This window comes from Globicephala melas, chromosome 11 (genome assembly GCF_963455315.2).
Source record: "Globicephala melas chromosome 11, mGloMel1.2, whole genome shotgun sequence".
Lineage (NCBI taxonomy): Eukaryota > Metazoa > Chordata > Mammalia > Artiodactyla > Delphinidae > Globicephala > Globicephala melas.
The window spans coordinates 99,991,536-100,135,714 of NC_083324.2; the positions used below are offsets into that span (position 1 = coordinate 99,991,536).

Below are 144,179 nucleotides of genomic sequence, written 5' to 3' on the forward strand. Positions count from 1 at the left end.
AATTATCTGCACTCTTCTGCTGCTCCAGTTTGGTTCTATTTTTTCGTGATAGACTGTGTGTTATCTACCCGAGCCATAGCCTGAAGGAAAATCCAAATTATCTTAAGCCACTGTGTTACCGAAAGTGGGGTCCAGCTGCTCGCCGTTCAAAAGCCAATGAAGAGGCAAGGCTGGTGGAAAGGAAAGTTTGCTTTATTTCAGATGCCGGCAACCAGGGGAAGGGGGGGACTCCTGTCCAAAGGCCGACTCCCCTCAACTGACAGCCAGTGGGCAAGAGCTTTTATAGACAGAGGGAAGGGGCTACACGCAGAAACAGCAGAGTCAGCTCTGACGGTCATCTTGAAATTGGTCATCGGTGCTCTGACCAGCCTCATCTTGACTGTTTTAAGTACAGTTAGTCTTCAGTTCCAGGGTCGGTTGGTTCCCATTTCCTCGAGGCAAATTCTCAGAATTGTGGCAGCTTGTGTCATGGCTACAGTCTGGTTATCGTGCAGTTAACTTCTTCCACCTGGTGGAGGTTTCAGTATTTACAAGACAGGATATGGCTCAGAACATTATCCACAGCCCTTGAGAAGGAACTAAAGGCCCCTGACTATGCTTAATGACGACACTATTATTATTTAGTCTTGTTGGACTGTTTTCCTCTGCTTCTGCATTTTCTCACTTCTCTGATTAAACTTAATCTTTGGCTAAAGTTTTTCTACAGACAAAAGGCAGGCGGAGGACATGGGGGGCAAGGACCCTAGGGTCCTGCTCCGTTTCAACTGCAGAGAAATGACGCCGCTGAGGAACAGGGTAAGGGGCCAGGTGAGGTGAATCACGAGGGCAAAGGCCAGAAGAATCAACGTGAAAGCCAGATGCGAAGGCCAACAGAGAAGAGTTTCGTGGCAGAGGACAACGTGAAGATGACGTGAGGATTTGGAGGCTGGTTCTCATGTCAACCTGCTGTGTGACATGGGGCTGAGTTCACCAGCTTCAAGAAGCTGATCGGGGCCACGACAGACAAATAAAGGAGTGGGGTCGATTAGAGAGCTGGAAGCACATCCACACACGTGAGTTTAGCTCGTCCAGAAGCTCTGAGACGGCTGAAGTGGGAGGTGCAGGGAATGAGGTGGGCAGAGAGGCACAGTCTGCAAAGGGTGAATAGTGGGCTGGGGTGCCGCTTCCCGTGCGGAAACTCTGGGAAGGGATGTAAACTCTGTCCCAGAATTATCCCACCTGGGGAGTGAGGAGGTACTGGGACAGTCACAAGTCAGGCCTCTCAGACTGGGGCTGGGAACCGCTCCCACGGGAGGTTCACGCCCAGCACTTCCAGGCTCGTGGTTCTGTAAAGTCCTCAGGCACAGAGATAAAACAGGAAGTTGGAAGTCATCAGAAAAGCACTAAAGGCACAGCATTTATATGTTATATTTGTACATGAAGGAGGCAGCCCTCCGCATGAGTGGGGGAACGGACTATTCCGTAAGTGGCGCTGGGAAAGTGACTAGCCGTATGGCAAAAGTTAAAATTAGTTCCCTAGCTCACACTGTTCACAAAAACAGAGTCCAGATGGATTAAAAACGTAGACGTAAAAAAAGGAAAAAGGAAAAAAATACGTAAAAAATCATGGGCAAATATTTTTATGACATCCGGATATGGAAGGATTTCTTAAGATGCGAAAAACATAAATTACCAAGGAAACACATACATATATACTTATATATTAAGTTGGTTTTCTTAAAAGGAAAACACCTGTATCATAAAGGAACCACAAACAGTATGAAAAACCAGCCGACAGATTTAAAGAAATTATTGGCAGCCAACAAACATGATAAAGGATTAATATGTAGAATATACGTTTTCCTTGTAATCAACAAGGAAAAAGCCCAGTCGGTAAATGAGCAAAAGATATAAACAGGATTCACAGAGAAGGAAACCAGGGTCCAATAATCATATGCAAAAGATGTTCAATCTCAGGGAGATGCAAATTCAAACAATAAGACAATACGTCATCCCGTCAGATGGGTGGATACCTCTGTCTGATAACACCAAGTGATCAGCAAGGATGTGGAGGAGTGGGAGCTCAGTACGTCGCCGCTGGCAGGCGAGGGAAAGCAACTTTGCAGCCATGAGATACAGAGGAAGAGTCAGGAGCAGCCCCCCCTCTAAGGAGGCACCCTCAAAACGCACACGAGACCCGGGAGACAGCCGGAAGGATGCCCACGGCTGGTGGTAATAGAAAAAGAAAAGGGGAGAGAAGAAAGAGAGAGAGTGGGGAGGGAGGAAAAGTCTCCATGTTCCCGACGGGGAGGGACAGATAAATAAAACACGTTTGGTTGTATGTGAAGTGCTGGTCGGCAGTTAAAATGAGGTAGATCTATGCACAAGGGCATAGATCTAATCTCAAGGGCACACTGTCCAGTGGGGGAAAGAGGTCATTTGCAAAGAACACTTAGAACGTACCATTTACACCATCTACTTACAGTTTCTCAGCAAACCCAAAATGGTGTGGTTATTTATGGATACAAGAGCCATGTGTGAAGGAATGCTGGTGGCGCCTGGAACCGGGTGGAGAGGGAGGGTTCCGAGGAGGAAGACAGCTGTTGGGGAATGTCTTAAGGCTTCTTAGAAAGATCTAAGCAAACACGGCCAAATCTTAACATACATTTACCATCAGTGGTGGGCCTATAAGTACCTGTTACATTTCTGTATTTTGGGGGATGTTTGAAATAATCCACAATTTAAGATGTTAACGTGTCACTAAGTCAGAAGCGGCAGCTGTGGCGTGTCTGAGCTGTCAGCCTGGGGTCTCACCCGGGGGTTTCCCCACGAGCAGGTAGTCCTTACTCTCGAGAGCATCTGCATCACTGAGAGAGCCCCTGATACATGTGTCCCAAACCTGACCATGTCGCTCTTCTCCCAAAGTGACCGGTTTCCATCAGGTTAATTTGCAAAGCTCCAGGTAAGCCAACCTTGTGATGCACTATGTTATTTCATTGATAAATAACCAAATGATCGTAGTTAATAGAACTCCTCTGGGCAGTTATTTTATTTCTATTTTTATACATATATATAATTATATATCTATAAATTACATTTGTAATATAATTTCAGTTATGTTTTATATTTTATAATTTCATGTATAGAACTACACATTTATGTATAATTATTATAATTACAATTGTCCCCATTTTATAGATAAGTAAACTGATGCTGGGGAGTTACAGAGCTTGGTCAGGGTCTCACAAGTACCAGGGAGCAGAGGCGGATTTAGACCCAAGTCTGTCTTAGTCTGAAGCCTCTTCCTTGTGGGCAACTGCTCCGTAGGAAAGAAGTTCACAGGTCCACCCGGAGACCTCAAGTTTTCATCACTTTCTGTTTCTGATTCTGAGGATGTGTATCGGAGGGGAGATAAAAGAATTCTCAAAAAAGAGATGAAGAGATCAAAGGGGTGTATCTCAGTTTCAGGAGAGAACAGCGTTAACTGGTGTCTTTCTCAGCGGGCGGCACCCTTCGGTAAAGTGAGCCGTCAAGCCGTGCAGCTCCTGCGGTTCCTGCTGGGCCTCGGCGCTGTAGTCAGATTCGGAACACGGGCCCTCCTGACAACAGGAGTGCTCAGACTGCCCGTTCCTGCCTTGCACCTCCCTCCTCTCCCGACATGACCCCATTTTTGTTCCCCTAGCAGCTCAGGGCTTCTCCGAGCCAGTCCTCACACCCGCTGTGGTCAATGATTCTTCCTTCTGTCTCCTGAAGAACAATTGGTAAATGTGTAAATTTGCATAAATGTGCATATGTGTCCATAAAATAAAAGGAGATTTTATAGAAAAGAGATCACATATTTCTATCTGAACAGGATTACCTAGAGAGGTTGCAGGACTTCTTTCCCAAAAGATGCATAAGTTTGTCAGAGGGATTCCGTCTGGCTATTGGCAAGACCCTCCTAGATAATGGGCATCTGGCATAATGTGAGTGGTTGGAGCTCCTTGGGCGGGAGCTCAGGGCTCCCATCAGCATCCCACCAGCACAGAGTGATGGAGGAACTCCATCACTCACTGTTCCATTTGGCGGGTGGGGGGTGGGCATAGGCGGAAGGTAATTTGCATTCATCTCAAACCATTCGATTGTATTCTTCATTTCACGGGGATGCTCGAAGGACTGATGACCGTCTGGCAATTTAACCTTTGTAAAGCATCTTGTAATCTGTGAAGAAGAAACACCATACACACGGAAGATCACCGGCAGCCTGAAAATAATAAGCTTGTCTCTCTCTCCTTCAGAATCTGCCAATAAACTCCCTCTTTACACAAATCCTGCCATGCTGCTGTGAAAGAATTTCAAAGAAAAGCCATGGGAACCTCTCCCCCCGCTCCCCCTGCTATTCACCACCGGTCCCCAAACAAACGTGTCTTTATGCCTCAAGTGTTCAGATCTCGAGACCTCTGGGCAGAATCTGACCACATCTTTCCATTTGGACGCTGGCTCCTCTACCACTCAGCACACCCTTCGGTCAGACACGCCCTGTGCAGAAAGGGCAGACCTCTCCCGTCCTCCTCTGTGCACATGCTCAGCTCTGTCCTCAGGGCCCCCAGGCCCTCCCGGGGACAGGAGAATCCAGGCAATGCATGAGCTGGGGGCTGCAGGTGTGGGGGCTCAGCCTCTGTCTCTGAGTGGTTAGGAGCACACAGGGAAGGAACCAGTCCTGACAAACATCCAGGCACAGGACAGCTCCGCAGGAGTTACAACAGGGTCGCATTGGCACAGGCCAAAAGAATAGGCTGTAGGAATAGCCAAAACAACTCTGAAAGGGAAGAACCAAGTCAGAAGACCAGCTCTACCTGATTTCAAATCTTATTACGGGACTTCCCTGGTGGCACAGTAGTTAAGAATCCACCTGCCAATGCAGAGGACGTGGGTTTGAGCCCTGGTTCAGGAAGATCCCACATGCTGTGGAGCAACTAAGCCCCTGCTCCACAACTACTGAACCTGCGCTCTAGAGCCTGTGAGCCACAACTACTGAGCCCACGCACCTAAAGCCCGTGTTCCGCAACAACGGAAGCCACTGAAAGGAGAAGCCTGTGCACTGCAATGAAGAGTAGCCCCTGCTCGCCACAACTAGAGAAAGCCCACGCGCAGCAATGAAGACCTAATGCAGCCAAAAATAAATTAATTAAAAGAAAAAACTTATTATAAATCTACAATATATGATGCTGTATTTTTAGTGTAAAAGAGGAATCGATGACTAGAAGAGAAGAGCCCAGAAATAGACCCACGTAGATACAGTCAATTGATTTCTGATAACAGTACCAAGGCAATTCAAGGGGGAAAGAATAATCTAGAACAATTAGATGTCCACATGCAAAAGAATCAACCTGGACCCTTACCTGACACCACTACAAAAATTAAAGGAAGGGGCTTCCCTGGTGGCACAGTGGTTGAGAGTCCGCCTGCCGATGCAGGGGACGCAGGTTCGTGCCCCGGTCTGGGAGGATCCCACATGCCGCGGAGCGGCTGGGCCCGTGAACCATGGCCGCTGACCATGGCCGCATGGTCCGGAGCCTGTGCTCCGCAACGGGAGAGGCCACGGCAGTGAGAGGCCTGCGCACCGCAAAAAAATTAAAAAAAATAAAAATAATAAAAATTAAAGGAAATGGATCATATACCTAAGTGTAAGAGTTAAAACTATAAAATTTCTAGAAGAACACAGAAAAGAAAATCTTACTGACCTTAGTTTTGGCAAAGATTTCTTAAATACGAAACAAAAACACAAAGTACAAAAGAAACAATAAATTTGACTTCAGCAAAACGAAAATGTTTGCCCTTCAAAAGGGAAGGAATGGGAAATTTTAAAAGTAAGACGTAGATTATGAGAAAATATACAAAACATATATGCAACAAAGAACCTGTATGTGGATTATATAAAGAATTCTTACAACTCAACAATAAGAATTCATTTAAACGAATAAGAAAAATTGTACCCCAGAGATCTGAACACACACTTCACCAAAGATGATCTACTGACAGCAAATAAGCAAGTGACCAGGTGCTCACCATCGAAAGCCCTTAGGCAAATGCAGAGCAGCATTATCATAAGATACTCCTACGCTCCCGTTAGAATGAGTAACATTTAGAAGACTGACCACACCAGGTGCTGGCACCCCATGCGGTGCAGCTGGAGCCCTTATCCTGCAGTGTCGGTGAGGCTCTACGGTGGTACAGCCACTTTGGAAAACAGTTTTTTCTTGAATGGGTCATGCAAGCCAACCATTCAACTCCTAGGTATTTACCCAAGAGAAACAAAAGTATATATGCAGAAAATGTAAGTGCACAAATATGCATGAATATCACAGCAGCTTTATTTGTAGTAACAGCCAAAACTGAAAATAACCCAAGTGTGCGTTAACCCAAGGGTAAATGGTACATCTGCACAATGAATACTACTCACCAATAAAAAGGGATAAACTACTGACACATGCAAACACGTGGCCGAATTTTCAAAGTCATAATGCTGAGTGAAAGAAATCAGACGAAGAATTCACACTGTGTGACTCCATTTATGTAGAATTCAGCAAATGCAGACACCTCTACCGCGACAGAGAGCAAAGCATTGGCTGCCTGGGGAGGTGGGGTCCCCAGGGCACAAGGAAACCTTTGGGGTGATGAATATGTTCACTATCTTGATTGTGGTGACGGTGTCAAGGTGTTTACATATATCAAAAATCATCAAACTGTATACTTTATTTTATGTCAAAGTAATATAGTTTCCCCGTTGCGGAGCACAGGCTCCGGACGCGCAGGCTCAGCGGCCATGGCTCACGGGCCCAGCCGCTCCACGGCATGTGGGATCCTCCCGGACCGGGGCACGAACCCCTGTCCCCTGCATCGGCAGGCGGACTCTCAACCACTGCGCCACCAGGGAAGCCCAATAATATAGTTTTTTAACGCCGTCTTGACCCAGTTTTGAGGCCCTGGCTAGAAACTGGTCAGCTCCCCTTCTTAATTAGCAGCTAATTAAGTCCACACCCCTACCACCTCCCTCATCAAACTCTCACACTCCAGGCCACCATCCACCTGCTTTAATCACCCCAGGACCAGGGACCAGACAACCAGGACAACTGCTGTGCCCTAGAGTCCTCTGAAATTACTCAAACTGGCCAATTCTATGCCCGCTCACCCCGCCTTGCCTGTTCCTTCCCAATGAAACCACAATAGAGGCTCTTCCCACAGCTCACCCCTCCCTGGCCTCCTGATGGACCTGGCGCTTCCCCATGTGGCCCTGCCTGTGTGCACTGTCTCCAGAGAGCTGTGAGTATAACAAAACAGTAAAACTCTACCTGATTTCTTTCTCTTGATCTGCATGTGGTCTCCCCAGACCTCACTCAAGGCCATATGGTTAACAATCAATTATACTTCAATAAAGATGTTTTAAAACAATAAAGAGAATGTAAAGATATTTAGCTCCACTCCCATCATTGTACAGAAAAGAAAGAAGAGGAACGGGGAACCCCACCTTCCTCCCCGGGGGTGCGGTGGGGGAGGTGTGGCGGTTAGTCCCTGGCCTGCGCCCAGCTCATCTGCTGCACAAATATAAGAATTCTTAACTGGAAGTCCCTCAACTTCATTTCATAAGAGGAGGGGCGAGTGGGGCGAGGCAGGCATCTGGGGAGCAGAAAGCACACCTTTGCAGAGAAAATGACAAACAACCCAGGGCAAGAAGAAGAAACTGCAGTGGGAAGGGCCGGGCTGGCTGTGATCCAGACAGCAGCCTGAGAGCCCAGGGAGAGCCGCCAGGCCCTCTGACCAAGGAGCATTTTCCCTCCGGGGAGGCGTAGGCGGGCTCAGAAAATCACGGCCTCCGCAAGCAGAGAACCAAAGGCAGGGTTGTGAGGGAGGGAGGCTCGCCCACACGCCCAGCCCAGCAGCAGAGACACACGGTGCTCCGTGGGACCCCGCCCTCCCCCGCCCTCCCCCAGCAGCTCCTTCCCTTCCTCCCTGACCCAGCACCCTCACTTCGAGTCCATTCTTGGAGGCTCTTCACCTCGCCTGCACCTGCATGCCCACCCTCTGCTCTGCAGCAGCGCAGCTCCCAGCCTCGGGCGACTGCGGGGCACAGAGCCCTAGGGAAAATTCTGCCCACTCGCACCCCATCACCTTTAAGCTCCAGCTCAACCCAGAGGCCGAGCTCTGTCTGGGTAAACTTTCCCATCTCAACGCGTCCACTAGACCCGAGACAGGCCCTGGAGGGGTCCCCCGCATTCCCCCAAAGATCAGTTCTCCAGAAAGTAATTCACGAAATGACCAAAGTCACTAGAGGGCTGATTCATCCAAAGCCAGTTTGCAGAGTTGTTGCTTGAGACTCACGAATTATGGTCAGGGGCCCAGCAGTCGGCCAGGGAGTCATCGGGGGTGAGTGGGCACACAGCCCATTTTCCAGGCTCCCCGTCTACGTTCTAGCCTGAGGAGACCCTGCAGTAACCCTCTCAGCCCACTGTTCTTGGCAGACACACAGCGGGGAGGTGAAGCTGGTGTGGAGCCGGATGGAAGGCTTATCAGCCGAAACCAGGGAGCTGCCTAGCCGCCTCCAGCCTGTCGTGGTCCCCTTCACTGGAGGTCTCACCCCTACGTGGCTGCCACCCTCTAGCTTCTACTACATTACAGAGTCTCAATAAATACACAGGCAGGAGAACAGCCTGTATATAATTTAAATAATAATTCTGAAAGATGCCTTTACTTGCACTGGAATGTAATCCATAGATTTTCTCACGGTCTGCTTGGAACACTGCGCCTTTCCCTCGGAACTAGGAGCCTTCACTTCCAGGCTTGACAGGGATAGAGCTGGGGACCTCCTGCCATCCGAGCTGCACCGAGGCCGGTTCACCTGACTCAGATCCAGGTGTCAGTCCCTGGCTGAGCACCAGCTCCCACTCCTTGTACCCCCTGTACCCGGTCCCCCCAGGCTTCTGCTGAGACCTTAGAACCTGCCTTACCGACTTCTTTCAAGGTGAGGCATTCAGCATTCAGCATTTCTCCCGACTTCTTCCAATTTAACCCAGCACCGTGTTTTGTTAAGTCGAGGGTGGATTCCGCCTGAGAATCGCCTGGGCTGTTTCACTTCCCTCCTGACCCCTCCGGCTACTGCCTCCCAGCCACATCCCCACTCAGCGCCCTGGAGGCTGCTACCCCAAACAGGACCTCACAGCTTTCCCTGGCCCTGAGGCAGGAGTAGATGGGCCCCAGGCTGAGCAGCTGGGGTCTGTCCCCTGTGGACTCCAAGATGAAGATAACAGGAGGGAGGAGAGGAGCCCTGCCCAGATAAGAGACCACACATTCCTCATTCCCGAACTCACGGAGACCTTCCCGACTACACATGCACAGAAAGGCTCCTGAGGGTCAAAAGGGAGGGGGCACCACCCCATAGCAGGTGACGTCAACCTAGCCATAGGCTTCTTCGCTGGAATCCATCTTGGCTAAGAGATGCGCACGCACACAGGTGAGGACCCCGAGATAAACCAAATACGGACTCAGAACCAGGCAAAGCAAGATGAATGGCCAGGGGAAACGCGGAAGAAATGCCCCATATGTGATTCAAACTGCCATGAGGGCGTGACTCTCTCTGAGCCCGCCTGTGTGTGTCTATTCACAAGCACTCTTTTCCCTCCTAATAAACACTTTACTTGTTTCACTACTTTCTGTCTCTTTGTGGAAATTCATTTCCACAAAGCCGACGGGCCAGGGCCTTGTCGCTGGCCACTGTCCCTGGTGGTCTAGTGGCTAGGATCCAGCGCTCTCACTGCCGCAGCCCGGCTTCAATCTCTGGCCAGGGAACCGACATCCTGCTTCAACCCGCTGCAGGCCGAGGCCACCCAAGATCAGCCCCCCAGCTCCTTACACCTCAGAGAAGGGAGAGCTGACTCTATATTTAAAATTTGCTTCACCAAAATATCTTGTCTAATCTCTCCTCCAAATTTCTTTTGGCAGGAGGAGGAAGAAGGTGGCAATGGCCCAGCGTCAGGTAAGCGTCCAGCGCCGTGAAGGGGGCAGAGGGAAGGCTGCAGGGGTCAAGGTCTGTTATTCCTCACTTTGCCCATTAAAGTCCTTTCCAGAAAACTTCTCCAGGAGGGGAGAAAACTCCTTCATGTTTTTGGACAAGTAGAGCTTAGGAAGGGACAAGAGAATCCGCGTGGCAAATTTGACCCTTGAAAGCCTGTTCAGCTCTGCACTTTGAGATGAAAGTGTCTCAAAAGACCTGCTGTTTTCCTGACCTATTTTGTGCCACTAAGAGGCTTGTGGGGGGAGAGCAAAGTGCAAGGACAGAGTTGACATTGGCATTGAAACTAGACTGAACTTTGTTCCCACCATGAGGACTGGAGTCAAGGCTCTTGTTGAACTTCTACGTCAGCACCTGGGACCCAGGGCTGAGCCCCAACTGTGGGTGCAGATGCTCACCCAGGGCTGCCTGGAAAATCTCAGAACAAGGATGGATATAAGACTCATTTCCCCCACACCACATCAGCTTTGGGCAGTCAAGGACTTAGATGACAGCTCACTAGGGTTTTGGCCCCAGTAGCTACCCAGACCCCCAGTTATCTTCCTACCCTCTCCTCATGAAGCCCAGATGTTTCTCCTTTCAGCTACTTTTGCTAAAAACTATCTTTGCTTTTCACTCTTCAGAGGCTCCATCATCATCCCCCGTGGCCTGCTGGGCCGCAGCTGTTCCGAAGGTCCGGGAAGGGTTATGTAAGTGATTTCACGTCTTTCAGCCACTGAGTGTCTGGAGGGCCCCTGAGCAGCTCCCACACAGGTAGCGCCCCCTCGTGGCTCGTGGGTCCCTTTAAGTTTTCAGTGTGGACATAAAAAGTCAAAGCTGAAAAGATAACTCAGAGTGCGGTCATACTAGTGAATGACCAGGCACGTCATCCAAGGCTCTGCCACAGAGAAGCAGCTTGGGGTCCAGGACGGAGTTAGGCGCAGACAGCTGTAATCTGGGTGAGGGCTGCGATCCTCTGACGCCAAGGGTGGTCTGAGATCGAGGGCACAGGGCTCAAGACGAGGCAAGGGCGGGAGACGGGGTTCGTACTGGGTGGCCAGGTCTCAGAACTGAGCGCGTGGCAGCCCCCCTTGATGGTCTTTAAGTAATGCAGCCCGCATGCCCCTACGGCCTCCAACACGGCTCCAACGAATCTGATTCATAAACCCGTCTGCACCGTTGGCATGACAACCCCACCATGCCCGTGAAACCATTCCTCCGTAAGGCAGGCTGGTTTCCTCAGTACAGCCCTTGTCTGCCCGCTCCCACGGACTCACGAGTGACGGTCCCAGGGGTGAGGACACTGCGTTTGTCAGAACTCTTTCGATTGTGGATGACAGAAACCCAACTGAGACTAGCTTAAGCTATTTCTTAGGAACTTATTTATTATAAATTACTTATTAGATAATTAAGAATTTATTGGAAGGTACTAGAATGCCTCATGCGAGCCAAGGAAGGGTCAACGAGCAAGCCGTAAGAAAAACGGGGATGACAAGTCGGCGTCTGGATGTGCCAGGACCCTCCACCCCTGTCTGTGTCTCCCTGCAGTAGCCCCCATGCTCCCTCTCGGCTACAGAGCTTTCCCCACGTGGGATGACTCCTGAGTACCCCCTTCAGAAGGAGCCTCTATGTCCCAGGGACAATTCAAATATTCCAGATGGGGGAGGGCTCTCGGCGTGCCCACCTTGACTTGTGGTCAAGGGGACAGGGGCTCCCCTTAGCCCACCTACAGTACCACGTGCCTGTGTGGGGTACAGGGGAGAGCACCCCAGGAACATGGCAGCGCCCTGGAGAACCAGAGTTCCCAGAGGAAGGGAAGGGGTTGGCGTCCCCAACACAGATTCCCAGCCCTAGTCCACAAAGCTCTTCCCCTGGATAACTCCCATCGTCCCTCGAGGCTCACCTCAAGGAAACTTGCTCTGACCACCTCCCTGTCTGGATTAAGTGCCTGCCCGTGTGCTCCCAGCACCAGCACACACCTTTATCTCTAGTCTGCATTTCTGGTCAATTGCCTGACCCCTCCCCAGACTGCGATCTCCTGCAAATACAACTGTGGCCACATCTTTGCACTTCTAATACCTAACCCAGGGCCTGGCACGTGATATGCTTTCCATAAAAAAATGTGTTGAATAACGTATCAACAAAAACACTGACAAACAAGGGCTAATCCAGTGGCGACAGGAGAGAGGCTACAGACACGTCAGGAGGTGCTAAGGCAGCATCGCATGCCAGCTCAGAGCCGCCGAGGGGAGGCACCTAGTCATCAAGGAAAGGCTGAAGTTTGTTCAGTTTATGTTGTTTAAAACAGAGGATTTATATATATTTTTAAGATTTTCATTAAAAATGGTGAAACTGGCACAACACTGTAAATCAACTATACCCCAACAAAAATTTTAACAAGTAAATAAATAATGTGAGAGAGGGACTTCCCTGGTGGTCAGTGGTTAAGCATCCGCCTGCCAATGCAGGGGACATGGGTTCGATCCCTGGCCGGGGAAGATCCCACATGCCGCGGGGCAACTAAGGCCGTGAGCCACAACTACTGAGCCACATGCCCACAACGAAAGATCCCGCAGGCCGCTACTAAGATCTGATGCAGCCAAATAAATAAATGTTTAAAAATAAAAAAATAAAGTCCCCTACTATTAAAACAAAAAAATAATAAAAATAATGTGAGAGAGATTTGAAGATTCATCCTCCAACAAAACACATACACACACACGTCATTATATCTTAAGCTCAAAAAAGACATATAACCCAAATTAATGCGTGTGTATAAAATTATATTATTGTGGGAAGTTATTAAAGCTGTTATCAAATTTAAAAATGGTGAAAAAGTAAGCATCTATTTCCTTGATTTGTGTGAAACTGTGCTTTCCAGATTACTTTCTCTGTTTGTTTATTTATTTATTTATTTATTTATTTATTTATTTATTTTGCTGTACGCAGGCCTCTCACTGTTATGGCCCCTCCCGCTGCGGAGCACAGGCTCCGGGCGCGCAGGCTCAGCGGCCATGGCTCACGGGCCCAGCTGCTCCGCGCCATGTGGGATCTTCCCAGACCAGGGCACGAACCCGCGTCCCCTGCATCGGCAGGCGGACTCTCAACCACTGCGCCACCAGGGAAGCCCTTTACATCTTTATTGGAGTATAATTGCTTTACAATGGTGTGTTAGTTCCTGCTTTATAACAAAGTGAATCAGCTATACGTAAGCATATAACCACCCTTTTTCAGATTCTTTTCCCATATAGGCCATTACAGAGCGCAGAGACAATTGTAAATGGACCCCTGAAGTCATTTTTCCAGGGACCCCAAAACTGCATATTTTCAACACTCTGAAGGTCTTCAATGTTCACACTGTAAAGACATGAAATTATCCCCCCCAAATTCTTCCTCCATAATTCATTTTAGTTTGTTTTAATAAGTGTATTTATATTCACACATGTGTATATGTCACATTGCTAAACACCCAGTAACTGAAGAGAGTTTGCAAACTAGCTGCATACACAGCAAACTGGTGAAAACATAACCTAACAGAAAGCCAGGCTGTTCCATGAAGCCAGTCATCTCAAGACTGCCGTGTGCCCTGACCCAGAGCAGCCTGGAAGCACATCCTGCAGGAAGTCGGGAAACTCCTGCGGGTCCCCGCCTCCTTCCCCTTGCTCTTCTCCAGTCCCGGACCCAGAGGATAACTTCTCGTGTCTTCATATTCATAGACACATGCATCCCTGCAGTCCCGCTTTCAAGAAACGATGGCAGAAACTCGCCCTGGGAGATGTACTGTGACAATGTCTCTTACACCGTACAGTGCTGGGGAGAGTAAAGGCACAGGTGAAGGCAGAGCCCTCCTAGCCACCCTGACCCAGAGGGCTTCGTGCTCCGGGTCGACAGCCAGCGGGCTCTCTACTGGGAGGCCCACCGTGTCCAACCAGCGACCACTGAACGCATCTTCTGAGTGATTCCTGGTGCCAGCTGGGATGGTTAATCCTATGTGTCCAGGTGGCTGGGCCACAGCGCCCAGACAGGTGGTCAGACATTATTCTGGACGCTTCTGTGTAGGAGTGTTTTGGATGAGATTAACATTTAAAGCAGTAGGCTTTGAGTAATGCAGATTGCCCTCCATAATGAGGGTGGGCCTCGTCTGATCACTCGAAGGCCTGTATAACCTAGACTAACCTCCCCAGAACAAGAAGGAGTTCTGCCCGCAGACAGCTCTGGATCAGACTGACACACTTCTCGAGGCCCTCCAGCTTCTGGCCACCCTGCAGATATCGGGCTTACCAAGCCTCTACGGTCAGGTGAGCCAATTCCTTAAACTCTCTCTCTCTGTATATGTGCACGTCCTGTCGGTTCTGATTCTCCAGAGGACCCTGACACGCTTGTCTCGTCTCCAGCGGTGTCCCTTTCTGAAGCAGAAGGGAGAGGGGAAGGAGCCGGGCAGCCGTAGCCGCACCACTCCCCAGGCTCTCTGTGCCCCTTCTCTCCCCTCAGTGCCCACCTCCGCCCACCTCTGAGAGGCAGGGGCTTCCAACCGTGTTGCATTTCGCCCGAGAGCATGGCAGGGAGAGACCGTACTAAAAAGTTCCAACCCAGCCTGGACCACCTAGGAGGGACCCACGCATGTGTCGGCCTCTTTCCCCTTCCACGTTCATCAGCACTTAGCACCGACTGCAACCCAGCTGGTGCTGGAACAATGGACAGGGATTAATAAGGCACAGCCACCTCCCCTAGGGAGCCAGAAGTTCATGTCCCTTTTCTTTTATTTTTCCTCATAACTGGAAACATCACCCAGACATCAGAATCACAACTATTTTTAAAATCCTTTCAGACACCACTTAAAGAGAAAGCTATAGAAGGAAAGGCTATAGACCACCAACTGGGGACCGAATTTGACAGCCCCTAGCCTTCAGGTGACTATACCCAGGGGTATAAAGGAATTTATGTGCTGAAGAGCCAGAGACATGTTTTTTCGATAAATGCAGCAGCTTGTTTAGAGACTGTTTCGTAAAAGTCATTTTCTGTCTACTCTCTGAAATGCTGATCAAAACTTTTAGGTTCTTGAAAGTGATGATGAATCCCTTACAGTGCAGATTTTTTTAAAACATGCACAAGAATTTTGGGAGTTTAAAAATGATCTTTAATTTTAGTCAAGATAGAGCATTAGGAAGGAATTACAAGCTTCCTTTTGGAAAGATCAATGTGCTTTAAAACTTTTTGTTCCCAAAAGACCCTGTAGCACTTTGCAGTGCTGTCGCCAGTATGTGGCAGCAGAGGGACTACTGTGACTTCTGCCCCACCCCTGGCTTTGGAAGCAAATCACTGACCTTTCTTTGGTCTAGGTGACTGTGCTGCGTTTGCTCTTGGCATCAAATATGTCAAACCACCATGGCATCTACTGATATCAAAAATAAGTCCAGGGCTTCCCTGGTGGCGCAGCGGTTGAGAGTCCGCCTGCCGATGCAGGGGACGCGGGTTCGTGCCCCGGTCCGGGAAGATCCCACGTGCCGCGGAGCGGCTGGGCCCGTGAGCCATGGCCGCTGAGCCTGCGCGTCCGGAGCCTGTGCTCCGCAACGGGAGAGGCCACAGCAGTGAGAGGCCCACGTACAGCAAAAAAGAAAAAAAGTAAGTACACCACTTGTATAATTTATTAAAATTGAAGTGTACATAACCTCTAACCCACTTCTAGAAATATTTACGATAGGAATAAAAACAGGAATATGTAATAATAATAAAAAAAATAAGCACAACACAGCGTGGAACTGATTTGAATACATCATTCTCAAGTAAACACTAGGCTAGGAGTCTCAGTGGCGGGAGGAGAGGGGAATTCGTGAGATCCCGAATGTGCCCTGGCCACTTGTGTGGCGTTTCCTTGGCATCCCCAAAGGCAGCGATGCGCCAGCTTCAGAGCGGTTTGTTTCTGAATGTGCGTTTTCATGGCTCCGCTGTCCCGGGCACCCCTAGGCCTGGATTCCAGCTCAGAGCATTCACTTCTCTCTTCTCGGACTGCTTTTGTGCCAGCCAAGTATTTGTCCCCAACTTCCTGACCTGTGTCCCAAGAAGCCTAAGAGAACAGTGACACAGTGTTCTGTTCCCCGTGCCTGGAGGTGGCGGGGTAACCCCCGTTAGGGATGCTGTAGAGACGACTGTCGCTTGGAGCTGGATGGACATTGGATCAGAAGACACTGAAGCCCCTTCTGGGTCTGGGATCCCATTTCTCATACAAACGCTCGGCATTTTCCACACGCCTCGCAGTCAGCACTCCTTGGGAACAGACCCCTTAGGGGAGGCTCAGTCCAGGCGGCAGCTACAGTTTGTACCGCTCTCTCGGTATCCTCACTGTTTCAGGGGGGTCCCTTTCTCTAGTCTCCACCCTGCACCCACCCTTCCTCCAGGGCCTCGATCACCACCTGATTTTCTATTTACTCCTGAGCTGATTTCATCAACGTCTGCCTTCTTCCCTTTCCCGAAAGCTACAAAGGGCTGCGCTCGGCAGGACAACTCCAGGACTTTGCATACAATAGGAGCTCAACAGCTGAATGAATGGCCGTGTGAATGTCCATCTCGGCCCCATCTCTCTTCCACCTTGAAGCTGTGTGCTGTGCAGGCCAGAGTGTCCTGCTGCCTGGTTCTTGGTGCCCTGAGCTGGCCCCGCTGTCTGCGGCTCTTCTCGGCCCTTACAGGAGAGCTTGGGAGCGCTGGAGCACCACAGCACCTGTTCTTTCTGCAAATGTCCTTCCAGCAAATTCACGCTTCTGACCTGCAAAAACCAGCTCCCTTGGACCTGTTCCATTGCATTTTGACTGCAGTGCCCCGGGCTGCCACCCGCGTTCAGAAGGCCCTTCATGTCGCAACAGACACACAGTCCTCTCCATCTCTGACCTAACTCCACCACGACACTGTCACTCTGCCAGCTTCCAAATTCCTGCAACGAGTGACTTTGCCCAGGGGACCCTTTGTGGCCTCAGAGGGCAGCAGGCCAGAGGGCACGTTCCAGGGACACCGGACAGCGCAGAGGGGAGGCGCCAGCCCAGGGTCAGGTCCAATCTGACGTGACCTTCCCTCAGTTCTTCCTTCACTTGTTGGCTTTGGTTTCCTCTTCAGCAGAAAGAGGAGGTTTGGACGCATAGAGCCTCTACTGGGACACGGGCCCTGAGAGCAGCCCCATCCCAGCTGGAGACCTAACGTATCTCAGTCTCCAAAGGAAACAGAAAATAATAGGAGTGTTCACCTAGATTCTTAAACTTCGCCTTAGAATGCCACGGCTGAGTCTCTCATGGACCTACACTGACCAGGGCCCAGGTGAATTACTTCTCGAATGATAATAATGGAGGAAGCTTGTCAGTTTCTTAGTTCACAACGCAGTGTTGAGTTCTCTCCAACAGTTCTCTATGTCCTGTGAACAACAGGGGATTTTTTCTGGGGCCCCATCTGGGTAGCAGAAGCTACAGAGGAACCACCTTGCTCTTCTCTCTCTCATTGGCACACTCAGCCAACCGTCATGAGGGAGAAGAAGTTCACTTCTCCGATGGAAACAGCTCCCCCAAGGGGCCAATGTTTATGCTGGTGGTGGAAGTTGAAAAAAAAGGGATCTAGTGATTTCAGACGCAGGTGGCAGCACGCGGCAGCTTGCAGTAGCTGGAAGCAAAATCTTAGCTCCCTGACCAGGAATCGAACCCAGGTCACCTGGATGGAAACCAGGATCTCAGCCGCTAGAGCACGGGGCCAGCAGTCAGAATCTGAGTCCCCAGTCCTTTGCCTATCTTGCAAGGAAGACTCTGACAAGGTGACGGAAGGTATAGAAGAAAGTAAAGTGTTTATTAGAAAAGCAAATACATGCAGAGAGACGCACGGACAAGCTCAGTGAGAGCATCGCGAGAGTCGTGCCTCTGGGGGGTTTAAATCCTTTTAAAGGGGGCAGTCTTCCAGGTCTTTGCCTTCTCCTTGGCCAGTCATATTGTTTTGACCCCATGGCTAATTTGTCTCTGGACCCTCCCCTGGGTGTGCACGCACCCCTCAATCAAGATGGGTTTCATTGCAAAGGCCTCTGGGGGGGGAGACAGCAGACTTACTGTGGTCTGGCATCCCTGCCTTTTTGACCCCCAAGGAGCCTTTCTGCACATGTGCAATGTCTCCCTCGCCCCAAGGATGGGAAAGGTACAACCTCTTGATCTTTCAACAGGGTTTAGCCCCTCTCTGTCCCTGCTGTGAAAGTGCCCAGTGTCTGGTTATCTACCCTATTCCTGTTGCTGTTTTTCATATCAAAGTGCAGATTTCGAAATATAGACAGGAGTCCAGTCATAAACCCTGGAGCCCGTTTGTCTCTTGCCTCAGGAAATGTGAACGGGGGGCTGGTAACGAATGTCTGACCTGGAGCCCACCTTCCTCCTCCCCCCAGGAGGTGTGAACAGGAGGCCAGTTGGCCTGGAGCCCATCTATCTCCTGCCTCAGTAGGTGTGAGGAAATAACGGTTCTTCCAGAAGGTGGAGGTTTTAGCTCATCACAGCACGGCTGTGGCTCTGGGGTCTCTGATGGGAATGGATTCACTAAAGTTCTTCTCAGAGATGTGGCAGCGTGGCCCAGGACACCGTCACAGTGACCAACGCTGCTCATGGAGAGAAGAGAGAAGGGAGGAGAAGAACTCCAGTGGTTTCATCTGGAGTTGTATTTCACTGTATTCTATAGGAGAAATCAAAGTGTATCACAGAGGTCAACAGCCTCTCCTGTGAAGGACCAGATGGCAGGTATTTTAGGCTTTGTGGCCATTCGGTCTATAATGGGCTGAATCGTGCCCCCAACCAAATTCATGTGTGGAAGCCTCAACCCTATACCTTAGAGTGTGACTATTTGGAGATGGGGGTCTTTACAGAAGTAATTAAGGTAAAGTGAGGCCATTAGGCAGGGGCCTAATCCAATACAGCTGATGCCCTCACATGAAGAGAGACACACACAGACTAAGGGGCAATCGTGTGAGGACACGAAGAAGACGGCCGTCTACAAGCCAAGGAGAGAGGCCTCAGAAGAAACCAGCCCTGCTGCCACCTGGACTGCAGACTTCAGGCTTCAGAACTGTAAGAAGATAGCTCTATAGCTAAGCCCCCCAGTCTGTATTGCTTGTTATGGCAGCCCCAGCAGATTGATGCACGGTCTCTGTTGCAACTACTCCACTCTGCCTTTGTACAGAGAAAACCACCACAGACACTAGGTAAACAAATGGATGGGACCGCTCCAGTAAACCTTTATTTACAAAAGGGGGTGGGAGGGACTTCCCCGGTGGTCCAGTGGTAAAGAATCCACCTTCCAATGATGCAGGGGATGCGGGTTCAATCCCTGGCCGGGGAACTAAGATCTCACGTGCCTTGGGGCAACTAAACCCGCGCGCCTCAACTGCTGAGCCCACGCATCTCAACGAGAGAGCCGTGCGCCGCAAAGTACAGAGCCCACGTGCTCTGGAGCCCATGCAACACAACTAGGGAGAAGCCCGCATGCCACAACTAAGACCCCATGCAGCCAAAAATATAAATAAAATAGAATAAAATAAAAAAGGAGTGGGAGCCAGCTCTGACCCAGGCCCCGCAGTCTGCCGACCCCTGACAGAGCTTCATCCACAGTGCCCTTCTCAACGCCATTAGTTGGGCAGCACGTAAAATTCTAGGTGAGAACTACAGGCCCAGTGAGTGGACATAGACAAAAGTCAGAACAAGTTCAAGGCTTTAGGTATCACCACACCTGACACCTCATTTTATGTTTTATCCAATTTGCTTCTGAGAAAAACAGGGATTTTTCTCCTAATTGCCCTGTGGGAGATACTGCGTGGTTTCCAAGGAAAATAACAATTCTAAATTGTATATTATTTAATTAGTAATGTGCACTGTTTGTATGTAGAAAAAGTAGACCTAGTATCACAGCTGGCCACTGCAAAAACCCTGCCTTTGGTATCTGTGCTGTGGAGCCTTTTGTAGGCAAGTTGCCTTGTGACAAGGCATTTCGGTAACCAGGCCCCTTGCGTAGAATTCAAGGTCACTCACTCAGCAATCTTTGTATAATAGGACGACTGGGCAAATGCTCTCCTAGAGAAATACTCTAACATCTTTTCCTCCTTTATACTGAGGTCCTAATAAGTACATAGCACAAGGAGAGTATGAAAGAAACACAAAGCAACTCATTGCCCAGATGAAACAGTCTGTGAATAACTGAAAACAGTACGCTGTGTTCTATATCCTAGTGCCTCGCAGCCTTGTAGATACAACGAGAATTCAGGGACTGGGGAGCACGTCAGAGAAGTTATCAGGGTGATGCTTTAGTGGGTGAAAGACACCCACTAAAGCATAACAACAGAAGGAGGAAGGCGTTTAGATGGAAGAACAACGTGAATACAAGGGTGAAGGCTTACATGGCTGGTAGGGGTAGGAAACAGGATGGATGGAGAAGCCGTATCCAGAAATACATGGAAGCTTGAAGGATGGTTCTCAACTGCAAGTGGGAGGAGAGGGAGTAAGCAAAGTGAGCTGGGAAGTTTCTAAAATACAGATGCTGCCTTTGCCAACCAGAGCAAAGCATGAAAGACGGGAAGGAGTTGCCAGACCTTCCCAGTGACCCTGATGCCCCCACCTCGTTCTGATGGGCAAGAGGCCAGTGATTTCCAAAGCATGGCTCCTGCATCGGCATCACCTGGTAACTTACTGGAAATACAAACGGGTGTGTGCCACCCCTGACTTACCGAGACAGAATCTCAAAAATCTGTGTTTTCGCAAGGCCTCCAGGTGAGTCTGCTGCGTGGTAAACTCAGAACGCTGGGCAAGGGGCCCATGCTGTTCCACCCTGGCCACCAGGTACAGTCACCTGGGGAGCTTTCAAAGATTTGATGTCATTGTTTGGGGGTGGGGTCCCAGCATACATTTGTTAAAAGTTCCCTGGGTGATGTGCATACAGTACTGAGAACCCCTGAGCAAGACAGTTGAGCCAAAGCTGCAATGTGGGAAATATCGAGGCAAATATAATGTCCCCACTTGGGTTAAAAATAGGGACCAATACTCAAACAAATACTGGTATGTTAATGTACATAGCGGCACTATTCACGGTGGCCAAAAGGTGGAAATAACTCAGATGTCCATCAGCAGGTGAATGGACAAGCAAATTGTGGTCTATCCATACAATGGAATATTATTCAGCCATAAAAAGGAATGAAGTTCTGATGCGTGTCACAACATGGATGAACCTTGAAAACATTATTCTTGGTGAAAGAAGCCGGTCGTAAGAAGCATACTGTATGCTTCCACTTGTATGAAGTTTCCAGAATAAGTAAATCCACAGAGACCACATGCAGACTGGTGTTTGCTTAATGGGGTTTTCTTTCAGGGTGATGAAAACGTCCTGGAACCAGCTGGTGGTGACGGTGGCCTGACATTGTGAGTGCACGAAATGCCACAGAACTCTACACTTCAAAACGGTTTATGTTGTGTTTTGTCAATTTCACTTCAATAAAAAAAAATAGGATTAAATAATACATATAAACCCTTCTTAAGAAATATACACAAGGAAAAGGGACAGGGCACAGTTTGCCTGCCAGCACTGCAGTGTGGTCCTGGGCTGTTGGTTTTCCCCACATTCTCCCAGCCCCACTCTCCCCGCACCAAGCAGAGAGCCTGGCTTTGTCTCTCACTTCCAGCTGCAGTTTGATCAGACAGGTGGAATGCATCCGCTCTTTGCTGTTGTTCTATTTGCCCATGTTTCTATGTGTTTCTAATTTGAGGGCCTACTGTCTTAGTCTGCTCAGTCTGCTGTAGCCAAAATACCATCGACTGGGGGCTATGTTGTCACATAGCTAGCCTTTTTCTCCCAGTTCTGGTGGCTGGGAAGTCCAGTCAAGGTCTGGCAGATTCAGTGTCTGCTGAGGGCCTGCTTCCTGGTTCACAGATGACCATCTTCTCGCTGTGTCCCCACAGGGCAGAAGGCAGAGAGAGAGCTCCTTGGAATCCCTTTCTAAGGGCACAAATTCCATTCATGAAGGCCCCACCCTCATGACCTAACCATCTCCCAAAGGCCCCACCTCCTAACACCGTCACATCGGAAGGGACAGAAACATTCAGTCTATAGCCCAACCGAGAGGTTAGGGGCTATTGACATGTTTTTTTTTTTAATTCCTTCATGGCTCAGATTACACATTTTCACAGAAATATGAAATGTAATTACTATAGGGTTAATCAAGACTAATGGGATGGTCTAAATATTCATCTTTTCAAAGTGTCAGATGTTATAATTCTGGAACTCAGAATTATTATGACAGAGGGTCCCACCAATATGAGGAGGTTCGTACCAAAGAAGATGACATGAAAAAGCCAAGAGAAAAGGTGACTTTGAGGAAGTTACACGTGGGCAACATGTAACTTGGCACCATCTCTCTGGAGCACGACTTGACAACACAAGGCTGCTTTTAGGTGCTGCACACCCCACGAGCCAGTCTTCTGTATCTAAAAATATATCATAAGGAAATAAGCATGCAGGTCACAGTGTGTGGCTACAAGATAGTCTCGTAGATGTGTTTAGAAAAAGGAAAACTCAAACTTGACCCAAATGTCAAACCATAGGCTGCCCGTTAAATAACTGATTCCACATCAATACAATGAAAATCATTCAGCAGTCACAAACAACAGACACTTCTTAAATGAATTATAGTTCAGCCATTCATTAAAAATTATTTGTGGGAAGAATAAGAAGACTTCTACTTCCAGGCAAAATGGGCCAAGGGAGACCAGATTTACCCTCTCACCAGAGATGACTGGAAAAAGGGCCAAAATACATGAAACAGAGGTTTTCAGACACTGGATAACAGGTAGCACAGGACAGTCACCCCAGAGAGAAGGGAAACAAATAAAATGATGTCTACAATGACCTCCAGCTTCCTGCCTTGAGAAATTTTCCAGACCCTGGTACAGAAAGGGAGACCCAGTCAGAGCCCAGGGTCTCGCTGAGCTGAGGAGACATTAGAACTGGGAGTCCAAGGAGGCCAAGGCAGCTAAAGTTCACAGGACTGAGCATCAGCGAGCAGAGCCGAACAACGAGACAGGTGCAGAAATTCCTACCTGCCTCTTAAAAGGATACCTATGATTCCACTGGGCCCACCAGATAAACCAGGATAACCTCCCATTTCAAGATCCCTAACTCAGTCCCACCTGTAAAATCCCTTTTGCTGTGTAAGGTAACAAACTTACAGCCTCCAGGGATTAGGCCGTGGCCATCTTTGGAGGGGCTGATATTCCGCCTACCCCGGTGATATAAATAAATGATGGCTCAAATTTTAAAATGGGAGGGAAGAGGCCAATATTCCTTGCAGAATATTCCAAATCACTTAAGCAACTACTCCCTGTCCACAACATGAAGCTTCACCTCCTACATCCTCAAGCACGGGCTGGACTCAGTTCCGGCCTCCAAAGAACAGAGTATGAAAAGGAGGAAGTAGTAATTGTACCGCAGAGACTTTGCAAACGCCGCCTCCACCAAGTGATCGGGGTTACTATCACAGTGAGAAGCTGTGTTGGCAGAAAGCACCCTGACACGATGCGAGAAGAAGGCCACTTCACCTCTGTGAGATCCTCCCCAGAGACCTATGGCTCCAGTCCAGTCATAAACAAAACATCAGACAACTCCAAATTGAGGAACATTCTGTGAAATGCCTGACTGGTGCTCCTCAATGCTGGAAAGGTCATGAAAAACAAAGGAAGGCTGAGAAACTGTCGCCAACCCGAGGAGACTCAGGACATGATCAAATGCCACGTGGTGCCCTGGATGGGACCCTGGAAAAGGAAAGGGATATTAGTGGGAAAACAAGTGACATCTGGATAAAGTCTAGAGTTTAGTTAATAGTAATGTATCAATATTGGTTTCTTGACACATATACCGTACAGTGGCAACGTAAGTTATCCAATCAGGGGAAGCCATGTGAGGGGCATATGGGTGCTCTCTCTATTATTTTTTATAACTTTTCTGTAAATCTAAAATTATTCTAAAATTTTAAAAAATTAAACCAAAATAAAGGTTTGTTTTCAGACATACAAAGGCTGAAAGGATGCATTGCCAGCAGATCTGCACTTCAAGAAGTATTCAAAGCAATCCTTCAGGCAGAAGGAAAATGCCGCCCGATGGAAATCTGGATCTGCATCAAAAACCCAAGAGCCAGAAACGGCGACTACATGGTAAATATAAAGACTCTTTTTCCTATTATTTATATCTCTTTAAAAGGTAATTAACAATAAACGTGTATTGTGGCATTTATAACATACACAGACGTGAAAGATGTGACCGTAGCACAAAAGTCAAAGGGGGAAAACACATGGAAGTGTGCAGTGTCAGGTTCTGACGCTGTATGTGAGGTGCTGCAATGTCAGGTGAAGATACACTGTGATAAAAGTTCGAGATGCACACTGTCAACCCTAAAGCAACCACTGAGACAACAAAAGCTTACAGCTAGTAATAGCTCATAAGCCAACGAACGGGATAATATATAATAAAAAATGAGATAAAATAAAGTCAATCTTTTCTGCCGAAAAAAACAAAAGAGAGGAACAAACAAAAAACAGATGGAAAAAATAGGAAACAAACGGCAAGATGGTGGATTTGCACCCAACCATATCAATAATCACATTAACTGTATGTGGTCTAACACCCCAATTAAAAGGCAGAGATTGTTGTACTGAATTAAAAGATAAAAACTGCTCAACTACACACTGCCTTCAAGAAACTCACTGTAAGTAAAGAGACATAAGTAAGTTAAAAGTAAAAGGGTGGATAAAGATATATCATGCTCACTGTAACCAAAAGAAAGCCGACGCGCCTATGTTAACATCAGACAAAGCAGGTTTCAGAGCAACAAACATTATCAGAGATAAAAAGGATTATTTTATAATGACACAGGTGTCGAGGTAATGATTGAGAGAATATAACAATCCTAAATGTTTACACATGTAATAAGGAAGCTTTAAAATATAGAAGAAAAGGCTGATAGAACTACAAAGGTTAACAGAAGAAGTCACAGTAATAGTGAGAGACTTCAGTAGCCCTCTGCCAACAAGCGGTAGAAAAAATAAACAGAAAACCAACAGGCTATAAAAGACCTGAACAACACCATCAGCCAAATCAACCGAATTGAATTCGTTTATGGAATACTGTACGCAGCAATCGTAAAATACACGTTTTTAAGGGCACACATAACATTTACCAGACGGACCATATTCTGGGCCGTAAAACAAGCCGCAACATATTTTAAAGGATGCAAGTCATACAAAGTACATTCTCTGACCACAGTTAATAATCAACAGTAGAAAGAGCTCTGAAAAAAAAATCCTCAAATATTTGGAAACTAAATAGTATACTTCTAAATAATCCATGGGTCAAAAACAAATCAAAAGGTGCAAACTATTACATATAGGATGGTTGGACAACAAGGTCCTACTGTACAGCACAGGGAACTATATTCAATGTCCTGGGATATATCATAACGGAAAAGAATATTAAAAAGAATGCATATATATATATATATGTATAACTGAGTCACTTTGCTGTCCAGCAGAAATACAAAACTGTAAATCAACTATACTTCAATTAAAAAATAATAAAAAATAAATCAGAAGGAAAGTTAGAAAGTATTTTTAACACAATGGAAATGAAAATACAACATATCAAAATCTGTAGGATGCAGATGCAGCAGTGGAGATCCTAATAGGACCTCCCCATCCCCCTGGGCCCTGCTCAGACCTCACCTCAAGGCTCTGAGCTCACTGGAAACCTTAAAACCAGAGACACTGCTGAGATGCAGATAAGATCCGAGGCAGCCTGGCGAGGCCAGTGTGAGTGACTCTGCTGCAGCCCAGCCGTGTGGCTCAGCCTGAGGCCAGCCAGCCATCTTCCCAGCCGCCCTCAGGAGGTGCATACCTCTCCGGCACATTTCTACAGGCCACGGGGCTCTCAGGGCTGCTTCTAGCAGTTAAAATTCCTCCAAGTTAAAGTCTCCTGTTAACTTACCTAGTCATCTGAATCCCACAGTACACGGAAAGCTGCTAGGGCAGAGATGCTGTCTGCTTCACTTTGGTCCCTCTCAGTGTCAAGCACGAGAACTGTGGCTGAACTTAAGCATCTTAACTGCAACTTAACGCCTCCACTTCGAAGTCAAAAGTGCATTTTTTATAACAGCTGCATCATATTCTATTCTAATTATTCCCTAACATTGCTCTGGTATGCATCTTATGGTAACACGTCAAGATGAATCCTTCACTCCCACTTCATTCCACTGTCCTTCTCCTAGTCTTCAATTTTGTCTAAATAGCACCACCATATACCTTCAAGCCAACGCCTAGAAGTTATCCTTAACTCATATCCTTCTTTCATACCCCACAGCCATCCATTCGTCCTAAGGTCCTGAAGGCTCTCTGTCCAAAACACATGCCAAGTCGACTTCCTTCTCTCCATCTTCACTGCTCCACCTTGGTTCAAATTCATCTCTTATCTGAATTAAACTGACCCCTGACTGCTGTTTCGCTCCTCCATCCATTTCCAACTCTGCCTCCAGACTGGCCTTTTCAAGACATCTTCCTACTTAAACTTTTCCAATAATTTCTCTTTAATCTCAGGATAAAATCCAAACTCTGAACATAACCTACAAGGTCCTAAATGATATGGTCATTTCCTACTCTTCCTCCTTGGCTTTGTCCTTCCTCCCCATCTCTTGCTAGATTAAAGCCTCAGCAGTCTCTCCTCCGTTCCTTGAACTCCCAAGCTTCTTCCTGGTGCAGGGCTTTGGCACTGGTTCCCTCTGCTGGGCACCTTCTCCCCTCAGACATTCGTATGTGTAGCTTCTTGCCATCATCTGGCTTTCAACTCAAACCCGACCTCCTCTGAGAAGTCTTTCTTGACAAAGCCCCAGCCAGCACCTTTTAAAATCAGGACCCTGGTGTATTTTCCACACAATATTTAATATTGAAATTATTTTATTTGTCTATTATTTTTCACCTCCTTGCAGCAGAATGTGAGCTCCCTGGAAGCAAGGCTCTGGTTCACCACCATCTTCCTGGTGTTTAGGACACACCTGGCTCACGGCAACCACTCATAAGCACCTCCCGAAGACGCTGAGGAATGAACCGCAATTTTCAATATCTGTAATTTATCAGAAAAAGTAAACATTTTCCTGTGGAAAATTTCAATAGAAAGGAATATAGTTATCCAGATTCAATGTAATCATTTCTTGATGGGCTTGAGATCTGCAATTAGTACTCAATATGAATTCAAAAAGGTAGAGCAGCGACAGAGTTGATCCTAGCTTCTGAAAATCAGTTGAGTACAAAGTTTTAAGAAATCGTTGCTTAGGAATATACAATTAAGCAAATTAACCCCAGCTCCATTAAAAAGATTTATGGCCTTTGGTGTATCTGCCATTACTTTATTTGAGTTAGGAAGGAATTTATTGCCTTTAAATACCCAGCATTAGTGACAGAAAAGGTGAAACAGCCCATGGGTCATCTCAAGTTTTATCTACTATTTCTCTTTGAAAATATACACTTCCACTGAGTCCTTATTCCCTTGAATATATTAAAGAGTAGAATCCTCTGAAAGACACATAATTTTAGAGCTCTCTACCTTCTATGGCATTCCCAAAGAAGATCAAAAGAGCATACTATAGTGTCTACCCTACAACAGTGCCTACTGCTGATCTAAAGGCCTGCTCTGTACTGGGTAGTGTGGGCTTTGGCTCACAACAGGAATCGGATAAAATATCTTCTGAAGATAGAGCATCTTTCCCCACTTGCCACATACGCACATCTCTCCACAGCCCCAAGGCCTCCCCTGCCCACCCCGGACCACAGTGGCAGCTCCCATCTCCAGCTCTCCCGAGTCTGCCTGTCGGAAGAGTTCCGTACTCTTCACTGGGCCAAACAACCAGGCACTCTGCATAATGAACAAAACATTTACTGTCTCATAACGTACCTGACATCAGGGCCACCAGAGGGCCGTGAAACAAGCACAGGTGTGCACGGGTGCGTGTTATCTCAGGGCACCTGGACGAAGGGACAAAGGGCAGGGCCGACGTCAAGCCGGCTGAGCTCGCCAAGCCAGGTTCTCATGGGGCTGCATATGCCCGGCTGAGGCACCCTTTCTCATCCAAATACACATGTGCCACGTGGATTAAGGCTGGGAAAAAAAAAAGATTCCTCAACTCTCCTAAGACCTGCGAAACAAGAAGGTGGTCTCTCCTCTCAGACCAATCTGATTGTTTTCGCTGGAGAGGAGTGGAGACTGCAGGATATCGGAGGCCAGAGACTGGCCCAAAGGGTTTTCATGGTCCCTTCATTCCCACGCCAAGGCAGCTAGTGCCCGCACTGCTTCCAGCCCTCTGCCTGAAGGGGGTCTGGACGGCGCTCTGTGTTTAGTGGACAGGTGACGACCAAGGCAGCAGTCTTCTCCATCTGAATGTCTTCACTCTGGTGGGACATCCTCCAAAGCGAGGAGGTTCTCAGAGCCTTTCAACTTGCTCTGGGGCAGAAATTATGGGCCCGAGTTAATAGTTAATCACAACTCTCTTAACTCAATTGGTTCAATGAAGGACAATTATTTTCTAGTCTTACTTTTCTAGTAAGAAAACAGAAAGCTCATATCGTATACCAACTATACTTCAAAACGAAAAAAAGTGAAAAAATAAAAGAAAATGGAAAGCTAAGTCATACAGTTTGTAAACCAAGAGAGGATCCCCCCCCAGAAAATTTGCAGAAATTACCTATTCTCCCTACTTATCATAACAGATAGCTTATCTGCTGGGAAAGAGACTCAGAACTATTTGGAGAACCTTGGTTAAAAATAATCAACAACTGGGCATATATCCAGAAGAACTAAAAGTAGTGTACACCTAAGTTCACACAACATTATTCACAATAGCCAAAAGGTGGAAGCAGTGTCCATCAACAGATGGACGGATAAACAAAATGTCATCTACAGATACAGTGGAATATTGTTCAGCCTTTAAAAGGAAGGAAATTCTGACACCTCAGGCTACAATGTGGATGAACCTTGAAGACATCATGGTAAGTGAAATATTCCCATTGCAAAAGACAAATATTGTATGATTTTACTCATATGAGGTCCCTAGAGGAGTCAAATTCGCAGACAGAAAGTAGAGAAGCGATTGGGAGAGGAAAGAATAGGGAGTTGTTGTTTAATGGGTACGGAGTTTCATTTTGGCTACATGGAAACTTCTGGCAACTGGATGCCCAGTGTTGTCACTGTACTTGAAGCAGCTGGATTGTATCCTTAAAAGGCTCTAAGAAGGTAAATTTGATGTTATGTGTATTTTGGCACAATTTAAAAAAACAATCAGCAATAATTACAATTCATTAATTCCATCCTTTTCCTTTAATAAAAATCTCCACATATTAATGTCAGATGGTCTTAAACCCATAAACATATTTTCCTGGGAGTTTTCCATCAAACCTCTCTAATCTGTAATCCTTTTCCATTTATATCAGATTCATTTATCTGAATTCAATTTAACACAGAGGAGACTCACTTGGATTAAAATAATAAGGCGTTTGATTTTTTTTGACACAATATTTGTATTTTCTGACTTTAAAAAAAGTATTGCTTACCAGAAACTCTGTATGTATGTTTTCACCATAATCCATGTCCTTGGTTCTCTGATCACACAGAGAAAACACTGTGGTTGAGCGTCTGAGCTTCCAGAGCAGGTCATCCACTTAGTAACTGGGAGACGCTGGGCAAGCTACTTAGGCTCTCTGTGCTTCAATTTCTTGATCTGTAAAATAACAAACATAGTTGCACCGACCTCTGTGGTAATGTTGGATGATACGTGTGGCACATTGCGGCTTTCCCATATTGCTCAACTTAAGTTATTGAACTTAAGAGTTACTGAACTCCTACTGATGTTGTTATAGCAAATATGGGTCCTAAGACCCTCCCTCCCCTGCGGCTTCCTGGACCGGTTCTACTGGAGCCTCACTCTCCCTTCTCTGCCTCAGCAGAAAGAGTGGAGACCTGCTGTTCCACAGCTTCTCCTCAACAAACTCATCACTCCGTGGGCACCCAGGGCTCAGCTGCACTCCAGCAGAATCCTCTGCTGCTGCCGCCTGACACATAATGAACGATCAAAAGGTGTCTGCTGGGACTTCCCCAGCAGTCTAGTGGTTAAGACTATGCGCTTCCACTTCAGGGGGTGCAGGTTCCATCCCTGGTCAGGGAACTAAGACCCTGCATGCTGCACAGCATGGCAAAAAGAAAAAAAACAAAAATGTCTGCTGAAGGAGGGAATGAATGAATGAATCAACCAGTCAATTTTCCAGCCTTGCTAAATGCTGCCAATAAGTTAATGAAGCAGGTGACCATGGCAGATGAACGGCAGATCCTTCCTTTTAGGTCAATAATGTTAATAAACACTTTGTCTCAACTTCCTGTGATTGACAGCAACACTAACGGGTTAATTCCATCTGGGCTGGGTACCTGTGGAGTCTCTGTAAAGTACACGATGATATTCATGAAGGCTGCCTGCAACTTTAATTGGGCCGAAGATGCTGGGTGGTAGGGAATGTGCACCATATTTCTTTCCCATGAAATCCCACAGATGCTTAGAACGAAAAGAGTTATTCAAGATAATAATCATATTGTAATAAACAAAGTATTACAGTGGCTGGGTTGGCCTTGTGAATTTTCTACAATGAATCCGCTTACTTCAATTTACTTCAAATTGTTCAGCAGGATCAAAGACACTGTTGAAGAAGGAGAATCAATGGTCCCACTCTAATCAGCAGAGATCTAATAGCCTAGCTGAGAACCCAAGATACGGCATCATCAAGTGCAGCACTGCCCAATGCAGTACTGGGCAGTGAGGGATGGGCAGCCCACAGCAGGCGCATCAGAAACAGAAAATGCAAGGGGCCAAATGCAAGAGACCAAACAGAATGATGCAACGTAAAATGAAACCAACAGGAAGCAGCCATTATAACCTTCCTCCACGAGGTAAGTGCGAGCACTTCTAAAACGAAAGTAAAGATAAACTGTCAGCAGAAAAAGAGAAACTATAGGAGAGGGCCAAATGGAAATTTTAGAACTGAAAAATAGAATGTCTGAAAGAAACAAGGCACTTGGGAGGCGCAAGAGCAGAATGGAGATGACAGAAGAAGTTCCCTGAACTTGAAGATGGAGCCATAGGAATGATCCAACCTGAAGAACAGACAGAAAAAGGGCAGAAACATAAACAGTCACAGGGACCTGTGGGACAACCCCCGTATCACTGGAGTCCCTAAGAAGAGGAGAAAGATGTGTGACAGTCAAAATATTTGAAGAAATAATGACTAAAAACTCCTCAAATTTAGTGAAAGACATAAATTTAGAGATTCGAGAAGTTCAGGGAGCCCCAAACAAGGTAAACTCAAAAAAATAAATAAACCCATGCATATACACATCAAAATTAAACTGCTGCAAACCAAAGATAAAGTCTTGAAAGCAGCCATAGCAAAATGATACATTATGTGTAGGGGGATAATAATCAAATACCACAGATGCTAGAGAATACAAAGGATTCCTTGTCAGAATTCATAAAAGCGGTGGAGTGAAATCTTTAAAGGGCTGAAAGAAATACCAACGCAGAATTCTATATGCAGTGAAAACATCCTTCAGGGGTGAAGGTAAAATAAGGGTATTCTCAGGCGAAGGAAAACAAAAGAATTCGCTGCGGGTATGTTTGCTCTAAGAGAAATTGCTAAAGGAAGTTTCCGCTGGAGGAAGATGTTCCCAGAGGGAAACTTGGAACTTCAGGAATGAAGGAAGCACAATAAAAATGATAAGTGTCTGGTTAAGTGATATTTTTCTCTTTTTAAGTTCTCTAAAATATGTATGAAGGCTGAAAGCAACAATTTAACATTGTCTGGGAAGCTGTCAGTGTATGTACATACGATACACGTGACACCGTAAGGTAAAGGGGGGGGTAAAGAGACCTGTGTGGGTGCAAGCCTTCTAGGTTTTTCCTGAAGCTGTAAAAAAAAAAATTAACTAGACTGTAAAAACTTAGACCTGTGTATTATAATCCCTAGAGCAACAGCTAAAAAAAACACAAAGGGATATAGCCAAAAAACTAACTGATATATTAAAATAGAATACTAAAAAAATACTCAGAGGAAGGCAGAAAGGGGGAACAGAAGAAGGAAAAGCGGAGGAAACAAACAGAAAATCACAAAATGGTGGGACTAATTCAACTATATGGATAAACACATTACATCACACCATTTCAAAAACAAAGATGGTGAGATTGGATTTGAACCAAAGAAACCTATATACTGTCTACAAGCAACCGACTTTAAATATGATGATATATTGGGTTGACCAAAAAGTTCGTTCGGGTTTTCCCATAAGCTGTTACAGAAAAACCCGAACGAACTTTTTGGCCAATCCAATACATACATTAAAAGTTTGGAAATAGATAAATCCCAAAGAAAAGAAAGCTGTATTGTCTATATTAATATCAAATAAATTATGCTTCATATCAAGGAAAATTATTTATCAGAGATTAAAAGGGACAATACATAATGATAGAACAGTCAATTCATCAAGAAGACATACAATCATCAATTTGTATGCACCTAACAACAGATCATGAAGCCGAAACTGATAGAACTGAATGGAGACATAGGTAAATTCACAATTGTACTTGGAAACATCAACATCCCTCTCTCAGAAATCTACAAAACAAGCGGACAGAAAATCAGTAGGTGACATTTAGAGAATACCCAACGGACCGTGATAGAATACCCATTCTTTTCTAAGGTACGTGGAAACGTCACCAAGATAGACCATATGCTCTCAACGTATGGTTTGCTAAACAAATCTGAGCAAATCTAAAGGAACTGAATTCATACAAACTCTGTTCTTGGACCATAAGGGAATTAAACTCCAAGGCACATGTTCTTCACTGGCTCCCAGAGCTGCCTGTGTTGACCATCAGTTGCCTATGGAAGTAATTTGCTTGATAATTCACCCTTCATTGGCTGCCTCTGCTCTCCTGTCTTACTTTCCTACCTCACACCAATGTTTCCTGGGATCATTTCCCAAACAAACTCCTTTCTTGGGGTCTGCTTCTAGGAGAACCCAAGCTCTGACTACTGCATAGACAGTTAATTCTTGTTATTCATGGAAGTTAGATTCTCCAAAGTCAATGTAGTTAGTGAATACTGAATTAGCGGATACCGACCCATGGCTCCTAGGAAAAACAAAGGGCCAGGTTCCTGTGAGCCTCTGGTCAAAACATTTTCATCAACTGGTCAACACAGAACCTTGTTTGATATGTATTTTTGTTTAAAGACATCTTATTTAGTATATATTGTTGATTCATTAAGATCAAACTCACGCCAGCAGCACTGTAGCTCATGCCTGAATGATGTATTTTCCCCGTAAGCCATGTCACAGCCTTCTTGCTCTTAGGGACACTGGACAGCACTTCGCACTAGACTTGGGGACCATTTAAACAGCAGAATCACCCCCAGCACCACCACTACCAACAACAAAAAACAAAAATGTGGAAATTATACTAAATAGACCGCAAAAAGGACATGTATTTACAGTGTGGGATAGAACAAGAAGGCAGAGGTCTCCTTGATCAGTCTCAGCTGGGAACACGCGTGCAGGGAGACTCAAGTCTGTACGTGCCTGCAAATAACAGAGGAAGCCCCGGGGGTACTGATTTTGAGGTTACGAATAAATTTTCACAAGTTAGGTGAATTCTCAAATACAGAATCTGAGAATAGTGAGGATGGACTGTGTCTTTTCAATCTTTTTTTAAAGTCTTAAAGTGGTGATTTATGAATAGAACTTTAAACTTTCTTATACAGAAAGGAGAGTCCGGGTCACCTTTGCTGGTCAGCAAGGATGCCCTCTGTTCCACCAAACAGGGATGCTCTCTTTCAAAACCCTGGAACCAACGTATACTATATAACACTGTGCTGAATACAGAGCTTATGGGTTTTTTGTGGCTCTTTTCAGCTGACCTTTTATTGTGGCCATTGTTCTTGTTCTTTTCTATGCATTTGGACAGGTTATAAGTTAAGCTTTGGTGTAAACATGAAGAACTGGGAGGACCCTGGAAAAAAACCTGCCATTTCTTACACAATAATATCTATCGGTTCCAATCATTCTCAGACGGGGATGCCTGAGGGAGATTTCTTTGCCAGTTGAAAAGTAATCCTAGAGCCCAAGGCTGGTTTAATGTTTGCACAAACACCCCCCAAAAAGTGGATAAAACCAGCCTTGGGTGAATGAACACATCCCACAGGTGATGAGAACTACAGCAGGGGTAGAACAGTGGGTCAAATGTTTACTTATGAAATGTCTTTCTTCTCTAAATCACAACTATTGGGACTAGGAAAGAACACTCAAATGCATATAAGATTCCAGAAGACTACCATTAATATCTCTGACATGAACATACAAGGCTGTGTAGGAAGATGATACAAAGCCTAACTAGGAAAAAAAAAGAGCATTAATTTGGAAAAGAAAGCATCATAGCAGCATAGGTTTAACTGATCTCAAGCAACGTCATTGCAGGAAACAGTTGCGATACAGAACACAGAACGTGACTAACGATCTTTAATGACTAATGGAAGACATAACATATTTTCCCCCCAGAAATTTATAGAGTTAATAATACCATAGTTTCCTTGGTACCACTTTTTCTAGTTTGTTTTACTGCAGGAACCTAGCAATAGTCAAATTCTTTCTCCATGAGCTACCACTCACTGAAAAAGAAATATTTCAAAGCACAAAAACACTGATGTTAATTCCTTCTGACAACTTAATAAAAAGGTAGCAATTTACTCACAACATATTATCAAACATGGAAAAATATGGCGGAGATAAGAACTTTTAACACACATTCACAGGGTATTTTGTGTCACGGATTGTGTCAGGAGAAGGGCAGTGGGGTTTACCGTAAGGGTAGGAGACTTCCCCGGGTGTCCCTTGGGTGAGTAATAAGACAAATGACTCACCACACACATAACATAGTGACAGCTACTTGGAGAAAGAGAAGCCTGAGAAGATCACCAGAGATCTCCTGTGAAATCACAGAAGGAGGGGACACACCCAGTGGAGGGTCAGAGGAGACTTCCCAGATAAGATAGTGCCTGGAATGAGAGAACATGCAAATACAGAGAGAGAAACTGAGCATCCCAAGTTCACCGGAAACGAAAAGGTTCAAGTGTGGGGCTGGTGAGAGATAAACTGGGCCATAGGCTAGGGCCAAGTCTTGAGGACCGTATACGTCAGGCTAAGAAGTTTGGATTTGTTTGGAGGCGAAGGGGTCCCACTGTGAGATTTTCAGCCAAGCGGGGGATGATTAGGGGAGAATTATGAGTATCGTGTCAGGTTTACAAGGTAGGGAGATCAGTCAGGAAGCAGGAAGAGAGTGGATTGCAGATGCAGGGCTGAGATCAGCAAAACCGGTCAGTGGCTGTTATAGGAACCCAGTAATCTAAGCGACAGTAACCCAAACATGATAAGTGCCTGAGGTAAGACAGTGGTAGGGGAAAAGGGGGGGAAATGAAAAAATACTTAGGAGGCAGGATCACCAGGACACAGCAACCAACAGAAGTGATGTGTCAGTGAGACAGAGGGAGCCCGGGTGCTTCCGGCTCCCGGTCTGCATGGTTAACTAAATAACGGTGTCAGAATGTCCCTCGTGACTGAGCACGACAGGCTTTTCACACATCATTATAACAGCACCTGATGGTTTAAAGATCGGAAATTAAAATAATACTACGACTGCAGGAGTGTCAAACATGGTAGATTCTACTCTGTAATGTTAAAAAGGAAACATTTAGCTCCAACACTGAGCACAACACTGTGCCCCTAAGACTCATTACAGCAGCGGACAGCTCCTCCCGGGCACCTGCGGCCACGAGGGGGTATCAGGGATTCTCTGCACGCAGAACAGGATCGACTCCCCTCCTAGGCAGACCCCTCCCCTGCAGTCAATACTCAAAGATCTAACCAGATGGGACGTCCCCCTCCCAAAGCCTTCATAAGCACTGGGGGAACCTGCTCATATCACAGGATGATTACAGCTTTAGGTGAGGTCTCGGCTGGGCTTCCGCGTTTCTTTTTTTTTGTTTTTATCTTTTTTTTGCGGTACGCGGGCCTCTCACTGTTGTGGCCTCTCCCGTTGCAGAGCACAGGCTCCGGACGCACAGGCTCTGCGGCCATGGCTCACGTTTTTACACTGACTCTATAAACCAGTTTTTCAAATTATTTTTTATCATCCTGCTGGTTCCCTAATTAATGGGTTAGGTAAATCTTTGACACGTGCTCCTGTATTTTTTAAATGATACTTTGACAAAAACGGCAAATTTCCCATACCCCACTTTTCTGTGTAAAATATAGTAGGCATAAGCCTGAGAAGTCTTCACTTGTCTTACAAAAAGTGTCACCATCCAAATATGCTTACCAGTAAGGAATTTTTTTTAAATTAATATTTCTGTGAGCGGTGTTTCCCCTTCCGGAGCCCAGTGAGTCTTCCAGCATCTCAATCTCTTCTCAGGCATTTCCATTCCCTCCGAGGGTTACTTACGTCAGCCTGAGAGAGGGTCTCAGGCCTTTGAGAGGCTCAGCTCAGCCTACCAACCATCACCTTGTAACATCTGGAGAAAGGGTTCAGAATAAGTCCAAACTGTTCTACACGGCCTTCAGTCTTGCCCCCCACCTATGATGAAGCACAAATAATAAAATTACTTGGGACTTCAACCACTTGCAAGTCTCAGGTCCTCGGGGAAGTCATCTAATTAATCTTCACGGCCCTCACGTTACACATCAGCAAAACAGGGCGACAGCATTTTCCCTTCAGGGCTGCTCAGAGGACAAGAACGAGCCTGGCTCACTCTAGCTGGTCCGCAGGTGTCAACTCCCTTCATCTAAAAATCGTAATTTTTTCCTCCGGGACCTGGACGAGGCGACAAAGGCCCTTCCAACTCTCAGGGTTTCTTCCCCATAAAAACAGTTTGTTAAATGCTTTGGCAGAACTCCAAAACACCCTGAGACGGTGACTGACCTGAAAAGCTGGATTTAAACTGTTCGACAGACAATGTCTGACGCCCCCACTCTACCGGGTCTTCGAGCCGCTCACTTTGCGGAGCGAACACGTGCCTTTCACGCGCCCTCGGCTGCCTCCCCGCCTCCGGCCTCAAACGCCGGGTCAGCCGGTGCTCCCGCCAACCCCGCAGGGCCCTAGGGCAGAGCCACACTCCTCCCGCCCCCGGCCCCGCCCCGGCCCCGCCCCGGCCGCTGATCTGACCCAACCTATCACTCCCGGCCCCTCCCCCCGCTCGGGCCCCGCCCCCGGCCCCGCCGCCACCTGTCGCCTTCAGGCCCGCCCCAGCCCGCCCTCCCCGGGCTCCGGCCCCGCCCCTGGCCCCTATCCAACCTATCGCGTTCAGGCCCCGCCCCTTCCCGGCACCGCTCAGACCTATGGTGTCCCGGCCCCGTCCGGGAGTCAGTCCCCACCCCCACCCCACGGCCCGCAGTCCCGCCCACGCCCTGGAGCAGCCATGGCAGGAGTGGCCGGAAGGCTGGCGCGGCTGTGGTGCTCGGGCGCTCTCAGCAGGTAAGTGCCAAGCCCGGGCCCAAGGTCGCCCTCGGACGCCGCCTTGCTTGCGGGGGGCGCGCTGTCTGTTATCGCGTCTCGGTAGCAGCAGGGTTTGCGGGCTGCTAGCAGAGCGTGACGTCAGGTGTCCCTCTCCCGCTCGCCCTCCTCTGGGCCGGAGGGTCAGGACGGCCGAGCTGGGTCTCGCCGCGCGCGTCCCCGCCCGCCCCCGCCGCCGGGCTCCGAGATGCTTTGCTGAGTTGGGGGGGTCGCGTGAGCGGCCGTGCAGGCTCGTGCCCGCCGTGGGAGCGCACCCCGAGGTCAGGTGGGGGTGACCCGTCTGCTTCGTGGAGAACGTCCTGCCTGGTGATGGTGGCGGGATGCACAACCGGGCCACGTGGAAACCAGAACCGGGCTGTGCACCGGCAAGGGGAAAACCCTGGAACGTGCCGGTTACCTTCGGGGGTGGAGTTACGATTTTCCCGATTTTATATACTAAGCGGTCGTGTTTTATAATTTTTTAAAAACTCTATTTTAAAATAAATAAGTTTGCACCATATTTTGTGAGAACTTGCACATTTCGCCCTTTATGTACATTTTAAGTTTTCCTTTCATTTTCTGCTTGTAACTTGCCAGGTGCCAAATTCATGTAAAATGCAGTTTTTTTCCCTTTTTGGGGGAAAAAAAAAAAAACCGGATTCAATTATTTAATGTAAAACTCATAGAAGGCTGATTTTACTGAATGAGGCTAACTCAAGGTTTGAACCTACCCTTTGAAAGTTACATTATTGCAGAGGAGGTGATACATTTGTTAGGTTTGGGCTTTATTTGTAGCTATTATTTTAATCATCTTTGATGCCTTTAACTTTATTACTCAGGGTCATTTGTTGTGAAACAACAGTGTTGTTTGTTTGTGACCTCACTGCTGTGCATTGATGCTTTCCCCTCCCCTCTGCTTACTGTGTGTGCTTAAAAAGCTAGTTACCTGGTGGCACTTGCTGTCTCTGCTCTGCACCTGGCTCATTAGACATGTCTGCGTTAGGGGTGAGTATGTCTGCTCAGCAGGCTTCACAGCCTAGCATCCAAGGCAGGTAGATTTCCCCCAGGTAGGACTTTCACCTCCCTAAGAAAGAAGTGCTCTCTATCTGGAATGCCAGCAACTGCTCATCTCTGCTCTGAACATTTTTTTTTTTTTTTTTGTGGTACGCGGGCCTCTCACTGCTGTGGCCTCTCCCGAGCACAGGCTCCGGATGCGCAGGCTCAGTGGCCATGGCTCACGGGCCCAGCCGCTCCGCGGCACGTGGGATCTTCCCGGACCGGGGCACGAACCCGTGTCCCCTGCATCGGCAGGGGGACTCTCAACCACTGCGCCACCAGGGAAGCCCTCCTCTGAACATTTCTTACATCTTCATTTTCCCCTCCTTTCACCTGTGTGTGTGTGTGCTGGGACACACATGTTTGCTGAGCAGAGTAAGGAATTGACCTGATAAAAGTTTATACTTTGTTGATCAGTGACTATGTGACTGAGCAAAGGGCTTATGTGCCTGAGGGGCAGAAAACCAAATTCTGACAGCAGGAGTTTGCAGCAAAGTAAGGATCTATTGCAGGGCACTAAGCAAGGCAGTGGGAGGACAGGCCTCAGGTCCACTCCAAATTGATCTTTGTGTTACAGGCTTTTTTTTTTTTGAGGGGAAGAACAAAGAAGCCGAAATTAATTATCCTCTTGTGACATTTATTAATCATTGCATGTCTCTGGTTTATAACTCTCTGGCCAGGTGGTCCATGGCACAGGGGTCTGTGAACTCGTCCTGCTCTGCAGAAACAACCTGAGTCTGCACGTTAACAATGATGTCTATAATAGCAGTTTTAGTACAAAAACGGTGTTATCGACAGCAGCAATTTTAGTCATCTGACTCTGGTTGATTAGTGCTCAGTTAGCCCAGGATTGAGGTCAGAGGAGACAAGAAAGGGAATAAAGTTTTGGACAGAGGGATGACTCACAAACTCGGTAAGGAAACTCGGTTTTACGGGGACTCAGTTTCAACTGCAGAGGCTGTTTCTGGACCTTGGAACCCAAATGACTGAATTCTTTGTACTTTACCCCCTTGGTCTCAGTATCTTTATTTTGTCTGGGGGTGGGGCAGGCATATTAAACTCAGAGACTGAGATTGTCTTTGCCACTGTTTTATTTAACCCAGGTTCACTGCGGGAATAGTAATAATTTCACAAGCCAGTAGCATACAGGATTATGCCTCTTCATAAGGCAGTAGAGAGTTTTGACTTTGCCATCCAAGAGCTGACGTCCAGCTGCCAGCCCCCAAGTAAAAGTCCCCTGATGTTGGAGCAGTTTGGTGGTGTGGCCAGGCAGGCTGATTCTTCGGTGGCCGCTACATGGCATTCACCACTGCTGATCGAAGAGTCCCCTTTACCATGGCAGGAGCTAGTGCCCCAAGGTCTTGGAGAGCTATCTGGATCAGCAGAGGGGAGCCTTGCCCAGACTGACACTCTCGGACGGTCCTCACAAACTCTGGGGATTTATAGTCTCAATGACCCCTCTGCATATAGTCACTTCATCTGCTCTTATCAGTACGTCCCCCGCAGGACCCCTCAGACGCTGAGTTCCGAGCGGCTACCAACCAGGAGGATGAGATGTCAACCTGACACAGCTCACATCATTCTTATATCAAAACCACTTCACTTCTAAAAACAACTTTTTGGGTCTTTCCTTTCACTTCAGTTGTACGCAAGTGGCTCTGCGGTCTTCACACCCCGCGCAGCACTCCTGCTGTCCTCCATCCCACAGGCCTCTACTGACTTCCTGCCCGGGGCACAAGTCCACGGCTCCCCGGCTTCTGGCTGCTTTCCCTCTGTTTGATTTGAAGGCTCCGTGACTGCTGTTAGCTTCTGTACTGATTTCTTATCTCGGGACAGTTTTGGAAACCACTAACCATTCGCAGCCAGGTGGCTGGGGAAGTATAGGGAAACTATTTCTGGAGAAACGTAGCATTTTGGCGTGTAAGGGCTGGGAACGATTAGCAGTCAGCCTGCCTGTTTGCAGTCCTCTGCAGGTCACCCGTTTCCCAGCACTTCAGCTGCACTTGTGTGGCCCAGCAATGAGAGCCAGCCAGAAGGACTTTGAAAATGCCCTGAATCAAGTGAAACTCTTGAAGAAGGATCCAGGAAATGAAGTGAAGCTAAAACTCTATGCACTGTATAAGCAGGTAAATGCCTAAGGTGCGACATAAAGACATTTTGAGCAGATAGGTCCTCAGACAGACGTGCTGTGTGTTGTACTAAAATGCAGCCTTAATGCTTTTAGGGATTGTGTTGCTGCCTTTCCTACCAAGAGTGTATACATGAGAGTTTATTATATTAGACTTCAAAATATTACTAAGGCAAAAAGTAACTCCTCAGGACCACTCCAGAGTAAAAGAGACTTAAAAGATATAACAACCAAAGGTGTAGATCTTATTTGGCCACTAATTAAAATAAATCAGCTGAAAAAGTGGTCTTGAGACAATTGGGGAAATGTGATTAGGAACTGAGTATTAGGTGTTACCTAGGAATTATTCTTAATGACATCATGGTTGTATAAGAAAATGTTTTTTTGTTGTTTTGTTTTGTTTTGTTTTTAGGAATGCATACTGAATACCTAGGGGTAAAATAGTATGGTGTTTGGCATTCTCTCAAATAATGAAACAAAAAAGGAAAGAAAAGGGTGGATGAAGCAAGTAAGGCAAAAATGAGCGTTACTGAGTTTGGGTGACGAAGATTGGGAGTTCATGACAGTGTTCTACTTTTGTATATGTTTGAAATTTTTTATTACAAAATTTTAAAACTCAAGTTTTTAAGTTACAGTGTCTGAAAAATGTCCTGGGAAGTCAGCCCCTCTGGGTTCCTGTGTGTTTTCTATTTTTCTCTTCCTGTGACGCATATCAGCCTCTCTTACTTTCATACTGGTGTGTATAGTAAAGAACTTAACTTTGCCCCCAAAGAGGTCTGACCTTTGCCCTTGGCTTCTGGGAGGTAATTTCTAAGCCCTTGAAGTACCAAGAGTGATAGAAGTGTCTCTGTTTGCCTGGAGAGTCTAACCATGGTATTTAGAGTAGGGGCTGCAATTACCCTTCAATCATGCCGAGGTGGTGGAGCCCCAGTGAAAACTCTGAACACTGAGGCTTGAATGAGCTTCGCTCGTGGGCAGTACTCTGTGTGTTGTCACGCATCAGTCTGGGACTGGAAGAGTACGCTGTCCTGACTCCGCAGTGGCCGGTTGGCGGCGGGCTGGGGTGTCACACACACACCTTCCCCAGATTCCACCCTCTGCATCCTCCCTTGCTGACCTTAATCCATATCCTTTCCCCCTAATAGCCGGTAACCAAGAGTACAGCAGCTTTCAGTGCATTCTGTGAGTCATTCTAGCAGATTATTGAACCCGAGGGTGGTTTCGGGAGCCCCCCAATCTCGCACTTGGTGTCAGAAGTGGAGGGGCGCAGTCTTACGGCCTGCGTTGCCTCTGATTTCTCAGATGGCTAACTCTTGCGAGGTGAGTCTTATCTCTCTTTCTTTGGAGAGTCTTAGCCTCCTTTGCTGCCCTTGTTTTTCAGAGCCTCCTTCAGCTAGTTATATTACGAAGTTGAAAAGCATGGTTATTAAATGGAGTTTTAAATTTGCCATCTCTGAAAATAACTGAGTGCATATTTTTTTCATCTCAGAACACTCAGTGCGCCTCCCCTCAAACAAGTAAACTTTAGTTGCTTTTTGCTTGCTGCTCGCGTGTCCTTCAGTTAAGTGTCCTCAGGGCCAGCGGCACTGATGACCCCACCCCTGCCCCCTCGTACGCAGCTGCAGCTGTGTTGCTCAGTTATCAGATATCTGCCATGGAACTGGGTTGGGGAGGGTGTTTCTTTTGAATGGGCTTTCAGAATACACTGTGTGTTCAAAATGTTTGTGGGCGAGTTACCTTTGAAGATTATTTGCTTGAAGATTTTCATCATGTATGAAGAATGTGACCATCGCTAAAACTAATGAACGATGATGATTTTCTAAAAAGTATTCAGTACTTTCCCCAAACCCTAATCTTGCGTTATTTTCACGCACAGGCAGCTGTAACTTATGTTAGGGACTAACAGCCAATGGCGTACTTTGTCCCTCCAGGCTTCTTTCTCTTGCTTGTGCATTTTTAGCAACAGCGTCGAAGGGAGAAGGAAATTCAAATAAATCTATGTGCCTTGGGAGGGGGAGGTGCGTTCACGCTAGCGTGCATCTTACGGGTCTTAACTGTTTAAGGCTCCAGTTTGCATGGGCGTTTGACCAGTAATTGCCCCTCTCCTTTTCACAGGCCACTGAAGGACCTTGTAATGTGCCCAAACCCGGTGTGCTTGACTTTATCAATAAGGCCAAGTGGGATGCTTGGAGTGCTCTTGGCAGTCTGCCCAAGGTACATTTACTTACCATTCTGCTCTTATTCCATTTGCTGTGCTCCTAAAGGAAGGGGTTGCTTCTCATTATTAAGCCATCACAGATGAGCCTTCTAGATCTTGAGATCCCTCTACCGAACCAGAATCTCTGTTCTTTCTTCATTGCCAGGAAGTTTCTCAGAATGCTTGTTCATTGACCGTGGGCTGAAATTGTCATCTCTCTGCAGGAAACCGCCAGGCGTAACTACGTGGACTTGGTGTCCAGTTTGAGTGCTTCGTCTGAGCCCTCCATCCAGGTGACACCTGCAGCAGACAGGAAGCAACCAGGAAGTGACGCCGTGGTGGTGACCTCCCAAGATGGCATCACAACCATCACATTGAACCGGCCCGACAAGAAAAATGCACTCACCACTCAGGTAACACGACCTGCCCTAAGAGTCCGTCCTGCTTTTCTTTTCTTCCTCTGTCTGTTTCACTCAAAAACTATAGTGTGTCAGCATCCTTCCTGTTTCTGTGAGAGCTTGTGTTTGATTCGTACAGAAGATTAATGATTGTGGCTACTTCATACAGCAGAGTGGGACATTCATTATTTAGAATTTGTGAGCTTCGGGTAGGTTATGCATGCCCAGAGGCACTGCAACTTTTCTGATGATGGAAACACAGATAAATGATGTGAATATAAATGAAACACATGTCACAGTAAGAGAAGATGCAGAGGGCTTCTCTCAGGTTGGCATAGACGCTCCCTGGACATACCTTCATGTCACTTAGACTTGAGAGTGAGTACTAATCTACCTGCGTGGAGCTTTATTTTGTACAAGTAGAGGGAAAAAGGAGAGAAGAACTTAAATAGATCATAACCCAGCTCTGCTTGAAATGAGCTGCTTCACAAGGGCACTGCTAGTCTTTGAATCGGTCGTTGAACTAGAACAATAATAGAAATAACCCCTTCCACAGCCTAAGCATCCATCAGTGGACGATGGACAAAGAGAACATGGTGCGTCTACACAGTGGAACACTGTTCAGCCGTAAAAAATTGTGAAATCTTGCCATTTGTGACGACGTGGATGGCCCTTGAGGGCATTATGCTAAGCGAAATAGCTTAGAAAAAGGTGAATACCGTATGATCTCACTTATAAATACAGAGAACAGCAGATTGGCGGTTGTCAGAGGTGTGGGGTGAAGGGGGTCAAAATGTACAAACTTCCAGTTATAAAATGAAAATGTCACAGGGATCACCTGTACAGCACAGTGACTATAATACTGTTTTCCGTGTCTGAAAGTTGCTAAGACAATAAATCTTAAAATTTCTCATCACAAAGAAAAAACACTGTAACGATGTGTGGTGATGGACGTTGGCTTATTGTGGTTATTTTACAATGTATACAAATATTAAATCATTATGTTATACACGCGAGACAAACATATGTATCATTAAAATAAACCGAAGTTTAAGGAAAAAATAGCCACTTCAGCCCTTTCCCCTTGAGAAAAAAGTAGAGGATTAATTGGATACTTGGTGCTGAACTGGGAGTAAAATTCAAAACGGCCGTAACCCCTTTTCATCGGACATATCACCTCTGTTGTAGTAGAAAAAGCACACTACCTTAAAATAGTCTCAAATAAGGATTCCATGAAGCTGGATATGCACTATGCAGTTAACAAAGCATTCGAGTCTCAAAACTTTTTCTTTTCTCCTGACTCTTTTTTTTTTTTTTTTTTTTTCTCAATGTGCGGGCCTCTCACTGTTGTGGCCTCTCCCGTTGCGGAGCACAGGCTCCGGACGCGCAGGCTCAGCGGCCATGGCTCACGGGCCCAGCCGCTCCGCGGCATGTGGGATCTTCCCGGACCGGGGCACGAACCCGCGTCCCCTTCATCGGCAGGCGGACTCTCAACCACTGCGCCACCACAGAAGCCCACTGACTCATTTTTATATATCCATGGTAGTAATAGTAATAACTACTCTACAGAGTGGCGCGTGTGTGTCAGTACTTTCCACACAGAGGTTTAATTCCCACAAGGAGCCTACCACTATTGCTACCTAACAATAAAATAATTAGGTTAAGTACTTATTTACTGCAACTCACATGACTAATAACCAGGAAGATCTAAGTTGAAGCCATGATCTATCCATCCCTTGAGCCTGGCTCTTCCCAGATACCCTGTCATGCTGCATCATCATCCCGGTAGTCGTAATGGAACGACTTCCTCATTCCCTCCCTCAGTAGAAGTGATTTCACCTCCATTCATACGTTATGTAAAGTCCATGCATCTGTTTTTTCAGTAAAGGATGTGTATCTACAAACGTCAGCGCTCTTCACCATTCTCTCCCTCATCTAAGGTAGAAACTGCACCTGTTTTAAATGCCTTGAAAGCTATGACAGCTACACGTCCAAGATTTTCAGAGACATTGCTGATTTGAAATATTGGGCCCACTGTTCTTGACGGAGTCCAGCCTTTCACTCTCCATAACACTCCCAGGCTGCCTGCCACACTCATGCTGTCTTGACGTCCCAAATAAAAAACTGCTTCCTGGAAATCTTTCTCTGCTCCCCGCGCCATTGTACCCACAGAAAAGGACCGGCAGCTCCTCTGAGCTTTCTGTTGCTTTGTACTTTCCACCCATTTTAGAGCTGTCCCTCCCCGTCTGTTAATTCCAAAAGCTCAAGGACTGTGTCTTACTTGTTCATTTTGGGGGAAAAACGTGGATATGTTCTCCAGCATCTTCTACATAGCACTTGGTACAGAATACGCACCACGTAATCATAAAAGGAATGGAAGTCCTTTCAGTCTTTCGTTCTGGCTCTGTAAATACAGCCAGCGACGTGTTTGGCACTTTGCAGAGGGTGGGCTTTGCAGACTGATGTTTAGTGAAGCCCCTGGGTGATGGTTACCATTTTCAGAGTTTTTTTCTTTTCCTCGTCTTCCCCCTTTCACACAGATGTATCACGACATCATACTTGCACTTGAGGCTGCAAGCAAGGATGATTCAGCCATAACTGTTTTAACAGGTGAGACATTTTCTTAGATTTCTAGTTAAATTTCTATTTGGGGGGATTTTCATCTAAGTAGGAAATTGAGTAAATAGGCTCTAATATCTTTCTTAGTGCTAAGATACTCTAATTCTTAAATACATAAGAAATACGATAGACACAGGATTGATACCTTTATCACGTAAAAAGCAGATACAAATTGGTAAGAAAAGTACTAAGACCTATTAGATAAACGGGTGAGTAAAATGAACAGATAATTTATATGAGAAAGTACAGGCATAAAAGAAACAAGGAAAATGCAACCAGATTAATAAACAGAAATCAAAATGATGAGATACCACTTTATACTTACCTGAATTAGCAAAATTTCATGTTATACCCAGTTTTGACAAGGTTATGGTAGAATAAATGCCTCTACTCCCTTGCTGACAGCGTGATGGCTCTAAAAAGTGTAAGTAGCTAAGGAAAGGGCATTTGACGGTATGTAAAATGTTCATATACTTTGATACAGGGATTCCACTTATGGGAATTTATTTTAGGGAAATTATCCAAGAAAAAGGAAAGGTCTTATGCAAGAAAGATAATCTTTGCAGCATTACTTATAATTGTGAAAATGTTAAAACATTGTAAATATGCTGCGTGACAGAATAATAAAGCACATTATAGAACATCCAGTAGACTATATACTGTACAAGTATTAAAAATTACAACTCTAAAAACCGACAGTATAGCAAATGTTTAAGATATAATAAAAAGCATTAGCAGTTATATCAGCACTGTGATAATAAGTGGAAACTATGCATGCTTCTAGGCCTGGGCTGATGAGAACTCAGAGAACGGAAGTCATTGAACCTGGAAGGGGCACTGCGTGTAGTGGTGCAAGCTGAGGGTCAGGACTCGGATCCACTGGTGTTTAAATCCGGGCTTCATTCCTCACTACCTGTGGGCGACCTCTGCTTCCCGAATGGAGAAGACAGTGTCTTCCTAACCCCACAGAATGGTCGAGGTGGTGGCACGAGACAGTGCAGGGCAGGGCTCACAGCAGGTACTTGGAAGACGGGAGCTGTTACCATTTGTTGACGCAGTGGAAGCAGGACTGATTTTATTTTATTTTATTTATTTTCTTTTTTGGCCACGCCACGCAGCTTGCGGGATCTTAGTTCCCCAACTAGGGATTGAACCTGCACCCTTGGCAGTGAAAGTGTGGAGTCCTAACCACTAGACCACCAGGGAATTCCCAGAGTGATTTTATTTTCTTTTAATTTTCATTAAAATGTGTAAAATATATAATATTATATAGAGATATCAGAGATCTTTCAGTAAAAAAGGGAGATGAGGAGAAAGAGAGATACCTAACAGCTGATGAGAGGGGGTGAAGGAAAGGGAAGAGTTGAGCATGGCCCTTGTTTTTCACAAATACACCTCAGAGAATGGAGGCAACAAAATCAGTCTAGAGGTGGCGTTGGCTTGATACAGGAGAAGAATGTTTTCTGGTTTTTTAATTTAAAAAAATTTTTTTAACATCTTTATTGGAGTATAATTGCTTTACAATGGTGTGTTAGTTTCTGTTCTATAACGAAGTCAGTCAGCTATACATATACATAAAAAATTTTTTAACTAAAAGTATAATACAGGCACATGGTTTTTTAAAAAATCCAAAGATTGTGAAATGGCATACAACAAAACTAAATCTCACTCTCCTTGGAACCCCAGTCTTGCTTCCTAGAAAAACTCAGCTTTTCTTGAGCCTTCCAGAAACTGCCTATGTGCGTGTACCCCGCCTCTTGTAAACAGAAAAGGAAGCATATAGTACATACATACTATACCCACCTTCTCCTAACAGCGTATCCAAAAAAATTGTTCTCTGTCAGCACGTATACATCTGCAGGACTACAAAGTATGAAAGTTTGGGGATTCCATAATTTATTTCATCATTCCTGTATTGATGAATGGGTAGACCGTACTTAGTCTGTTGCTATTAAAATCATGCTGCAAGGGTATCCTTGGACATATGTCTTGCAGCGAATGTGCAGAATCCAAAGGCTATATTCTTAGAAGTGAAGTTGCTGGGTTTCGTAATAATGGCTAACGTTTCTATCATACTTCCTGTTTGCTGAGCACTGGTCTAAGCATTTTAATTCATCTGATAGCGTTTTGATTCTTCACTTTTCTAAGCTTTCTTGCAATAACCCTGTGAGGTTAGGCCCTGTTATTACTCGTATCTTACAGGTGAGGAAACTGAAAGGTTAGGTTTTGATAAATAGTGCTTTTCCTATAGTGATTTTCTGTATATCCTTCACGTTCATTTTCTGGTTCCTGTTTGATCTAAACGTTGTAATAGTAGGTCCTTTAATTTCCAGAAAGGATTTTTTTTTTTTTTGGTTTTCCATTTCTGTTATCAATTCCTAGTTTATTGTATTATAATCAGAAATTATTGGTTTTACCAATTTTACTTTTTTAGAATCTATTAAAATTTCGTGTATATTAGCTATATATTGAAATCTCTGCCTTGAAGATTAAGAATCAACAAAATGGCCAATATTTTATATCATCCAGGAACACTTAAAAAGTAAGTTCAGGGACTTCCCTGGTGGTCCAGTGGCTAAGATTCCGTGTCCCCAGTGCAGGGGGCACCGGTTCGATCCCTGGTCGGGGAACTAAGATCCCGCATGCCACACGGTGCAGCCAAAAAAATAATAGTAATGAAAAAAATGTTTTAAATAAAAAAGAAATTTAAAAATATTAAAAGTTCATTCTTGATTTTTAAGGTATAGTGTTACAATTATATCAATTAGACTTGCCTCTCTAATTCATATTATATAGATTTCCTAAATTCTGTTTTCTAATTTATCTGTCTGGACTGAAAAAAGAAAATTAAAGGCATCTGTTTCTCTCAGCCCATGCTATGCTGGGTCCCCCCCTCCCCAGAGCCTTTGCACATGCTGTCACCACTGGAGAATATTCCCCCCACCCTCTTTCCATCTACCCCTGCCCGTGTCCTTCAGATCTCAGTCCAGTCATTCCCGCCTTAGCAAAGTCCCTCCCTGAACCCCCAGGTGAGAGCAGAGCCCCATTGCCTGCTGTCCTGTCCTCGTATCCCTTTGCATCGTCATAGTTGCGTTGCCTACAGTTATCCATGTGTCTTTAAATCAAGGTCCAGCTGACTCCCTGGACTGTCAATTAGGGCAGGACCCCAGCTGGTCCACCAGTGTATTTCCAGAGCTTGGTACAGAGCCTGGCACATACAAGATGCCCAGTGACTACTGCAGAGTGAGTGAGTGCTGGATCCATGGATTTTGTTTACAGGCAATGGGGACTATTACTGTAGTGGGAATGATCTGACCAACTTCACGGATATTCCCCCTGGTGGAGTGGAGGAGAAAGCCAGAAGCGGGGCCGTTTTACTGAGGTGAGAGCACGTCTGTCTCATTCCGGGGGGCTTATCCTTATCGGTGTGGGGTCTTCAGCTGCGCCAACGTAAAATAAATACTTCTTAGGTTCTGTGTAATCGGCTGTGACTTTAGGCAAGCATATTTCTCCAAGCTTCTATCAGTAGGGGGCATTTGCTCCATCACTGTAACTTCTGTTACCCGTTCTCCTGGCCTCCCTACACCACATTTGATTGGAAAGCATACAAGTCAACTACCGCTACCAATTAAATTCTCCCATATTGAGGCAGAGGAGTTTAGCAACTTCTCCTCTGGCCAGAGGAAGGCGTGACTGCCATGATCGCTGCTCATAGGAGACTTGAAATGGTCTCAGAAGACACAGAGGGCGTGAAGGCATCTCCTCCCGCCTCATTAGTCCCCGCTGCGTCTCTGGTGCCCACTGAGCTGGGATACCGCAGCACGTGCTGGCGGCCACCCTCGCCTCTGAGTCTACAGCTGGCTTACGTCCCTGACCGAATGCCTAGAACACAAGATTTGAACGAAGGCTGACCTGTGGGACCCTGCGAGTTTCCCTCAAGTGCCGTTCAGATGGGAGGAACCTGGTGCGAGAGGCCAGGGAGGTGGCAGGGCAGAGAGGCACTGCTGGGCGATGGGAAATTCACCAGCCTGGCCAGAAAAGCACGTTCCAGACTCACCCTGTCTCGCCTGCTGCTACTTCGGCATATTTAAACATGCTTTTATATTTCCACGTCTGTAGGGATTTTGTCGACTGTTTTATAGATTTTCCGAAGCCTCTCGTTGCAGTGGTAAATGGACCAGCTGTAGGAATCTCCGTCACCATTCTCGGGCTATTTGATATCGTGTATGCGACCGACAGGGTAAGTCAGCTCCCGGAAATGTATGAAGTGATACAAGTTAAAAAGAGATCCTCTGAATTCTCCTTTATTGTTGCTACTAGTAAACAGATTACATATGGTTTATGGTAGAATGGACCGAATTTAAATTTTTCCCAAAGAATTAGTCTAATATGATGCTTTTTTTTTTCCTTTACTATTAACTTGAATTTTCCTAAACACGAATATTGTTGTGAACATTTTGCCCCAGCTCTTTTGGCTCTGTGCTCTAATCCTGTTACACAACACTTGTTCATTTTTACTCTAAAATAGTCAGGAACCTTCAAAGCTTGTTAGCAGGGGGCAAAAAATAGCTGTTTTGGAGGTTATGCAAGTGAGTTATTTGATCAGTTTTTCCAAGTAAGTGAATCCTGGAATTTATAAATCCAGAATAAGGAAGAACTTTCAGGCGTTATTCCACTTTCACTCCCTCCTTTGCAGATAAGAAAACCAAAGCTCAGAGGAGTCGTGTTCACCATTGAGTTATATAGATTTTAATTTTTCTTCCTACTACAGTCATAATATATGTCATAGTAGAAAATAAAATTTTGGAAAATATGGAAAAGTACAAAGAAAAGAGTTAATTTAAAAGTCACTCCTTATCTCACCACTCAGATAAGCAGTGCTAACATTTGGGTTATTTAACTTATCTCATTTAACCAGTCCCTGACACTGGAACCCTATAAGTTTTTATCCTTATAAACAAAAATGTGATGAACGTTTATCTTAGAACGTTTACTGTAGCACTAATAACCACCTCGTAGGGTTATCAGATTCTTAGAGTGACTTTGCTTTTGTGGCAGTACAGTTTGCTAACGTACATACAGCCTTGCAGGGAACACTTGGTTTTTACCGCTGAAGAGATTCCTGGCTTTGTCTGGAGGTGTTTTCTCCACTGATGGGGCCGTATATGAGGGTCCTTAACTCTGTGGCTCACCTTTTCCTGGATTCCTTTCAATGAGGTTGGGCATATTGTCAGATCTAATTTTTACTAATAATTTTCCCATAAAAATAGCAAATGGAAGTCTAGATGCTAGGCTACCTAACCTTTGTAGGTGGAAGTCTCTGCTCAAAGGCAGAAATTAACAGTCTTTGGTCACATTCTGTGTGTTAAATGACCAATTAATTGACCTGCTTTGAGCAGGGTGGGATCAGGAGTTCCTGACCTGAACTTGGGGGTCTCATTCTTCAGTACTTGGAGGCCAGTATCATCATATTTGAATCTTGTCCCGATTCTCCCACTGGATTCCAAATGATTGTCATGTACATCATCTTTTTAAAGATTTCTAGGACTCCCATCTTACGATACAATTTGAATTCAATTGAAATCAGAGGGAAATGCATATATGTTATGTATGCCAAAAGGTTGGGCCCAAAGCAAAATATTTGACAAACAGTGACCACTGCTGAGAGCTCACCCAACTGAGTTACACCAGGGCTCAATTTAAAATCAGGCAAAGACACAGAAGAAAGAAGCTGTGGAGAGGAATTCATTTTACAGGGTTTCTCATTCCTGGCTTCATGACTAGATACCATATTAAATGTGGGTTAACATTTAACCCATATAACCAAGTTATTCTCTATTATGGGCAATAAGGAGTGCCTCTGCCTATTAGCTTCTCTGTCAGCAAACAGTACATTTCCTCTTTGAGTTAATAAAAAGGCAGAAATCATAACAGTAATAGATCTTTGAGCGCTCAGTATCTAGGAGGCACTCTGCTGATGCACATTATATGTGTTCAGTAAATGCCCACGTTAACTGCCCTGCGAGGCAGGTGCTCTCATCCCATTTTACAGATGAGAAAACCGTGGCACAGAGAAGTTAAGAAGCTCCAGGGTCACCGGGCAGCCCGAGGCCAGCATCTAACCCTTAACTACATCTACTGCTCCGTTGCTTATAATAATGTTTATAAGTGAATTAAATGCTGCTTATTATCAGCTTTCCACGCACCTGTTTGTGGCTCTTACCAAGGTCGGCTTCTGCTTTCAGTTTTCTGGTCATGTTCCTTAGGCTGTGACTTCTCAGCACATTTTCTCCAATACGCTTTCTTTTAGGGGGGAAAAGAGAAGACAGGTGACATTAATAACTGTTTACTTTATACTTTTATTATTTTGATTTGTATGCTTTGTACATTATATGTTTATATTTTCTAGCAATATTCATTAAAAAAACCCTCCATACCTGATTATGGGAAATGAAGTCTAAATATGCTGTTTACGGAATTGTTGATTATAAGTTAATTTCCTTTCATAAGAACTTTTCATTCATCAAGAAACACACAAAACTATTTCTGACATCTAGAAAAAAACTACAAATGACTCTGTAGTCTAAATAACCAACATTAAAGTAGTTTCTGGTATTTAAAACCAATCAAAAAACCTCTGGGGCAAAATCAAGACAAATGGCAGATTGAGGAAGTAATTTTTCAACTCACAATACAGGCTAAACTTTCTAATATATTTTTTAAAATGTGTCTATAAAGTGATGGATCAACAAATTAATATAAAAATACACGACAGAGAGGAATAAATAGCCCACAGAAAAGAAAGTATAAATGGCTCTTAAAAACACGTGAGAAAGACACCATTAAGAAAAGGACTTCCTGGTGGTGCAGGGGTTAAGAATCTGCCTGCCAATGCAGGGGACACGGGTTCGAGCCGTGGTCCGGGAAGATCCCACATGCCGAGGAGCAGCTAAGCCCGTGCGCCACAACTACTGAGCCTGCGCTCTAGAGCCCGCGAGCCACAACTACTGAGCCCTCATGCCACAGCTACTGAAGCCCACGTGCCTAGAACCCATGCTCCACAACAAGGGAAGCCACCGCAATGAGAAGCTCGCGCATCGCAACGAAGAGTAGCCCCCACTCGCCGCAACTGGAGAAAGCCCGTGTGCAGCAACGAAGACCCAATGCAGCCATAAATAAATAAATTAATTAATTAAAAAAAAAAAGACAACCAATACAACTTAAAAATAGTGGCCAAAGTATTGCAAGCTACTTCACCAAAGAAGGTATGCAAATGGCTGATAAACACACGAAAAGATGCTCAACATCATTAGTCATTAGGGAACAGCAGATTAAAACCACACCAAGGGCTTCCCTGGTGGCGCAGTGGATGAGAGTCCGCCTGCCAATGTGGGGGACACAGGTTCGTGCCCCAGTCCTGGAAGATCCCACATGCTGCGGAGCGGCTGGTCCCATGAGCCATGGCTGCTGAGCCTGCACGTCTGGAGCCTGTGCTCCGCAACGGGAGAGGCCACAATGGTGGGAGGCCCACGTACCACAAAAAAACAACACCACCACCACCGAGACACCACAACACACCTACTAGCGTGGGTAAAATTGAAAAGACTAAGGATAATGACAGGTTTAGGGAGAACGCAGCGTGGTTGGAACTCCCTGCTGCACCTCGCAAAATAGCCTGGCAACGTCTGAGCACACATGAACAACGCAGCCCAGCAGCTGCATGCCTGGGCATGTACCCAAGAGAGTTGAAAATACACCTCCATCATAACCTTATTTATAACATCCAGAATACTGGAAATACCACAGTGGCTCCAACTGGTGAATGGATAAGCGAATTGTGACACATCCGTACAATGGAATACTTCTCAGAAATAAGGAGCAGACCCTACTATGTGCAGTAACAACGTGGTGACTCGAGCCTTCTGCTAAGGACAGAAGCCCACCAAAGGAGAAGAGGCTACAGAACGTGTGACTCCATTTATATGCATTCTAGAAAAGGCAAAACTGTAGGAACAAAACATCCGTGGTTGCTTGAGGGTGAGAGACAGACTGACTGCAGAAGGGGCGTGAGGACACCTTGGCGTGGGGGGGGGGGGTGATGGAACTATTCTGTACCTTGGTCATGGTAGTGGCTCCATAACTGTATGCATTTGTTTAAACTCATCAAACCGCGTACGTCAAGAGTGGATTTTGTGTGTATACAGGCAGACCTCAGAGAGATTGTGGGTTTGGTTCCAGGCCACCGCAGTAAAGCAGATATCACAATAAAGTGAGTCACGGGACTTTTTTGGTTTCCCAGTACATATAAATGTTATGTTTACATTTACTGTAGTCTGTTAAGCATGCAATAGCATTATGTCTAAGAAAACCATCAGACATTTTAGAACAGCTTTAATTTAAAGTAACGCTGTTGGGAAAATGGCACCGGCAGACTTGCTCGACTTGGGGTTGCCCCAAACCTTCCATTTGTAAACAAAAAATAAAAATGCGGTATCTGCGAAGCACAATAAAGCAAAGCACGATAAAAGGAGGTCTGCCTGTAAAATAATACAATAACCCTAATTTTTTTTAAAGTTCTTCAGTTAAGTATTGTAAGGAGGATAGAAACAAATAGTGATTTTTTTGAAATCACATGTGAAAAGATGATTTTCTTTTTTTTTCTCTCTCTTCAAAAAGGCAACATTTCATACTCCATTCAGTCACCTAGGCCAGAGTCCAGAAGGATGCTCCTCTTACACTTTTCCGAAGATAATGGGCCCAAGCAAGGTAATTTTTGGAAACCTTAAAACGAAAGGTAATGTCATCTCCATTCCAAAAGTAACCCCACACTCTCTGTTCTTTCCCTCTATAGTAGAGGCAGCAGACGGAAGCGAATTATTTGCTACCCAACTCCAAGAGTTTTAAACATAGAGGAACCAGGCTGTGGGAAGCGTCTGGTCCGCAGGGAAATTTAGACGCTCTGTCCCCAAACTGGGGGTGACTCTCAGCTGGGTGCCCCGTGCTCCCAGCGCCGTTCCCGGCCCCCACAGCCTTTCCTCCAGACTGTCCCACAGGGCAGCAAGGCTCCAAGGGGCCCAGTGGCCGCTCAGGTCTGTCCCTGCAGTTATGGAAACCTAGGTGCCCACCCTTGGTGGGCAGGACCCCAAGGGGATCATGACAAGACTGAGAGCCGGGGGTAGGGAGAGGCTTAGCAGACATCCTTTGGATCTGAAAAGGGGGGAGTGGGAATTGAGCCTCTGTTCGTTGCTATTAGGTTTTCATTGAAAAAAGTGTATATTTTTAAAATCTCTTTTCTTTTGTTTCTGGACATGCCATGCGGCTTGCAGGATCTCAGTTCCCCGACTGGGGACTGAACCCCGGCCACGGCAGTGAGAGCCTGAAATCCTAACCATTAGGCCACCAAGGAATTCCCTTTTTAAATCTCTTTCTTCAGTCACGTGCCCTGAATTCTTATACAGCTTTGAACTTTGAAAATTTGGGCAGACCCAACCCTAAGGCTTAGAACATTTGACTCTGAAACCGTCTTTCCTTTTCTGGAAGAGAAATTGCAGACATGGGAAAGGAAATCCACTTGGTGCCCCCAGTATTGTTAGAAACTGAACATCAGTCTCCCTCACTTTCCTTCAGTTAAGTGGAGCTCATTGGAGTACCTGGGCAGGTAAAGAAAACTGTCAGAGCCAGACCACTGTGTGAATTTCCAGGGAAAGGAATTTTAATATATATATATATATATATATATATTTAATTTATTTATTTTGGCTGCGCCGCGTCTCAGTTGCAGCACGTGGGATCTTTAGTTGCAGCATGCAGACTCTTAATTGAGGTGCGTGGGATCTAGTTCCCCAACCAGGGATCAAACCCAGACCCCCTGCATTGGGAGCGTGGAGTCTTACCCACTGGACCACCAGGGAAGTCCCCGGGGAAGGGAATTTTGACAGTTGGTGTGCCTAAATGTTGGTTGGCATTTCCTATGACGGTGATTTTTCTTTTTGTTTTATAATTGTTTATAGTGTCTAAAACAGGAACTCATTGCTGCCGTGTGTCGTAGAATCAACACCTGCCTCGCAGCCTTTCTGCCCCAGGCTCCCAGCTCTTTTTGCTCCGCGTCGTAGACAAACACAGAAGCGGCAACCTCTACAAACTGTCCAGAAAGCCCAATGGTCTCAGCACAAAGCTGGCAAACCATTGCCTGTGGCACCAACAGTTTCCCCCTTAATGAGAAGTACTGGCAGCCTCAGCGGCCAGAAGGAGATGTCCCTGTGTCTGCTGGAAGCAGTTCATTCTGAAGTTAACTGAGCCTTGTTTCACTGCGGTAACGTCTCAATCCCGCTTTTCATTTCAGGCAACAGAGATGCTCGTTTTTGGGAAGAAGTTAACAGCCCGGGAAGCATGTACCCAAGGACTTGTTACTGAAGTTTTTCCCGACAGCACTTTTCAGAAAGAAGTTTGGGTCAGGCTGAAAGCATATTCAAAGCTCCCCCCAAATGTTCGTATTCGTTTTCTTGTTTGTTTTGTTTTGCTTGTAAGAACCATGTAAATCATCTGTTTGCCTTAAGAGAATAAGCAATTTAAAAAACAAGACAGCTGGCTCTGAGCACATCTAAATCTGAGATTAAAAGTAAGCCTAATAATGTTAGAAATACTGACTTTTACAAAACTGATCAAATAGGCGTCCCACTCCTGTGCTGTGGAGACCGAGGGGCGGTTCTCTCTGGGCACCACTTGGAGGAGGTTGATAGGCAACCTTTACCAGCACGTTCATCCTTGAATCCAGGTGAGCAGCCAGACAGGTTAACTGTGAGGAGATTCTGACCACACAGCACTTTCGTTTTTACATGTGATAGCTGGTGACTGATTTTCTCATGTTCTCACCGCTCAAAATGTCCTGGAGCCAGAAGCTTTGGTTTCTGTCTACAGCTTCTTAGAAATGTGTGATCACAAGCCCTGCCCCACACCTGCTGGGAGGATGTGTGCACACACGAACGTTTGAGGAACAGTGTCTTATCTACACGTTTCTTAAGGTGTCACAGGATCAAATGAACGACAGAGAAACAAGCATCAGAATTCTAGAATAATCTCACTCCTCTTAGAATGCCTCTTAACCTCACTGTTGGTTTTGTTTTTTCAGGCCATGAGAATTTCAAAACAGGTCATCAGAAATACGGAGAAAGAAAAGTTGCATGCGATTAATGCTGAAGAAAGCAACGTCCTGCGGGAGAGGTGGCTGTCAGATGAGTGCATGAACGCCGTCGTGAGCTTCCTGTCCAAAAAAGCAAAGCTGTGATGGCCATCACATCAAAGCTAAGCGTTTCCAAGGAAGGGATGTGCTACTATTTCTGCTTTCCAAATCCTGAACTAAGTAAACCTCGCTGTGCCTTTTTTCAGTGCTAAAATACCAGTTCTGATAATTATACTTCACTAGAGCCCTGATGAAAAACAAATGATGTGAAACCAGCTTTGAGAATTTATGTAGGTTTTTGGTAGTGGGGAGTCTTACGTCTTTCGCTATGAATCGCTGTTGCCAGGCACACTGAAACATTGTGCCCGGCGTCCTGCTCTGAAAGGCATTCACAGTGCTGCAGGCTGAGACCGTGTGTTCGAAAACCACTACTGCACTTTGCCGTCCACACAGGCTCACTGACTTGATCGGCCCAAACACCGACAGTCTCTGGATGACCGAGTCAAGATCTTCAGTGGGTCGCATGTTCTTTTTCAGCCGTCTGGCAGGGGGAGCAAACAGAGGGAGCAGTATTACTAGAGGATGAATTAGAATCTTAGTTTCATCCCCCCCATAATTTGATAAAAAGGGATGAAGGGCTTGGACCGTTTCATTGGAAGTGATGCTCTGTATCAGTGATGATCTCCTCGTCTGTCTTGGAGTCTCCATTCTCGTTCAATGTGGTACTTTATAAAAAGCACCCCTGAAAGCTGCCTTAACCGTCCTTGTGACTCTGTTTCGATGGCTGCCGTATGAATCACCTGACAAGAGTTTAATTCCAGTGGCTGTAGGATTGGCGTGGAAGACTTTGCTCTTCTAAATGTCCTCCTTCCTTTTTAACCTCCTTCAAGCGTCAGCATCCAGATAGCCAACCCACCGAACCTCTGACTTCTTAATTCTTAATTTTTTTATTCCAGTAATCCTAACCCAAAGTGTTCACTCTTATAGGAAATACATTAATAGTAATAACCCAGTCGTGTTTACTGAGCACTTACTATTTGTTTCTAGTGCTTAATGCCCATAAGCACATTTTGTCCTCAAAAAACAATGCCCAGAATTAAAAATGAGGTAAACTGTTGCTGCTGCCCATTTACAAGTAAGGAGTCCAAGGCATGGAGATGTAAGTAGCTTTTCCAGAGTCAGAGTCCCAGTGAGGGTCAGAGAGTCCCAGCCCCACTGTGTCCCCATGAGCCGCCCATCCCTCCCACTAACTTCAACTAACATCTCTGGACAAAAGGTGAAAAACAATGGCTTGAGGATGCTGACATTAAACAAAAGCAGACGGATTGTGGTAAGGCATCAAAATGTGGAGAAGCATCTGCCCATGAGTTTCTGAGATTGTGGGACATTAGGAAACAATTGCTGGGATCTCTGTCCTAAGCACGGGACATATGCCCCAAAGGCAGGCCCAACTGTGCAGCAGTGCAGTGGTTGCCATGGTGTGACTGGCAAAAGAAAATTTGAGGCCAAGAAGAACATCTCTCTAACCAGGAGAAGGATTCCCTGGGGCTGGAGAGGAGAATCCCAGAGCAGAGAAGGAGTGAGATGCTCCCCTAATTCTAGGTATAAACCTACACAGCTTAGGTTCACAAGTGGGACAGGCTCAAACCAACATGGTAAAGGCTTTGGGAAGTAAACTGGGAATTTAAGCACCACTAACACAAGATCAAGACAGCTTATAGTCTCAACCTAAGCAGGTTGATTACTTGCTAAAACAAAACCATCAACATTCTCCAGATAATTCAACAAACTCAGGCTCCAGGCAACATAATATTCAGTGTCCATGATACAATCCAAAATTACCGACATACAAAAGACCATGAAAATGTGGACACTAAGGTGAAAAAAGACAACACACGTCAATCCCGAGATGACCTAGATGTTGGAATTGTCCCACAAAGACTTTAAAGCATTTCTCATAACTGTGCTCCACAAGGTAAAGAAAAACCCACTTGAAATGATTAAAACTACATGAATTCTCATCAGAGAAACAAACTACACACACAAAGAACCAAATAAAATATTTAGAACTGAAAATCTGAAATTTAAAAATAATTCTCTAGGGAATCCCATGGTATTCCAGTGGTTAGGATTTAGCACTTTCACTGTGGTGGCCTGGGTTTGATCCCAAAAGCTGCATGATGTGGCAAAAAAAAAAATTCTCTGGAGGGACTCTAGCAGAATGTAGATGACAAAGGAGTCAAAGAACCTAGAAGATAAATCAACAGAAACTAAGCAATGTGAAGTACAGAGAGAAAAAAATACTAGGAAAAATAAATAATCAGAGTGACATCAGCAAGATGTTGGAAGTTTCAGGTCCTCATCGCCCAACAGAAACGTCAAATAATCAACTACAGAAACCCGTCAGACATCTACAGCAAACAAGTGAATGTCCAATCAAGAAATAAGTTACATTAAAAATGATAGGAGATTTTGTGACATTTTTACTCACTCTTGCCCCACCTACTCCCCTGCATGATGTGGTTGGAAGGAATTAGTCTGCTTCCCACTTCCTTCTCTTGGGATGGAAGGAACAGACTGGAACTTGTTTGCAACATGCTGGCCTGTCTGGCTTGCCTGAGGGATTGGTTGCTGTCTTGCCTGACTCAAAGTTCAGATGGAAACATTGGCATAGTTTGGGTCCTGGGCTAGAAGCCACAGAAGGCACTGAAACACGTGAAAAGTACAAGCTGATTGCACACCTGTGGATGCAGAGAAAGAGATTACAAGCAGAGGAAGACAATAGAGCATTTAAGAAGAAGCTGGAATGAGACTCTTTGGGAAGACATTTAAAAGCAGTTGGGGGGTGGGGGGGCAGGATTAAAAAAAACAAAACCAAAAATTAAACCTATACACAGGCTCAGACAGGAATCATGCCCAGTTAAACCTGAAAAGGCCTGGGCTGGTCTCAAGACTCATGGGCCCACCATTTCAAGGTCTTGCACAGCGGCGTGCAAGCACTGGGAGAGGTGGCTGTTCTTTCAAATGCATAGTTTTCAAGAAAAGGTCATAAGGCATGCCAAGAAACGGGGAAACGTGACCCATTCAAAGGAACAAAATCTCCACAAATAGTCCATGAAGAAACACAGGCATGAGACTTCCGAGAAAAAGACTTTAAAACAACTGTCAAATATGTTCAAAAGAGCTAAAGGAAAACATGGGCAAAGAGCTAAAGGAAATCAGGAAAACACTGTGTGACAAAATAATACTAACAAAGAGATGGAAATTATTTTTTTTAATTAATTCTGAAGATGAAAATTACAAGAACTGAATTGAAAAATTCACTAGAGGGGTTCACCAGCAGACTCAAACAGGAAAAAGAAAGCATCGGCACACTTAAAGACATTTGAAATTATTGAGTTTGAGGAGCAAAAAGAAGAAAGAACAAAAGTGAGCAGAGACTAAGGGACTTATGGGACACCGTCAAGCGACCAGTGTGCACACAATGGGAATTCCAGGAGGAGGAGAGACAGCGGGACAGAGCAATATATTTGAAGAAATAATGGCTAAAAACTTAACACAGTTTGAGGAAAGACATGATATACAATGCAAAAAGGTCAATGAACTATAAGTAGGATAAACACAAGGAGACCTACACTGAGACACATTATAATCAAACCTGTCAAAGACAAAGCATGAATCTTGAAAGCAGAAAGAGAAAAGCAACTCATCACACACAAGGGATCCCCAATGAGATGAGCAGATTTCTCAGCAGCCAGAAGGGAACGGAATGATGTGTTGAAAGTGCTGAAAGAACAAAAACAATTGTCACCTGCTAACTCTACATCTGGCAAATAGTGTCCTTCAAAAATGAGGGAGAAATTTCAGACATTCCTATGCAAAATCTGGGGGAGTTCATTACCACTAGATGTGCCCTGCAAGAAATGCTAAAGGGAGTCCAAGTTGAAATGAAAGGATGCTAGATAGTAAGTCAAAGCCACATGAAAATATAAAGTTCTCCAGCAAAGGTAAATACATGCACACAAATATAAAACTATTATTGTAATTTTGCTTTGTAACCTCACTTTTTATTTTCTACAGGATTTAAAAGACAAATGCTTAAGATATAATTATAAATCTATGTTAATGGGTATATAATATATAAAGATGTAATCTGTGACATCGATAACAAATGGAGAGGGCTTCCTTGGTGGCGCAGTGGTTGGGAGTCCGCCTGCCGATGCAGGGGACACGGGTTTGTGCCCCGGTCCAGGAGGATCCCGCATGCCGCGGAGCGGCTGGGCCCGTGGGCCGTGGCCGCTGAGCCTGCGCATCCGGAGCCTGTGCTCCGCAGCAGGAGAGGCCACAACAGTGAGAGGCCTGCATACCGCAAAAAATAAAAAATAAAAAAAATAACAAATGGAGATGCAGAGCTGTAAATCAGTAGTTTTTGTATGCAGTTAAGTTGGTAAAAGTTTAAGACAGATCATCATGATTTTAGGATGTTATCTGTAACCCCCGTGGTAACCACAAAGAAAATATTCATAGAAAATACCCAAAAAGAAATGAGGAGGGAATCAAAATGTGTCAACACAAAAATATCAACTCAACTCAAAGGAAAGTAGTAATGGAGGAAATGAGGGACAAAAAAAAGATATAAGACATACGGGAAACAAGATGGCAAAAGTAAGTGCTTCCCTATTGATAATTAAATATATTAGACTCTCCAATCAAAAAACACAGATTGACAGGATTAAAAAATCAAGGTTCAACTATATGCTGCCTATAAGAGTCTCACTTTAGATCTAGCGACATGCATAAGTTAAAAGTGAAAGGATGAAAGAAAGATATTCCATACAAATAGTAACCAAAAGAGAGGAGGATGGCTCTTATTTTAGACAAAATAGACTCAAAAGCTGTTATAAGATACGGACATAATATCATGATAAAAGGGTCAAGACAGCAAGAAGCTATAACAATTATAAACATTTACACACTAATATTAGAACTCCAATATATATAAGGAAACTGACAGAATTGAAGGGAGAAACAGCCTACAATAATAGTAGGAGACTTCAATACCCCACTTTCAATAGTGGATAGAAAATCAGACAGAAGATCAATAAGGAAATAGAGAACTTGGACAACACTATAGATCGCTTGGACCTAACCGATGTGTACAGAACACTCCACCCAACTACAACAGAATACACATTTTTCTCAAGTGCACATGGAACATTAACCAGGAAAGATCATATGTTTGGCCACAGAACAAGTGTTAATAATTTTTTTTTTTTTTTTTTTTTTTTGGCCGTACGCAGGCCTCTCACTGCTGTGGCCTCTCCCGTTGGGGAGCACAGGCTCCAGACGCGCAGGCTCAGCGGCCATGGCTCACGGGCCCAGCAGCTCCGCGACACGTGGGATCTTCCCGGACTGGGACACGAACCCGTGTACCCCGCATCGGCAGGTGGACTCTCAACCACTGCGCCACCAGGGAAGCCCTAAATTTAAAAAGAGTAAAATCATATATCTTCTTCTAATTACAATGGAATTAAACTAGAAATCAACAGCAGAAGGAAAACTGGAAAATCCACAAATATACGGCAATTAAACAACACACCTTTAAACCACCAATGAGTCAAAGGGGAAATTAGAATATATCATGAAACAAATGAAATAAAAACACAACATACCAAAACCTGTGGGATAAAGTCAAATCAGTGCTAAGCGGAAATGTTATAGCTGTACGTGCTTACGTTTAAAAGAAGAAATCTTGTAGACTAGGTGTAAAGCCGAAGTTCTGCCACTCATATGATATCATCCTACGTCCTGGTCATGCTTGGGGTGGGCTGGTGCTTCCCAACTCATGCAGCATAAAAGCCCTACAGCTCGGTGGTTGGGTCCCTAAGAATCCCTCCTCTCCACCCTGCTAGGTCTCTGCTCACTGACCTGGAATGCGATGGCCCGTGGGGAACCCACGCACCTGCTCCAGTCTCCATGAGTTTTCTCCCAATGAGGGCTCCTGCAGACACGGGGAGGTGTGCAAACGGGACTCATGTGCTTTTATACAGAGCAATGCTTGTTTTCACACTCACCGTATATGCCAAAGACAACATTAAGTCATTTTTTAGCTTTTTAAGGCATAAAGAGGGTTTGTGGTCACCCTATCCATCTCTAAATATGCCTGCATAGGACAAAAATCAGGCACCTACCTGACAACTATGGTTGACACTGGAGGCTCCTTTGTGTTTTTATTCCACACATGGCATTTCTTCCACCCCTGATTTGCATTGTTGTTGACTTTTCTTCTCCACAGGGGCATACTGCTTGGTTTGGGGGTCAGATTAATCTCTTTGGGAAATCGATGTCTTTCTAAGATCCTTTCTAAGCCAGAGAATTCAGAATTCTCACCTAGTCGTAGAACAATCATTAATACAATTCAATGTTCCTTTCCATCTTTGCACAGCAAAGATGCCATTAATTTGAGAAAGACTGTTTGTGCCACTTAATTGCTATTGAGGTCTCTGCCATTTCTTCATTCCAAAAATATCAGTGAGCAACACTTAGACCGTAGCCTGGTTCTAGACATCTAATAGATGCACAGCAAGAAATGAGTGAATGAACGAACAAAGCAGGTGTGCTCGTACTACCACAGGTACTGAAGGTCATTGGTGTAATCTCTGCATGATTCTCAAACGAATGGTAAGTAACTGGACTACTATTTTTATCTTCAGCGATATTAACCACACTCTGCATTGACATCACATCCACTGCTTCACACTGACCTCAGTTGGCCCCTAACCAAATCGCCCTTCCGTAGTGACCCAAAGAGCTTGTGGCAGGATGTAATCCAGTACTCTACTTCCTTCCTTCATTAAAACCATCTTCTCCAAAAAGAAGGAAGGAAGGGAGGGAAGGAGAAAGAGGGAGACAGAGAGAAGGAGATAGGAAGGGAAGGAGGAAGGGAGGGAGGGAAGGAGAAGGGGAGTCAGTTGAACCACGCAGGGTGTTTAGTGACATAGCTGAGTTATCTTGTAGTGTAAGCTTGTTATCTCTTTGCCAACTGGTGACAATTTGAGAAGCGAAAGCCAGTTTGCAGGCTGTGCTATGAGCATCTCTGCAATCCATTTGGGTGCATAGAAAATAAGCTGTTACACATCTACCGTAGGAAGAGAAGCTGAGTCTCAGAGAGACTCAGGGGGACCCTGCATTGGATTAGGAATTAGATCAGTGCTTGTCCGGCCCCCATTATTTCTCAGGCTGAATCCCTGAAGGTCCCTCCTAGGTAGGGTAATTGACAGAGACCTAAGGGACAAAGAATTGGCTCAAGGGACCATAGGTTGGCATTCGGACTAAATGGTTTAATGACTTGATGAATAGATTGATCCTTAGAGGCCAGAAAAACCACTCCAAGTGAGTCAAGGGCAGGCCTGGAGTATGGAGCTCCTGCCCAGTGGGTGAAGGCCAGGGCTCTTGGTAGCAGTTTATTAGCTCAGTGACCACACAGCTGGGCCGCCCAGCAGCTCCCACAGGCTTGCCCGAACAATAGGAAGAGCATAGGGTTTGCTTGGGTTGTCAGAACTTCACATCTAATGAAATGCACAGCAGTCTACACGGCAGGAACACTACCAGTTGCTAAAGACGTATCAATATTCGTGTCTACACTGGGAGGCTAAGAGAACAAACTCTAAATCAACGTTTAACTGGAATATCACTGGGAAATCAAAACCGAATTCTCCAACCTCACATAAATGCTCACTGTATTTTCGATTTTAAAATTGCATTTTAGTTACAAAAATTAAAGACACATGAAAAGATTTCCACTGGAATAAATAAAATCAAACAACTTAAAGAAGTATACATAGTGTAAAAAATTAATGAACAGAAGCCTCAGTTAAATAGAGCCGAGAGACCAGCAGGGGGAGCTCTCACCCCTGCATTCAGAGCTGAGCCCAACCAGAAAGAAGAAAGATTCCCTTCTTTCCTGCTAGGACTCAAGCACAGACTCTTTGTTTACTATTTTTGTTGCCCTCCTAACTTCTTTTCCCCTCTATAAGATGTTATCCTTCGCATGCCATGTGGAGGCTTGCCGGTGGTTCACCAAGGTTGCAGGCCCCAAATTGCGGTTCTCTTCTGATCCTGAATAAACCCGTCTTTGCTGGAGAAATACCAGGCGGTCCTTTGGGTTCAAGTCAACAGCAAAGGGAACATCTTCCTCCCTCCCATCTCTATCCTTCCTCAGAGGCAGGCACCACCCTGAATTTGCTGTGTCTCCTTCTGGAACTCTTTTCTATGCATTTATATACATATTTGCATTTACAAATACATAGTCTTCTTTTGGCAAAAATGGAATCATTGTTCCTTATTCTGCAGCTTATTAAAACTCTGTAGTGTGTTTTACAGATATTTTAATGTCAACTTTCTTTTTTTTTTTTTGCGGTACCCGGGCCTCTCACTATTGTGGCCTCTCCCGTTGCGGAGCACAGGCTCCGGACGCGCAGGCTCAGCGGCCATAGCTCACGGGCCTAGCCGCACCGCGGCATGTGGGATCTTCCCGCACCGGGGCACAAACCCGCGTCCCCTGCATCGGCAGGCGGACTCTCAACCACTGCGCCACCAGGGAAGCCCCCTGCTTCATCTTTTTAGCCTTGCCACCAGCATCAGCCTTCTTGGCTGCAGGTTTTTTCTCCTTAGTATCTGGCTTCTCAGCCTTTTCACCCGCCATCTTGCAAGATGGAACAGAGCCCAGCACAGTTTTAAAGTGACGGGGATACAGCAGTGAACGAGACGCGCAGGCCCCTGCCCTCATGGAGTCATATTCTGCTGGGAAGAGACAGACAACAAAGAAGCGAACAAGATGGTGAGGAGTCCAGGGAAGAAAGAAAGATGGGGGTTCTGAAATGCAGTAAAGTGCATGGGAAGGGCTTCTTTATTTTTGTGTGTGTTTTACCCACATAATTTTATTTCAAATATTTATAAATTTGAAGAGCACTGCTTAAGGGCTTCTTTAAAGTGGAGTCAGGGAAGGCTTTTCTGAGAGGAAAATGGAAATGGGGGACACACTTAGGGGCTGGGGGTGGAGGCGGGAGTCAGAGATCTGAGAAACCCTTGAAATGGTGGTGAGCATCTGGTGCATCTGCATTTTTCTCCAAGGATCCCTCCCCCCAGATATTAAGAACCAGTGCATTCAGCTGCTTAATGAGGGTTTAGGGGGTTGAGTCCAGAGCTGGGTGTTACACGCACAGAATGCATTAGTACCACCCCCATTTCTGGCTCAAATGTCAGTGCTTTGTCGTATAATCGAATCTGGACTCATGAGGACCCGCCCAGAGGCGGGCTTGCGCTCAGCTGGGACACCTTCCTGCTCTCACGTCAGTTATGGGGACACTGCATGTTGGCAGCGTGGACAGCACTGGACACACAGCCCGGCCTGGTGGCGCGGGGGCGGAATCGGGATCAGGGTCGTGGCCCGGCGTAGTCAGGGCCGGGGTCGGGGGCGAGGTTGGGCTCAAGGTCGGGGACAGACAGGGCCGGAGTCTAGGACCCGGGTACGGCGAGGGGGAGGGGGCGGGGCCAGGGGCGGGGGGGTCAGGGGACGGGCTAGGGGCGGGGCAGTGGGTGGGGTCGAGGTCGGGGGTCAGAGGTCGGGGATCAGGGGTCGGGGTCGCGGCCCCGCCGGCCGCGTTCCGGCTGCGTGCTGCCCTGTGTCCTCTGTGCAGGCGGGCCGATTCGGAGGCTGTGCACGCGGAGCGGCCGGGGCCTCGGGGCAGCAGCGCCCGCGGAGACGCCGCCGTGGACGAGCCGGTGGCCAGCGGCGCCGAGCGGTAAGAGGCGGCCCGGCCCGCACCTGCGGGACGCCCACCCCCCAGCCCCGCCCCGGGTCCCCGTCACAGAGGCCGGGGCGCGCACTCACACCGCACACCCCGCGGCGCCGCATCCCCAGCGCCCGCGCGCGCCTCCCTCCCGGTCCTTCCGCCCGGGCGCGGCGCAGGTGGATCGGTTCTTACTGATGCAGGGCATCCCTGAGCTGCGTTCTCTGCGTCCTCGGGACCCACCCTTCCTCTAGGGGACAAACAGTTGTAAACGACTAGGAAAGACACTGAGTACTGCGGTGGCTTCAGTTTGTGGTTTTTTTGCAGATACCCATGCCCTAAGCAATAACTTAATCCGTTTAAGCAACGCCTTAAAGATTGCTTCACTTGTTTTATGACACTGTAGTTCTCGGAGACTTATGCCTTAAACAGGAGCGGGCCTTTTGGTACCTCTGAGGCATGTGGGAGTGTCGGCTGTGCCCGTGTGTAAGGTTAATCCTGCTTTCAAACGGAGCACCTGGCTTAAATCATTAAAAGCAGAGTTCGTGACCCTGTGTTTTAATTCCAGATAACTCACCATACTTTTTCTAATTTGTGTTTTATCGTCCTGTCTGAAAATATCTCCCTTCTCACTTCAGACCTTCACTTCCTCCTCTTCTGTCATTTAGACCTTCCTCCTTGCTTTTTCTGTGCCCCCGTATTTGTCTGATCGCCTCTGGCTTCCAGTTAATTTCCTGTTGCTACCCCGCCTCGCCCCACAGGCCCTCTCTCCCGCGTTCTGAGCTTTCTCCTGAGCTCCTTTGTATGCGGAGCCCAAGTTCACGCGCTCTTTGAAATCAGCCTCGTGCCGTGCCCTCAGCGTGCCTGTCCCACACCTGTGCAGGATTGTGAGGAAACAGAGAAGCGGGACGGGGGGAAGAAATGGTGAGGACAGCGGCCCCAGGCTGCGCGCGTCCGTCTCCCGAGACGTACGGGCAGCTGCCCGGCAAGCAGCGTCGGGGGATACCGAATGGAAATTTTTCTTTTTTTTTTTAATTTTAAATTTTTATCCTATATTGGAGTATAGTTGGTTGACAATGTGTTAGTTTCAGGTGTACAGCAGAGTGACTCAGTTATACATAAACATCTTTTCTTTTTCAAATTCTTTTCCCATTTAGGTTATTACTGAGTGTTGAGTAGAGTTCCCTGAAAATTTTTATGTCTTTTAACAAAGGAAAAGCTAACCAGCTTCTTTGTAAATCTCCAAACATTTCTCTTTTTAAAAAAAATATATTTATTTATTTATTTTTGGCTGCGTTGGGTCTTCGTTGCTGCGCGCGGGCTTTCTCTAGTTGTGGCGATGGGGGGCTGCTCTTTGTTGCGGCGCGCGGGCTTCTCATTGCGGTGGCTTCTCTTGTTGCGGAGCACGGGCTCTAGGCGCTCAGGCTTCAGTAGTTGTGGCACACGGGCTCAGTAGTTGTGGCATACGGGTTCAGTAGTTGTGGCACATGGGCTTAGTTGCTCCGTGGCATGTGGGATCTTCCCGGCCCAGGGCTCGAACCGTGGCCCCTGCATCGGCGGGTGGATTCTTAACCACTGCGCCACCAGGGAAGTCCTCCAAGCATTTCTAATTGCAGTTGGATTTGGTGAAACATGCCACCTTGAACCGTCGGGCAATGCTCACCTTTTAAATTTTCTCACACGTGTTTTGTGAAAAATATTGGTAAGGCAGGTGGATATCAAATAGTAGAACCAATGCCCACCCTGTAGGCAGTTTGCACTCTGGCTGACTTCATGGACTACTGACAGCCTTCCTTACTGGCTGACAAATTTGGTTACTTTCATTCTATGACCTCAACAGCATGGTTTTCATCACCTCCCCTTTATCATGTTAAGGTAAGGCTATTTCTCTCACAGGTTATTTTGTACCTTAGGGAACCAGGATTACAGAGCTGAGAGAAGCTTGAGAATCTGTCAGGAGGCTTTAAAAATACAAATATCTGGGGCTTCCCTGGTGGCGCAGTGGTTGAGAGTCCGCCTGCCGATGCAGGGGACATGGGTTCGTGCCCCGGTCCGGGAGGATCCCACATGCCGCGGAGTAGCTGGGCCCGTGAGCCATGGCCGCTGAGCCTGCGCGTCCGGAGCCTGTGCTCCGCAACGGGAGAGGCCACAACAGTGAGAGGTCCGCGTACCGCAAAAAAACAAAACACAAATATCTGGCTTCATCTTACTGAATCAGAATCTGTGTCAGTTTCTTCAACTATTATTTTTAAAGAGCTCCCTTGGCGATTCTCAAGCAGAGACTAGATCCAATGCATGTTATCTCAGAGAGCAGAGAATTTTATTAATTTTATTTTTCATGAAAACCTCCAGAGAAAGATAATCTGCAGCCCACATTCCAATGTTCAGCTCTCCTTCCTGTCGAGAGAGAACTTCCCTGTGGATCAATTAAATCCTCATCCTGTACTTAAGCTTATTTGTCCCCGTTTCTCCTTAGTGCAGAGATAATACCTAGTACTACCTGCTTGGAGTTTGGTTTGCAAAGGATTTTCTCATTTGAGATTTAAAAAAAAAAAAAACTGAGTTCATCCCTCAAAGATCACTTTTTAAAATTAACTGCTCACCTCTTCACTTTCCCTTTCCAGGATAAATGATCACATCCCTCTCCCGCATGCACCCCACGCTTCTCCCGCATACCACTCAGCACAGTGTCTGGAACATAAATCCTCAATAGGTCTTGTACCTGTCCTTATTCATTTTTTGCCTTAAAAAATATTTCCTAAGTGTTTCTCAGCATCTGGAGTCTAGAATGAGAGGTGGGCTGGTCAGTGTTGAGTATGTGAGAATCTTGTTCGGTTGATGGAAAGACTTTTATACTCTTTCAGGTCTGATACTCAGACATATGAACTCTGGTGACTGTGCCATTGTGACCTGGACATTTCATCATACTTTTTAAATCACCAGTTTTGAAAACTGGTGTGCCATTATTTTAACAAAATGTGAATGAAATCATAAATTCGTATAAAAGCCTTTCATTTCCTAAGAGGTGTTATCCAGCTGATGATAGTTGGATGAGAACATTGCCCACTCCTCACAAATGCTGAGTGTCCTTTATGGGGGGGGGGCGGTCGTGGAACTTTGTGCCTTTTGTTATACTTTAACCAAGGGACTTGTACAATTATGTACTTGAGCTTTTAAAATTTTCTTACATTAAGTTTATCCTAAAACAAATATTGTTTTAGAACTTATCTCACTGGAATTTGGATACAGAAGTACCCGTTCCTGAAAATAAAAACCTCCCACCTGGAAGGGATGGTGCCGCAGGTGGTAAGAAATCCTCGATGTGTCTACTTATATTTATACTTACAAATATATGAAAATTTATATTCTAATTTATAATATGAACAACCACTCATATTAAAGGGGGCTTGTTTTGAATATCACCAGTTTTATGTACCTATTAATTGTCTTTTTTTTCATACACATTCTTTCAGACAAAATGAACAAGGTAAGGATAGGTATTTGGTTTTAAGTAATTCACAAAAATTATTTTAACATTACCATGTATGCTCCTTAAATAAAATTTCTTTCCTCAAAGTTAAACTTTAAAATTTTATTTCTATAAAGTTCTTCAAACAAGTCAAAGCCTTTATTTACTATTTTACAAGGCTGCAAATTGGTCATTAAATATCTTACTGTATTACTTTTTTTCAACATAACAGTGTTATAAATGGAAATTAACATTGTAGCGAAGATAATGCTTTCCAGTCACTGCCAAAAGGGAAGTGGTCTCAGCCCTTAAGATATCTTGAAGCAGCTGAAATGGTTATATTTTGTTTTGAAGTAGTGAAAAAAATGAATCTTTCGTTTACTTTTTTTGATCAAAAATAAAACAGTTAATAAAATAAAGACAATCTTAATGATAGTCAAGGCTTATTAGTTAACACTGTTTAGTTGATGTTTATAAACAGATTATACTAATTCCTACTGAGGTCAGTAAAAACCGTTTATATGGATATGAGGGAGTATTATAGGACTTTACTATATATTGCTTGGTTAGAACAAGAACTATACATTCTTAGAACAAGAGTCGGGAACAGAGATGTCATGTGTTTAAGTCTGCTGCTTTATAGAACCAGTTGGAAATTCCAGTAGAGCAACTCATGCTGGAACTTACTTTGTCAGAGCATGCTCCCAAAAGAACACAGGTAGGGTTTTATTCATCACACTCTGAAAGTATTATTTTTTTTTAAAAAAGGCATGCAGTTACTGACTAAAACGTTGTCCGTAGTTTTCCTGTTCTTAGAATAGTAAACAAGAGATATTCCAGGTACGGAGTTATCCTCTCAACAAAGGAAGTGCTACGGAGAACAGGTGAGAGAATATTTCTGTTTGTAAACCCCTAAATGACTGAAGTAAATCCAAGTACAGATGAGTTAACTGCTCAGCTGAAGTACGAGGCCGAAAAACAAACAGAAGGAAAGAAGTATGGTGTGCAAGTAGTGGGCGGTGACAGCGACGCTCCCTAAAATAGGGCATGGCTGGCAGACAGCACGGTATGTGGTGAAGAGGTGACGGGGCCTTTACCAGGAGGGTCTAGATGGAGAGAGCTTGGACTTCCCGTTCGAGTGAAAAGGAACCGTAATAGGAAAGTAATAATTCACGTGCCAGGAATGATTTTCGTTCCTTACGCGTATTAACTCATTTAACCCTCAGGACAGTCCTGCAAGGGAGGTGCTGTTGTCATTGTCCCTGTTTTACGGGTGAGGACATGGAAGCAGGTGACAGGTACCAGATGGTTGGACCAGAATGTGAAGGCTTGGTTCACGCTCTCACACCCCCTTCCCTGCTTCAGTCCCTTCCTGGGATTTGAATTCTTACTTTTTGCTCTTAAACTTTGGTGTGCGTGAGAACCAGCTAGAAGCCTTCTTCAAAACGCAGGTTACTGTTATTGGGAAATTAACATGTATGGAGCACCGCCGAAATTAACATGTACCGAGCACCCCCGGGTGTTGCTGTTACATAGCGTATTATTGAATGGGGATGCTGAGTTGCGTTCCTCTTTTGTCAACACAGTTTTAACAACTCTGTGGCTCCCTTGACAGCCGCTGTCTCTTCAGCTGAGGATTCTCCCGTGTGGCTCGGGACACAGCTCACCTAGCGCTAACACTGAGGGGAGAACCAAGAGGCGCGAAGGGGATTGTAGTGACTCATGTCCTGGGATGCGGGTGGTGACGGGGGGAGGAAGCCTGCTTTAAGAGAAGGAACGCAAAGGAAGAGGTCAAGTGACGTGAGAGGACGTAAATGAGTCGGCAGAGCGCAGGGGTTGGAGACGTGAACGTGGGACCCAATGCCAGGGTTTAATCCCAGCTCCACCACCTACGAGATGAGAGACCTCAGCCAGTCGGGGCCTCAGTTCCCTCATCTGTCAAAGGTAGAGAATGAAACTGCCGACCTCATGGGGCTGTTGTGAGGACTAAACAGAATCACGCGTTTGGTGGGTGTTCGTGATTGATGCTGGGGAGGCCTGGTGATGGTGCAGAGTTGGAAGCTTGGGGTCAGTGAGACATTTTACTACTGAGATGTTTCTCCTCAATATGCTGTCAACAAGGAAAGGTTAAAAGTCACCGTAGCTTTCATTTAGTGTTTAACAATTTGCAAAGTACATTCATATGATTGTCTGCTTCTTAGACCACCTCCAGGGTGGGTATTATAATTTCCATTTTGCTCGTTGGTGGCAAAGCGGTTCAAGCCTACGTCTTCCGCATCCAGATTCCAAGCTGTTTGTTTCTCACTGTGCTACATGGATTGTGTCTGTTATCAATTATAGATTTAAGGTGATTTTCCTGTGATTTTCAGAGGCAAGTCAGTAAAGCTGTAGTATTTATTAGCTAAATAAATCAATTTTTACTATTTTCTGTACTTTTCAAAATCCTTCAAGGCTGCTTTGTTGTCTTTAGTGTAAATTGGCTTTAAAAGCAGCAGGAAGATAATGGGGCTATAAATATGTCAGTTAACACATCAGATCTTTCCATGGCAGTATTTCTAGTAAGCGTTAAACAAATACTAACTGTAAACTCAGTATTCTGTGGCCTGGCTTTTTTGCAGTTTTCATTTGAATATAATACCTGGAAGTATTAGTCCTAAAATAAAAGAGCACAATCAGATGAAAATTCCAATAGACTCTCTCTGGGATCATTTTTGTTTGATAGACATTGGTTTGCTTCCTTTTTTGATAGAATAATTTTTTAAAAACCACAGTGGCTAAAGTAGAAGCCCTTCTTAAGTAACCTAGCTACCTTCTTCGAGAGTTTCCTTTTATCTGATTCTGGGTAAATAAACATTTCACTATAATTTCAATTGGAGTTGGATAGCCTCCTTTTCAGGCATCATAGTTGAACGTACAATATATCATAGGCAAATAGCTATAATTAGACACTTTCAGCCTAGTGGCCATTCATAGCCAGTTAGCCATTTGTAGGTATAATGATCTAGTCACCTGTGCATGTACAAAGGGATGCCCAGTTACTGTTTTAATCTGTACTTTAAAAAATGTATATAGCTGTATATAATTAGAGCATATTTGAAAATTAACATGTTTCTGTTATAGATAGATACACATATGCCATTGGGAACCAAACATTAGCTAGTCTTCGATAAGTTTTCTTATTCATTATCATTTTAATAGCATTTTAATTCTAGACAACCAACCATTCATTAAATAAATCATTTTTTAAGGGATTTCAAAAAATCTTCAGTGGAAACTGGCTGTAATGTGACCAGTAATCACATAAGGCTCTTCGCTGTGAACCACTCACTAACAAGTGCTTCAGTGGACAAGCCAGTTGGCTCCTACCCTGCCCTGCAGACGCCATTAAGTCACTGCTGGCCGTATGCTGCTGGAGACTTTTTTAAGGACAGAAATGAGCCTCATATTAATTTATGCTCAACTCTAGGAAACAATAGTGGCGAACTTTTAACTGCGCCAAATTGGAATCTGAAGTATGGAAACAGCAGTGTGGAAGAAAATTTAACAGATGAAAGTGATTTATCAGAAAATGAAAAAGCAAACGATACTTTACTCAGCTATTTTAAAAAGATGGACCTGAACCTAAAGCCAGAAACAATAGAAAATGTAGAAGACTCTTTCACAGAGGAACCAAGTGAAGTATTTCCATATCCTGATTTTCTTCCCCCTCCTTTCAATACCCTGGACTTGCACAAATTAGCCATCTCAAAATCTGAAAATTGGAAAATGACAGTGGAGCCTCTAGACAGCTCTCTGGAACATTTGGTAGCTCGTTTACTGGACTTAGAGAGATTGCAGCGCATGACTATTCAAAGAGAACGGCCGAGACTGCAGACTTCCTTCTGTGCTCCCTTAGCCACCGAACGACCCTCTTCCTCCAAAGCTGTACCCAGAATGAGACAGCCCAGACCTTCCGACTCTGTGGGTCTTCAGACAACTTGTGTAGAGAAAAGTCACGAGGAGAGGAAAACCAATTCTGGTTCTTGCAAGCTTGAATACAATGCTCCCAAGTGGGATTGCAGCCGTGCTGGGAAGTACAAGTGGAACTCTAGACCAGCTCTGAAAACCTCACCCACCACAAAACAGGTGATTGCAGCTTACGACGACTTTAAGAACCCCAAGGTCTCCATTTTAAACCCACGCGGAGAACTGTCAGCCGAGCCTGCTCCTGCCGAGACAGCCCGGGTGCTGGTTAAAATGCTCTCAAGCAGATGTCTGCCACCAAAGTCTCCTACACCAGTCTCACCTGTACCTCTGTCTTTCCCTGAAAATCAGAGGGAAGAAGTTAAGGCACCACCAAGGACCGGAAAGAAACTTTACCGAAAAGACATGGTACCGAACAGACCATTCTGTATTCAGAAGCTAAACTGTTAATCACCTTCGTTGATAGCTAAGGATAAGTGCTCACCCATCGACCAAAAATAACTTTTCTTTCCTGCATCTCAACGTGAGCAAGTCTATTCCAAGAAGCCTGGCAAAAATATGGTTCCTCATTCCGAGGTACAGGTATTACACACACACACACACACACACACACAATTCCTGAATGTGCTGTGGAGTGGAACTTGTGACAGTCGCAGCTGAGATGTCTACATATAAACCAGGGGCTTCCCTGATGACATATTTGAGTCTCTTACATGTTATGTTTCAAAGGAATGTTTCACTTGGAAAACCGTTCTATTCAAGATGGTTCTTTTGTTGTGATTGTTTCCCAGTGTGACTCCATCGTCAATAAATGGCATAATAGACTTATCGCTGGTACAGTTATTCTTTTATTCTGTTCTATTAAACAATCATAAGAGTCAGTGATTTTTTTTTCTTTTTTTAATTGGAGTTGATTTACAGTGTTGTGTTAGTCTCCGGTGCACAGAAAAGTGATTCAGTTATACATATATATGTATATATTTTTTCAGGTTCTTTTCCATTATTACAAGATATTGAATATAGTTCCCTGTGCTATACATTAGGTTTTTGTTGTGTATCTGTTTTATATATAGTAGTGTGTATCTGTTAATCCCAAACTCCTAATTTATCCCTTCCCCTTTGGTAAACCATAAGTTTGTTTTCTGAGTCTGTTTATGTTTTGCAAATAAGTTCATTTGCATCATTTTTTAAGATTCCACATATAAGTAACATCATGTAGTATTTGTCTCTCTCAGTGATTTTTTTTTCCTCCGCTGGTACCCTTTCTTCTTTCCCTTCCCATCTCGACAAATCTCCTTTGTCTGTCATTTTGAGCTAAACTTTGGGTATTTGCTTGGCCATTAAAAGCTAAAGAAGTTGCTATTTTGTTAAATTAACATACAAGATCCTCTAGGTCCTCCCATGAATCCTTAGAAACTTTCCCTTCCCCAGGCCCTTTGTCATATACAGGAAAGCAAGATCATTTCTCTTTGGGGCCTAGCTACAGGTTCAGGCTTGTAACAACCCGCTTCCCTCAGATCTAATAGTTTTAGGATATTGAAGATATCCACAGAGCCTCGGTTCTGTCCACAGAGCAGCCCAAATCTCTCAGTTCATGGGATTTTTCCCCAAGGCTCTTTGTTGCTGGAAGTGTTAATCTTGGTTAGATAAAGCTCAGACAGCCAGAGCTTAACTCATTAACGGGTGAAAAAGGGAAACTATGCAATTGACACACTTCACTGTACGTAAGAGTCAGGGAAACAAAAAAAGGAGAGTCCTGGTTTCTCCCGGAGGCCTACGGAAACAGAATCCTTGGGAGTCGGGCCCCGGGATCCACTTTGCAGAAGGCGGCATCCCAGGTGATCTTATTGCAGGTGGTTCTTGGAACGACATACTTGAAAAACACTGTAAAGGGGAAAACCCGATGTAACACGCATGGATCAGAGTTTGGATATTTTGGGGGGTAGTGGGCTTTGGTTTTGGTGGATGGTTAGTGAGTTCAAATTAGTTTTTATTTAACGTTAAAAAACACACACACATGATTAAAACTTCAAACATAACCAAAAGGGAAAGGCTTCTTCCCACCCCCAAACTCCTCCCCGGCACTAAGGCAGTCAGTATTAAGCTTCTGTATATCATCCCCCTAAATAAGATGGAATATTCGAGTTAGGGATGGGTGAGATGATTTAAGGGACAATTGAAATAAATGTTGAAGAGGCAACTTGTTTGAAACAAGAGGTAGCTTGTTTCCTCTATTCTATCGTTAGGAAAAGAACAAGGCTCAAATAGTATTTAGAGGCAGGGGTCAGAGTATGCTTAGCTTTTAGGTTAATTTCAAAGAACGTTCTGGAACCTCATCAACAGCAGTAACAAATAAACTTAGTTGTTCAGGATCCCTTATTATAATAGACTTTTACCTAAATCCCATATAATGAGCGTCTTTAGCCAAATGGCGTAACATCCCATTCACAGACTGTAATACAGACGTGGACTTGTACTTTCACTCAGTTCCAACCTGCAATGACCTTCCTCGTTTCCTCCACCAGCTCTCTTTACTCCTGCCTACAATTCTGAGTCCTGAACCTTACGTACCAGCCCTTTGTATCCATTCTCATTTTCTTCTTTCTTTACGTGTTTCGATTTTTAGCCCCTCACCTATAGAGCTGGAATGAGCTAATTTTTCCTTGTAATCCCTTCAGGAAGGGACATGCATTTTGTCCACTGCTGCAGCCCGGTCACTGCTTGGCAGGTGGTAGACATCCTTTAAGGCGTTTGACTGGAGTGGACTTCACCCATCACAGAGGACTGTGACGTTCGCAAAGCAGCTTCAAGCACTCGCTCCCAGGCTCCGCCGCCGCTAACAGCCCCAGCTCCTCAGGCAGGTTCCCTAACCTCTCTGTTCTTCACTTACCCAATTTGTAAAGCGAGTAGGATACCTTTTATCTCATATAATCACGTGAGATCAAGTGAATTAAGTGCCTGGCAAACTCAGGCACGTCATCAGGGAGAGTAGGAAGGGCACAGGAGGGCAGAGCGGTTGGAGTGGGCTGCCCCGGCACTGGACTGTCACCGGATTAAGTGACAGCTCACGATAGACCGTCAGCGTCCCACTTCTCGGGAGGCACGTGCCGGGCACTGGGGACCTGTAATGTCTTAGAGGTAGGTAATGGCAAATTTCTCATTGGGAACATAACCAGACTGTTTTATTTAGGATGCCATTGGACCTAAAAAAATAAAAAGAAAGTAACAACTGAAACACCTACCAGATAGCTTTCAGTTAAGAGTCCCAAATTGCTCTAAATGTAGTTATGTAAAAGCTGTTAGCAGCACGGCTAAGACTTCAGTTATGCGGCAAAGGGACTAGTAATTATATAACATGTCTGGAGCACTTGGTTAAAACAGAGTTGCTGGGATTGGATTCTCTTTCCGGTGTTTAAACCGAGGCCCTAGAACGAGGCACCGCGTACAACGATGGGGGAAAACAGGCAACACATAGAAACCGGTGAGGAGAAAAACTCACCACGGAGCGGGGGGGTTGATGTGTAGTTATCAACAAATTCAAGACATTTTGCTACTTCCCAGACCTGCTGGAAGTCAACTTCTACCACTGTTTTTGCAGAAACAGTTGGCAGTTTGCAACAGACATGTACAAAGTAACCCTGCTCAGGAAATTCTAGTTAACTCTGGCTTTCTGGCTTGCTCGTGGATCCCACGTTCAGCCTCCAGCACTGACACTTCTTGGCTCCTTTCCGGGTCTTAAGTGAGGTAGAGTCTGAGTTTCTCATCCGTAGGAGAAAGCCCGTGCTGAAAGTTGCCATCAACCTAAATCCACCCTGCATACTACTTCCCCTGATAAAAACAGGATCGCATGACCCCTGCCCATCACTTTGGATAGATGACTACGTAGCTCTTAGTCCTGTACCAGGCCGCACAGGAAACACACCCGGGGCTTTGACAAGAAGGCTCTCCAGAGCCGCTGCCACTCAGCCCATCGCTCCAACCCCCACGACCTGGCCAGCCACCGCTGGCAGGGGCTCCAGCTGGATCGGACGTGCTCTACAAAGCCAGCCTGGGCCTCTGGCCTCCGCCCTCCGATCCCGTTTTGCGTGTGCTGAAGGTTCACACGACCTCCCTGTTCCTCTTAAGTATTTCATCACTGTTCTGTTTAAAGCTGAAGACAGTTCCTTAGGAGAAAATAAAGAATGGGCAGAAGCGGACAGGGGTCCAATACTCGTCAGGCTTCCCTGCCTGCAATGAACTGACTGATTTAAGTCATTACAGGAAGGGGTCATCCCGTTACGCATCGTTTCTATCCCTAGGAAAAGGGAAGCATGTGTAGCGGGAACGAGAACACAGCACCTCTGGCGTGTGCTCTGCGCTCAGCGGCTTGCAGGCTGTCTCCGGGCTGCAGGTTCTGAGCGCAGGTCCGCTCGCTCGGCGGGACCTCCTCCCCACCCTCCCCTGCGTGAGACTCACAAAGCCTGCTGGATGTCTTCCGACAACTTTCCCTAACCTGGCGGTTCCCAGTCATATCTGAGCACAAAACACTTCGCAAAGCACATCTATGAAGATCAGGTAAGAAAGAGTGTTTCTGACCTAAAGCTAAATGTAAGATACCAAACTCGAGCAATGAAAACTCAGGAGGCAGTATGGTAACAAGAGGCACATTTTATTACATTTTCCTAATAAGTCAACTGGGAACATTGCTGCTGAAATGCAACTTACAATTCAAATGACACTGGGAATAATTAGGACACATGTCAAGTATTTTCAGAGATGAGCTTCCATATCTTGATCACTAAATGGAAAGATTCTTCAGAAGAACAGTCCCTTACCCTACACATAGGAGAAGAAAAATTAAAGATACCATGATGATATCTATCAAAATAACTGGAAAGCATTTAAAAAGTCAATTTAGTGTACATTAATTGACATGTAAAACACATGAATTTGTAGTGAACATTTCTATAAGGACATTTCGTCTCAGAAAAGCATGATAAAATTTACGTTAAATATACACCTGAACGAGGAGGCTATGAAAAAGCAAGCACTTCGCGAGGCCCAGTTTCTGACAGTGTCATGATAACCAACATAAAGTAACTGTGCATTTGATATCTGGCTTCTTTCCTATCTCGACATTTAAAAGGGGGTTCCCTCAACTGCTCGGCCTAAATCTGAAGACATGTGATGCCCGTTTCAGAGAGTCTCCTTTTCCCCGGCCAGCTACAGAAGTCCAGGTGAAGGGGAGGGGCAAGAATGCAAAAAGGGACAAACCTGAGAACTTTGCACCTCACTGCCTCCACCACATACCCAAAACACTGTGACTGTAAAAATGTCCTGAGTATTTGTTTTAGCCAAGAAAAGAAAGTGGTAATTATAATGGCAAAAAACAATTTTTTTTTAAACACAAAATTATTTTGAGAAAAAGAGTGGAATGAAACAGGCACTGGGGAATAAAGAAACAGGACGCTATTAATAAGGACGTGAAGGTGAGGGTGAATACAAATGCTGGGAGGGTCTTAAGATTTATGACAAGACACTCCCTTCAAAACCCTGACATTGCAGCCTAATTTCTGATAACCTTCGAGAACAGGTCTACCCAGAGAACGGTGTCTAAAATGTGGAAGCTCAACCATCCCCCCAACTACAGAGAGAACTATGCCGTCCTAGGACTTATGGATCCTGAAGTCTCACAATCACTTGGCATCATTTTTGCCATAAAGTGAAATACAGCAAGACCTTTGTGAGAGTAACTACACAGCAGCTGACCGCGCGTCTGTGGAGGATGGTCCATGCCCTGGGCCCACCTAGCAGAGGGCGTGCGGAGCTCCACGTCTCTCTGCCTTAGAACATTACAGACTCCAATACAATTACGTGTGTGTGGATAAACACTGCTTACAGGGTTCCTTTCAAGTAGATAAATCAAGGAATGCTGAGTTCGGGAATTTCAAAGATCTACGGAACGTGCCCTCGCCATTTCCCTTAGGAAGGACCGCTGGCAGTGCTCTGGGTATCTGGTCTACTTCAAGACCGCGCCCGGAGCAGCGGCTGAACACAGACACTGCGGGCGAGCTGGAGAAGAGGGCGCCCCAGGCGCTGAGCAGCGCTCGCTCTCAGGGCTCCTTCCGACCCTTTGCACCAGCCAAGGAGACGTGGCACCGCACGTGGGCGGCTACCTTCAGACGGATGCTCTTCCGGTGGCTACTGTCTTTCTAATAATCCTTAGGGACCAATCTTGACAACCACGTGTGATGTGGAACCTCACCACCCACACGGCCAACATCACTAGATCTGACCACTACTCTCATCCTGGGAGGGGGGGAAGCGGGGGAGAGGCAGGAAGCGTGATAAAGCGAAAACTTTACAATGAACACAGGAGCGCCACTCTAAGCCCCCAACAGTAATGCACCCCAAATCATAATGCTGAAAACTAAAAAACTGGACAAAAATTAAATGGAGGATTCTTTTTTTTTTAATCTTTTATAGGACAGAAACCTTAGCTCATGTCTTCTGGTGTCATCATCTTCCACTGAGCTGCACCTAAAACACAAAGAACAAGTAACAAGCAACTTTGTTTTTTAAAGAACACGTAACAGTTTTGAAGGCATAAGATGAACTGTCTCTAAGTGGAAGTTAACTTACTTAAATAAGTATATAAAATGAAGCCATGAAAATCACCAGAAACATACTGATATAGCTAACTATCATATTGATAGCTAACTATCAATATTCTGAGTGAAAATGCCTAGGAGAGACTTGACCATGCAGCATATTATCACCAAAGTAAACAGCGGTGGGAAAATCACTACCCGTTTCACTCAGGTAGGAAAGCTGCACCTGTGGTGCCCTGTTTACAAGGCGCCACCACCTGAGGATGAGAACCACCTGGCGTTTATGTCAGTTTACGTCTGAACCACGAGGAGACGGGGGTACAGCGTCAAAGCTGGCCTATCGTATCACCTATCACCTTCCTGGCTGTAGTGCATCTCATGCCTTTAAATGGAGTAAACCCACCAGAAGAATGCTGCTACTCTGATTTTCCATTCTTGAATGCACCAAAATGTGCATGCTTGTTGTAATTAGGTGCCTGGGTGAATAAAAAAATCCCATTTACAATTTAAAAATATTATTTAAACCCCTAAAATCTGATGATTTTCCACATTCCTCAGGGAGACAAGCATTAATTTTACCACCCAAACAGAAAAGATTACATACATTTCTGAAAATTCTCTGCTATCATGTTAAAAAATACTAATTTCTTCCGTGTTGCAAAGCCAAACCGATTTACATGATTTTGTTTTAAATTGTTGCTAAATGTTTATCTACACATGCTGTCAGAAATAACCTTGTTAGGAAGGTGAAGCTGGTGTCTCAGCAAATCAGACCCCTTGGAGAAGGCGGTGAGTGGCCTGTGCCCCGTTTTCCTTTTTCTCTTTCCGCACCATCAGAAGGAAAAGTGAGAAAATAGCAGAAACATTAGTTAAATCCTGAATTATACCCCATAACCTACAGGAATTACCTCACTACACTGAAAGCTGACAATACTGGTAGAATTTTTTGATGAAATAATTAGGATCCTAATTATTAATAAAATGATAAACTTCTGGCTAGGTTTACATCTTTAACAAATAATTCTTTCAGTTAAAGACTTAAAGGAAGAAACGCAAGGTTGCTTTTAACTCTATATCGTTTACCTGACTTACCAGCACTGAAGACAAAAACTTTTAAAAATGGCTACAAATGCCTTGTTCACAAAAGACTTTATTACCTAGTGATGCATACTGAGAACATACAGAAATCTGCATGGTCCACCGTCACATGCAGTAGAACAATCTTCACTTTACAATAAGTGAGTGTCAACTGTTTTATGCAATAGACAACACTGTAAAGTCACATCCTTAAAGAAAAGCTTCATTTACAAAAGAAATAAAAGGTAAAGAAGCAATTACCGCTTTTAAAAAGCAGCTGCTTTGTTCAAGAGTGGAAGGTTTATGCCTGTATTGAAAGACAACATGATCACAAATAATGAAAACAATGAACAAATGAAAAACACTTTTACCATAAAGCAGTACACTTTCAAAATGACATACAAATAGTTAAAAATTTCACTATGTTGTCTGTCTAACTTTTCAATATGAGGACTTGCGGAATTAGGCCTCAACATCTGTTACTAGGGAATGAAAGCTACGCATCGTTTCTGTGTCACTAGGAACTGTATTTAAACAAAATGTATATAAAGTCTATAGCAAGTTGATTTAAAAAAATTAAAGTTAATAAGAAACAGTACACTGAAGGCGCTCTATCCATCAAGCGCATACTCTTCAAATTTTAAATGTGATGAACAGAACAGAAATTGTAACTATGCCACAGTTGCAATGCCAAAAAATAAAACAAGATCAGTTATCACACATGCAGGGAATTCTGCCACAAAGCTAATATCCCTCATTTGTCAATTGTTCCAATAAAATAACATCTTAAAACACCAGTGATGTTGATGGTTTAGCTTACCTTCAGTGTACTGAATGTTGTACACAACCTGCTTTAAAAGAGGAGACCATCCCTGCAGGCAGGCTCAAGAAGGAACAGGCCCCTTCGGCACTGACTACCCAGGGCATGCTGCTGTGGCCTGCACACACACACCTAGGAAAACGTGAATATAAACAGCATTTACGCTGGCCTTTTTACCTGGAGACCAAAACGAAGCCAAGTTTGCTAAAAATAAATCAACCACCCAGTATTACTGCTCGCTTTATAACAGATGCTTCTGTCTTTTATGTGAACTGCAACCATTTACATTAGCACTGTAATTCTGTGCAGTCTTGGCAATTAAAACATTTCTACAGTGAAATTTCACATAAGACACAAAACAGATTAACTAACATTTCTAAAAGAAATATCACCCTTGGTGTTAATTCAAATATATCATGCTTCCTCAAATTTGCAGGAGAAATATTTATAAGTTTATATACATTAATAAACTGCTGTGAAATTTCTTCAGTCTTTGTATTTAATTACTCAAACCCTTGGAGCTTCTTCATCTCGCTTAAATCTTCTCCTGGATGAAGGCATGCTGTAGGGCCTGGTTGATGCTAATCCGTTTAGCTGGGTCCAACATTAGGATCTGGTCCAACAAGTCCTTCAGCTGGTGCACTTTTTTACGCTGGTCTTCAGGAAGTCGCTGGCACCCAATCAAGTCAGCCAACAGGTCCTTAGTTGGATTAATGGTGCTCATGACAGTAACTTTCTCCTACAAATAATGTTTTAAATGTGTATCTCTAAATAAATTACTAAACATACACAACCTAAAACCTGAATGAAAAGGCCAGCCCCAAGTTAGCTATGACAGTTCAAACATCATTCTGTAACTTAATTTTATGAACAGATCAGAATGACAGCAGAAAGGAATTCTGAGAATTCAAAAACATAGTTAAGTGATTAAGGTCAGGATGGGGTGTGAACAAAGGCATGGAGGTCTGGAACAAGCAGCGTGCCCGCTGGCCTACTGCCAGGTGTGGGATGGTGGGGTCCATGGAGTCGTGAGGAGGGGGAACGGCTGAGGACCGCAGTCTTTCTGAGGAGTTAAATACATTATCTTACAGGTGAGAGGGCGCCAAGGAAGAATCTTTAAGCAGGGAGAGTAACACGCTCGGATTTGTTTTCAAAAAGATCACTGGCAGCAGTACGGAAGCTGGATGGGAAGCCAGACCAAGAGAGGGACCCAAGGAGAGAGAAAAGGGCCTAAATACGATAAAAATAAACTCACTGTACTAGGCAAACATTTTAAAATCTTTTCCATAACCTGACGTGTCTTATTCAGGAACTGGCCAACTGCAACAGGAATTATTTTTATTGTTTTAAAATACTCGCATCTCCTAGAACCACCCGGCACGCAATCCGTTAACGTAAGATAATCATCTAACGTAGCACACCTAAAGGACACTTACCCTCTCTGTTACTTTATCAACTTCTATGTACATGAAGTTGAGGTTTTGATCAAAATGTTGGTCTTTAAATACGCCTTTCCGAATCATCTGGCAATAAAACAGAACAGTTGGATTTTGAGCTCTTAGACAACACTGGTAGTCTGGTCTACCGATGACCCCAGTACACAAGTCACACAAGTGTTCCTGTTTAGTGTCTCTGGGTTTGCTTCCTTATTTGAGAATGATCTCCGATTCCTTGTTCTCGAGAGAATAACACCTTTGGAAAAGCTCAGACAAATGCTGTACCTAAGACTATTTAACAACATGAAGTTATATTTTCCCAGGCAGTGACTTAAACCAATTACAATAAATACCATGTTGTGCTTTCACTATTCAACACTGAAGACTAAGTGAGCAGAGACTTACATCAGTGGTTCTTAGGAAAAATACTACACAAGTGGGGCCTTCTCTCTTGGCAGTTAAGAAACCTAAGGACGTTTAAAAAATTATGTTCTAACAGCCCGAAAGTGATAGCAGGTCAGGCCTCGTTAAAACAAGTACCAACGTAGCTAATTTCTGTGTATCTGTCTAAACGAGTCCAACATAACAGAATTTGGACAGAACTTAAAAAACATAATGGCTTCTGACCTACAGGGAGAAAAATCTGTAAATCTCTCAGAAAGTCAGCACATAAGCTGAAATCCTAAAAGCCTAAGATACGGTCTTTAGACATTTTTATAAATGCCTATAAAGTTCTTGATTTGTGTTAATCAAACAAACTAATATTACAGCTCAAGCATTAAGGGTGAGTTTCACGTTAAAAAGATGTCATTTGCCGTGAGTTTTCTCGGTACCTTCTTCCTCTCCCAGCAGCTTCCAACCTCTATAAACGGACTGCCGCCAAGTCCCCCGCTCATTCTCTGATGACTGAGTCCTTCCCTCCACCATCTGCCTACCTGGACCTGCATCTTTTCTCACTGCAGCTGTTACCAATACAGGTGTGCTCCCAGGAACCCTCCTGCTGCTCTGCCCATCACTGAATGACAACCAGTGGAACAAGGGAAGGACAGAGATGTGAAAACAGTCGCATGTATCCTCTCTCCCTCAGTTCCAATTCTACCTTAAACTATGGGCCCTACGCTTCTGCTTAATTCAGGAGAGCAAAGAAAAGCACAAAGACAGACTTTAGACAAGAAAAGGAAAATGGATCCTCTTATTCTCTCTTGACAGCTCTTGGCCGGTTAGAACCACTAATTTAAACACCAGAAATGAGAAGAGCTAAGGAATCAGAGTAGCCACGTGCCCACCTCTCAGAAACTGTTTTATAGCCACGAGAGATGAGTGTCAGCAACCACGAATCTGCCGGAGGCGCCACAAGACCTCGGAAACAAGCTCCCACTAACTCCTACCTTATTTGGCATCTTTCCTTTGAGATCCATGGCGAGCTTCAACATGTGGTTATTGGTTTTGCCAGGAAATAAAATCTTTCCAGTGTAGAGTTCATACAAGGTGCAGCCTACGGACCACATATCTATACCATAGTCATAGCTTTTACCTATAACTGAAAACATAATGCAAATTTTAACGTATGACGATAAAAACAATCAACTACTGTTTACTTCCATTAACAGGGGAATCAACTTAGCTCGGACTATGTAACCACAGTCTGAGTACCTCACTTTCACATTAGCTTCATATTCTTTCCCACTAATTCTTTATGGGACTCTTCAACTTAGAAACCTTAAAAAAATGAGGGCGTGGGGAAGCAGTGAAGGGGCAGAAGGAAGGGTGCATCTCTTCTATCCTTTCATTGCGCCTTTGGTGGAGGGCTCGCCAGCCTCGGCCAAGGCCGAGGAAGGGGAAGAACACAGGACCCAGACGGTCCACAGTGTGACAGGCCCTGAGGAAGTGAGAGCAGTCGCCCGAAGCCGAGGGCTTTCCACACCTGCCACAACCACGGCCATCCCACCTGAGGAGCATGAACTGGCTACGGTTCCCTTCCTCACGAATGACTCAAGCCGCTGCCGCAGCGCCGGAAAACACTGCTTAGACCGTCAGCGTGCCGCTCCCACTGCGCACGGCGGCCCAGGTCGAGGAGCGCTGGAAGGAACTTACTGATTTCGGGGGCGCGATAAAATCTACTGACAAGGTAAGGCGTTATGTCATTATCCGCCACATGTGACGCCGACCCGAAGTCGCAGAGCTTTAGAATAGTTTTTGATTCATTAACCTGCAAAACATTTTATAATTGAAGTTTAACTCACGCCGGGAGAAATTAAGACACATGATCAGATTAAAAAAAACGGCTCTGAGAAGTTATTCCCAATACTGAGAACAAAGTCACTCACTTGAAAATTCCTTTTCTAATTATTTTATAATTCAACTTCCTAATTGTGAAGAATTAAGAGCTCTCAAATATTTGATCATAAATTAGTAAAAGAACTTTCTTCAGTGAGGAAATAAGAGATAATGCCAAGTAAATTTAACCAAAGCTATTTAGGAAAGGGTGGAATAGTAACAGAAGGCACTGAAGCAAAGCATCTTCTAAAAACCCCCAGGAAACCCGAACCAATCAAGTTACTGCCTAAAGGAACACGAAGACGGTCACTGGGAAGAAATCAGACTTAGATTAACTTACAACTGACTTAAGTTAACTTTCGTTTGCCAGAAAATTACGATGGCAATGAAAGCAGAAGAATGATTCAGATTCAATTTGGACAAAAAGAGAATAAAAACAATTCTTCATCCGAAGCTGCTAGACCTTCCCAAATTTAGCACTCCCTTCGAGTCTAAAAAACATTAAATCCCTTAAATGTAAAGAAAGTATTAGGAAAATGTTAAATATATTTGGCAAGACGGATAAACAGGAACACTGTATTGGTCATTTGTCTCTTTTCTCCTTTGTCAACACTTCCACATTCACAGCGACAGTGGCACCTTCTGAGAGAGGCTGGAGATGCTCCCATGGCTACTGCCACACTCATGAGCCGGAGCATGTTCAGGGTTAACAAGTGAAGGTAATCCACATTCCAGAGTCCCCGCCCCCCTTCAAAAGAGACACACACAAATTCTGAGTTGGGACTTGAACTTGGCCTACTGTTCCCACCCCAAAGACACGTAACACTTTAAATAAGCAGCCCTGGGCAGTCTCTCCTGGGATACCATAAAGCCTGGTCAGCGCTACAGACTGGTCCACTACAGACGACACCCACGGAATTAAGATAATACAGGAAAAGTACTCTTAAAGTTTTTAAATATAAACTGCATTCAGCCGCTTAAGGGTGCAGCTGCAGTAACCAGAGAAAACCCCGGGGCCACTTTAACATCTGAGTCTGCCAGGGGAGTGCTCGGGCTGGGTGACATGCCCTCAGCAGCAAGGACCCACACTCAGGCACTTCCATGCGCCCGCGGGGAACGCAGAACTTCTGCCGGCCTGACGGCTGAAATCCTGGGCTAAAAGCTTTGGATTTTCATTAACAAACAGCGCCGCGTGGTTGAGGATGTCTGTTTGTTCCTTTCTCAGGAAGAAGGCCAAACTGTCTGAAACCCATGTGAAAACCTATACTAGTTTAGCACTAACTCAAAGAAAAATGAAGTTTTAAAAACAAGAGCTTCTAAGATGCTAACAAATGTCTTATTACTTAACCTCCATGGTGGTTACACAGATGTTCAGTGCATAGTTACCTTTACCTTATACATAGTTTATACATTCTTTGATATGGATGGTGTACTTCACAATTCAAAAAAGAGAGAGAAAAATTGAGGTAAAGATCAACTATGAAGTGGACTGTGCAGCCTACAGCTGACACTGTGGCCGCCAGTTCACTGGAATTACTCAGCCACTCTAACCTCAAGTAACATCAGAGATGCAGTACCTTCCTTTGAAACTCAGACCAAACGTACAAAATGGAACGCCTCATTAATGTGGTGGTCTGGAAGGAGATATTTTAAGATTTTTAAAAAAGAAGAGAAAGCGAAATCTGAACTAAGAGCTAAGTTACTGACAAGGAGTCCAAAACAAACTTTAATGGGATTGTATCTTTCTTAAAAACATGTGGAACATGTTATGGGCAGACGAGCTAGAATCCCCCAGCTGTGAACAGCCCCGACTCTGACAGCATGACAGAGAAAGGGCTGGGGAGGGAAGGGGCGCATACACACCAATCACTCCACTGTAATGAGATGTGTTTCTAAGTTTCAAAAACATAAGCACTGGGAAATCTGCATGTACCACACCAGAAGGCACGAGCTAGGAGAGGTCAAGACTGGGAAAGGCTCCCTTCCATACAAGGCCCAAGAACGACCGAGCTTTCCTGGGTGTGGCCGCCAGAAGCCACAGCTTCTAAAGCATGAAGAATAAATGAAAAAGAATTATTCCTGGACACCCTAAACTCAAGCCCATGCATCTACTTCAGAGAGGGTAACTCCCTTAAACGTCCCTCGCTCTGTCAGTCTATAAAACTAGAGAACAAAAGACTGTGAACACTCCTTATTTCAAAACAGCAACACTGCAGCATTTCTCCAGGTACCCGAGGAAGCCCATCGTTACTACCTCAAAGCATTCTGGGGGTCTGTGTGCACTCATCAAATCCATCAATCAACAGGAAAAAATTGGGACAGCAGCCTACTTCCTCTCTCTTCATACTTTACTATAAAATTTCATGGCCCAATTTCTAGAAGAGTAAAAACTGGCAAAGTCATTTGTAATGGGTAATGCACTGAATTATTCTTCAAAGGTGTCATTTCTAGAACACAGTGGCGATCACATTATAGTAGAAGTTACATGGATATAACAAGGCAGCCTGGTCGTTTGACTTACCAAGATGTTGTCTGGCTTGATATCTGCATGGAGGATATTGCATCTTTTAAGGAGTTTTAGTGCCAAGAACAACTGCTGACTATAGGATCGTACAGCCTTAATATGAAGGCCAACATCCTTACCATATTTTTTTAACACCTCTCGTAAATTCATACTTTTAGGAAAGAAAAAAACAAATAAAATTAGGGTTAAAATGCAAAGTGGAAATTAAGGAAGGCAAAACCATTTTCAAGCATAAAGTAAAATCAAGTTCAAAGCATGAATTACAATGAAAACACTCTGTTCAAGAACCCCCTCCCACGGCCCAAACGTTTGATAAATTATCCTACATTGAAATGAGAGCACATGAAACTGTGTGTACACAACACAATTTTCAAAATGAAGAGAAGGGAAGGTATGCAGTGCTAAAATTCCTACTGATGTGGAATGGGCTTCCGCTTGAAAGCATAAACATGAAGCCACAATTCTGAAGGGGGATGTCATATTCCTCCTCCACTATTCCCATTTCTTTTCACTGTGGCTTAATCCTTTCTTGAAGTACTTAATTTTCAGAGAACTCTCTGCTGAGCTGAAGGCCACACGAGGTGAGCGTGTGACACACAGTACACAGCCAATCACTGTTTACACATTAACAACTGTCAAGAAGCTAGGTCTTCACCAATAGTTAAAAACACATCAAATACCCAGAACATTTATCACGGCATCTATCTGAACTGAGGTTGGCAACGGTGAAGAGGCTGAGTTTTCAGGGTAATGTACAGGTTTTGACACTGTACCTCAGAGGCTCAAACACGAGGCAGAGATGCTGTTTGTGATAAAAGTGTCTGAAGAGTCGCAAACAATGAAATTTGTCATCAGGATCAGCATCGTTCAATTTTTTCAAGAATTCTAGTTCTTTTAAACCAGTTTTTTGCCTGAAATGAAAAAGAAAATTAGGTCAAAATTGGATACATCAAGAATTTAGGAAAACTATGCAAACAATAAATGCTGGAGAGGGTGTGGAGGAAAGGGAACCCTCTTGCACTGTTGGTGGGAATGTAAATTGATACAGCCACTACGGAGAGCAGTATGGAGGTTCCTTTAAAAGCAGAACCTACCATATGACCCAGCAATCCCACTACTGGGCATATACCCTGAGAAAACCATAATTCAAAAGAGTCATGTATCAAAATGTTCATTGCAGCTCTATTTACAATAGCCAGGTCATGGAAGCAACCTAAGTGTCCAGTGACAGATGAATGGATACAGAAGATGTGGCACATAAATACAATAGAGCGTTACTCAGCCGTAAAAAGAAACAAAATGGAGTTATTTGTAGAGACGTGGATGAACCCAGAGACTGTCATACAGAGTGAAGCAAGTCAGAAAGAGAAAAACAAATATCATGTTAACGCATATACGTGGAATCTAGAAAATGGTACAGATGAACCGGTCTGCAGGGCAGAAATAGATACTGAGAACAAACGTATGGACACCCGGGGGGAGAGCCAGGGTGGGTGTGTGGGGTGGGATGAATTGGGCGATTGGTATTGACATATATGCCCTACTATGTATAAAACAGATAACTAGTAAGAACCTGCTGTATAGCACAGGGAACTCCACTTCGCTGTACAGGAGAAACTAACACAGCACTGTAAAACAACTATACCCCAATTAAAAAAAAAAAGAATTTAGGAAAACTAAATAATATGTATTTATTTAGTGATGTGTTTAGTCTGTTTTTTTTTTAAGTACTAAGAACTGTTGAGGAACACAAGTCTCTATATCATTCACACAATACTTTACTCTTAGCCAAATACTGTTTTCATGGAGTTAATTTCCAAAATAATCAATGAACAAAACAGAAACATAGAGGAATAAACCCACCTTGCTTGAACGGAAATCAATCTTGCACATTTTATCTCAAGATGTCTTGATGTAAATATTATCCTCTGAAATTCTAGTTATAATTTGTCAATAGACCAGTTTAAAATTAGTGTCTATAATACAGCAGTTGGGGACTTCCATCAAACAAACTTTCTAAGCCTAGGCAACCTAAGACTTCAGTACAAACCTAAACACTTCTTTCTTGCGCTTCCAAACCAGTGCCAAGTTGGCTTTCATGCCAGCTCAGTGTGTGGTACAGACTATGCATTAACGCACACGGGTATGCAATCACCTCCCTGCTCATAAGGAGAGGAGGCAACAAGGATACAGATAATTCCCAGAACTATCTGATTCGACGCCTTTTGCAGGCCACCGTATGCTCAGTGACACCTGATCAATCTGCCCTTCTGATTTCTCACCTTTCGGCTTGAGCTTAAGCTGTTCACAGCAAAGGATGGTCGTAAGACAAGCGGTAGGCGGAAGGAGTCTGAGCTGACATCAGTGCACAAAGCAAGTGCCGAAATGCACTGAAATGAATTAAATACAATCAGCCTACGGCTCGAGAGCTTCTCACAGAACAACACGTGACGATCAGTCAAATACCCAGAGCTGCTCTGTCGCTTTATAAGCCCAATACCTGTCCTACGCAGACTGTGGTCACTATTTAAAAACAGGCTTATTTGTGAACACCCGCGAAGGTGTCGGTGAAGGTTTTGTTCTGTGTCCTGAACTTACATGAGCTCGTTGTTCCGAATGATCTTCACGGCCACCTCCTGGTTGGCCCTCGCATTATCCCTGGCTCGGACCACGTTACTGAACACGCCTTGACCCGTGTAGCCATACACGTTATAACGCTTATCCAGGACTTCACCTATGTTCACACCTGAAAAGGTAAGCTAAAAGATTAGAATTCTGACCATAATAGACTACTGCACAAAACTGTGAGATACACATCAGAAAAGTCGAAAAGTAGGATACACAGTGCAGTCACTTAAAAACTGTCCAATCTCTGCCGCGTGCTTGGCTTCCTGGACACCATGGAGACTCAAGGCCTCGCCCCCGTCGTGACCCTCTTGCATAATGTGGTTAAAGCTGCCGGCTGCCAACCGCTGCAGGAAGACTTTCCGCTCTCCTAGCAACTGCTGGCGGTCCTAACACCAAGGAAGGAAGAACTGTGCTCACTGCAGGGTCTCCAGCTGCAGTCTGCGTGGCTGGCACCCCTTCCCTCTGGAGGATGATCTCATGGCTGAAAATAACTCTGAACAGATTTAAGCTGCACATCAAGTCTTCACCTCACTTCAATCTGTGATGCTTCCGGGCTGTAACATGGGTTCATGAAGCTGCTAGACGTGCCACACTTTTGAAGTGACGGCACTGTGATGTGACTTTCAGAGTCCTCCCAAGTGTGAAGGCACTAGGCCACGTACTTTTACAAGCTGTTACAATGAACTCTAAAATTAATAAGAACTGTATTGAAAAGGGATAGATACATGTATAACTGAGTCACTCCGCCATACACCTGAAACTATCACATTGTTAACAACTATATTCCAATAGAAAATAAAAAGTTAAAAAAACAAAAACAAAAAACTGTGATCTTACGATAATAGCCTTCTGCATCAGTCCAGTTATCCCTGAGGTTGGGATTCTCTTTGAAATCTTTTCCAATGCCAGCAGCCCGCAGACGCGCACTCTGAAATTAAGGCAGCAACATGAGCTATTTAGCCACCAAACGGGCAGACATTTAAAGCACTTCCTTTAAAAGAAAAACAGGTAGAACCAGCTAAAATTTGATAACATTTTATGCCAACTTAAATAAACTCGTACTATGACTTGTGTAAATGCAACACAGCAGAAACATGATTATCTAAGTCTCCTGAATCACAATAATGCTCAAGAAAAAAAGTAACAAGTTATCTTCACATTTCTTTTACTGCCCTAGTCACGCAACACCCCCTCCCTGTCTCCTCCCATCTATGGGTGAAATGTCACTGGCTGTGTTAGAAGATGAGTTTAAGAATATCTGGTACTTCTGAAGTGTCTTCACTACACGTCACTCACATCACTCTCCATGACACCCAGAAAGCCCTTCAACATCATCCAGGTGGATGATGGGTGCCAATACTTTAACTGGCTCAAAATCATCTCACGCTTTCTTAACCCATCTGTTTTGCGTGCTCCTGTGGCAGCACACCACACAAGGGACACGTTACTTAAGCCAATCACCGGTGTCTTCAGGGTCCTGGACATCACTGCTTTATCCTAGTCCATTTTTAATCTCCCTGTTACATGTTTATCTCTCCCACCTCCCTTCACCAAAGCCTCTGTATTTCTCACGTTCTTTTAAATTTATGATGGAAATGGTCTGCTACTTTTGAGACCATTTTTCAAGAAAATCTTTTCAAGAAAAACCACTGATAAAGTGGCTAACGGTACAAAATTTCTCAACCCACTCCTTGTAACATTTCCAACTCTTCCATGACTTCTATTAGGCTCCAAATCCTTAAGTTCCCAATCGCCTGCAATGCAGAGGCCCAAAGTGGACCCTAGGCCTGAAAATTACTGACGTCACCTGGTCTCCCCTGACTGCAGCACACACACAGAGGCTTGTAAAGCCAAGCAGCAAGTTGTTTAAATAGAAAATACCTACGCGTTCAAGTCATCTGCTGTTTAACTTTATGAAGCCCTCAGACTGCTCTGCTGTACTTGTCTTAAAATTTGATTTAACTTCAGACAGAGAAAAGTTGCCAAACTAGTATAAAGAGATTCTAGATACACTTCACCCAGACGGTCCGAATGTTAGCATCAGTTTGCTTTATCCTTCTCTCTCTCTATGTATATACCACTGAAATACGTATTTGTTATATACCCTTTTCTGATTAACAGTTCTGTTTTTATGACTTAAAATTACTCACGTCAAAATACGCAGCAAACATATCATCAGATTCTGTGAACATGTCGGGCGCCAACAGCTTCTTCTGAGATGAACCTTAATGGAAATTAGCATTAATATTTGAAAAATGGAGATGCAAATGGAAACACAAATAATATATCAATGGAAAATCACTAACAGCAATTCTAACTTCCTTTTCCTCTTGCACATCCGTTTTTCACCAATATCCAGCTTACAATCACTCTGTGACACTAAGACATATGCAGCTCTCCACTTTTTACTGAGAGTGCGCTTCAGAAAGCTGAAAGACCTAACAGCGGTACTTCCACTAACGCTGAATTAATATGCTAATAACTAAGCAACGATTAGGTATTACAAGGGACGCTCCTCTCTAAACTGCAATTTCTCTCAGAAGGTTAGCACCCCGCACTATGAATACAGATCTGCGTATTTCTCTCCAAAACGCCGAATGGCCCCATTAGAACACTGGGCAAAAAAATAAATGTAAGGAAAAAAGAATGCAACAGCCTTAACCATACGAACACATGCCCGACCTCATACGCCCAACTCAAACGCAAATTGAAATCACAATGAAATACCATCCTATGAGACTGGCTACAAATCTAAAAGTATGACAACATTCTGTTAACAAGGCCCTGGGTAAAAAGCCCTCAGACATGGCTTGTGGGATGGCAAAACTGTATAACCTTTACAGAGGGGATCTGGAAGTATAGAGCAAAATGACATATTCATTCAGACCCAGAAATCCCACTTCTATGAAACCATTCCAAAGACACAGTAACAAGCAGAAAAAAACGACTTAATGCACAACGCTATTATCATTGATGCTCCAATCAGCAGCCAAACATCTACCATTAGAAGACTAACTGCATAAACTACGGCACACTCATCACACTGTGGGAATACGCAGCTGTAAAAGGGAATGAAGGTCATTTCATACAGATGGGTATGTATAATATTTTGTGTGCATGTGTAGACAGAATATAAACACATGCATGTATGAAAGATGTTTTAGTGATTTTTTTAAAACTCAAAATATTCCTAAAAATCAAAAGCAAATGAAAATAAGCCTAAACCAAATCAAACTGGTGGTATAACCGCACAGAGAACTATTTCAAAAACCTTTAGAACAACACAGGTTTGTATACATCTTGAAATACATCCTAAGGACAAAACCATTACATTTTCAAACTGCATTCAGTACATTTAATACTGACAATCGCAGTGATAACTCTGCGTATGAAAGTTTCAAAATAACCTAAGTACCTGTGCTTATTAGGAACCAAGTTTTTCTACTGTAAAAGAGAGAAATACAAAGTCAAGAAAGTTAATAAAAACCCTGTAATCTCGAATTTGAATTGGCAAATCAGTATGAACTCCTCCTTTCCAAAAACGTATGTATTTCCTAGTTTGGTCCACTGAAAAGGCCCAGCAGTAATGGGCACCCCTAAGTGCCCTGTAGTCTCCAAGTGGCATTTCCTACCAAGTGGAACCAAGGATCCCTGGAATAATAACTGATTCTGCTCTGGGGCAAGACACACACAAGGTGAGCCTATGACGTCTTACTGCCTTGGAACAGGAGTCAGCAAACTACAGACGGGGCCGAATTTGGCCCCTTGCTTGTTCCTGTATGGCCCTGACACGTGAACACCTCGTGAACTTCAGTCCATCAAGTGTTTTGGGAACGTGGCCATGCTCATCCATCTGTGCTGGCCCAGCTGCTCTGCACCACGAGAGCAGAGCTCAGTAGTTGGAACAGAGAAAAAAGTCTAAAATAATTACAAAAGCCTAAAATATTGGGTATTTTACAGAAAGCCCCTGTCCCAGAAAGTAAAACAGCCATGTTAAATAAATACTGCAGGGTTTGCCTCAAAAAGACACCAGAAACCCATTTAAAAGGGGCTCCCTCCTCGTGTGAAGAGAGAACAATCTAAGCTTCAAAAAGAAAATGGCAGCAGTGGATCCAAACAAGAGCATAATGACACCAGAGAGTAAAACCCAACAAAATACCCAAAACCTCGCTGCTCACCTCTGGAGGCTGCTGGGGCACCAGCTCTATGCCATGCTAAAAACTGGTCAATAGCGAAAATAATCAAGCATTTAACCTGCCTTTCCTGCATGAACTAGATTTTGGGGTAACCAAAGAATGGAAACCTCTTCTTTTACAGAATTAGAGCTAATAATTCAACAGGAATGATATTTTGAAAATCACCACTTTGGAAACCCTGCCGCCCCCGATGAAATAATGGATCTAAGTAGGAACCATCGATGGCTGCTAAAAGCGTGAGGCAAACAGCTGAACAGAAACTTCAGTGGAATATCTTACCTAAACACACAACCTCAGTGCCAATAAAAACAGGGACAGCCACACCACACCTACGTGCCACCAGATGTGATATAGAAGTACATACCGCCAGTTAATGAAGCATTCCTGCCCCAAAAAATTAAGCCGACACCTATTCGAGTCTCTAACGCTAACTACTAGTTTTCAAGAAATACGGAGAGCGGAAATAAATGACACAAGAACGTGGCCAGACAAAATCAGAGCAGAGAAGCTCACAGGACACAGCCCTAGCGCCTTCACAAGTAAAGGGGGGCGTCGGGGGGCGGACCACACTGCAATGAGAAAACTATTAAAAAAGAGACTTCAGAGATGTATACCCCAAACATAATGTGTATCTTATTTGGATTTTGACTCAAACCAACCAACTTTAGACATCAGATATTTAAAAATTATCAACTTTATCAAGTGTAAGTAATGTTTTTTAAAAGGTCCTTATCTAGCAGATACAAACTGAAGTATTCCCAGATGAAATCAAATCATGGCTGGGATGTGCCTGAAAATAGCCTAGCAAGCCAGAGCGAAGGCGGTGAGCACGCGCGTGGGGTTCAGGGCGACACTCAGGTCACGCCTGCTCACGGGGAGCAGTCACTGAGGCGCCCAGGGCCCTGCCGTCCTCTGCAGTTTGTTGCAGAAGCAGCATTCCTAGTCCCCCATCCCACCCCCATCCCCAAATAACCTCCCTCCTTAGGAAGTAACAGGGCTGCAAATTCAGAGAAAAGCATGGTTGAAACAAAACTGCAACTGACTCACCATTATTCTGTTCGACTGTCATGAGATTATGCTTGGCCTTGACTGAGGCCTCAAACGTATCAACGTTCTCCCGTTCATACTCCTTGACGTCGGCAGCGACGCGTTCCAGGACGTCCTCCGGGGAGGGAGAGCGGGTACGGGTGCTGCTCTGGGGGCTGCTGGGCTCAGATGGCGCGGACATGTTGCTGTCCTCAGCAAGGTATTTGTATTTCTGCGGTAACGACACAGAGTGTTACTGTCACAACATCTGGTGCTAAGAGGGCCTGAACTGAAAAGTTAAGTGTCAAGTAATGCTAAAAAAGTTTTAAAGGTATTGAAGTCTTAACTGAATTAGATCCACAATCCCTTATATGTAATTCCAAATCCACAAAACTCTGAAAGCTTTGCTATGTCTGGTGCACATTCATTAGGTGGCAAAACCTGCGCTGCAGAGATGTGATGCTCTGAACAGGCTCACCTTCCCCAGTGTGAACACGATACGCCTCACTCACTGCAAAACTCTCCTAGTGGCTGATAATGGGGTGCTGTGCTAGACCCCATTGATGGGGCAAAGGAATATACATATATGCACCATATTACCTTTCTAACATTCACATATTTCTGAGTTCTGAAGCACATCTGGCCCCAAAGGTTGGAGATAAGGGATTGTGGACCTGGGTAAGAACAAAAAAAGATTCAACCAAGTCTTTAGGGATATCAGTTTAATAACAGTTTCATCAGTGCCCCACAAAGGTAAGTTTCCTCTGGAATTCTAGTTATGCCCTATGTACTCAGGTGATTCAAATTCTTCCCCTCACTCTGAAATGCTGTGGTTGCTCTCTCTGTTTACACAAGCTGCTACGACTGTCCTTTCCTTGTCTGCTGTCCTCCTAACAGCACCCAAGTATGTTTCATATGTTCCAGAATTCTTCCTCTCAGCTCCATCACTCACCCCCATCACATGATGGTGAGAGAAGGCGCTTTACAGGGACCACCGTCCTCCAAGGCTGGAGTAGCCAGGCCTCATCTCAGGATGGCAGGGAGAACCGGCAGCCTTCCCAGGCAGCTCACCTTACCATTAGGCCTGAGTTTGACACCCTTTCCCACCCAATCCCTGCATCGCTCGGCTCTCAAGGAGTCTTACAATTATTGAGATGTTCCATTTAAACGTTCACAACTGCATTAGAAAATGTGCCATTTTATTAGGCATTAAAAAACCTTTCCCACATATTAACAGGCTATTTATAAGTTTGAGCTAAAGGAAATTCCTCCAATTTATACTCACTTATGAGGGTTTTCTTGTTCATCAACTTAAAGAAAAAAAAAAGAAAGCAAACTCCAAATTTTGTCTTATAAAAGAGGTTTATATCAGAATCCCATATATAACAAAAAAGATTAACTGTTTCAATTTTATTAAGGAACCACCTTCCTTTCAAGACCTATTCAATTGCTACTATTGTCACTGCATTGTCAAAGTAAAAATCCTTAATTTTGTTACAATAGTGGTGAAGGAGTGTTGATCAACATGTTCCTGAAACCACGCACCTGAACAATGGCCTGCCTTTGTATTCTTCTCTGTTCTATCAAGGCTTCTTCATCTTCCTCCTCAACATCGAAGTCTTCAAGGCTTAGAAAAAATTACACACATCCGTGTAATTAACTTCAAACACAGAGACTCCAAAAGCATTACGTTTATACATTTTAAAAAAATAAAAGCTGGAAAATGTAGGTCATCAGTACATTGAGCAAAAATCTTAAGCCACCCCACTCTATCCTTGCTTTCGAACTGTCCTGGTTTGGAATCCTGGCAAGTAACTTAACCTTCTACATCTCATTTTCCTCCTCACCTGTTTCATAGCACAAAGACTGGGAACAAAAGAAAGATGCCTAAGTTTAAAAGTCATCACTAGCTGTGCCTTGTAGTAAAGTCATTTCATCTCCGCAGCCCTCGTTTCCACACCTATACAACAAGAGGGGGGCTGGGATACACAAGTAAACTGCTACCTTTTCTGGGTCACAGAAGCCTTTGAGAGCTATAGATCCTTTCCCCACCCAAAATGCACAGGTAGACATTTGCACACAAACTGAAGGGAAAGTGGCTCTCCCTGCAAACACTGCCCCGAGCGGTTCAGATGGTCCCCCAAGAACCCCGCACTCTTCATGATCGCTCCTAGCGCAGCCCTTTCTACGACCTGCTGGGTGTTCACTGCAGAGGTGTAAGCGACCTGCACTTGGAAGGTACCAGGTCTGCGCAGGACACTTTCCCTCCACTCAGCCCTCTTCTCTCCCAGCTCCAACCAGGGCTCCTCAGCTCAAGCGCTGCTAACACTAGGACGGTTCTGTGCGGTGGGGCATATCCTATGCACCGGAGGATGCAGAACAGTGTCCCTGGCCTCCCGCTACTAGATGACAACTAAACAGGTCTTCAGGCATCACCAAAACATCCCAGGGAGGCAAAGCTCCCCCCGCTGAGAACCACTGCTCTGAATTCGTCTCACTTGTTTTTGAGATGTGCCATTTAGACAACGAAGTTTGCATTAAAAACTGTCCCCGCGAGTTTATTAGGCTGAACATTTCTGCATTTTCCACACTATAACAGGCACAGCAAGTGTGTACCGTTTACACAAAATGCAAAGTCTACACTTAGTAAAAAAAATCCCCCCACCAAAACTGGTAACTGAGATTGGCAGGATACCTCTATGGTTCCTAATGAAAATATAGAAGGAAAGGCTCGTGATAAAGTGACGGCCCATATTCACCCCAGCCAAACCCAAATTCAGACAACCATGACCTCTGTCACATAACCTATAAAACCTGCACAGAAGATGAACTTAAATTCAGGGTCAAATTAATGTATTTGCTTAAAATATTCAGAAGGAAATTAAAGATTTCCAAGTCAAACAGTGTTTCTCTGATTTGGAAAAAGGAAATTATAGGAAAGTTCCGTTCTTACTTATCATCAGATGAAGATTCCTGCTCAACTTTCATTCCTTCAGAAAGACTTCCTTTAAATTTATCTTCCTTTACTTTGCTTCTGCTCCTACGTCTACGACCACCCCGTGACCGAGACCGCCTTCTCAGGCGTGATCTGCTCCTTCGACCTCTGTCCCTGTTTGAGGAGAAGAAGAAGACATGTTTTAAAGGTCAATTAAAGCTGAGGAGGCTGTGAGTTTGCTGGGCGTAGGGGTAGTACAGGGACTCTCTGTACCTTTCAAAAGTTCAGCTCTGTTGTGAATCCAAAAGCGTTCTAAAAGTCAAGTCTTTAAAAACGGTTAAAATTTTTAAACAAAATTAACACACCATCAGCAAGATATGGATACCCAGCCTAACTGACGACAACTAAACCACAGCTACTCTTCTTATCAACTACAAAGGGGCGCGAGGGAACTGTCGGGCTCTGTACCTCGATGGCAGCTGTGCAACCACACATCTGTCGAAACTCACAACTTTACAACAAAAAGGGTGAATTTTACTTTATGTAAATAATATATCTCGATAAACTTGATTTTTAAAAAGATCACTGCTGAATAAAGTACGGGAAAGACAAAGGTGACAGAAATTATAAGTCTAGTTAATATGGCCCTCAGACATTGTTATAAATGCCCTGTTAACCAAACAGAAAGTGACTTCAGAGTGCAAGTATGAAGGTGGGAGTCTGTGTGCGACAGTGCTGTGGGACCCCAAGAGAAGGCCGTGAGTCTACAGAGGGCTGATAAACTAGGTTCATGTCACATCTGACCATGTTTATCTCAGACTTCTTCTGAAAACTTACTAAAACAACATTAAAAGGAACAATGACAAAATAAAACCTTCAGTCAAAGACAATGTGAAGAGATGTGACAACAGATACCAATAAAAGCTTGAAACATGCAAAGTGGACAGAAAAGCAGCAGCAGATCAAATCTAAATCTTAGTCCAATAGGGACACACAAGGTAAGTAAGAAACAAGTCAGTGCCTGCCACAAAGCCCCAGAAAGTCTCAAGATCTGGAGATACTGTATCCTCTGAAGGATGGAGTACAAGGGAAAAGCTAAAGAGAATTGGCTGAAATCCTTTAGGAGCAGCTTGACTTGGTATATTCCCCTTTCTGACTCAGTGGAGAATGCCACCGGCCGCCCCTCCCCACACTACCGCAGGAAACTTAATATTCACTTTACAGAGAGGTAGTGGTGGTTGTGAAAACTGGCCCACGGTACTGGAGGGCACTGCACTGGGAAGAGAAGGGTTAAGGGGGGACCCACATTATTTAGGACCAGAACTCTACTGGCAGCCATGTCTTACTCTCCAGCAGACGAGGAGATTCTGGAAAACTCACAAGCCCAAAAGGAAAGATCTACAGTCACTGATACGCTAATCCGCCACCAAACTGCAAGTTCCAGGTTGTCCGAATGGAAGAAAGCTTCCATCTAGCGTTCTAAACCAGAATAGAAAAATAAATAAATAAACAGTCATCTGCGACTCTCCTGGCAGTCCAGTGGTTAGGACTCTGTACTTCCACGTCAGGGGGACCAGGTTCCATCCCTGGTCAGAGACCTAAGTTCCTACTCTCATGGAGAGGATAGGCAGATGAATCGGAATAGGCAGCAAGGGAGGATCCACCTGGTGGAGGAAAGTCCTCAAATGAAAAGGCAAACAAGCAGCCAAAGAAATCTGGGTAGAAACAATACACAGGGTAGAGGAGAGACTACAGAGAAGAAAAGCGCCACAAAATAGACTCATTATCATCTATGACATAAAGATGCTACTTCCATAAAATGAGAGTAAAATGTTATTAAAAAACAGCCAACAAGGTCTTGGAAATTTAAAAAATTATGAGTGGGCAGAAGGGAGAAAAACAAAATCAACAGAAAGGTAAGAAGGCAGATTGAGAAAGCTTCTCAAGACTGAAAGTAAAACAAAAGGACAAACATAAAAGATGAGCGAGAAACACATTCACAGAAAGAGAGACAAAATGAAAAGGCAGAGACTTCGTACCAGATGAAGGAACAAGATAAAACCCCAGAAGAACAACTAAATGAAGGAGAGATAGGCAACCATCCAGAAAAAGAATTCCGAATAATGATAGTGAAGATGATCCAGGACGTTGGAAAAAGAATGGAGGCAAAGATCGAGAAGATGCAAGAAATGTTTAACAAAGGCCTAGAAGAATTAAAGAACAAACAAACAGAGATGAACAATACAATAGCTGAAATGAAAAATACACTAGAAGGAATCAATAGCAGAATAACTGAGGCAGAACAACGGATAAGTGACAAGGAAGACAGAATGGAGGAATTCACTGCTGTGGAACAGAATAAAGAAAAAAGAATGAAAAGAAATGAAGACAGCCTAAGAGACCTCTGGGATAACATTAAACACAACAACATTTGCATTATAGGGGTCCCAGAAGGAGAAGAGAGAGAGAAATGACCCGAGAAAATATCTGAAGAGGTTATAGTCAAAAATTTCCCTAACATGGGAAAGGAAATAGCCACCCAAGTCCAGGAAGCACAGAGTCCCAGGCAGGATAAACCCAAGGAGAAACAAACATTACTGAAATCAACAAGGGAAAAATGACAAATAACATACAAGGGAACTCCCATAAGGTTAACAGCTGATTTCTCAGCAGAAACTCTACAAGCCAGAAGGGAGTAGCACCATATATTCAAAGTGATGAAAGGGAAGAACCTACGATCAATATTACTCTACCCAGCAAAGATCTCATTCAGATTCGATGGAGAAATCAAAAGCTTTACAGACAAGCAAAAGCTAAGAGAATTCAGCCTATCAAACCAGCCCTACAACAAATGCTAAAGGAACTTCTCTAAGTGGGAAACACAAGAGAAGAAAAGGACCTACAAAAACACACCCATAACAATTAAGAAAACGGTAATAGGAAGACAAATATCGATAATTACCTTAAACGTGAAAGGATTAAATGCTCCCACCAAAAGACACAGGCTTGCTGAATGGATACAAAAACAAGACCCATATATATGCTGTCTACAAGAGACCCACTTCAGACCTAGGGACACAAACAGACTGAAAGTGAGGGGATGGAAAAAGATACTCTATGCAAATGGAATCAAATGAAAGCTGGAGTAGCAATACTCACATCAGATAAAACAGACTTAAAAATAAAGGCTGTTACAAGAGACAAGGAAGGACACTACATAATGGTCAAGGGATCACTCCGAGAAAACAATTATAAATATTCACGCACCCAACATAGCAGCACCTCAATACATAAGGCAACTGTTAATAACTATAAAGGAGGAAATTGACAGTAACACAATAATAGTGGGGGACTTAAACACCTCACTTACACCAATGGACAGATCATCCAGACAGAAAATTAATAAGGAAACACAAACTTTAGATGACACAAGAGACCAGATAGATTTAATTGATATTTAAAGGACATTCCATCCCAAAACAGCAGATTACACTTTCTTCTCAAGTGCACACAGAACATTCTCCAGGATTGATCAAAACTTGGGTCACAAATCAAACCTCAGTAAATTTAAGAAAACTGAAATCACAACAAGCATCATTTCCGACCACAATGCTATGAGATTAGAAATCAATTACAGGGAAAAGAACGTAAAAAACACAAACACACGGAGGGTAAACAATACGCTACTAAAGAGAGTCACTGAAGAAATCAAAGAGGAAATCTAACAATACCTGGAGACTAATGACAATGAAAACACGATGATCCAAAACCTATGGGATGCAGCAAAAGCAGTTCTAAGAGGGAAATTGATAGCAATACAAGCCTATCTCAAGAAACAAGAAAAATCTCAAATAAACAATCTAACCTTGCACCTAAAGGAACTAGAGAAAGAAGAACAAACAAAACCCAAAGTTAGTAGAAGGAAAGAAATCATAAAGATCAGAGCAGAAATAAGTGAAATAGAAACAAAGAAAACAATAGCAAAGATCAATAAAACTAAAAGCTGGTTCTTTGAGAAGATAAACAAAATTGATAAACCTTTAGCCAGACTCATCAAGAAAAAGAGGAAGAGGACTCAAATCAATAAAATTAGAAATGAAAAGGAGAAGTTACAATGGACACCACAGAAATACAAAGCATCGTAAGAGACTACTACAAGCAACTCTATGCCAATAAAATGGACAACCTGGAAGAAATGGGCAAATTCTTAGAAAGGTATAACCTTCTAAGAATGAACTAGGAAGAAATAGAAAATATGAACAGACCAATCACAAGTAATGAAATTGAAACTGTGATCAAAAATCTTCCAACAAACAAAAGTCCAGGACCAGATGGCTTCACAGGTGAATTCTATCAAACATTTAGAGAAGAGCTAACACCCATCCTTCTCAAACTCTTCCAAAAAACTGCGGAGGAAGGAACACTCCCAAACTCATTCTATGAGGCCACCATCACCCTGATACCAAAACCAGACAAAGAAACTACAAAAAAAAAAAAAATTACAGACCAAAATCACTGATGAATACAGATGCAAAAATCCTCAACAAAATACTAGCAAATGGAATCCAACAACACATTAAAAGGATCATACACCATGATCAAGTGGGATTTATCCCAGGGATGAAAGCCTTCTTCAATATACGCAAATCAATCAATGTGATACACCATACTAACAAACTGAAGGAGAAAAACCATATGATCATCTCAATAGATGCAGAAAAAGCTTCTGACAAAGTTCAACACCTATTTATGATAAAAACTCTGTAGAAAGTGGGCATAGAGGGAACCAACCTCAACATAATAAAGGCCATATATGACAAACCCACACCAAACATCATTCTCAATGGTGAAAAACTGAAAGCATTTCCTCTAAGATCAGGAACAAGACAAGGATGTCCACTCTCACCACTATTATTCAACATAGTTTTGGAAGTCCTAGCCACAGCAATCAGAGAAGAAAAAGAAATAAAAAGAATACAAATTGGAAAAGAACAAGTAAAATTGTCACTGTCTGCAGATGACATGATACTATACATAGATAATCCTAAAGATGCCACAAGAAAACTACTAGAGCTAGTCAATGCATTTGGTAAAGTTGCAGGATACAAAATTAATGCACCGAAATCTCTTGCATTCCTATACACTAACAACTAAATATCAGAAAGAGAAATTAAGGAAACAATTCCATTCACCATTGCAACAAAAAGAATAAAATACCTAGGAATAAACCTACCTAAGGAGATAAAAGACCTGTACTCAGAAAACTATAAGACACTGATGAAAGGAATCAAAAATGACACAAACAGATGGAAACATATACCATGTTCTTGGATGGAAGAATCAATATTGCGAAAATTTCTACATTACCCAAAGCAATCTAGAGATTCAATGCAATCCCTATCAAATTACCAGTGGCACTTTTTACAGAACTAGAACAAAAAATCTTAAAATCTGTATGGAGACACAAAAGACCCCGAATAACCAAAGCAGTCTTGAAGGAAAAACACGGAGATGGAGGAATCAGACTACATTACAAAGCTACAGTAATCAAGACAATATGGTACTGGCACAGAAACAGAAATATAGATCAATGGAACAGGATATAAAGCCCAGAGATAAACCGACACACCTATGGTGAACTAATCAATGGCAAAGGAGGCAAGAATATACAATGCAGAAAAGACAGTCTCTTCAATAAGTGGTGCTGGGAAAACTGGAGAGCTACATGTAAAAGAATGAAATTAGAACACTCCCTAACACCATACACAAAAATAAACTCAAAATGGATTAGAGACCTAAATGTAAGACCAGACACTATAAAACTCTTAGAGGAAAACATAAGCAAAACACTCTGACATAAATCACAGCAACATCTTTTTTGATCCACCTCCTAGAGTAATGGGAATAAAAACAAAAATAAACAAATGGGACCTAATGAAACGTCAAGGCTTTTGCACAGCAAAGGAAACCATAAACAAAACGAAAAAACAACCCTCAGAATGGGAGAATATATTTGCAAACTAATCAACAAAGGATTAATCTCCAAAATATATAAAAAACTCATGCAGCTCAATATTAAAAAAACAAACAACCCAATCCAAAAATGGGCAGAAGACCTAAATAGACATTTCTCCAAAGACATACAGATGGCCGAGAAGCACGTGAAAAGCTGCTCAACATCACTAATTATTAGTGAAATGCAAATCAAAACTACAATGAAGTATCACCTCACACCAGTTAGAATGGGCATCATCAGAAAATCTACAAACAACAAATGCTGGAGAGGGTGTGGAGAAAAGGGAACCCTCTTGCACTGTTGGTGGGAATGTAAATTAATACAATCACTATGGAGAACAGTATGGAGGTTCCTTAAAAAACTAAAAATAGAATTACCATATGACCCAGCAATCCCACTACTGGGCATATACCCAAGAAAACCATAATTCAAAAAGACACGTGCACCCCAATGTTCATTGCAGCAGTACCTACAATAGCCAGGTCATGGAAGCAACCTAAATGTCCATCGACAGACGAATGGATAAAGAAGATGTGGTACATATATACAATGGAAATATTACTCAGCCATAAAAAAGAATGAAATTGGGTCATTTGTAGAGACGTGGATGGATCTAGAGACTGTCATACAGAGTGAAATAAGTCAGAAAGAGATAAACAAATATCGTATATTAACACATATATGTGGAACCTAGAAAAATGGTACAGATGAACTGGTCTGAAGGGCAGAAATAGAGACACATATGTAGAGAACAAACGTATGGACAACAGAGGGGAAAGCGGTAGGGGGCAGTGGTGGTGGAGTTTGGGAATGACATAAAAGAACCTGCTGTATAAAAATAAAATAAAATAAATTTAAAAAAAAAAGATGAGAGAGGGGGAAGTCAGTGTAACAATTTATAAGGTCTAATTGGAAAAAATCCAGAAAATAATGGGGGAGAAAGCAAACAAAAACATGAGAAAATTTCCCAGTACAGGCAGCCATAATCTCCCTGCTTTAAAGGGCCTATCTAGTGCCCCGCAAAATAAGTGGAAAAGAAGGAGCTGCTCATCAAGGCATTATTACAGTGAAATTTCGGAACACAGGACATTTCTTATAAAAAGAGAAAGAAAAAAGCAAGTCCTATAAAGAAACGCCCTCTTATCAGAGGAGGACTTCTGAATAGCAATAAGGGAAGCTAGAAATCAGTGGAATAACAGTTTAAAAATTCTTAAGAAAATGATCTCAAACTAGAATTCTATTCCTTGATAAATCAGCAATGAGAATAACAGGCATTTTTTTAGAGACACAGTTCCCCAAAATTGTCCTTTATGTTCACTTTCCTCAAAAAGCTATTGGAGATGCATTAGCAAACAAGGAGGTAAAGCAAGAAACTGGATACAGGAAACGGAATCACAACGTCAGAGAAGAACAAGGGACTCTGGAAAAGGGAAGCAAATCCTACGCAAACTACCGTCAGCTTGGAGCCAGAAGGCTGGGAGCATGAGAGTCCTCTCTTCCCCTCTCCCACCGACTGCTTGCTCTGGAATGAACGGTATGTATACGATCACAATGATTACATTAACCTCGACCATGTCCATCTGCAAGAAATGTGATGAAACTGGGCAGAAGAGAAACGTGTGAGGAACAGTATTAAAAAAACTAATGAAACCAAAACATATGGCAATAACTTAAAAAAATTTAGACAAACACACTATCAAGGCATTTCCACTTCTGAGAATCTAGTACACAAAAACATTCAAAGAGGGCTTCCCTGGTGGCGCAGTGGTTGAGAGTACACCTGCCGATGCAGGGGACGCGGGTTCGTGCCCCGGTCCGGGAAGATCCCACATGCTGTGGAGCGGCTGGGCCTGTGAGCCATGGCCGTTGAGCCTGCGCGTCCGGAGCCTGTGCTCCTCAACAGGGGAGGCCACAACAGTGAGAGGACCACATACCGCAAAAAAAAAAAAAAAAAACATTCAAAGATACATACATAAAGACTGGTTTCTACTGCTGTGAGTTAAAAGAGATCTTCACCCAAAGAGTCTTTCACGTCTACTGAGGACATCGTCTCCAAGTCGTGTTCTTAAGAGGACCAAATACAAGTTCACAGAAAAATAAATACAGAGCTGCAACTATGGAATGACAGGATACTCATTTATTACTGTGATCTAGCCTGCTAGTTAAAAGAAAAATCATAAGCCTAGTTCATTTAGTATTTATCTCGCTTTAAAACAGAGGAAAAAAAATGTCCTACTTAAAAAAAAAAAAAGATTGTGTTTTTAACGAACATGGATTTATATAAATTTGAAGGAAAACTCTATTAAAGAAACATCAGTGTGTGTGAAACATCACACGTTGGTAATAGAAAACTATACGGCGTCACAGCTACAATTTTTCAGAGAAAACTGTTTGTTAAGAAAACCTACCAACTGAGCTTCAAAACAGTCAGAGTTTGACGGATCAAACGGGTGTCTTTACCTTCTCCGAGGAGACCGGCTCCTTCTTCTGGGAGATCGGCTTCGTCTGAGGGGGGAGCGGGACCTCCTCCTAACAGGAGATCTACTGGCTCTTCTTCGGGCTGGAGACCACCTACTGATTGGGCTGGCATCTTTTGACCTTTCCCGCCTACTGAGGATGTCATCTCGAGGTCGTGTTCTTAAGGAGACCAAATACAAGTTCAAAGAAGAATAAATCAAATCAGAATAAATGAATTTCTTCTGCATGTAAAGAACACTTGAAGAAAGGGCACATTAACCTAAAGGTAGTAAACACAGATTAATAAGTTTTATAACAAAAATTCAGATGATCACAGTGACATCTGGTGTTACGGCAGACACACAATAGAAGGTCTATTTCCTCTGGTCTCACAATTTGAAGAATTATTAAAGATTATTCATATTGTTAAAGCCACTGATTTTAATTTCAGATAAACAAATAAAACTTGCCCAAGTGAGTAATAATATTCCATTCCCTTGGTTTGAATACTGTTTTCTTTTTAAATTTTTGACATTTTTGCAATTAAGAGCCTTATTTTTAATGTATCAATTAAGAATAAAACCCCCCTTAAAAGTCAACATTGGGCTTCCCTGGTGGCGCAGTGGTTGGGAGTCCGCCTGCTAATGCAGGGGACGCAGGTTCGTTCCCCGTCCGGGAAGATCCCACATGCTGCGGAGCGGCTGGGCCCGTGAGCCATGGCCGCTGGGCCTGTGCGTCCGGAGCCTGTGCCCCGCGCCGGGAGAGGCCACGGCAGTGAGAGGCCCGCGTAACGCCCCCCCAAAAAAAAAAAAAAAAAAAACAAAAAAAAAAAAGTCAACATTAACCTCAGAAGAGGAAATACAGGTAAGAGCTTAGGGAAAAGGACAGTCCACCTAGTCATCGAAGTAAATATTGGTATAACTTATCTGGAAGGAAATGTGGCAGTTAACTTTCTAAAATGTAAACGTACATAATCTCAGACTGCAATTCCACTTCTATGAATCTATTCTAAAAGAAACTTAACACAGAACCAATGGATGTCTTTGCAAACAATCATGAAAAACTGGAACCAACCTCAACTTTCGTCAGTTTCAACAAGGGAATGGTTAAATATATTATGGTACGTCTACACTGTGAAATACCATGTTGCTATTATTGATATATGAAGAATTAAAAACGATCCTTATGTATTGTCACAGAAGTGTTTCATGAAAAAAGAAAATCACTGTTGACATAAATAGTATGAATCCTATTTTTAAGAAAAAAAGGCATACATACAATTGTATGTGCATAGTAAAGGGGCTAGAAAGAGACAGTCTTCTTTGGAGTAGCAGCAGAGGAGGGATGGAAAAAGTGAATTTACAGGCTTCCAGCACGATTTAAATTTCTCTTTAATTAGCATGTATCTCTTCTGCAACTAAAAATAAAAATTTGTTTCAAATATTCAACTCTAGTCCTTGATAAACTCCTCCTCAGAATTTCCTTTTCAAACTGAAAGCAACAGAAAGAGAACAGGACCTTAAGAACGACGTCAGATAACACCAGCAACACTGTCTCCACAGAGCTGCAGGCAGAGCCATTTCATTACACTGCTTAGAAGAGTCAACAGGATCTCTTAAGATACAGCACTTTGAAAATAGCATTCTTGAAGCTTCTCAAAACATAGGATGATTTATTTAAACTTCAAGGCCAGTTCAGATTTATACCCATACACAGGAAACATTAACATGCAACAGTAGATGGCTAGGAATTCAGTTATCTTTGCATGGTATAAGCCGACATTCTTTTAGAAACTTGGTTGGTAATTTCTCATGTCTAATTACTGAATATAAAGACATTAAAAAATCAGTTTCTAAAGTAGCTTTTGGACTAATCTAAACAACACCCTCCCCTCTCCGCCAAAATCCCTTCCGTGCCTCTACTCATCAGTTCTATGACCCTAGGTAAGTTAGATAACCTCTCAATCTATTTTCTCATTTATAAATTAAGTATGATTTACTTCACTCTGTATTAAGTCAGAAAGAGAAAAACGAATACCGTATGCTAACAACTATATATGGAAACTAAAAAAGCAGTACTGATGAACCTTGTGGCAGGATAGGAATAAAGACGCAGATGTGGAGAACGGACTTGAGGACTCGGGGAGGGGGAAGGGCAAGCTGGGACGAAGTGAGAGAGTGGCATGGACATATACACACTACCAAACGTAAAATAGACAGCTAGTGGGAAGCAGCCGCATAGCACAGGGAGATCAGCTCGGTGCTCTGTGACCACCTAGAAGGGTGGGACAGGGAGGGTGGGAGGGAGGCTCAAGAGGGAGGGGATATGGGGATATATGTATACATATAGTTGATTCAATTTGTTGTACAGCAGAAACTAACACAACATTGTAAAGCAATTATACTCCAATAAAGATGTGAAAAAAAATGATGACCAAAAAAAAATTAAGTATGAGGATCACTCCACTTCCTGAGAGACAATCATGAGAACTTATGAGAAAAGAACTGATGGACCAAATGTACATGAAATATTTTCATTATTATTGATAAAAAATAAAATCACTTTACACTATTCTTCCTAAACTTAAGAGGTACTATTTATTTTTTTCAATGAGATTACAAGTATATGAATTAGTAACAGAAAAAAACTTCCAGTTTTAATTTAATTATATTTTGGGGACCAAAAAAGACAACTGTAGTTCCAATCATATTGTCAGAATTCAAAATCATGTCAATTCAAAAGAATGGACAGATCACAATCCTTAAACTGATACCTCCATTTTTTAAATTGTCAGCCCATACTGTTCAAAGAACAATCCCTACTCTGGAACTATACAATCTCCTTACCCATAAAATGGGCACACATAGACTTATCAGCCAAATTACTTGGATTTAAAGGAGTGATTCTGCACATCAAATACTAAATTAAGAACTTTTAAAATGTCAATAAAATCAAAAATCACCTAGAGTCAAGATACTGACAAAAAAGTGCAAACATTAATATAGTTAGTGGACAGGGTTATACATAACACTATAAAACTCATTACCATCTCATTTTTATTGTCCACAAGTTCTAGTTTCTCCTCTGAAATCTGCTGCAATACAGCTTTGCAGTCAAGTTACCTTGGCGAAGAAAGGCGTCTCCGTTCAGGCTCCCTGCGTTTTCTTTCCAAGGATCGGCTCTTGGCTCTCCTACCAGGAGACAGAGTTCGAGAAGGTGACTTGCTTTGCTTAGACCTTCTATCATTTAAGAGTGGAGATCGACTTCTTCTTGACTTATCACGTTGTTTCGGAGACAAACTTCTTCTCTTGGGACTACGACCAGGTCTTCTACTGGGGGACCTATTTTCTTTCCCAGAGGAAGCATCTTTAGAGGGAGATTTAATTGGCTTCTTCTCTTTATCAGTTTCAGACCTTTTCGATTTTCTCTCTTTGGACCGTGACCTTCTGTCTTTGGATTTACCTCTCAAGTCAATTGGGGATCTAGATTTTTTGCCTCGATCACGACTTCTACTTTCATTTATAATTGGGGATTTTTTCCTATCTTTTGACTTACTTTTATCTTCAATTTTCACCTTGTCATCGGCAGGAGATCTGGCCTTCCCAATCTTCTCTTGAGAGCGCCTTCTAAGGGTAGGAGACTTGGACTTTCTTGCCTGATCTTGAGACTTGCTTCGTTTGGAGGGACTTTTGGACTTTTTCCTCTCCTTTGACTTGCTCCTCGTCACCTTCTCTTTAACTATTTCCACACCTCCCTTACTTTTCTTTTTATCAGACCTATGTCTAGTCCGTTCTTTGGATCTGCTTTTACTTCGTTTTTTTGTACTATTTTTATTGTCCATAAGTTCAAGTTTCCCCTTCGTACTTGAAGATCTAGTACTAGACCTATTTCCATTTCGTGCCTTTTCATGAATCTCCCCCTCCTCTTCAGAGCCGGACTCATAACCTTGTAATATGAGCCCCATGCCAGACTGGACCTTTCCTTCCATTAACTCATTATCAAGTTCAGCTTTAATCAAGGCCCTCTGTTTCTCCAAGTCTTCCAGCAAAGCTAAATCATCAAGTTTAGTTCTTTTTGCTGGAGACATACCTTCTTTGTCAGAAGCATCAATAACCTCTTTTCTTTTGTGTTTCTTATGTTTATGCTTATGTTTATGTTTTTTATCCTTGTCTTCTTCTGAAGAATGTTTATGTTTCTTATGTTTACTTCTGTGTTTATGCTTCTTTTTTTTGTGACGACTGTGCTTATTTTGAGATTGGTCTTCTGATACCTCTCCATTTTCTTCATTTACACTCTTTTCAGAATTATCAGCATCTTCCATCCTATAAATGTATCAAACACATTTAAAAGTCACATCATTTATCAAGCATTCAGAATCATAACAAAATAATAGCAATGATAAAAAATACATCTCAATGGGATACAAGAAGTTAGTCACTGAAATATTTTATTTCAAAGGTATATGGCAAGAACTGAGTTGAACAGTGATTTAACTTTAATTTGTTTCTAATGGTTGAACTCAAATACCAAAAGTATTACAGGAAATACATAATGGGGGAGGTTAGCATAATTATACTTAATAGAATAAGGAAGGGAATCCAAACCAGGTGCAACAAATTGTTAATGCTGACTTCCTTAAACAGTCACTCAAGTAACTTGGTTTTTAAACCAGCATTTCCCACCAAACTCAACACCAAAGGAACCCCCCTCCCATTTTCTTTTTCCGTAAAACATTAGTAATGACATATATTGGGACACTCATCTCCGTCTCCGCTTGGATTCAGAAATATATATATATTTAAATCTCTAGCGCCAATACAGAGCTGCGCCCGAAAGCAGCAGTCCCTTCATGCGCACAGGCGGCTGCTGGCTGATGCTGATATTGTAAACACATCCCGAGGGTTAAAAACTTCAAAGTTGGGCTTCCCTGGTGGTGCACTGGTTGAGAGTCTGCCTGCCGATGCAGGGGACACGGGTTCGTGCTCCGGGCCGGGAAGATCCCACATGCCGCGGAGCGGCTGGGCCCATGAGCCATGGCCGCTGAGCCTGTGCGTCTGGAGCCTGTGCTCCGCAACGGGAGAGGCCACAGCAGTGAGAGGCCCACGTACCGCAAAAAAAAAAAAAAAAAAAAAGGGTGAGTAACACTGTCCTAAAGAATGAGTAAGAAATCAACCACAAGGGTTAAGGGGTACTTTAGATATAGGAAAAAAGATCAGTGTTACCAGGGCGTCAAACTTGTGGAAGAGACTGGTCTAACGGAGATTAAGATCTCAAGTGGACCAATTCCAGATGAAAAGATATAGTATGGGATTCTGGAAGCACACGGTTGAGACAGTCAGAGGCTCAGGAACTGCAAGGTTAAGCTACTGGATGGATGGTCTGTAATGATACTGCTGTTATGGTCCTCCAGCCAGGTCTCAGTCTTCAATACACTTGGGGGATGAGGGGCGGGGCGAGCAGCCAACACAGCACAGCATGCTTGTGAAGTTACTCGCTCACAACAATGAGGGGGTGTGGAGAACATGGAGAACATACAACTACCACATGGCACGAACTTTGAATTTGGGGTGCCAGACTGCCAATGTCCGTTTCTGGCACTATGCACTGTGGGAAAGGAGAAAGTATTAAACGATGCTGCAGAGGAAGCCGTGTCTGCAGCTGAGTCAGGTTTCAGTCTGGCCTGACTTCTCTCAGATGTGGTATAAGAAGACACAGGATAGATGAAGTAGTGTTCTGGGATCATCAAATTTTCTCAGAGATTTGGAAAAGGAAAGTGTAATTTTTGTGTTTAAAAAAGAAAAAACCAACATGGCTTTATCAAGGAGGGGGGAAAAATCACAGATTTAGGGTGAAGATACAAAGACATTTCAACTTTGATCCTTGTATAGACTACAACCTCATACAGGTAACCACCTCCCTTCCCCAGAATCTCCCAGCCCACAGTCTAGAAGGTGAGCTATGTGTCGGTTTTTCTGAACCTTGAGTTACAGAGAGAAAAGCTTGAGAAAAACAGAACTAGGCTAATTCAAGATACAGAAGTAGGTACGGAGAACCTTTTTAAGGTCGGGAAGGGTTTTCAGGTATATAAAATCTCAGTGTCCGAAGTACAAAATTCTAGTCAATAAGCTAAAACCCAAACAATGTAGGGCAGCGGTCCCCAACCTTTTTGGCACCAGGGACCGGTTTCATGGAAGACAGGTTTTCCACGGACGGGGTAGCGGGGGATGGTTCAGGCAGAAACACGAGCGACGGGGAACCACAGGGAGCCATGGGGAGCGGCAGATGAAGCTTCGCTCGCTCACCTCCTGCTGTGCGGCCCGGTTCCTAACAGGCCACGCACCAGCGCACCAGTAACGATCCGCAGCCGGGGAGTTGGGGACCCCTGATCTAGGGAATTCCCTGGTGGTCCAGTGGTTAGGACTCCATGCTCTCACAGCCAAGGGCCTGGGTTCAATCCCTGGTTGGGGACCTAAAATCCCAGAAGCTGCACAGTGCAGCAAAAAAACAAACTCAAACCATCTGAAGACCCTCTAAGTATCCTCAAGAAAAAGGAGAGTTGGGTGGTAAGGTCTCCAGAGCCAGACTACCTGGGCTCAGTTCCTGGTCTCACTACTTACTAGTCATGTGGCCTTAGGTGAGTTTAAGCTTGCTGGAGAAAGGAGCAGTACCCACCTCAAGGCACGCGGTAAGGACAGCACAGTGCTGGTTAACAGACATCAAGGATAGCGAGGCCTAGCACAACCCTAGGGCCCCAAAAGTAAGTCGTTCTTATTGTTCAGACACTGGATAAATGTGCTCCCCACTGTGGATACTGTGCAGCTGCAGACAGACACTAAGAGTGTTATTTTAAGGAATCCTGGCGGGAGCGAGGATCCTCAAGTCAAACGGCCTTGTTCCAACGCTGCCTGCAATGGGACACCTCTAATGTGACCTTAGACAAGCTACTCCCCTGGGCCTCAGTTTCCTCCACTGTAAAAACGGGGGACATAACAGTACTGGCAAATCACAGGTTTGTCGCAGCAATGAGTTCATACAAATTAAACTGTCACACAAAGTGCTCAAGAAGTACTGCCTCTGCCTATGTCCCCAGGACAGATGAGACTTCACATTCAAGGAGGTGGACGGGACTCGCCTAAGGGCAGGTGTATCTCAAGCTGATGAGAAGGCTGGTATTACATTCAAAGTCAGAGCTCTTGCATTTGCTCAAAGATGCTTTTAAAATGTCAGGTCATGTCACCACTCTGAGTGAAAACTGACTACTGTTTCCTACCTTATTCAGAGCAAAAACTTAAACTCTCTCTGAGTCCTATACTATCAGCCCAACCCGTCCACCACCCTGAACCCCTCGTTCCCTCCCACCCTCACTGCTCTCCTCCCACAGCAGGGGCTCTCCCACCAAAGGGCCTGGCACGCTTCCCCCAGACACAGCGCCGCTGCCCCTCGCCCACCTCAGGCCTTTGCTCAAATTACACTTCCTCAGCCAGGCCTCCGGGCCAGTTCCTTTTAACTGCTACCCCACCCTAGCCCACACAGATGCGCTTTCTCTGCTTAACTGCCCTCCACTTAATAGAATTCTTATTCATCTCTCCCTATTGTAACACAAGCCCTAAGAGGGCAGGATCTGAATCTGTTTAGCTCGATGCTCTATCCCCGAGGCCCATAAGATGATCTAAGCTAGAGCAGGTACTCAGTATTTGTTGTGTCAAAGAAACGATCTACATGGAGTAACATATAGAAACGGTATCACTGACTACAGATGGTTTACACTGTCTGCACCCGCACTCGCAGCTCTTGACGGTGAACGCTTTTCACTCACTCACACCCCCAGTGCCCCATACAGTGCACGTGCCTATTTCTTGACGGCAAGACCCTCAAACGATTTAAATTTAACCACCTCCCGCAGAAAAATCTGCTCTTTTAACCCTTTTCCAACGCTTCCTATAATTTACAAGTCTTCCAAGGAGTTTCAATCAAAATTCTTAAGAGTTTACCCACAGGGGGCTTCCCTGGTGGTGCAGTGGTTGAGAGTCCGCCTGCCGATGCAGGGGACACGGGTTCAGGCCCCGGTCCGGGAAGATCCCACATGCCGCGGAGCAGCTGGGCCCGTGAGCCATGGCCACTGAGCCTGCGCGTCCAGAGCCTGTGCTCCGCAATGGGAGAGGCCCGCGTACCGCAAAAAAAAAAAAAAAAAAAAAGAGTTTACCCACAGAGGAAGTAATTTCCTTCAAAAGAAAATCAAGCTCCTAAAGCCTCAGAATGAAGACTGACATCGCGGTTCCCAATGTTACTAAACAGTCATTCCCATGAGTGACCCCAGTTTTCCTTGTAACTTAATGAATGTAATTCAAGAAATAATGACTAGGCTGCTAATGAAACGCTACCAGTGCCTTAGGGCCAGCTAGGCTAACCTTAATAACTAACCCCAGAGTTCCCCTATACTGGGGTTAGGCAGAGAGCAGACCTTCAGCCTCCTCCGTTGATCTCTCAAGGCAAATTTCAAAGAAAATAACGAGTGAAGTCTGACTAGGTAAACCAGGGAAAGTTGAACTCAACGAGTAAGTGAACTCGTAACATATCACATATAACGCACGAGCTTGTGCTAGGTCAGTTAATTGAGGTTCATTATCAACAACGCTCTTCTAAGCTTTAGGAAAAGGTTTCTTGTAAAGAAACCTGATCATCTTCCTGGATGTGGCTCATATACAAGCTGCATACACATGACTTTATACTTTAACATTTACACCTGGCAGCCTAACGCTACACGTTTAGCAGGTGTGCGTCTACACTCAGCTGGTCTACAACAGGTTGTCCTAAACCAGTACTTACTGAGAGCTGAGTAACAGCCTTCAAATCTCACTTGGAAACAAGGCTGAATTCAAAGTGCAGACAGTATGGAAGTGTTAAGCAGTATTCATTCACGTGTCTGGTTAAATACATTGTACAAGTTTCACCCTTCAAACAACCCAGGGGCATCTGGCACAATGAAAATAGCCATGGAACAACTTTAAAATAGTGACCAGTTACCAACCTCTAGCGTTATTTTAACTTCCTCTTTCACATATTTTTTTCAAAGAATATTCTTAATAACATCTTATTCGGGAAGCATTCAATTCATGCTTTGCAGTTGGGGGCAAGGGGGAGCAAAATGAATGCCACTGCATTTTATAAGGAAAATAATTAAGCCTGTTTCTCTGACTATGTAGATGTAAAAATGAAAATGGATTCAAAAGACCAACTAGTCTTAAAACGAACCTTCCTCTGCCCCCCACCTTTTCCAAGTGGGATATTAAGTTTCAAAGAGTTAGAACTGTCATATCATGAAAACGGACCTTTCTAGGACACTGGAAATAAATAAAAATGATTTCAAATGTTAAAGGCTATTTTTAAAAGGAGCCACACTGTATAGCGAGGGACCAGACATTACAGAAGTCAGGAGCAGGGCTCTAGAACTAGACTGCCTGGGTTTCAATCCTGCATCTGTCACTTGGTGTGACCTTGGGCAAGCTAACTTAACTTCTCCATACTTCCGTTTCCTCATCTGTAAAATGTGGGAAATAACAGTATCCACCTCCGTCGGGTTGTTAGAAGGATTGACTGAGGTGATATTTGTTCAGTACCTGGTCTTGGTAAGTGCAAGTAAGTCAATGCATATAAAAATTTAAATGCTTAACCATCGAAAAAGGCTGAACTAAAGAGACTGACAAATGTAAAAGCCACTAAAAGGCCTTCAGGGAGCTTAAAACTATTTTATACCTTTACCTTTTCTAAATGTTCCACTTGGAATAGACTCCATGTAACTGTGAACTCCTCACTGTGTCCTCAAAAAAAAACTACTAAGACACTACATTCCAGCATTCACTGCGGGCAGCCAACAGGGTACCTGCTTTCTTAGCAAACTGTCATTTTCTATGGCAAAACATTTTCAAATAAGTGAAAGTGGGACACACACAGACCACACATTCCATGCAAAACAAGTGTCGAGGAGGGGGGAGGTGGAATTAAAGACTATCTCAGGGTCATTCATACTGCAGGGGCCAAAATAAATATTATTAAATCTAGTGTTATTTGAATATGTAAATAAACATGGCTGAGCCACTCCTCAAAAGGAATCTGAACTGTCCCTGAAATCAAATAAATGGACATACTATAGAACTTTAAACAGATTACTAGAAAAATCAGCCGCGTTGCCTAAGGTTTGGACCATCTTGTCATGAAGACTGGAACTGGGCCTCACTGTGAACTCGAGGAGAAACAAAAAGAGACAAAGTCTACCCAGAACTTCGGAATCCATCTGCCCTCTTTTAAGTCAAATTGAAGTGAAGATAATAAAGCAGCTTTCAGAGGCCTCTAATGAAAAACTTCGTAAATACCTCTGTCTAGCTGAGTAAAACAAATGACTGAGCAGTCCACAACTGGACGCACAGCAACGAAGCGATGGGCTGGCTGGTGGCAAAGATTTCTCCTCTCTCTCAGTCCAAAGTTGCTGGGAGAATGTATCTACCTCTTTCCTAAGACGTCAGGAAACAAGTCAGATAATGCGGATGCAAAAGAAAAGGTCGCTATAGGAAAACTGTTTTAAAATCCATTCTCTTCTAGGTTCTTGAGTTTTCCTAACAAACACACGAAGAACAAGATACTGCTTTTAGTTAGGCAACGGTCACCCCTGCAGCATGTACAAGTCTGTTTTCGCTCGGCCGCATGGATCCTTATATTAGCTTAATTACAGACATGAAGTGCTTGGGTTTGGAAGTAGCTAACAATTTCTACTTCTTCCACTCGTACTCCCAAAGAAGCACTATAAACTCAGGCCAAAAATGCTAGGCCTCAAAACCGAGGACTTGATCTTACTTTGTCTCAAGTTTGCAAGTTGGCAAATTGCAGTAATAGGCCGGGGGGGGGAGGGGAAGGGGGGATATCGGGTGGATGCTGGAGTAGAGTACAGGGTGGCAGGAGAAAGCACCCCGCCAGCCGCAAACTACAGCTCTTGGGTGGTCAAGGAGCACGGCCCCGGCACCCCTTCTCCTCCCTGCTTTCAGGTCCTAAGACTGACAAGGGCAGCAGAAGCACTGGGGGAACCGCCTGCGGAGGGAAGGTCTCAGGGCTCGCCCGCGCCGCCCTGCTGCTCGGGGGCCCGCACCGAGGCCGCCGGGAGCCCCGCTCGTCCCCGCGGACTGCAGGCGGGCAGGCGCGCCCCCGCTGGAGCCGCGCGCTCGGGACCTGTAGAGGCCGCTCGCGCCCACGCCTCCCGGGGCAACGACGCGGCAGGCCCGGCCGCCCTCCACCCAGCAGCCGCGGCCTCCCGGCGAGCGGAGCGCGCAGGCCGCCCGCCCGCGCCCCACGACGCCTCGCGGGAGGCAAAGTTTGGCCACGGCCCCAGGGCCCGAACTTTCCCGCCCGCCCGCCCGGGCAGCTCTCCGCCCGTTCCCCCTCGGCCGACCCCAGGCGCCGGCCTTCCGCGCTCCTAGACTACTTACTCTGGCTGTTCCCGCAGCGACTGAGCCTCCGCGGCGGCCATCTTGAACTTCCTGACTCCTGGGCGGCGGTGGCGGTGGCTGCCCGGACGGTGGAAGCCACTGGAGGAGGAGGAAGAGGGAGCAGGGCCGTCGCGCATGTGCCGACAGCGTCGGGAACCGTGGAACTCAGAATTGCTCGGAGAATCCGGATATAAAATGCATCCGGGGACAGGGCGCACTAGCGTCATGACGCACTTCCGCGACGGGGCGGGGCTGCGGCGGCGAGGGCTGGGGCTTTAAAGGCACGCGTTGATTGGGTTAGAACCGACGTTACGTTCTAGGACCCCGGTGGAAAAAGGGGGTGTCCGCCTTGCGGGCGCGGTTCCGAGAACTGGTTACATTGTGGGGCCCACAGTTGGGTTAAAATTCTCAAACTGGGGCAAACAAGATGACTTTGCTTTTAAATGCCTTTTACTGTCTAGATAAGTCAATGTGAAGCGGCATTAAAGGAAACTTGTAGAAAGGCAGGAGTACTGGAAACCTAGGACTGTGCCTAGAACATAGGGAAAGATTTTTATTGATACACTTCTTTGAAACTTTTGAACTTTGTTTAGCTTTTGCTAAGTACAGGGGTAACGATTCAGGAATCCGTTACTCCAGTTTAGTTTCGCTGGTTCTGTAATTGGTCCGAATAACTTTGTAACTTTGTTTTTCTATAATGAATTTACAGTAACGAGATTAAATGAAATATTGTGTGAGAAAACATTTACTGTCTCTTGGAGAGCTTTCAATACCATGGAAGTTTTTACATTCTCTGTCTCTCAAAAGAGACATATCTTTCTCCATACTCTGGAACCTGAAAGCAGGGTGATGATCACTTTGATTCTTATAATCCACTGAGTTTGGGTTTGACCTAGAAATTTGAGTTCGGAATATCTGAGCTTCTTATATATCTCTTGATTTTCAGAGAGGAAGAGTTACAAATACTCTTACAAAGTAAGTCCTTCGTTGGCTGGAATTCCAAATGTGTTAAAATGTTAAGCATTTTCCCCTCATAGACTTTATTAACATGGAACACTAAATCAATCCCTGGATATTTATTGATTTTTGTGGGTTCCCCCCCACATACCTATTGTTGCATTTCTTTATATGGTCCTTAATTATATTGTTTTCCTTATGAAGGATTTCTCTTTCTCCTTAATAATCAAATCCAGGTATAATAACTTAGAAGGCTTCTTTCAAAGGAAATAGTTTTCAGAAATATGTTAAGAATGGTTTATATTTTCAACCATATATTTATCTATGTACGAATAGTGTGTAGGTTGGGATTTCAGAGTTCCACTAATTGTTCCTACCTCTAGATTCTCATCCCTGTATATCTTTTCAAAGGTACTTTGTATATGGCAGCCTTGTATTTACAGTTTATTATATTCTCTGTCCCACGAAGGCAAGGCCATGTGTCATTGTGTTAAGAATAGCTCAAATATGTTATTAAAATAACAGAAAATTAGTACATTATTTTTAAATAAATAATTTTAAAATGAAAATAAACAGAGTGTAACAGACTTATTACAGATCTCTTCTTGGAATTGAGGGCAAGCCTGTAAGAGATCTCACCTTGGATATACAGTAGAATAATATACTTTAAGGCAAAGAAGCCTAGCAAACTGGCACTCAGAGGTAAGGTGACTTGCTTGTGATGACTCAGTTCCTGGGTGCCAAGACACGGTTTGAACTGAAATTTCTCGTCTGTGCTCTTCCTTCTTACTGTGCTGCTTCCCACAGAAATGTCATTGGTTTAGCATCCCCTTATTGAGCACCTACCCACACAGCTCTTTGGTTTTCAAACTCCTTTCGAATAAAGGTAACGGAAAGAGCACTGGATTGGCACCTAGAAATTCCTTATTTTCTCTGTGTCCGTAAGCTGTAGTCTCTTCCTTGTTGCTGATTCGTGGAACTCTCATAAACCAATCTTTCCTCAGTCATAACGTGATCTCCCTGACCTCCCTCGCCCCCCCCCCCCGCTCCGCGTTTCTTTGCAGCAGCTTTCATGTGGACATTAAACTAAGCACACCGAGTGTGGCGAAGGATAGGTGGGGAACACAGGAAGTAAGGTTCAGGCTTGAAGCCTGATTATGACTGGCTCAAGTTTAGACTTGGACAAACCATTCAAGTTTTTCAACAAAAGCATAGTAAAAATCAAGTTTCAGAAAATGATGCTGGCAAACACTTTTCTCTCGCTCGGTACTACTCGCGGAGGGTGCACTAGGACAGGATTTGTCAAGGACTCAGTCCGAACTATACTGCCGTTGAAGTTTTGGGAAAAACGGGGTTCTCTGAAGGCGAAGTTAAAGCAAACATCCACTTATTACTTTAATCATTCAGCAAACGTTTACTAGGCGACAAACTTAAGCCCAACTTTTCATTTTTAAACTTGAAGCCCATCCTCTCAGCCTCGCTACTTTTTCCTGTCCTAGTTCGGGAACCTTTGCACCGGAAAGCAGCCGCTACTGGGTCGATCCCGCGCCGGGAACGAGCTCAGGGGCTGACCCCGCCCACCGGAAGTCCCTGGAGGGGCGGGGCCTCGGCGAGCGCGCGTTTCTCGGCCCAGGGAGGCGCGTGCGTGCGTCCTTGCGTGCGTGCGCCTGGGAAAGGATGGGCGGGGCTGAGGAGAGCGGCAGCCCCGCCCCGCCCCGCCCGTCGGAGTCCAGCCAGCCTTGCGCCTGCGAGCGGGCCCGTGAGGGTTGCTCGGAGCTGCTGACGGATCTCGGGGACCGCAGCGCCCGGACGCCGGACACACTCTCCGGCCCGAGGACAAGGTTTGGGGGACAAGCATGCATTTTCGCACACTGGACTTTTTCTTACCGTTTTGCAAGTATTAGTGGTTTCCTGCAAGACGCACCTTCCCGAAATAGTGCGGTGCTTTAGCGTGACGTTCCTCCCGTGCCAAGCGATGTATTAAACTTGGACCTTCTAAGCTACCCCGTTCTTGATCGCGCCAAGCTCTTCATAGGCTCGTTATACCGTGGCTCGTTAGCAGACAAACAAACAGCTATCCTAATTCCTTTAAGGAAAACTGGCCCGCGCAGACTCCCCAGATGTCAATTCGAAGAATGTCGACCACCTTTTAGGTAACACGTAAGGTTTGACTCAGTTTAGATCTAGACTTGGGATTTGTAGATGCTTGGGAAGACACTGGGTTGAGTTTTTCCTTTATTACAAAACAAAAACTTTTCCCTTTGTTCCATGAAAATAGTTTTTTGTTCTTTGTTTTAAAGCAGCTCCAATGCATTCACGAATATCTGGAAAATACAAGAGAGCAAAAGAAAACGAAACGAAAACCACCCAGAGTTCCATTACCCAAACTGAACCAAAAATCATCTATGGGCCTATTGGGGCCTATTTCCACGTGAAATATTTCTTGTACTCCTGTATGGAATGTGATAGTTTGCTTTTCCACGTAACATGCCTATATATTTTTTTTTTTTTGCGGTACGCGGGCCTCTCACTGTTGTGGCCTCTCCCGTCGCGGAGCACAGGCTCCGGACGCACAGGCTCTGCGGCCATGGCTCACGGGCCCAGCTGCTCCACGGCATGTGGGATCTTCCCGGCCCGGGGCACGAACCCGTGTCCTCTGCATCGGCAGGCGGACTCTCAACCACTGCGCCACCAGGGAAGCCCCATGCCTATCAATTTTTACATAATTCTAGCTTTAGTAAATGTCTTCGTAACTACACGATGGCCCTTTCCTTAGTTACTGGGTGTCCAGTAGGGTCAGTGTTGCTCTGTTGTGTGTGACTCTGATGAGGCAGTGTCTCCAATGGTGTTCAGAACGTGACCATTCCGGTCAGGAAGACCTGGGCTTCACCACGTGTTTAATCTTTGGAGCCTCACTTTACACCTCAGTAAGGTGAGCGTAATCATTCCCATCATGTCGGATTATTACAAGAATTAAATGAAATAATGAGTGAAAGTCCCTGGAGCATGTATTGATAAATACTAGCTATTTCTATAGGCAAGGTTTTTTTTTTTTAGTTTGTTTCTTTTGTTCTGATTTTTTTGTTTAGTTCCAGATTTTGTATGTAGTTACATACAATTGCTACACTGGGTGTAAGGGGTTTTATACACAGCTTTTCATAATTTTATTACATAACACATAAATAATACATAAATTAGAAGCACTTTTTGCAGTAAGAAAAAATGAAAATTGTAATCCTACTCCCTGTAGATAATTATTATTCACATTTTATAATAGGGCTAGCTAGCCTTTCTCACTTTTTTATACTTGTATTCGTATATTAATGACATGTTAAAAACTGCAATTGCATTATGAACGCAGTCTCATAACGGGCCAAGGATAGCGAAGAGGCCAGTGTGGAGAGAGTGCAGTGATTACAGGAGTAGGAAGTAAAGCTGGAAAGGGAGTTTGTAGGATTTGGATTTCACTTAAAATTTATTGGACGGAGTAAGTGCAGGGTTGAAGAATGGCATAATTTATTTTAGAATGTTTTCTTGGCTGCTCCAAGGAGCTAGACAGCCGGGGACCTGGGGAGGAAAGGTGGAATCCAGTTAAGAGTGTAACTCAGTAATCCTGGTGAGTGGAGGTGGTGGCTTAGAACAGGGTGAAAGTGGGAAAAAGTGGTTGGATCCTGGATATATTTTGAAAGGACAAGCTGTAGAATTCCCTGATCGATTGGATGTGGGGTGTGAGAGACGGTGACTTAAAGGTATTTTGGCTTGAGCAGATATAATGCAATTGCCACTTAGAGCAGATTTAATTGGTGGGGATTGGGGGCAAATGAAGAGTTCTGTTTCAGTCATATTATGATTTCAGAGTCTATTAGATGTCTAATTGTAAGTGGGGTCTTAAAGACTTCAATTATTGTTGTCCATTTTCCCCTTCATTTCTATCAGTTTCTGCTACATGTATTTTGGTTCTTTGTTATTAGGTTCACGCATGTTTATAAACATTATATCCTATTGGATTGACACTTTCATCATTACAAAATGTCCCTCTTTTTCTGTAGTACTTTGTCTGACATTAGCACAGTCATTCCCACTTTCGGTGGTTGCTGCTTGCGTGATTTTTACTATGAAATCAAGTATATCTCTGTAGACAGCATGTAGTTGGGTCTTGTTTTTTAAAATCTATTCTAATCTCTGCCTTTTGATTAGAGATTGTTTAATCCACTCACATTCAATGTTATTGACATAGTTGGATTTATGTCTATGATTTTACTTTTCTGTATGTCTCATGTCTTATTGTGCCTTTGTGCCTCCTTTACTGTTTTCTTTTGAATCAAGTGAATATTTTCTAATGTAGCAGTTTAATCTCTAAGTGATTTTTCTCCCACTATTTTAGTTATTTCCTTTGTGGTTGCTCTAGGGCTTACCACATACATCTTAACTTACCAGAATTAGCTCCAAATTTGTACTAACGTAATTCCAATGAGATTAAAAACCTTACTCCAGTATAGGTTTGTTCTATTTGCCTATTTTTTGTGGTATAATTATTATATATATATTGTATCTATAAATGTTACAAACCCAACAGTACATTGTTATGCTGATTACTTTATATCTTTTAAGGAAACTGAGAGAAGAAAGGAAAGCAATACACATTTACAGTTGACCTTGAACAACACTGTGGGTCCACTTATACGTGGATTGTTTTCAATGAATACTGCAGTACTACGTGATCCGTGCTTGGTTGAATTCATGGGTGCAGAACCTTGGATATGGAGGGCCAACTGTAAAGTTATAACACGTTTTCAACTGCGAGGGGGGTCAGTGCCCTTAATACTACATTGCTCAAGGGTCGACTGTATAGCTTTTACTATGTATGACCTTCTTAGTTATCATTTCTGGTTCTCTTTATTTCTTGTTTTTATGGATCCAAGTCACCATCTGGAGTAATTTCTTTAGCTCAGTACAGCCTTGCTTCTACCCACCTCCTTTGTACTGCTGTGAGCAAATGTTACATTTCTATTCTATATGTTATAGACCCAACAATACATTTTATTATTTATACACATAAAATGTATTGTTTTATACAATTGCTTTTTTTCATGTGTGCATCTTTAAAACAACTTTATGGAGGTATGATTTGCATATCATAAAATCACCCATTTTAAGTGCACACTTCAGTGATTCTTAGCAAATTTCCATAATTGTGAACCATCACCATAATCCAGTTTCAGAACATTTTCATCACCCCTGTGGTATTTCCTCATGCCCACTGGCAGTCACTCGCCATTCCCACCCCTGCTCCCAAGCGACCATTAATATACTTTCTTTCTCTATGGATTTGTCTTTTCTCGGCAATCATTGTATTTTTCTTTTTCAATTTTATAGTACATTCTCAATTTTGTACAACTACTACCTCTGTCTAGTCCCAAATATTTTCATCACTCCAGAATAAAGCCTGTACCCACTAAGCTGTTTGTCCCCATTCCCCTATCCACCCAGCCCCTGGCAACCACTGGTCCGTATCCTGTTGCTATGGAGTCATCTATTTTGGATATTTTATCTATATGGAATAATATATTATGTGACCAGTTGAATCTGTCTTCTTTTACTTGTTTTAGAGGTTGATTCACATTGTAGTATGTATCAGTACTTCACTTCTTTCTATGGAGGAATAATATTCGATTGTATGAATATATACAATTGTTTTTTAAATCTCTTAAGAGAAGAAACAAAAAGGCATTTATGCTGTCTTTTGTAATTACCTAATTACCAGTGCTGTTTGTTTTTATGTGTTGATTCAGATTACTGTCTGTGGTCACTTTCTTTTAGCCTAAAGAACTTCCTTTAGTATTTCTTGTAGGGTGGGACTTCCAGCAGCAAATTCTCAGTTCTTGTTTATCTGGAAGTTTCTTTATTTCATCTTCATTTTTGAAAGATAACTTTTTAGATATACTATTATTGGTTGACAGGTTTTTATTTGACCCTTTTTTTTTAAATTTGTTTATTTTATTTTTGGCTGTGTTGGGTCTTCGTTGCTGCGTACAGGCTTTCTCTAGTTGTGGTGAAGGGGGGCTACTCTTCATTGCAGTGCGCAGGCTTCTCACCGTGGTGGCCTCTCGCGTTGCGGAACACGGGCTCTAGGCGCACGGGTCTCAATAGCTGTGGCACTTGGGCTCAGTAGTTGTGGCACGTGGGCTCCGTAGTTGTGGCTCACAGGCTCAGTAGTTGGGGCTCGTGGGCCCTAGAGCGCAGGCTCAGTAGTTGTGACGCACAGGCCCAGTTGCTCCGCGGCATGTGGGATCTTCCCGGACCAGGCCTTGAACCCGTGTCCCCTGCATTGGCAGGCGGATTCTTAACCACTGCACCACCAGGGAAGCCTGTTTGACCCTTTTGAATATGTTATTACTCTGCCTCCTGCCTTCCATTGTTTCTGCTGAGAAACCTGCTGTTAATCTCATTGAGGTTAACTTTTTTTGGGCCACATCGCATCTTAGTTCCCCAACCAGGGATCAAACCCGTGCCCCCTGCAATGGAAGCTTGGAGTCCTAACCACTGAACCACCAGGGAAGTCCCAGTGTCCCCTTTAAATGATGAATTGTTTTTCTCTTGCTGCTTTGAAGATTTTCTCCTTGTGTTTGGCTTTCAGCAATTTTACTGTGATGTGTTTATATGTGGATTTCTTTTGCGTTTATTCTACTTGGAGTTCTTTGTTCTATGGCTTTTCAATAAATTTGGGAAGCTTCCAGCCATTATTTCTTCAAATATTTTTCTGCTCCTTTTCTTCTCTCTCTGGCAATCTCATTACACGTATGTTGGTGTGCTTTAGAGTGTCGCACAATCCTAAGGCTCTGTTCATTCTTTCAAAAATTCTTTTTTCTCTCTGTTTTCTGATTGCATAATTTCTATTGATCTATTGTCAAGTTTACTAATTTTTTTTTCTGCCAGTTCCAATCTACTGTTGAGCCCCTCTAATGAGGTTTTCATTTCAATTATTGTATTTTTCAACTCCGGAATTCCCGCTTGTTTTTTAAAAATAATTTCTCTTTATTGATATTCTGTATTCGATGTGACATTGTCATCAGACCTTACTTCTTTAACCATGTTTCCTTTAGTTCTTTGAACATGTTTACAGTGGCAACTTTGAAAGTCGCTGGTAAGTCCAGCATCTAGTTACTCTCACAGGCGGTTTCTATTGCCTGCTTTTTTCCCATGGTGTGGGGTCATACTTTCCTGTTTCTCTGCATGCCTTGTAACCTTTTGCTGGAAGTTGGCATGTTTTAGCAACTCTGGTTACTGGTTTCCACCCTTCTCCAGTCTTGTTATTATTATATGCTTGTTCATTTGTTTAGTGACTCAGTTATTCTAGTGAAGTCTGTTCCTTCCTCCCCCCATGCTGTGTGAAGTCTCTGGTGTTGCTCCTGAGGGAGTGCAGCCTTGCGGATTCCTACAGTCGCTCTGGGATGACAGTGGTTTTGGAAAGGTTCCCTTTGCCTGTTTCTTATACTGGCCTTAACCCGGTGTGTTAAGCTCCACTAGGTGCTGGCTGACTGCTGTATTGTTTTCAACATTACCCTGGGGCATAAATTGGTCCACAGACTAAACCAATCAAATTCAGGGACGTTTAACAGGATACTTTCTAAGGTCACTGTCTGAGATTTGACTGAGATCTGACTCAAGGTGGGTTCCTACCACCAGTCTCTATCCCTGGTTCTCTGTTACAAACGGCTGGCCTACAGTTTAACCTCCATATGCAATGATTCTACCAGTCTCCTCCGGGTTGTGTTTCCCCACATCCTCCACTGTTCTGAGAGCATCTGGAAGCTCGAACTTCCTCTCCTCTGTTGCAGATGAAGCCAGTTCTTTTGGGAGGAGATGAGAGGCTGTCTGTTATACAGCCTCCTGTAGCCTCCTGGCAAAGTCTCTGATCCAGGACTCTGGAGCTGGGAGTCGGGCAGTGACACGCCTGTCTCTGAGTGACACTGTGTTAGGGGCTGGGCGCTCGGCGGAAGGGGACAACGGTAGCCACAGGTCCTCTCCTTCTCCCAGTGCCTCTGCCTTGGGACCATGGCAAAGGCAGTCAGGGCCCCAGTATTCTCAGTCGTGCCACACTTGAGGTGTAAAGCCTTCAGTCCACAAACGGGAGCTGGGCAGAAGAAAGTCCTCTCCTCTTGGCTGCATCTCCTGGAACTTAGCCTGAGGAACAGGGAGCTGGGGGCAGAATGAGAAAGGCTGACAGCTCCAGAAGATGGCCCTCTGCCTGGGAGCTGGGGGACAGGGAGCCCCGTGTTTTGGGTGACACCAGGCTGGGGTGGAGTTTCTGTCTCTCTGATTTGGGAGGGTGTGAAGGAGGGAGCAGGTGTTGGTTCAAATACCACAAACTCTCGCTGATTTTACCAAATTATAGTAGATTTTCTTTTTTTTTTTAAAAGATGTTGGGGGTAGGAGTTTATTTATTTATTTTTGCTGTGTTAGGTCTTTGTTTCTGTGCGAGGGCTTTCTCTAGTTGCGGCGCGCGGGCTTCTCACTATCGCGGCCTCTCTTGTTGTGGAGCACAGGCTCCAGACGCGCAGGCTCAGTAGTTGTGGCTCACGGGCCCAGCCGCTCCGCGGCCTGTGGGATCTTCCCGGACTGGGGCACGAACCCGTGTCCCCTGCATTAGCAGGCAGATTCTCAACCACAGCGCCACCAGGGAAGCCCCTAGTAGATTTTCTTGAATGAGTGTTTCTTCATTTGCTGCATGCCCTTAGGATAATTTCCAGAGACTATAAGTGATTGTTTTAAATACCTTTTATCAGGTTTGCTGGGGAGTGGGTTCATGGAACTCCTCACACTGCAATGCCAGTTAAATGTCTAATTGTAGATGTGAAGTACGCAGTGGATAGACAGGTCTGGAGTTCAAGGGTGAAAGTAGAGCCGGAGATAGACGTTCTGGAGACGTGGCGTGTGCATGCATTTTAAGAATGAGATTGACCAAGCTCACTTAGGTTCTGGGCAAGAAGGTAGATGGAGAAGAGTGTCGGCAAGGTTTTAAAGGCCATGCTTATTTAGGGTGATTGGCAGTAAGCGTTATCACTTAGGTGCCATTAGAGAAAAAACGTTAAGTTCACATAAAGAGTTAGGAGACATTTAACAATTTCCTTAACTGCTCTGCAGCTAAGTAATAGCGTGTGGCCTTGAGTGAGTTGTATAATCTCAGTTTCCTCGACTAAAATGAAGGAGTGGAGCTAGGTGATGACGAGAGCCTCATTGGACCTTCCAACTGCAGCCTATTATTCTTTAAAATTGCATAACTACACATTCTTGCTTTCTCCAATTCCAGGTACTTATATAAATTCCTGTACTCAGTGCTGGCAAGAGTTTGGTAAAATGGGCTTGCTTACACACTGCTGGTAGGAATGAATTTAGTAATGTGCTTCAAGATCCTTACAAATGTCAATGCCATTTGCCCCAGTAACTCCTCTTTCAGGGCTTCCCTGGTGGTCCAGTGGCTAAGACTCCACGCTCCCAATGCAGGGGGCCCAGGTTCGATCCCTGGTCAGAGAATTAGATCCCACGTGCCACAACTAAGAGTTCACATGCCGCAACTAAAAAAAAAAAAAAAAAAAGATGCCACATGTTGCAGTTAAGACCCGGCATAGCCAAATAAATAAATAAATACCAGGCCAAAAAAATCTCCCTCAACTTTACATTTTGTTACAAAGTACTCCATCAGATGCACTCCAGACTTTTTAATATTCACTGTAGGTCTTTCCGTGACTGATCAAACTAGAATTTTGATGTATATGTCACTTCTCAGTGACTTCAGAACCTTTTTGAAGTTTAGGGAAAGATGATTTAATTTTTCAGATAAAATTACCCTCTAAGATCTAGGTAAGATCTGCCTAGAAGTCAAAACATTTTGTATTAAAAATTTTTTGTTATGTTGCAGTTGCAAGCACAGCAATTTGTGCAGTAGATCTCTGTATGCTATGTTCTTCAGTAAGTGAATGGATAAACAAACCGTTGTACATCAGTACAATAGAATACTATTCCAGGATAGTGAGAAATGAACTATCGTGCCACAAAAAGACATGGAGGGTTCTTAAATGCACGTAGCTAAGTAAAAGAAGTCTGAAAAGGCTGAATAGTGTATGATTCCAACTATATGACGTTCTGTAAAAGGCAAAACTATGGAGACAGTGGTTGCCAGGGACCCAAGGGGAGGGAGAGATGAACAGGCTGAACACAGAGGATTTTACGAGAGTGATACTATAATGGTGGATACGTGTCATTGTACATCTGTCCGAACCCATAGAACACACAACACCAAAAGGAACCCTAAAGTAAACTGTGCACTTTAGTTAATAATGTATCAACATTGGTCCATTAATTGTAATGAATGTAGCACACCTATTTAGGACGTTAATAGTAGGGGAAACTGAGATGGGGAGAGAGGGTGTATACGATAACATTCTGTACTCTCTGCTCCGTTGTGTGTAAACCTAAAACTCTAATAAAGTCTAGTTTTTAAAAAGCTCAGCTGTCAATTTGTGAGGTAGACCTCTGTATGTTTTGAGTGTGTGGGGGAGGTGTCTTTGTGTACGGGGTGGAGTCACAGATAACTAGATGTCCTTTCAGCAACATTTTACCCTCCACATTTACAATAGATTGGTTTTTTTTTTTTTTTTTTTTGCAGTACGCGGGCCTCTCACTGTTGTGGCCTCTCCCGTTGTGGAGCACAGGCTCCGGACGTGCAGGCTCAGCGGCCATGGCTCACGGGCCCAGCTGCTCCACGGCATGTGGGATCTTCCCGGACCGGGGCATGAACCCGTGTCCCCTGCATCGGCAGGCGGACTCTCAACCGCTGCGCCACCAGGGAAGCCCTACAATAGATTGTTTTTAAAATTGTGTGCCTTGTAGTTTGAAAATTTAACACCCAACTGTATGTCAGTCATATCTCAATAAAACTGGGGAAAAAAAGGATTTAACACCAGCCTTTTAAAATGCCTTCTTATACGTTCTTTTCTCTTTTTTTTTTCTATTCATAGGTAGGTCTGTGTTGTTAAATTAATGAATCTGAATTTACATTCCAGTACGTTTCCTGTGATCCTGACATTTACCAGAGGAAAGCATTATGTCCAAATCCTTTTTCCTAGGGTTCCTAGGGGAAGACTTTGAAGCTCAAGTTGCAAGCTTGGGAGAAATACTTTCCTTAGAGACGTGTGGGTGCAAGCTTTGCCAGGTCACGAGCAACACAAAGGACGCCTCCGGAGCCACGTCTTAATTTCCTGTTGAATGATAGGTGCCAGTACGGTTTTGAACCAGAAATGAAAATCGACTCAGATGAAAACTTCAAGTTTTAGAATGCAGATTAGTCAGAAAACAAACAGAATCTGGAAACGATGCCTCTTCTGTTACCAACGTACGTGCTCCCAGACCTAAATTCTGTGTCAGGTCCTAACCCCGGGTGGTCACAGCGACAGTCGTCGTGGGCCCGTGAATCAAGCGCACTGAAGAAGCTGGACAGTTCCTGCTCATGGGCCTTTCTCTCCTGTGGCTAATGTCCTCTGAGCTAAAATCAGGTAGGTAAGATAGAAAGACCCGGCCTGAGTGCTTTATATTATGCTGAATTATGCTGAATTTCTACTATACAATCTCAGAACCTGGGGAGAATTCAGTGTCCAAAGTTGTTTCAAAATGAGAACTGATAAAAGTCAGAAAAGAAGGAAGAAACGGCAATCGAGCTTACCTCTTAAAATGCTGTGATGAAAGAAGCCTTCTGTGTAGCCTGTTTTAGACCACAGTTGTACTAACTTATGTTGTAAATGTCAATAGAGACCTTTCGGATTTACACGTTTCCATTGTAACTGAGATCTAAGTAGAACTTAATGGGAAGACAATTTTCACAGTTTTTCACATGCTACGAAAAGTAATCATCAGCGCTTGATAGGGAAAAAGTTTTCTTGACACAAAGTGATTGGGGGAAACATAGGAATCAGTCATCACAGAAAGGAGTCAGTCATCAGTGTTTTTTAAATTGTCCATAGTGTTTGGCTTTCTGTGAAGCTGAACATGTTAGAAATCTCAGGAGACTTCTCGTTATGATAACTTAAGTCTCTGAACAGTCATTTTTCTGGAAAGTTTAGAGCATTTCTTTTTGGCTGTTGCTGTTCTTATTCACTCAGATGAAATTCAGAAAATCGTATTTTGGATGTGAACAGTCACGGCGCCTGTGTTTCCTAGTGCAGCTGGTTACTATTAGCCCTTTGCAGCTTGCAAAATTTCAGGCAGTTTGATATAATTCAGTATAATCAAAGAGTGTTGGAATAGAAAATGGTTTTCTAGTATATGCATTATATTGTCTCCTCTTAATGTCTGTTTGAATATATGTCCATAATTTTGAAGAGTTAAAAACTTTTCTACGTATCTTGACAAGCCTGCAGTCTATTAGCCATGAGGGCACAGTGGTGAAGAATACAGTTTGGTGCCACTGCCTGGATGGGTACTAGGGTGCCAGCAGTTTTACCAGCTTTGATTTTGTACCATCAGTACAGCATCGACACAGCCAAAAACGCAGACGGCATCTCAGTGTCGTTATGAAAGTAGTTTTGACGTTGTAGACCCTCTGAAAGGCGTCTGGAAACCCCCAATGATTGTGGACCACACTTGGAGAACTGCGACGGTAGTTAGAAAAGTTAGTTAAATAGACAGAATAGGGAGGGATGACACCGTGCATTGGCTGACACTGCCAGGGGAGGGTTCCAGCCCCCGGAGGGCAGCGAAACTCATCACTGGTATCAGAGTCGCCAAGGAAAACACAGCGCGGTGTAGCGCTGGATGGACCAACACTGTTACTCGTGTAGAGAAGAGACAGAGGAAGATCAGCTCCAGTAAACAGTGTGTGTTGCTCTCCCACGGCCAGCAGTTCCCCACCCCAGCCGAGGCAGGACAAACGGCCTGCACGCATCTCTCTTGTGCTGCAGCGGAAGGACCCGATCCCTCCCCGAGGAGTCTGAAATACTGAAAGTCTGCGGGTTATCCAGACACCCACTGGAGCGGAGCAAAGGAGCCCACAGTGAGCCTGAAACAGGGAACTACATCCCACACAAGGCCGTAAAAGACCAGGCTGTGTGGGCTCTTTCCCTTGGTGAGGAAGTATCCAGGGAGCGAGCGAGGTCGAAGGGCCTTGCTTGGGCAGGAGATTGCCTTTCCCGGCAATTACGTGTGATCTGTTCCCACTCCAGTCTTACCTACTGCTTCTCTTTATCTAACCTCATCCAATTGCTTTCCTTCCTTTTTTTGGTCAAATTATTTTGCCTTCATGTGTTCTGTAATGTTTTCTCGTTGAAAATTATTATAAAATTTAATCGTGGGGTTCCCTGGTGGCACAGTGGTTGAGAGTCCGCCTGCCGATGCAGGGGACACGGGTTCGTGCCCCGGTCCGGGAAGATCCCACATGCCGCGGAGCGGCTGGGCCCGTGAGCCATGGCCGCTGATCCTGCGCGTCCGGAGCCTGTGCTCTGCAACGGGAGAGGCCGCAACAGTGAGAGACCCGCGTACCGAAAAAAAAAAAAAATTTAATCGTATAGATGTTTGCTTTTAAAAATTAATAGTGGAGGAAATGAGGCCTCATTTAAAAATTATAACCAACTAGCAGTCAATCCAAAGTAGTAAGTAAGTGCTGGATAGCTACCTATTACAAGTGTCCTCAAGACTGAAGAAAGGATAAAATCAAAACTTCCGGGACTCATGCCATCTTCATATGTGGGGGGCATGTCGTCGCTTCCAGTCACTGCCCCCTCCTCTTATTTTCTGCCTACTTAGAGCCTTTCGCCACTTTCACAAACTATTTGGCATAAACAATGCTGAATCCTGCCTACTTTGGGTGCTTGTTAAACTGATGACCGACTTCCTGTTGTCGATAGGATTATCAATAGAGAATGTAAAAGGCAGAGACATCCGCTACAGAATTGGATTATTTCTCCACTATTTCAACATGGGGAGTATTCCTGTGTTTTTCTCATTCTTGAAAGAGACAACGGCTACTAGACTCGCCCTTTTCACTTCACTGGAGGGACGGACGTTCTCACCTCTCTTGAGGGTACCTCTGGTGTACCCTGCTAGAAGGAAGTCACCTGTTTCCTCTGGTCAGTGGGCACTGCCTCAAGTTATAAGTTCTAGGTAGTATTCTGGGGAGAATTTGAATTGCTTTGGATTAACTGTCCTGATGTGTAAGAATGGCTTGTAAACTCTGAAATGGTATACACTGGAGAGGGGCCAGCGAGACGATTTCTAATTTTTGACTACACGTAAGTTCATTCATCTTGCCAGGGACGAAACTTACAGATGTCAGATTATAAATATTGCGCGACAAGAAACCATCTATATACTATCTGAAACATTCTGCTGCCTTACTCATCTTATTTGGATAACATGAGTGGTTTCCCTAAATACTCAAGTCATGTGAAAAGTACTTTGCAATCTGTAAGTGTATGTACAAATAATAGCTACTGGAAGGTAATAAAGTAAGAGGAAGACATGAGAACAAGGGTGAAACACTTGCAAGAAAGAGGAGGCTGCCTAACACACAGACATGAGGGTGATGTGACTATGCAAGGGGACTTTGATCTTCAAGACAGGATTTCCATCTTTCAGTGTTGCTCCCTTTTATAAACTGTAACTTGGTTCTTGTGCTTTTTTCATCCATACAGGACTTAGTTTTGATAGGATATATATGAATCTGTAAATATATAGGTACAGATTTATATTGTATCTGTACTAACTACAATTCATAGAGTTAAAATGAGTATTTCTGATTGGTCTTCATTATCATTTTGAAGATTACAGATCATCTAAATGTACTATATATATTCCTGAGCGCTTTTTTTTTGACAGATAAAAATTTGCCTGAGATTCCCAAGCATCTCAATGCCCATACCCACAATTCCTACTCACATTTGTCCAATGAATGTGAAGAAAACAAAACAAAATAACGACAGCAACAAGATTGCATCAATATGCGAGTGACTTGCTGTTAATAGGTAAACTAGAAACCATGGAAAACTATAAAGTGAAAAATAAGTTATCTATGATCCTACCACCAAGAAATAGTCCCTATATTAACATTTTGATATTTCCTTCCAGTCCCTCTTTTTCTGGCTTTTTCCTTAAAAACAGTTTTTTGGGTTTTTTTAGATCTAAAGTGACACGTAGGTTATTTTTAGTCAGTTAAGATTTAGGTAGAACCAGTGAAGGAGGGCAAAACTTAATGGATGAAATAAAAAAGCTTTAAAACTTTTTAATTAAAATATTCTGTATTACTATTTAAAAAACAGACCTTGAATTTAGACGTAGAAGTACAGAACCACACTCCCCCCAACCGTATACTTTCTTGCCTTTTAATCAGTGTATTTTATGAATATACCAACAACATCCTGAGGTGTATGAAAATACAGAAACTCAGACCCTGCTACAGTTGATCCTCTGTGTCTGCAGGTTCTGCATCCATGAAGATTCAACAATATTTGGGGGGGAAATTCCAGAATGTTCCAAAAAGCCATACTCGAATTTGCTGCACATTGGCAACTATTTACAAAGCCTTTACATTGTGTTAGGTATTATAAGTAATTTAGAGATGATTTAAAGTATACTGGAGGATGTGCATAGGTTATATGCAAATACCACGCCATTTTATATAAGTTACTTGAGCTTCCATGGATTTTGGTATCTGAGGGGGCCCTGGAACCAATCCCCTGCAGATACCAAGGGACGGTTATAATTATTTTTCACTTTATTGCTACTAACATATTTTAGAAGGTTTTGAAATACTATAATAGTTGTTTTTCAGGTATTCATAAACATATTTTACACAATAATATGTGTCTTTCACAGAAGCTTTCAGTTTACTTCTTGGTGTTCTCATAACATTCTTCAACCCTTTCTATATAATTTTTTGTTTGGATTAGCTCCTCTCTTTGGAAAACCTTGCAACAGAAGGAGGATGGACCCCACCCAGAAACTGGTTCTGATGTTGAGACGGATGACACCACCATCACGCCAAGTGAGTATGGAAAAGCTTATTTACTGAAACTGTCTATAAAACAGAAAATCAGGGACATAGAAAATAGACTGGTGGTTGCCAAGGGGGAGGGGGTGGGGGAGGGTAGGAGTGGGAGTTTAGGATTAGCAGATGCAAACTGGTATATATAGAATGGATAAACAAGGTCCTACTGTATAGCACAAGCAACTATATTCAATATCCTGCGATAAACCATAATGGACAAGACTATGAGAAAAAATGTACATATATATATATATATGCATCACTGAGTCACTTTGCTATACAGCAGTAATTAACACAACATTGTAACTATACTTCAGTAAAAAATAAATTAAAAAAAAAGTTTATTTACATAGTCAGGTTTTCTGGGGCGAGCAGCCGCTGGCTCCCAGCCTGGTTTGAAAGTGGCTCAAGAGAGCAGGGGAGGGCGACTGCCTTAGTTTGGCGTAGGGTCCCCACGACCCAGCCTGGGCTTGTGTGGTTTGAACTTGCACCAAAGTAGGAGCATTCGATGCTCTCATCAGCTTGCTCAGATGTGGGGCACAGGGGAGGGATATGGGAGGGGGGCTTGGACACTGTCTGTAGTCAAACATGGAAATTGGAATCAGACTGTGTATGCCAAATCTACCTTCCTGACCATTTGTGTAAATAGTTTTGAGGAATCTGTTTTCTGTAGCATAGTTTAGGAGAATGGTAACAATGTAATAGTGATGGTAGCTGACATGTATACTTACTGTGTGCCAGACACTGTAATCACTGCTTTACACATATTAGTTCATTTAATCTTATAATCAGTCTATGCAGTAGGCAATAGTATCTTCATTCTACAGATGAAAAATCTGCAAACAGAGAGGTGAGGTAATTTTCCTAAGCTCACATAGCTAGTGAGTGGCAGAGACGGGATTTGAAAACAAGTAAAGACAAATTACCTTTAATTCTTTTTTCTTTCTGATTGTTTGCACTGGCCTCCAATATTCCATGTTAATTAAAAAGATTTTAAGAATAATGAACTTTGAATCACTTCCAATTTGTCTGTGTGAATTCGAGCAAATTTTGGGTCCTGGGAAATGCTCTTCCAAGGGAACATGTATTTCTGCTTCTTTAATTTAACAACTTAGCAACATACCATTCCTACTGAATGATCCCGCACAGTTATAATTTTGTCCCTTTTTCATTGTGTTAGGATATAATATACATCTCTCTATTTTTTTAATAAAGTTAGATTTCAGAAAACATGAAAGAGGGAATACAACTGCCCACATCTTTAATTAATTTGTACTGTCCCTGAGTTGGTAATTTATGGAGGAAGAAACTGGTACAGACTTTTATCTTCTTAGTGATGTGACTTTTTCTCACTAATCTCCTTAACGATTTTTTTTCTGCTCTTTTAAATGTTTAGCTAATTGCTATCTAAATATCACTTGTGGGAAGTTTGTTACTTTTAGCTCTGTGACTTAAGATACAATATTTGGTTAGAAAGGTGGTTGATAATAGTTTTTAGGTAAATACATATCTAGTAGAGACTTTTAAAATAATAATTTAACTTTTCTAAACTTTGTATAAAAATAAATCTAATCATGAAGTGCTTTGAGAACTTAAAAAGCATTACTGAATACAGCTGACTGCTTTTAGGAGAGCATCTTATTTTAACTGTTCAGGCTACTTTGAGACATTTTTTATTTCAATGCCCTTCTAAAGTCAATATTAACTATATGCGACTAATTGCATTTTTCTTGAAATCTGTTATAAAACAATTTCTTGCATAGGAAATGTACTTTCAGTAAAGGGAACAGTTTTTTTCTTTGATGTTTTGTTTTAGACATTGAGTGGTTTTAGCTTGTCCAGGGGATTTTTTTCATTATGGTGTGAGATAAGAGTCAAGAGTCTTTTTTTTTTAAAGTCTATCACATGGATTTCCAGTTGTTCCAACACCATTAAGTTACCTTTGTCTTTGTGCTGAGAAATCAAATGGCCGTATATGCATGGGTATAGTTTTGAACTGCCTGTTCTTTTCCATCGGTCAACATTTCTATTCCTACACCAATTCTGCACTGCCTTAATTACTGTATCTTTGCAGCAAGTTTTGACATTAGGTGGTATAAGATGTCCAACTTTGTTATTTTTCAAAATTGCTTGGCTATTCTAGGTCCTTTCCATTTCCACTCCCACATAAATTTTAGAATCTGTCAATTTTTACTTGTCTGAGAAACTGTTTACTTCTCCTTCCCTTTTTTAAAAGAGTTTTTAAAAATTGTGGTAAAATATACATACCTTTTATCATCTTAACTGTTCATAAGTGTAACTTCAGTGGCATCACTTACATCCACAGTCCTGTGTACTCATCCCCACTATCTGCACCCAACATAGACTCTGTCATCATCCCCAACATAGACTCTGTTCCCAGGAAATACCAACTCCTCCTTTTCTCCTCCCCACCCCCCTGGCAACCTCTTTTCTGATCTGTGTCTGTGAATTGCCTATTCTAGCTACCTCGTCTCAATGGAATCATACAGTATCTGTCCTTCTGTGTCTGGCTTATATCACTTAGTGAGACCTCATGGATATCTTCAAGGTCCATCCATGTTGTAGCATATATAAGCATTTAATTCCTTTTTATGGCTGAATAGTATCCCTTTGTGTAATATATACACCACACTTTGTTTATCCATTCATTTATTGATGGACACGGTTGTTTCCACCATTGAGAATAGTGCTGCTGTGAACATGGGTGTGGAGATGCCTGTTTGAATCCCTGCTTTCAATCGTTTTGGATATACAGTTGACCCTTGAATGCAGGAGTTAGGGGTGCTGACCCTCCTACAGTTGAAAATCAGCATCTGACTTTTATTTTTTTTTAAATAGGTGCAAAGTTTATATTTTTCAATATATTATTTTTTTTAATATTTTATTTTATATTGGAGTATAGCCGATTAACAATGTTGTGATAGTTTCAGGTGCACAGCAAAGGGACTCAGCCATAAATATACATGTATCCATTCTCTCCCTAACTCCCCTCCCATCTATTTTTTAAAAAATATTTATTTATTTATTTGGCTGCGTTGGGTCTTAGTTGCAACATGCGGGCTCTTTGTTGGGGCGTGCGGGCTTCTCTCTAGTTGTGGCTCCCGGGCTCTAGCGCGCATGGGCTTAGTTGCCCAGCGGCACGTGGGATCTTAGTTCCCCAACCAGGGAGCAAACCTGCGTCCCCTGCATTGGAAGGCGGATTCTTAACCACTGGACCACCAGGGAAGTCCCAGCTTCTAACTTTATAGTCAGCTCTCCATATCAGTGATTCTATATCCTTGAATTCGACCAACGATGGATCATGTAGTACTGTAGTATGTATGTATCGAAAAAAATAAATTTCAATTTGTTATACTCCACACATAAGTGGACCCTTGCAGTTCAAACCTGTGTTGTTCAAGGGTCAACTGTATACCTAGGAGCAGAATTCCTGGGTCATATGGTAATTCTAGATTTAATTTTTTGTGGAACTGCCAAGCAATTTTCACAATGACTGCACCTTTTTCCTTCATTTTTTTTTTTTTTTTGGTAGCACCGCGTCTTAGTTGCAACAGGCAGACTCCTTAGTTGCAGCACGTCCTTCACTTTTTTTTTCTTAAAGCTAGATTTATTCTATTTTAAATACTATCCTTTATTATATTCCGTACTTCTTATTTTATTTTTTTTACATCTTTATTGGAGTATATTTGCTTTACAATGGTGTGTTAGTTTCTGCTTTATAACAAAGAGAATCAGTTATACATATACATATGTTCCCATATCTCTTCCCTCTTGCGTCTTCCTCCCTCCCACCCTCCCTATCCCACCCCTCTAGGTGGTCACAAAGCACCGAGCTGATCTCCCTGTGCTTTGCGGCTGCTTCCCACTAGCTATCTGTTTTACGTTTGGTAGTGTATTGCATGTCTTTCTTTCTCTCTCCCACCCTCCCTCCCTCCCTTCCTTTCTCCCTCTGAGGCTTGCGGGATCTTAGTTCCCCGACTATCTGGGATCGAACCCGCCACGCCTGCAGTGGAAGCTCGGAGTCCTAACCACTGGACCTCCAGGGAATTCCCTTGCATGTCTTTCTTGTTTAAACCTAGCAAACTCCACTTAGTTGTAGGATAACTTTTCATATTAAGCCAAATTAAATTCTAGCATAAAAGTAAATAGAACAGAGAAAAGTCAGACTATTTTAGGTTTGAAAGGGTGGGTAATTACAGTGGACATAAGAAGCTAGTTTAATTTGTCTAACTATTCCTTTAAAGAAATTTGGAAGAAAGAAGAAAGGGAAAATAAAACAAAACAAAGTCTTGTCACCCCAAATTCTAACCTTAATGCTCTGTCTTCTCCCGTGTCTTTTTACTTACTTAGCTTGGCAACCACACCCAAGGGCACGCACTGGACCCGCTTCTCTCCCAAACTCAGTAATTCAAACACCCTCTCCCAACCACAACCGCTATGAGCATTTTCAGTCTCAGTGTGATCAGTGGGAGAAACCGCTGACTTCTCCGTTTCCTCTTTTCTTTCTGCTCCTCTCCTGCCTGGTGTAGATTCCATGTTACATTATTTCATTTGCTCTTTCTTGATTATGTGGGCCACTCCCTTTTCTCTCTGTCTTTCCCAGCTCCCGTCTCCTAAAATCCTCACCCAGAAGAAACTTTGTAATTACCATCCCTGGTAGTTACATTCTGGGTTGGTGCTTTTTTTTCCTGCAACACTTAAAATATTTCATTCCACTGTTTTCATGCTTGCATGGTTTCTGGTGAGAAATCTGATATAATTCATATCCTTATTTTGCTATGGGTAAAGTGTTCTTTTTCTCTGGCTTCTTTCAAGATGTTTTCTTTGTCTTTGATCTTCTGCAGTTTGAATATGATATGCCGAGGTGTTTTGGTATTTATCCTGCCTCCTGTTGTCTGCGATTCCTGGATCTGTGGTTTGGTGTATGTCATTGATTTTGGAAAAGTGTCAGCTGTTATGACTTTGAATATTTCTTCTGTTCCTTCTTCTCTTTCTTTTCTTCCTGGCAGTTCCGTTACACTACGTTATACCTTTTGCAGTGGTCTCATATTTTGTGGATATTCTATTTCATTTTTTTCCATTCTTTTTTCTCCTTGCATTTTAGTTTTTTAAGTTTCTATTGATTGGTTTTCAACCTCTGATTCTTTCCTTGTCCATTCTGTCTACAGGCCCATCCATTCTTCACTTCTGTTACAGTGGTTTTGATTTCTAGACTTTCTTTTTGATTCTTTCTTAGTGTTTCCGTTTTCCTACATACACTACCTATCCTTACATGTTGTCTACTTTTCTCATTATTAGCGTATTAATCATAGTTATTTAAAATTCTTTTTTTTGTTGTTGTACGCGGGCCTCTCACTGCTGTGGCCTCTCCCGTTGCGGAGCACAGGCTCCGGACACAGGCTCAGCGGCCATGGCTCACGGGCCTAGCTGCTCCGCGGCATGTGGGATCTTCCGGGACCGGGGCATGAACCGGCGTGCCCTGCATCGGCAGGCGGGCTCTCAACCACTGCGCCACCAGGGAAGCCCTATTTAAAATTCTTGATCTAATAATTCCAAATTTCCTGCCGTATCTGAGTTGGCTTCTGATGCGTGCTTTACCTCCTCACACTGCTTTTTTTCCTTTCAGCATGCCTTAAAATTTTTTGTTGAAAGCTGTATATGATAAAATGAGATAGATATGCCTTTAATGAGATTTTATGTTTATCTGGCTTAGAGTTAGGCTGTGTTTACTGTTGGCTGCAGCTGTGGTGTCAGGGGTTAAAATCTCCTCTAGTGCCCTTGTTTTTGTGTCCCCTATTGTCTCCGGTATTCCTAGAGACTCCTTAAAGAAGTTCTGACACTTGCTGTTAATTTAGCTGTAATCCCCTGTGATTATAGAGGAGCTCTATTGATTTTGTGGTAAGGTATGTGGGGGGAGAAGCAATCTATTGTCCGTATTTGCCTTTGCCCACTTTGAAGGCTACAGGAGGACGGAGCTGTTTCCCTGCCCTTTGGCCAGTTAGGCGAAGGTAAAACCCCAGCCAGTAGGCTCTGGTAAAACAGTTTCCCTTGTTAACAAGAATAAAATACTCTGGGTGCACTTTTATGTGGTTCATTTCCCAATCCCCTCCTGGAAGCACAAAAGGATTTTTGTCTGACCTTTTCAGTGGTAGGATTCCAGGAGGTAAAACTCATGTAAGTATGGGATCCCCCCGCCCCAAGAATGGGCTCTCTTAGGATATTTTAACTCTCAAGCTTCTCCGCACTAAGCCTCCAGCAATTTATCAATTACAGTTTAAAGTGTTCTTTCCAATACTGGCACCAGCTGCCAGCTTCTGCTCCTAGGTATTTGTTCCCAGTAAGCTGTGATCCTTTGTATCTTAGATTCTTTATATCCTGTCTGTTTCCCCAGCTTTGGGGGCAGCAGTTTTCCCTGTGACCTCAATTCTCTGATGTATCAAAGAAGAATTAGTGATTTTCAGTTTGTTTAGACTTTTTCTTGTAAGAATGGAAGTGACAATGTAAAACCATTTTACATGTCAGCCCAGAAACCACAGAAGTGTGCTTGTTGATTTTTCAAAAGATCCTGCTATGATATTGATTGGAATTTGTGCTGAATCTGTAGTTCAGTTTAGAAAGAATTAACATGTTAACAATATTGAGTCTTTTGATCCATGGACATTGTATACATCTCCATTTATTTAGATATTTAAAAATTTCTCTGAGCAGCATTTTCTAGTTTTCAGTATATAGGTCTTAACACATATTTTGTTAAATTTATCCTTACATGTTTCACATTTCTTGGTGCCATGGTATCTGTTCAATGTCAATTGTCATTTGTTTACTGCTTTATATAGAATATAAATAATTTTTGTATATTGACTGTGTATCTCACAACTTTGTTAAACTCGTTATTTCTAGTGGTTTTTGTGCAGATCTGTTAGGATTTCTTATATATACATATACATATATTTTTTTGCGGTACGCGGTCCTCTCACTGCCGTGGCCTGTCCCGTTGCAGAGCACAGTCTCCGGACGCGCAGACTCAGTGGCCATGGTTCACGGGCCCAGCCGCTCCGCGGCATGTGGGATCTTCCCAGACCGGGGCACGAACCCGTGTCCCCTGCATCGGCAGGCGGACTCTCAATCACTGCGCCATCAAGGAAGCCCAGGATTTCTTATGTATTAATCACTTGTTTGCAAATAAAGACACTTTAACATCTTCCTTTCCAAGTCATATGATTTCTTAAAATTAATAGATGTTATTTTCCCTTAGCT

At 43.9% G+C, this 144,179-nt stretch overlaps 4 protein-coding genes and 1 long non-coding RNA gene across 19 annotated transcripts; 2 read left to right on the forward strand and 3 right to left on the reverse strand.

Annotated features, from left to right (window-relative positions):
• Positions 1-3,170: 3,170 nt before the first annotated feature.
• On the reverse strand, positions 3,171-37,271 carry LOC115866200 (uncharacterized). 6 transcript variants are annotated; one of them, XR_009565905.1, is made up of 6 exons: positions 37,086-37,271; positions 35,032-36,740; positions 29,629-29,795; positions 27,977-28,522; positions 27,005-27,148; positions 17,885-23,796 (listed from the first exon to the last, which is right to left on the reverse strand). It is a non-coding gene; the product is annotated as an uncharacterized lncRNA (long non-coding RNA). The 6 variants fall into 6 exon arrangements; XR_009565908.1 differs by having other exon boundaries at positions 35,032-36,678; positions 36,770-37,271; XR_009565909.1 differs by having other exon boundaries at positions 35,032-35,166; positions 36,486-37,271.
• Positions 37,272-37,557: 286 nt separating this feature from the next.
• On the forward strand, positions 37,558-57,985 carry ECI2 (enoyl-CoA delta isomerase 2). 2 transcript variants are annotated; one of them, XM_030881513.2, is made up of 10 exons: positions 37,558-37,637; positions 40,675-40,837; positions 42,955-43,053; positions 43,261-43,449; positions 45,975-46,044; positions 49,333-49,435; positions 50,173-50,293; positions 54,730-54,819; positions 56,396-56,539; positions 57,182-57,985. In XM_030881513.2, the coding sequence occupies exons 1-10, from the start codon at positions 37,582-37,584 to the stop codon at positions 57,335-57,337; spliced, it is 1,191 nt and encodes a 396-aa protein (XP_030737373.1). In that variant the 5' UTR covers positions 37,558-37,581; the 3' UTR covers positions 57,338-57,985. The 2 variants fall into 2 exon arrangements, with proteins under 2 accessions (XP_030737373.1, XP_060163428.1); XM_060307445.1 differs by having other exon boundaries at positions 37,567-37,637; positions 40,660-40,837.
• Positions 57,474-63,790, reverse strand: LOC115866009 (uncharacterized protein C6orf201). The gene is made up of 2 exons (XM_030881172.2): positions 63,424-63,790; positions 57,474-57,807 (listed from the first exon to the last, which is right to left on the reverse strand). Exons 1-2 carry the CDS (start codon positions 63,639-63,641, stop codon positions 57,744-57,746), a joined length of 282 nt encoding a protein of 93 aa, XP_030737032.2. The 5' UTR covers positions 63,642-63,790; the 3' UTR covers positions 57,474-57,743.
• Positions 63,791-66,565: 2,775 nt separating this feature from the next.
• FAM217A (family with sequence similarity 217 member A) lies at positions 66,566-75,283 on the forward strand. Its single transcript, XM_060307968.1, is given in 7 exon segments — positions 66,566-66,712; positions 66,931-67,035; positions 70,245-70,329; positions 70,497-70,510; positions 71,136-71,210; positions 71,309-71,376; positions 73,741-75,283. Coding segments are annotated over 7 exon segments (1,686 nt in total). The 5' UTR covers positions 66,566-66,589; the 3' UTR covers positions 74,957-75,283.
• Positions 75,284-79,092: 3,809 nt separating this feature from the next.
• Positions 79,093-120,103, reverse strand: PRP4K (pre-mRNA processing factor kinase PRP4K). Of its 9 annotated transcripts, none has more exons than XR_009565781.2 (17): positions 119,912-120,102; positions 111,560-112,759; positions 108,441-108,617; positions 99,983-100,138; positions 98,575-98,656; positions 97,051-97,261; positions 93,958-94,031; positions 92,645-92,735; positions 91,778-91,925; positions 89,953-90,090; positions 89,177-89,330; positions 86,473-86,587; positions 85,767-85,918; positions 84,379-84,465; positions 82,943-83,681; positions 82,384-82,429; positions 79,093-81,866 (listed from the first exon to the last, which is right to left on the reverse strand). XR_009565781.2 is itself a non-coding variant. In XM_030881516.3 (15 exons), the coding sequence occupies exons 1-15, from the start codon at positions 120,046-120,048 to the stop codon at positions 83,478-83,480; spliced, it is 3,126 nt and encodes a 1,041-aa protein (XP_030737376.1). In that variant the 5' UTR covers positions 120,049-120,102; the 3' UTR covers positions 79,093-83,477. The 9 variants fall into 9 exon arrangements, 1 of the variants encoding a protein (XP_030737376.1); XR_009565780.2 differs by having other exon boundaries at positions 79,093-80,974; positions 81,780-81,866; positions 82,384-83,681; XR_009565777.2 differs by having other exon boundaries at positions 79,093-79,270; positions 80,930-80,974; positions 81,780-83,681.
• Positions 120,104-144,179: the final 24,076 nt, after the last annotated feature.

What these genes read in the sequence shown, in the direction of transcription:
- LOC115866009 (XM_030881172.2), bottom strand. Translation starts at nt 63,641, where the DNA reads ATGATTGTTCTACGACTAGGTGAGAATTCTGAATTCTCTGGCTTAGAA. An exon ending in GTGTCAACCATAGTTGTCAG is followed by an intron (nt 57,808 to 63,423) that starts GTAGGTGCCTGA and finishes TTCATCCTCTAG; the next exon opens with TAATACTGCTCCCTCTGTTT.
- PRP4K (XM_030881516.3), bottom strand. Translation starts at nt 120,048, where the DNA reads ATGCGCGACGGCCCTGCTCCCTCTTCCTCCTCCTCCAGTGGCTTCCAC. An exon ending in TCAAGCCAGACAACATCTTG is followed by an intron (nt 86,588 to 89,176) that starts GTAAGTCAAACG and finishes AATGTTTTGCAG; the next exon opens with GTTAATGAATCAAAAACTAT. An exon ending in TTATCGCGCCCCCGAAATCA is followed by an intron (nt 85,919 to 86,472) that starts GTAAGTTCCTTC and finishes TTATGTTTTCAG; the next exon opens with TTATAGGTAAAAGCTATGAC.
- ECI2 (XM_060307445.1), top strand. Translation starts at nt 37,582, where the DNA reads ATGGCAGGAGTGGCCGGAAGGCTGGCGCGGCTGTGGTGCTCGGGCGCT. An exon ending in TCTATGCACTGTATAAGCAG is followed by an intron (nt 40,838 to 42,954) that starts GTAAATGCCTAA and finishes TCCTTTTCACAG; the next exon opens with GCCACTGAAGGACCTTGTAA. An exon ending in TCGTGTATGCGACCGACAGG is followed by an intron (nt 50,294 to 54,729) that starts GTAAGTCAGCTC and finishes CTCTTCAAAAAG; the next exon opens with GCAACATTTCATACTCCATT.